This window comes from Mesoplodon bidens (genome assembly GCF_964165515.1).
Source record: "Mesoplodon bidens genome assembly, chromosome: 1".
Lineage (NCBI taxonomy): Eukaryota > Metazoa > Chordata > Mammalia > Artiodactyla > Ziphiidae > Mesoplodon > Mesoplodon bidens.
Genome location: NC_138176.1, coordinates 33041648 through 33185826, shown reverse-complemented (window position 1 = coordinate 33185826; position 144179 = coordinate 33041648). Strand labels below are relative to the sequence as shown.

At 37.9% G+C, this 144179-nt stretch overlaps 1 protein-coding gene across 1 annotated transcript; it reads left to right on the top strand.

Moving 5' to 3' along the window:
- Positions 1-35566: 35566 nt before the first annotated feature.
- Positions 35567-136618, top strand: CC2D2B (coiled-coil and C2 domain containing 2B; the record flags this gene model as incomplete). Its single annotated transcript, XM_081217801.1, has 33 exons — positions 35567-35627; positions 36903-36979; positions 37341-37406; positions 40060-40143; positions 43893-44091; positions 44421-44557; positions 44642-44770; positions 51100-51309; positions 56893-56990; positions 61632-61772; positions 66486-66594; positions 66790-66905; positions 69195-69372; positions 72019-72169; positions 73318-73465; positions 77833-77971; positions 79128-79331; positions 85168-85260; positions 88496-88587; positions 99047-99217; positions 100446-100542; positions 101320-101429; positions 106173-106269; positions 116482-116580; positions 118737-118919; positions 119062-119259; positions 122414-122503; positions 125103-125216; positions 127278-127412; positions 127803-127925; positions 132676-132734; positions 134365-134542; positions 136430-136618. 33 exons carry the CDS (start codon positions 35567-35569, stop codon positions 136616-136618), a joined length of 4275 nt encoding a protein of 1424 aa, XP_081073927.1.
- Positions 136619-144179: the final 7561 nt, after the last annotated feature.

The following is a 144179-nucleotide window of genomic DNA, read 5'->3' as shown; positions in this document are numbered from 1 at the left end:
TAGTATCATGTCATCTCCATACAGTGACAGCTTTACTTCTTCTTTTCCGATTTGGATTCCTTTTATTTCTTTTCCTTCTCTGATTGCTGTGGCTAAAACTTGCAAAACTATGTTGAATAACAGTTGTGAGAGTGGGCAGCCTTGTCTTGTTCCTGACCTTAGAGGAAATGCTTTCAGTTTTTCACCATTGAGAACGATGTTGGCTGTGGATTTGTCATATATGGCCTTTATTATGTTGAGGTAGGTTTCCTCTATGCCTACTTTCTGGAGAGTTTTTTCCATAAATGGGTGTTGAATTTTGTCAGAAGCTTTTTCTGCATCTACTGAGATGATCATATGCTTTTTATCCTTCAGTTTGTTAATATGGTGTATCATATTGATTGACTTGCATATATTGAAGAATCCTTGCATTCCTGGGATAAACCCCACTTGATCGTGGTGTGTGATCCTTTTAATGTGCTGTGGGATTCTGTTTGCTAGTATTTTATTGAGGATTTTTGCATCTATGTTCATCAGTGATATTGACCTGTAGTTTTCTTTCTTTGTGACATCTTTGTCTGGTTTTGGTATCAGGGTGATGGTAGCCTTGTAGAATGAGTTTGGGAGTGTTCCTCCCTCTGCTATATTTTGGAAGAGTTTGAGAACGATAGGTGTTAGCTCTTCTTTAAATGTTTGATAGAATTTGCCTGTGAAGCCATCTGGTCCTGGGCTTTTGTTTGTTGGAAGATTTTAAATCACAGTTTCAATTTCAGTGCTTGTGATTTGGCTGTTTATATTTTGTCTTTCTTCCTTGTTCAGTCTTGGAAGGTTGAGTTTTTCTAAGAATTTGTCCTTTTCTTCCAGGTTGTCCATTTTATTGGCATAGAGTTGTTTGTAGTAATCTCTCATGATCCTTTGTATGTCTGCAGTGTCAGTTGTTACCTCTCCTTTTTCATTTCTAATTCTGTTGATTTGTGTCTTCTCCCTTTTTTCTTCATTAGTCTGGTTAAAGGTTCATCGATTTTGTTTATCTTCTCAAAGAACCAGCTTTTAGTTTTATTGATCTTTGCTATCATTTCCTTCATTTCTTTTTCATTTTTTTTGATTTGATCTTTATGATTTCCTTCCTTCTGCTAACTTTGGGGGTTTGTTTTGTTCTTCTTTCTCTAATTGCTTTAGATGTAAAGTTAGGATGTTTAGTTGAGATTTTTCTTGTTTTTTTAGGTAGGATTGTATTGCTATAAACTTCCCTCTTAGAACTACTTTTGCTGCATCTCATAGGTTTTGGGTCATCGTGTTTTCATTGTCTTTTGTCTCTAGGTATTTTTTGATTTCCTCTTTGATTTTTTTTTTCCTTTTTGATTTTTTTCTCTTCGTTGTTTAGTAGCATATTGTTTAGCCTCCATGTATTTGTACTTTTTACAGTTTTTTTCTTGTAATTTATATCTAGTCTCATAGCGTGGTGGTCAGAAAAGATACTTCGTATGATTTCAATTTTCTTGAATTTCCCAAGGCTTGATTTGTGACCAAAGATATGATCTGTACTGGAGAATATACCATGAGCAGTTGAGAAGAAAGTGTATTCTGTTTTTTTTTTTGGATGGAATGTCCTATAAATATTAATTAAGTCCATCTTGTCTAATGTGTCATTTAAAGCTTGTGTTTCCTTATTTTCATTTTGGATATTCTGTCCATTGGTGAAAGTGGGGTGTTAAAGTCCCCTACTATGATTTTGTTACTGTCGATTTCCCCTTTTATGGCTGTTAGCATTTGCCTTTTGTATTGAGGTACTCCTACGTTGGGTACATAAATATTTACAATTGTTTTATCTTCTTCTTGGATTGATCCCTTGATCATTATGTAGTGTCCTTCTTTGTCTCTTGTAATAGTCTTTATTTTAAAGTCTATTCTGTCTGATATGAGTATTGCTATTCCAGCTTTCTTTTGATTTCCATTGGCATCGAATATCTTTGTCCATCCCCTCACTTTCAGTCTGTATGTGTCTCTAGGTCTGAAGTGGGTCTCTTGTAGACAGTATATATACAGGTCTTATTTTTCCATCCATTCAGCCAGTCTATGTCTTTTGGTTGGAGCATTTAATCCATTTACATTTAAGGTAATTACTGATATGTATGGTCCTATTACCATTTTCTGAATTGTTTTGGGTTTGTTATTGTAGGTCTTTTCCTTCTGTTGTGTTTCTTGCCTAGAGAAGTTCCTTTAGCTTTTGTTGTAAAGCTGGTTTGGTGGTGCTGAATTCTGTTACCTTTTGCTTGTCTGTAAAGGTTTTAATTTCTCCATCGAATGTGAATGAGATCCTTGCTGGGTAGGGTAATCTTGGTTGTTGGTTTTTCCCTTTCATCACTTCAAATATGTCCTGCCCCTCCCTTCTGGCTTGCAGAGTTTCTGCTGAAAAATCAGCTGTTAACCTTATGGGGATTCCCTTGTATGTTATTTGTTGCTTTTCCCTTGCTGTTTTTAATATTTTTTCTTTGTATTTAATTTTTGATAGTTTGATTAATATGTGTCTTGATGTGTTTCTCCTTGGATTTATGCTGTATGGGACTCTCTGCACTTCCTGAATTTGATTGACTATTTCTTTTCCCATGTTAGGGAAGTTTTCAACCATCTCTTCAAATATTTTCTCAGACTCTTTCTTTTACTCTTTTGCTTCTGAGACCCCTATAATTCAAATATTGGTACATTTAATGTTGTCCCAGAGGTCTCTGAGACTGTCCTCCATTCTTTTCATTCTTTTTTCTTTATACTGCTCTGTGGTAGTTATTTCCACTATTTTATCTTCCAGGTCACTTATCTGTTCTTCTGCCTCAGTTATTCTGCTACTGATTCCTTCTAGAGAGTTTTTAATTTCATTTATTGTGTTGTTCATCATTGTTTGTTTGCTCTTTAGTTCTTTTAGGTCCTTGTTAAATGTTTCTTGTATTTTCTCCATTCTATTTCCAAGATTTTGGATCATCTTTACTATCGTTACTCTGAATTCTTTTTCAGGTAGACTGCCTATTTGCTCTTCATTTGTTTGGTCTGGTGGGTTTTTACCTTGCTCCTTCATCTACTGCATATTTCTCTGTCTTATTTTGTTTTACTGTGTTTGGGTTCTCCATTTTGCAGGCTGCAGGTTTGTAGTTCCTTGTTTTTGGTGTCTGTCCCCAGTGGCTAAGGTTGGTTCAGTGAGTTGTGTAGGCTTCCTGGTGGAGGGGACTGGTGCCTGTGTTCTGGTGGATGAGGCTGGATCTTGTCTTTCTGGTGGGCAGGACCGCATCTGATGGTGTGTTTTGGGGTATGTGTGACCTTATTATGATTTTAGGCAGCCTCTCTGCTAATGGGTGGGGTTGTGTTCCTGTCTTGCTAGCTGTTTGGCATGGGGCATCCAGCACTGGAGCTTGCTGGCCGTTGGGTGGAGCTGGGTCTTAGCGTTGGGATGGAGATCTCTGGGAGAGCTCTCGCCAACTGATACTACATGGGGCTGGGAGGTGTCTGGTGATCCAATGTCCTGAACTCTGCTCTCCCACCTCAGAGGTTCAGGCCTGACATCATGCCAGAGCACGAAGATCCTGTCAGCCACACAGCTCAGAAGAAAAGGGAGAAAAAAAGAAAGAAAAAAAAATTATTTAAAAAAAAATAATTAAAAAAAGAAGGGAGCAACCAAACCAATAAACAAATCCACCAATGATAACAAGTGCTAAAAGCTAAACTAAGATAAACATAAAAATCAGAAATCATTCACAGACAGCAAACCCCAAGTGTACAGTTGCTCCCAAATTCCACTGCCTCAATTTTGGGATGATTCGCTGTCTATTCAGGTATTCCACAGATGCAGGGTACATCAAGTTGATTGTGGGGTTTTAATCCGCTGCTCCTGAGGCTGCTGGGAGAGATTTCCCTTTCTCTTCTTTGTTCGCACAGCTCCTGGGGTTCAGCTTTGGATTTGGCCCCACCTCTGCATATAGGTCACCTGAGGGCATCTGTTCCCCACCCAGACAGGAGGGGTTTAAAACAGCGGCTGATTAGGGCCTCTTGCTCACTCAGGCCTGGGAGAGGGAGGGGTACAGTAGTCATAATTGGAATGTAGGGTGAGCCTGTGGTGGCAGAGGCCACTGTGATGTTGCAACAGCCTGAGGCATGCCATGTGCTCTCCCGGGGAAGTTGTCCCTGGATCACGGGACCCTAGCAGTGGTCGGCTGCACAGCCTCCCAGGGTGGGGGGGTGTTGTGGATAGTGACCTGTGCTTGCACACAGGATTCTTGGTGGCAGCAGCAGCAGCATTAGCATTTTATTCCCTTCTCTGGGGTCTGAGCTGATAGCCGCGGCTCGCGCCATCTCTACAGCTCACTTAGGCAGTGCTCTGCCTTCTGTGGGCACATGGGGAAGGAATCCCCTCTCCTCGTGCACCCCAAAACAATGGTCTCTTGCTTCTTAGGCAGTTCCAGACTTTTTCCCAGACTCCCTCCCAGCTAGCTGTGGCGTACTAGCCCCCTCAGGCTGTCTTCCTGCAGCCAACCCCAGTCCTCTCCCTGGGATCTGACCTCTGAAGCCCGAGCCTCAGCTTCCAGCCCACACCCACCCTGGTAGGTGAGCAGACAAGCCTCTCAGGCTGGTGAGAGCTGGTCGGCACTGATCCTCTCTGTGGGAATCTCTCCGCCTTGCCCTCTGCACCCCTGTTGCTGTGCTCTCCTCTGTGGCTCTGAAGCTTCCCCCCCACCCATCCCCCATCCCCGCCAGTGAAGGGGCTTCCTAGTGTGTGGAAACTTTTCCTCCTTCACATCTCCCTCCCACTGGTGCAGGTCCCATCCCTATTCTTTTGTTTCTGTTTTTTTCTTTTCTCTTTTGCCCTACCCAGGTACGTGGGGATTTTCTTTCCTTTTGGGAAGTCTAAGGTCTTCTGCCAGTGTTCAGTAGGTGTTCTGTAGGAGCTGTTCCACATGTAGATGTATTTTTAACGTATTTGTGGGGAGGAAGGTGATCTCCACATCTTGCTCATCCACCATCTTGAAGGACCCCCCTCTTTGAGCCATTTTAATCCTGTCTCCAGTATCTGAAGAAGTTAGGGAAATAAGAAAAACTAGGTAATTTGAAACAAAAAGTCCAATATGATTTCTACTGAATAGTTTAATATATATCAGTATGGAATATCTTTTTATATGAAACTTACACTCTTTCACCTAGTATGCTTGTAACCCTGACCCCATATTTTGTACTGAGTGACAGGATGGGAGAAAAAGCAAGCCAAAAAAATGCCTTTTATTTTATATGCCCTCTGTTGAATATTATAATCCTCCTAACCCAGACCATCGTCAGTAACAGTGAAGTTGTCCTAACGGAAGTGAGAGATTTTTATTTACCAACCTTGTCTTTTATCTTGTCCAATTGAAAACAGTGGACTGGGGTTAGGATGTAGACTTATAATTATGGAATACAGCCAAGGTATCATAAAGGAAATGAAATTTAAATTTCTGTCTTAACTGGTACCAACTGTTAGCCACTAGAAACCCAAGCTCAGAGGAACTGATTAATTGGTTTTGCAACCCCAAACCACAAAGAAGTGATGGTCATTTCACAAGGTCGTGGCCAGGACCTGCAGAGGTTGTAGCTAAACCCTGAATACCTGTGAATTCGTGAAACACTTGTTTTCTAATGGTAGCAATTAAGGATTGGCTTGAAAAAGATGGTTTCACAGTTAAATCAATATTTACCTCTTACTTCTGTCTCTGAAGTTTATCAGTGCCAAAGTTCCTGTGAAGAAAGTGAGGAAGATAGATGAGCTGTTGGTATGAAAGCTATGAGAGGAAAAATGATAGTTTCTAAAGAAAACCAAGATAACCCATACTAGGTTCGGGCAAGAGTTCATATCTATCCAGGTATATGTAGAATAATGTTGTATAACTGGAGAAAACATTCTAAACCAGAAGGAAAGGCATATATAACTTTCTGTCTATGGAACCCCTAATCACCCTTCTCAAACCTGTCTCTTCTTTGGCCTTATTTTCTATTCCAGCACACTGCTCTTTTGTCCTGTCTTGTCTCTTTAATTCTATCCATTTTATTTCCTTTCTCCCTTATCTTGTTCTTTCCCTTCAGGATGTCATGCTTCACCTTTCCCCTTCTTGCCTTGCACATCAATTTCACTGGGGTAAGTGCTCTCCCAATGCTCCCGCCTAATGGTACAGATGAAAATTACTGAATCATAGAAAAAAGGACTACTGGGTTGTATATGTTAAAAAATAATTTTGTAACACATCTGAAAGGAATATTTTTTAAAATCCTTATCAAAAAATTGTATTTCTATGAAAAATCTGTTTCTGATATCTTTTACTTCTAGCTCATGGTCAAGAATTAACCCATTTAAATCTAATTTGTTATATTTCCTTTAATCCTGAGAAATAAAGGTAAATTTTTAATTCATAGCAATCAGAAATAAATCTTGATTGTAACTGAATCTATACAAGAATGAATCTGAATTTTAGTTTTGTGTGATAATTTATACCACTTTTGAATGTTTTAAAAAATATTCTAATTTGAAAGTCTGAGTGTTTTGTTGGAATCAAGTAATATTACTTACTGTACAAAACAAAATGATTTACTTGTCTAAATACCAATCAGGATTTATGTTATCAGGAAGTGGGTGGTCCTGAAAAATCTTGGTCTTTGTAAGGATGTTTCCTGTTCAAAGTCCAAGTCTAACAATAGCATCTGTTCTTGTGGATCACTCATCATAGTAAGATATTTGCCTTGGTTCAGTTCCATTGCTAAAATCAAAATTTCTTAACTGCATTTTTTTTTTAAGGTTTTCAAAATAACGTTTATTTCTTAAAAGTTAACATGTGCATAATAGGAAACCAAAGAACACAAGAAGCAAAAAACAAAGTCATCCATCATCACAAGCAGTTTACCATTTGATGTGTCCTTCTAGGTCTCGTTTGTGTATTTGTTTTTGAAACGTTTGAAAGTGTGGTAGTCTTTGTCCATGCCCGCTAATAACACATTTTTTCAATAGCATTTTCTCTGAGAAATCATTGTTGGAATGGTCATGAGAAGGTCCCACTGTGTACTCTGATACTTCATCAGTATAATCTAAATCTTCCAAATTCCTTTCATCATGAGAATAGTGCTGGTGGAAAGGTTTTTGCCTTTGAAAACCACCTCCACCTCTCTACTGAGGTAATTAAAACCTTTTACAGTTAACTGGTTCTGAAAATCACCATGAGGTGGGTCCTCATGACAGTTATGGAAAGGTCTTTGTTTTTGTCTCCAGCTTCTGTTAACAAAATAAAAATTTTTTATTGCATATTGTTCCCCAAGGTTACTATAGGCCTGATGGTTCTGAACAGAATATTTCCTTTGGTCACAAACCTTGCTAACAAAATCAAAATCATCTTCAATGTCCGGTTCATGGAAGTCAAAAACAGGGTTGGTGATCATGAAATGGTCTTCTTCTTGTTCCAGGTACCCTGTTAATGAAATCTATTTCCTCTTGGGAGACTTCATAACACTGGTGATTAGCAAAAAATGAACATCTTGATCCTTGTCCTTTGTTACCAAAATCCAAATCTCTACGGTGTCTCTCTTCTGGTGTGCTGTCACTACACTGGTGTGTATAAAAATCTCTATACCTCTGGGCAGGTCCACTCTTGACATGGTCATAATCCTCTATCTGCACATCACTTTTTTTTTTTTTAGCATCTTTATTGGAGTATAATTGCTTTACATTGTTGTTAGTTGCTGCTGTATAACAAAGTGAATCAGCTATACGTATACGTATATCCCCATATCCCCTCCCTCTTGCATCTCCCTCCCACCCTCCCTATTCCACCCCTCTAGATGGTCACAAAGCACGGAGCTGATCTCCCTGTGCTATGTGGCTTCTTCCCACTAGCTATCTATTTTACATTTGGTAGTGTATATATGTCCATGCCACTCTCTCACTTCATCCCAGCTTACCCTTCCCCCTCCCTGTGTCCTCAATTCCATTCTCTACGTCTGTGTCTTTATTCCTGTCCTGCCCCTATGTTCTTCAGAACTTTTTTTTTAATAGATTCCATATTTATGTGTTAGCATACGGTATTTGTTTTTCTCTTTCTGACTTACTTCACTCTGTATGACAGACTCTTGGTCCATCCACCTCACTACAAATAACTCAATTTTGTTTCTTTATATGGCTGAGTAATATTCCATTGTATATACGTGCCACATCTTCTTTATCTTCATCTGTTGATGGACACTTATGTTGCTTCCGTGTCCTGGCTATTGTAAATAGAGCTGTAGTGAGCATTGTGGTTCATGACTCTTTCTGAATTATGGATTTTTCAGGGTATGTGCCCAGTAGTGGGATTGCTGGGTCATATGGTAGTTCTATTTTTAGTTTTTTAAGGAACCTCCATACTGTTCTCCATAGAGGCTGTGTCATTTTACATTCCCGCCAACAGTGCAAGAGGGTTCCCTTTTCTCCACACCCTCTCCAGATTTATTGTTTGTAGATTTTTGGATGATGGCCATTCTGACCAGTGTGAGGTGATACCTCATTGTAGTTTTGATTTGCATTTCTCTAATGATTAGTGATGTTGAGCATCCTTTCATGTGTTTGTTGGCCATCTGTATACCTTCCTTGGAGAAATGTCTATTTAGGTCTTCTTCCCATTTTTGGATTGGATTGTTTGTTTCTTTGATATTGAGCTGCATGAGCTGCTTGTATATTTTGGAGATTAATCCTTTGTCAGTTGCTTCATTTGCAAATATTTTCTCCCATTCTGATGGCTGTCTTTTCATCTTATGTTTTCCTCTGCTGTGCAAAAGCTTTTAAGTTTCACTAGGCCCCATTTGTTTTTGTTTTTATTTCCATTTCTCTAGGAGGTGGGTCACAAAGGATCTTGCTGTGATTTATGTCGTAGCGTGTTCTGCCTATGTTTTCCTCTAAGAGTTTGATAGTGTCTGGCCTTACATTTAGGTCTTTAATCCATTTTCAGTTTATTTTTGTGTATGGTGTTAGGAAGTGTTCTAATTTCATTCTTTTGCATGTAGCTGTCCAGTTTTCCAAGCACCACTTATTGAAGAGGCTGTCTTTTCTCCATTGTATATTCTTGCCTCCTTTATCAAAGAAAATGTGACCATATATGTGTGGTTTTATCTCTGGCTTTTCTATCCTGTTCCACTGATCTATATTTCTGTTTTTGTGCCAGTACCATACTGTCTTGATTACTGTAGTTTGTAGTATAGCCTGAGGTCAGGGAGCCTGATTCTTTCAGCTCCATTTTTCTTTCTCAAGATTGCTTTGGCTATTTGGGGTCTTTTGTGTTTCCATACAAATTGTGAATTTTTTGTTCTAGTTCTGTGAAAAATGCCATTGGTAGTTTGATAGGGATTGCATTGAATCTGTAGATTGCTTTGGGTAGTATAGTCATTTTCACAATATTGATTCTTCCAATCCAAGAACATGGTTTATCTCTCCATCTGTTTGTATCATCTTTAATTTCTTTCATCTGTATTCTGGTTTTCTGCATACAGGTCTTTTGTCTCCTTAGGTAGGTTTATTCCTAGGTATTTTATTCTTTTTGTTGCAATGGTAAATGGGAGTGTTTCCTTAATTTCTCCTTCAGATTTTTCATCATTAGTGTATAGGGATGCAAGAGATTTATGTGCATTAATTTTGTATCCTGCTACTTTACCAAATTCATTGATTAGCTCTAATACTTTTCTGGTAGAATCTTTAGGATTCTCTATGTATAGTATCATGTCATCTGCAAACAGTGACAGTTTTACTTCTTGTTTTCCAATTTGGATTCCCTTTATTTCTTTTTCTTCTCTGATTGCTGTGGCTAAAACTTCCAAACTTATGTTGAATAATAGTGGTGAGAGTGGGCAACCTTGTCTTATTCCTGATCTTAGTGGAAATGTTTTCAGTTTTTCACCATTGAGAACTATTATACATCACTGTGAGGGTACTGATCATTAAGAAGTCTTGACTTTTTCCCAGGCCTGTGGGGGAAAATATGCTATAAGTCCTTAGTATTCTAACAGTAAGTGAAGGATAAATGCTAAGTTATTAGCAAAATCTCCCATTATTCAAGTCAGCAGGACACAATTTTGTTGTGATGTCCCCTAAATTGGGATGTGCCACATTTTAATTTTCCTTCTTTGTATCTGCTAATGAGCACAAAATTCTCTCTTGCAGCTATCAACTTGTAAATTTCCAAACAAAAGTGTGTTGGTATTAAACAGAATATTTTTTTTTCTGAAAGTTGGTGAACAACACATTTCACAACATCTTTTCATTTAAAGGACTATTTCATAACCAGATCACTTTTACCACAATTTATATGATAAAGGAAATAATCTTAAAAATATGGCTGATGACATGCTGGATTACTGAACTGACTTCATGTCAGAAGATATAATAAAAACATATATTGATTTTATATAATTATTCCTAAGATCTATTAAAGATTATAATAGAAAATATTTAATATAAATACATTTGGGCTGTTTCCAATTTTTAACTATTATAAATAAAGCCACTATGAGCATTCATATCAGTTTTTTGTGTAAACACAAGTTTTCATTTTCCTAGGATAAATGCTCAAGACTGCAACTGCTGGGTCAGATGTTAAATCCATTTTTAGTTTTATAGGGAACTGCATAATTACATAGGGAACTACAGAACTACATATAGGGAACTACATAAACATAAAAATACACCAACTTGATACAGAGTTTAAAAGAGGAATAGATAGCATTTAGAATGACAAAAAGATAACTATTAAAAACACAGGATGAGATATTATAATTGACCACAAAGTCAGAACTTTGCTTTCCAGCAACAAGAACAAAAAGGAAAGTTTCACTAAAAAACAACAACAAAAAAACTCCCAAACTAAAAAACAAAAACCCCTAATATTGTCTAAAAAAAAAAACAACCAAATGAATGGGAGAAAATATTTGCAAATCATATGACTAATAAGGGGTTAATATCCAAAATATATAAACAGCTCATACAACTCAATATCAAAAAAACAAACAACCTGATTTTAAAAATGGGCAGAACACCTGAATAGGCATTTTTCCAAAGAAGATATACAGATGGCCAACAGGCACATGAAAAGATGCTCAACATCGGTAATCAACTGAGAAATGCAAATCAAAACCACAATGAGATATCACCTCACACCTGTCAGAATGGTCATCAAAAAGGCCACAGATAACAAGTGTTGGTGAGAGTGTGAAGAAAAGGGAACCCTAGTACATTGTTTGGAATGTAAATTGGTACAGCCACTATGGAAAACAGTATAGAGGTTCCTCAAAAAACTAAAAACAGAACTACCATATGATCCAGCAATTCCATTCCAGAGTATATATCCAAAGAAAACAAAACCACTAAATTTCAAATTTCAAATAAATTTATTTAAAAAAAAAAGGAACTTTACTAAAGGAATAAGATCCTTGAACAACTCACAATGGGGTTTAAAATTTGCCTTCTCATGGGTTGAGTTTTGAGATCCTTTAAGTATACACATCCATACATTCAATGACCATGGGCCTCACCAGAAGCTAAAAATAATCAATGAAGGATTAGTGTTGATCAAACAAGATTAATGAGATAGATTATGTGAAAAGATCCTTGATTTCTCTAACCAACTAACAGATTATGTAAAAAAAATGATTTATTATGGTAGCAGTGATGAGATTCTAAAAATTTACAGAGAAATATTTAATATAAATACATTACTACCTTAATTTTTTTTTTTTTTTTAAATTTATTTATTTATTTAATTTTTGCTGTGTTGGGTCTTCATCTCTGCGCGAGGGCTCTCTCCAGTTGCGGCGAGTGGGGCCCACTCTTCATCGCGGTGCGCAGGCCTCTCACTGTCGCGGCCTCTCCTGTTGCGGAGCACAGGCTCCAGATGCGCAGGCTCAGTAGCTGTGGCCCACGGGCTCAGTTGCTCCGCAGCATGTGGGATCTTCCCAGACCAGGGCTCGAACCCGTGTCCCCTGCATTGGCAGGCAGACTCCCAACCACCGCGCCACCAGGGAAGCCCTACCTTAATTTTTAAGGTTCCTAATTTGGGTTTTTTTTTTTTTTTGAGTAAATGGCTAAATTAAATAAAAATCTAGTTAAAAATGTATTAAGTTGAAAAGGTGCTAACAGCAAAGCAAATAACAGAATAAAAAGGAAAAAAGCATTATTATCCACATTTTCATCCATATTCATTTACATGACACTAGACATTTTCATAACATTGGTCCCTGCTTTTAGCTGAACTTTATAAAAATACCTTGAATTGCTGTATTTGGATCCCAGCCTTCAATAAGGTACCTGAATAAAAATACCATTTCAATTTTACAGAGTAGGTAAGGGTAAATTTTAAAATTTTCTTCTCAAGAAGACAGACTTGAAAATATAGCACCAATATCATTCATACCTACATATAAGTTATCCTGTTCTGTTAATTCCATTAGTACAACAAACACCGATGAGTTTATCTATAAAATGAAACATTAAACAATATGAAAAAATAAAAATGAAAATAGTACAATAAAATGTTTTATACACAATTTGTAATATAATAACCTTGTGGGGATTCCCTTGTATGTTATTTGATAGTATAAAGAATGAACCAGAAGAGGGCAGCTTGGAGACAAGGAAATCAATTAGGAGGCTACTGTCAAGAGATGATGGCTACTAAAGCAGAGCAATGAGGACAAAGACAGGCTTCAAAGGGAAGCTGTTTATGATTCAGAATCAAATAACATGCTGTGTGTGGAATGTTTTAAAAAAGGTAATTTCAGAGTTGCTCTTTGTTTTAATTTGGGTGACTGAATTGATACTGGTTTCATTCAAAAATAGGAAATACAGAGAATAAGTTTTGTGAGGCAAGGTTGGTCTTGAACTCCACACATACTGAGTGCTTTGGACACTGGGTTAAGGGTGTTACAGGCAATCTAGAGCTTGGGTGAAGAATCTGGGCTAAGGATAGATTTGGGAACCATTACCCTACAGATGGTAGTTGAAGCTATGATACTACTCAAGGGAACAACACAAAATGAAAAGAGAAAAGGATCAAGGACAAAACCCTGTAGAGCAACAATTAAGGGCAGCAGAGGAGGAGTTTTGGTTTTCTGTTTTGTTTTTTGCTTTGTTTAGATTAATTTGAACATATTTATATGTCAAAGAGAAGAAAACAACTAAAAAAATCCGAGAAAAAGGAATTAGAGCAAGACCCCAGGAGAATTAGTATAGAAAATTTTAAATGGTGTAAGAGATGGGAGAAGAACAGTAGAAACTGATGTTAAAGAAACCAAGGAAGAGAAGTTCAAGACTGGGAAGTGGTCCATAAAGCCAAGTGCATTTAAGAGGTCTAACAAGATATACTGGCTTGGGCCCGGAGGAAGATGGCGGAAGAGTAAGACGCGGAGATCACCTTCCTCCCCACAGATACATCAGAAATTCATCTACACGTGGAACAACTCCTACAGAACACCTACTGAATGCTGACAGAAGACCTCAGACCCCCCAAAAGGCAAGAAACTCCCCACATACCTGGGTAGGGCAGAAGAAAAAAAGAATAAACAGAGACAATAGGATAGGGACGGGACCTGCACCAGTGGGAGGGAGCCGTGAAGGGGGGAAGGTTTCTACACACTACAAGCCCCTTCGCGGGCGGAGGCTGCAGGTGGCGGAGGGGGAAAGCTTCGGAGTAGCGGAGGAGAGCACAGCAACAGGGGTGCGGAGGGCAAAGCGGAGAGATTCCGGCACAGAGGACCGGTGCCCTCAGGCACACACCAGCCCGAGAGGCTTCTCTGCTCGGCCGCCGGGGCGGGCGGGGCTGGGAGCTGAGGCTCGGGTATCGGCTTTCAGTCGGAGCGCAGGGAGAGGACTGGGGCTGGCGGCAGGAAGAGAGCCTGAAGGGGTTAGTGCACCACGGCTAGCCCGGAGGGAGTCCAGGGAAAGGGTCTGGAGCTGCCGAAGAGGCAAGAGACTTTTTTTCCCTTTTGTTTCCTGGTGCGCGAGGAGAGGGCATTAAGAGGGCTGCTTGGGGAAGCGCCGGAGACAGGCGCGGTGCGGACCTCGGAGACGGGAGTGGGCCACCGCCGCCGCCGCCCGCCGCCGCCGCCCGCCGCCGCCGCCCGCCGCCGCCGCCGCCGCCGCCGCGGGGCCTGTGTGCGAGCGCGGGTCACTGTCCGCCCCGCTTTCCGGGGGGCCTGTGCACCCCGCCACTGCCGGAGTCCCGAGACCCGGGGACGGCTTTCCCGGGAAAGCGCACGGAGCGCCACGGGCTGCTGCAACGTCACGCCGGCCTCTGCCGCCGCAGGCCTGCCCCACACTGCGCCCTCCCTCCCCTCTGCCTGAGTGAGCCAGAGCCCCCGAATCAGCGGCTCCTTTAAACCCGTCCTGTCTGAGCGAAGAACGGACGCCCTCCGGCGACCTACGCGCAGAGGCGGGGCCAGGTCCAAGGCTGAGACCCGGGAGCTGTGAGAGCAGAGACAGGGAAATCTCTCTGTGCAGCCTCGAGGCAGCGGATTAAAGCTCCACGGTCCACTTGATGTGCTCTGAGTCTGTGGAGTGCATGAATGGAGAGCGAATCATCCCAAATTGAGGAAGTGGACTTTGAGGACAAGATTTAAGACTTTCCCCCCTTTTCCTCTTTTTACAACGAATTATTCCAAATTAAGGAGGTGGACTTAGAGAGCAAGATTTCAGACTTCTCGCCCTTTTCCTCTTTTTACAACGAATTATCCCAAATTGAGGAGGTGGACTTGGAGAGCAAGATTTTTGATTTTTCCCCCTGCTCTCTTTTTGTGAATGTGTATGTGTAATCTTCTGTGTAAGATTCTCTCTGTATAGCTTTGCTTCCACCATATGTCCCAGGGTTCTATCGGTCCGTTTTTTTTTCAATAATTACTTTCTAATTTTAATAACGCTACTATATTTCATACTTTATTCTATTTAACTTTACCTGCTCTTTCTTTTTTTCCTACCTTCCCTTCCTCCCTCTGCTCCTCCTTTCCTTCTTTCTTTTTCTTTCCTCCCTCCCTCCCTCCCACCCTTCTTCTTTCCACTTTCTTTTTCTTTCCTTCCTCCCTCCCTCCCTCCTGTCTTTCTTTCTTTCTTTCCTTCCTCCCTCCCTCCCTCCCTTCTTCCATTCATGCTTCCTTTTGCTTTCATTCCTCCCTCCTTCCCTCCTTTCTTTCCATCCTTCCTCCCTCCCTCCCTCCTTTCTTTCTTTCTTCCGTCCTTCCTTCCTTTCTTCCCTTCTTCCTTTCTTTCCCTCTCTCTTTCTTTCTTCTACTAATTCTTTCTTTCTACTTTTTCTCCCTGTTATTCTGAGCCGGGTGGATGAAAGGCTCTTGGTGCTGCAGCCAGGAGTCAGTGCTGTGCCTCTGAAGTGGGAGAGCCAACTTCAGGACACGGGTCCACAAGAGACCTCCCAGCTCCACATAATATCAAGCAGCGAAAATCTCCCAGAGATCTCCATCCCAACACCAGCACCCAGCTTCAGTCAACGACCAGCAAGCTACAGTGCTGGTCACCCTATGCCAAGCAACTAGCAAGGCAGGAACACAACCCCACCCATTAGCAGAGAGGCTACCTAAAAACATAATAAGGCCATAGGCACCCCAAAACACACCACCAGACGTGGACCTGTCCACCAGAAAGACAAGATTGAGCCTCAACCACCAGAACACAGGCATTAGTCCCCCCCACCAGGAAGCCTACACAACCTACTGAAACAACCTTAGCCACTGGGGTCAGACACCAAAAACAACGGGAACTACGAATCTGCAGCCTGCAAAAAGGAGACCCCAAACACAGTAACATAAGCAAAATGAGAAGACAGAAAAACATACAGCAGGTGAAGGAGCAAGATAAAAACCTACCAGACCTAACAAATGAAGAGGTAATAGGCAGTCTACCTGAAAAAGAATTCAGAATAATGATAGTAAAGCTGATCCAAGATTCTATTTCCAAGATCCATAATCTTGGAAATAGAATAGACAAAATGCAAGAAACAGTTAACAAGGACCTAAAAGAACTAAAGATGAATCAAGCATCGATTAAAAACACAATAAATGAAATGAAAAATACTCTAGATGGGATCAATAGCAGAATAACTGAGGCAGAAGAACGGATAAGTGAGGTGGAAGATAAAATAGTGGAAATAACTGCTGCAGAGCAAAATAAAGAAAAAAGAATGAAAAGAACAGAGGACAGTCTCAGAGACCTCTGGGACAACATTAAACGCACCAACATTCGAATTATAGGGGTTCCAGAAGAAGAAGAGAAAAAGAAAGGGACTGAGAAAATATTTGAAGAGATTATAGTTGAAAACTTCCCCAATATGGGAAAGGAAATAGTTAATCAAGTCCAGGAGGCACAGAGAGTCCCATACAGAATAAATCCAAGGAGAAATACACCAAGACACATATTAATCAAACTGTCAAAAATTAAACACAAAGAAATCATATTAAAAGCAGCAAGGGAAAAACAACAAATAACACACAAGGGAATCCCCATCAGGATAACAGCTGATCTCTCAGCAGAAACTCTACAAGCCAGAAGGGAGTGGCAGGACATAATTAAAGTGATGAAGGAGAGAAACCTGCAACCAAGATTACTCTACCCAGCAAGGATCTCATTCAGATTTGATGGAGAAATTAAAACCTTTACAGACAAGCAAAAGCTGAGAGAGTTCAGCACCACCAAACCAGCTTTACAACAAATGCTAAAGGAACTTCTCTAGGCAAGAAACACAACAGAAGGAAAAGACCTACAATAACGAACCCAAAGCAATTAAGGAAATGGGAATAGGAACATACATATCAATAATTACCTTAAATGTAAATGGACTAAATGCTCCCACCAAAAGACACAGAGTGGCTGAATGGATACAAAAACAAGACCCATATATATGCTGTCTACAAGAGACCCACTTCAGACGTAGAGACACATACAGATTGAAAGTAAGGGGATGGAAAAAGATATTCCATGCAAATGGAAATCAAAAGAAAGCTGGAGTAGCAATTCTTATATCAGACAAAATAGACTTTAAAATAAAGACTATTAGAAGAGACAAAGAAGGACACTACATAATGATAAAGGGATCGATCCAAGAAGAAGATATAACAATTGTAAATATTTATGCACCCAACATAGGAGCACCTCAATACATAAGGCAAATACTAACAGCCATGAAAGGGGAAATCGACAGTAACACAATCATAGTAGGGGACTTTAACACCCCACTTTCACCAATGGACAGATCATCCAAAATGAAAATAAATAAGGAAGCACAAGCTTTAAATGATACATTAAACAAGATGGACTTAGTTGATATTTATAGGACATTCCATCCGAAAACAACAGAATACACATTTTTCTCAAGTGCTCATGGAACATTCTCCAGGATAGATCATACCTTGGGTCACAAATCAAGCCTTGGTAAATTTAAGAAAATTGAAATTGTATCAGGTATCTTTTCCGACCACAATGCTATGAGACTAGACATCAATTACAGGAAAAGATCTGTAAAAAATACAAACACATGGAGGCTAAACAATACACTACTCAATGACGAAGTGATCACTGAAGAAATCAAAGAGGAAATTAAAAAATACCTAGAAACAAATGACAATGGAGACACGACGACCCAAAACCTATGGGACGCAGCAAAAGCAGTTCTAAGGGGGAAGTTTATAGCAATACAAACCCACCTTAAGAAACAGGAAACATCTCGAGTAAACAACCTGACCCTGCACCTAAAGCAATTAGAGAAAGAAGAACAAAAACCCCCCAAAGTTAGCAGAAGGAAAGAAATCATAAAGATCAGATCAGAAATAAATGAAAAAGAAATGAAGGAAACGATAGCAAAGATCAATAAAACTAAAAGCTGGTTCTTTGAGAAGATAAACAAAATTGATAAACCATTAGCCAGACTTATCAAGAAAAAAAGGGAGAAGACTCAAAGCAATAGAATTAGAAATGAAAAAGGAGAAGTAACAACTGACACTGCAGAAATACAAAAGATCATGAGAGATTACTACAAGCAACTCTATGCCAATAAAATGGACAACCTGGAAGAAATGGACAAATTCTTAGAAATGCACAACCTGCCAAGACTGAATCAGGAAGAAATAGAAAATATGAATAGACCAATCACAAGCACTGAAATTGAAACTGTGATTAAAAATCTGCCAACAAATAAAAGCCCAGGACCAGATGGCTTCAAACATTTAGAGAAGAGCTAACACCTATCCTTCTCAATCTCTTCCAAAATATAGCAGAGGGAGGAGCACTCCCAAACTCATTCTATGAGGCCACCATCACCTTGATACCAAAACCAGACAAGGATGTCACAAAGAAAGAAAACTACAGGCCGATATCACTGATGAACATAGATGCAAAAATCCTCAACAAAATACTAGCAAACAGAATCCAACAGCACATTAAAAGGATCATACACCATGATCAAGTGGGGTTTATTCCAGGAATGCAAGGATTCTTCAATATACGCAAATCAATCAATGTGATACACCATATTAACAAGTTGAAGGAGAAAAACCATATGATCATCTCAATAGATGCAGAGAAAGCTTTCGACAAAATTCAACACCCATTTATGATAAAAACGCTGCAGAGGGCTTCCCTGGTGGCGCAGTGGCTGAGAGTCCGCCTGCCGATGCAGGGGACACGGGTTCGTGCCCCGGTCCGGGAGGATCCCACATGCCGCGGAGCGGCTGGGCCTGTGGGTCGTGGCCGCTGAGCCTGCGTGTCCGGAGCCTGTGCTCCGCAACGGGAGAGGCCACACCAGTGGGAGGCCCGCATACCGCAAAAAAAAAAAAAAAAAAAAAAAAAAACGCTGCAGAAAGTAGGCATAGAGGGAACTTTCCTCAACATAATAAAGGCCATATATGACAAACCCACAGCCAACATCGTCCTCAATGGTGAAAAACTGAAACCATTTCCACTAAGATCAGGAACAAGACAAGGCTGCCCACTCTCACCACTCTTATTCAACTTAGTTTTGGAAGTTTTAGCCACAGCAATCAGAGAAGAAAAGGAAATAAAAGGAATCCAAATTGGAAAAGAAGAAGTAAAGCTGTCACTGTTTGCAGAGGACATGATACTATACATAGAGAATCCTAAAGATGCTACCGAAAAACTACTAGAGCTAATCAATGAATTTGGTAAAGTAGCAGGATACAAAATTAATGCCCAGAAATCTCTTGCATTCCTATACACTAGAGATGAAAAATCTGAAAGAGAAATTAAGGAAACACTCCCATTTACCACTGCAACAAAAAGAATAAAATACCTAGGAATATTACCTACCTAGGGAGACAAAAGACCTGTATGCAGAAAACTATAAGACACTGATGAAAGAAATTAAAGATGATACCAACAGATGGAGAGATACACCATGTTCTTGAATTGGAAGAATCAATATTGTGAAAATGATTATACTACCCAAAGCAATCTACAGATTCAATGCAATCCGTATCAAACTACCACTGGTATTTTTCACAGAACTAGAACAAAAAATTTCAAAATTTGTTTGGAAAAACAAAAGACCCCGAATAGCCAAAGCAATCTTGAGAACGAAAAACGGAGCTGGAGGAATCAGGCTCCCTCACTTTAGACTATACTACAAAGCTACAGTAATTAAGACAGTGTGGTACTGGCATAAAAACAGAAAGATAGATCAGTGGATCAGGATAGAAAGCCCAGAGATAAACCCACGCACATATGGCCAACTTATCTTTGATAAAGGAGGCAGGAATGTACAGTGGAGAAAGGACAGCCTCTTCAATAAGTGGTGCTGGGAAAACTGGACAGGGACATGTAAAAGTTTGAGATTTGATCATTCCCTAACACCATACACAAAAATAAGCTCAAAATGGATTAAAGACTTAAATGTAAGGCCAGAAACTATCAAACTCTTAGAGGAAAACATAGGCAGAACACTCTATGACATAAATCACAGCAAGATCCTTTTGGACTCACCTCCTAGAGAAATGGAAATAAAAACAAAGATAAATAAATGGGACCTAATGAAACTTCAAAGCTTTTGCACAGCAAAGGAAACCATAAACAAGACCAAAAGACAACCCTCAGAATGGGAGAAAATATTTGCAAATGAAGCAACTGACAAAGGATTAATCTCCAAAATTTATAAACAGCTCATGCAGCTCAATAGCAAAAAAACAAACAACCCAATCCAAAAATGGGCAGAAGACTTAAATAGGCATTTCTCCAAAGAAGATATACAGACTGCCAACAAACACATGAAAGAATGCTCAACATCATTAATCATTAGAGAAATGCAAATCAAAACTACAATGAGATATCATCTCACACCAGTCAGAATGGCCATCATCAAGAAATCTAGAAACAATAAATGCTGGAGAGGGTGTGGAGAAAAGGGAACACTCTTGCACTGCTGGTGGGAATGTGAATTGGTACAGCCACTATGGAGAACAGTATGGAGGTTCCTTAAAAAACTAAAAATAGAACTACCATATGACCCAGCAATCCCACTACTAGGCATATACCCTGAGAAAACCATAATTCAAAAAGAGACAAGTACCAAAACGTTCATTGCAGCTCTATTCACAATAGCCCGGAGCTGGAAACAACCTAAGTGTCCATCATCAGATGAATGGATAAAGAAGATGTGGCACATATATACAATGGAATATTACTCAGCCATAAAAAGAAACGAAACTGAGCTATTTGTAATGAGGTGGATAGACCTAGAGTCTGTCATACAGAGTGAAGTAACTCAGAAAGAGAAAGACAAATACCGTATGCTAACACATATATACGGAATTAAAAAAAAAATGTCATGAAGAACCTAGGGGTAAAACGGGAATAAAGACACAGACCTACTTGAGAATGGACTTGAGGATATGGGGAGGGGGAAGGGTAAGCTGTGACAAAGCGAAAGAGAGGCATGGACATTTATACACTACCAAACGTAAGGTAGATAGATAGTGGGAAGCAGGCGCAGAGCACAGGGAGATCAGCTCGGTGCTTTGTGACCGCCTGGAGGGGTGGGATGGGGAGGGTGGGAGGGAGGGAGATGCATGAGGGAAGGGATGGGGGAACAGATGTATATGTATGACTGATTCACTTTGTTATAAAGCAGAAACTAATAAAAAAAAAAAAGATATACTGGCTTTGGCAATTAGGAAGTCCTTGGCAGGGAACTTCCCTGGTGGTCCAGTGGTTAAGACACTGCGCTTCCACTGCAGGGGGCACAGGTTTGATCCTTGGTTGGAGAACTATGATCCCGCATGTTGTGCAGTCCTTGGCAGCACAACAGGTGATGGAAGCTAGAATATTGTGGGTGGAGGAGTTAATAGGTGATGGGGTAGGGAGAGGATTCCATTTTCTACAAGTCTGACTGTGAAGGAGAGGAAAGAGAGCAGAAATCAGAAAGTAATCCAATCAGAAAAAATCCAATTTCTGGTTTTGTTGTTGTTGTTGGAAAGGGGAAATGAAGCTGGTATGGGAAGGTGGGGAAAGGGTATACTAAAGATAAAAGAAAAGGTTAAATGATGAAACAAGGCCTCAGGGGAGACAAAATGGATGGAATCTAGGACACATGTAAGACCAGCTGTGTAGGAAAAAAGGGTACCTTTTCATCTGAGAGAGAAGGATATCTGCTGAAGTTAAGCTGGCCTGGCAGTCAGTGCTGCAGTTCATGACTGAGAGTCTACTTCCCCTGAGAAAGCAAAGCCAGCAGCTGAAAGTACAAGGTCAAAAGTGGGGTAGAGGCCACGCCCCCTGGCGCGCAGGCCCTAAGGAGGGCTGGCTCCCCTTCCCGGCCCCGACGGGGCCGGGGAGGGGGGGCTGGCTGCCCTGAGGAGGCGGGGAGGGGAGGGCTGGGCCGGCCGGCGGGCAGATAACGATGCCGAACTTCTGCGAGGCCCCCAACTGCACGCGGAAGAGCACGCAGTCGGACCTGGCCTTTTTCACGTTCCGGCGGGATCCAGCCAGATGCCAGAAGTCGGGGGAGAATTGTAGGAGAGCAGACTTAGAAGAGAAAACATCCGATCAACTAAATATTATCGATTGTGTGCCAAACACTTTGAGACTTATATGATCTGTAGAACTATACATTTTGCAGAGGCATCAGAAAACTAAAGAATGATTGGGTTATTTTATTTCTCAAAATTAACTGAAGCAGATACTTGTGAAGTCATTGGGAGAGTCCTTATAGGACAGTTCTTCGAGATAATGCAATACCAACAACATTTGATCTTACCAGCCATTTGAATAATCCACACAGTAGACACAGAAAACGAAGAAAAGAATTGAGTGAAGATGAAATCAGGACACTGAAACAGAAAAAAATTGGTGAAACCTCTTAACAGGAACCAAAACATAAGGAAATAAACAACAGCAATGCTCAGAACCCCAGTGCAGAAGAAGGGGGTGAAGAGCAGGATGAAGACATTTTACCTTTAACCCATGAAGAGAAGGAAAACTTAAAGGAAATACTTAAAATCTTCATTTGAAATTTTGATTCTTATGGGAAAAAGGAACATACCTCTGGATGGACATGAAGCTGATGAAATCCCAGAAGGTCTCTTTACTCCTGATAACTTTCAAGCACTGCCTGAGTGCCGGATCAATTCTGGCGAAGAGGTTCTGAGAAAGCGCTTTGGGACAACAGCAGTTAACACATTGTTCTGTTTGAAAACACAGCAGAAAAAGGTGCTAGAGATCTGTGAGAGCTGCATTCGGGAAGAAACCCTCAGGGAAGTGGGAGACTCTCACTTCTTTTCCATCATCACTGACGATGTGGTGGACATAGCAGGGGAAGAGTACCTGCCTGTGTAGGTGAGGTTTATTGACGAAGCTCACAACCTGAGAGAGGAATTTGTGGGCTTCCTGCCTTATGAAACTGATGCAGAAATTTTGGCTGTGAAATTTCACACTACGATAACTGGGAAGTGGGGATTAAACGTGGAGAACTGTTGCGGCCAGGCTTACATTGTGTCCAGTGGGTTTTCTTCCAAAATGAAAGTTGTTGCTTCTAGACTTTTAGAGAAATATCCCCAAGCTATCTACACACTCTGCTCTTCCTGTGCCTAAAATATGTGGTTGGCAAAATCACTGCCTGTTATGGGAGTATCCGTCGCATTAGGAACAATTGAGGAAGTTTGTTCTTTTTTCCATCCATCACCACAACTGCTTTTAGAGCTTGACAATGTAATTTCTGTCCTCTTTCAGAACAATGAAGAAAGAAAGGGGCAAAGAACTGAAGGAAATTTGCCATTCTCCAGTGGACAGGCAGGCATGATGCTTTTGAAATCTTAGTGGACCTCCTACAAGCACTTGTTTTATGTTTAGATGGTATAAATAGTGTCATAAATGTTAGATGGAATAACTGTAAGAGAAACATGTGAGCTCACCAAACAAGGATTTCAGTGTAGATTTTGTCTTTATCAAGTGAAGTTAAAGTAACAAGTTATAGTTAAAGTTTGAATGGAAGAGCCTGCCATTGTTGTTCCACATCTGGTTGTTGTTTATATTCCTTTATTGAGCCTACATCTTCATAAGCTTTTTGGCAGGTATATGTTGAACACTTCTGTTTCATGGTCAAGACAGGATCAGAGGCCATGGATACTGACAACTGATTTGTCTTTTTTTCTGTCCTTTTCCATGACTGTATCTACTTCCTCATCTTGATTTACAAGCAAAACCTAGAAAACCTACAAAAATAAGTGTTTTGTGGTTTATCTAGGAACACAGAAAATATTGCTGTAATTTTTGGTGAAGAAAATAAATTTTGTATAGTTTTTTTCAACCTAAACAAAATGTGAATTTTGTTTTTTTAAAAAAGTGGCGTAGAAAGTTTAAGGAACGATAAAAGAACAGTAGCTGTGAGTAGGAAAAGGAAAGAATGGCTAGCTACATTAGAGACCATGACATATCATCACCACAATAATCTGGTTATGTGATTTTCACTACTAGAATTTAGTTACCTTTATATATATATATATATATATATCAGTTGAAAAAGCAAATGGCTAAACTGAACTAGGGTGGAGAGTATGCTGGGAAAAAGTGGAAGAAAGATAAAAGGCAAGGAAAGTTTAGACACTGGTGTGAATAAATAATAAACCAAGTAATGTGGCTAGACAAGGAAGAAAGTTAATTTATTGACAGAGACTACCGATGATAAAATAGTAGTCAAGAGACAGGGTCTTCATGAGGTGAGGGATTAAGTATAGAAAAATAAGGGAGAGTGAGAGATGAAGAAGGAGAAGAGAAGAAGAAGGAGAGGAGAAGGTTAGACTTTAGGATTTTTAATATTGAACAGTCTTAGATGTTATGTTCCTGCAGACAGTCAGTTAAGGGAATTTGGGGTGCTGAACCTGTGATATACATGAAGTTTTCTGGGTGTTTACCAAGTATGACAGAAACTAGAGGCAGGGTAGGATTTACTGATCTCTGGATCTTAAATGAAACTTTCATAATACTGTTTCGGTGCCAAGCTGCCAAAGACACTGGGACTTTATTTGGTTATTAAGGTTAACATCAGTATTAGTTTTGGTGACTATACTATTAAAAGATAAAAACTGTAAGAAACTCAGGTAATTAATGAATCTCAAAATGAAAAGATTAATAATGTTTATACTCTTCTGTCATTAATGTGTACATTTAGAAAATAAAATCAAAGCTTAAAAACTCATCAGAGACTCACACAAGATAACTGTAAATTTCAAAGGTGAACTAAAGGTTACCCCTTGAAGCATGAGTGTAGTTTGGAACATAAGACAGTATTTTAAACTCTAGATAGTACGTTTATAGAACACTGCTTAAAAATATAAATCAAGTTTGAATATTTACATTAGAGAGTGAGGTCCCAGCTTAAACTCACCCAATGTTTAGCAAGAATCATGTATGACAGTACTCCGTTCCCAATTTTCAGGATTCAGGGACTTCATCCCCCTCATCACCATACAGGGCTACAACTGCCTTTCTCATGGCAGACCCTCTGGTTTTGTGACAGAAAAGCTCTGAAAAATGGGCAAATAAGTAGAGTAAGAGGGAGACACAGCTGTATGGAATTGACGATCCCAACTGTTTTGGATATGAGTATGGAACTCAGTGTGATTATTCTGTCACAACATATATAATCCCACTAGGACACAAATATAGCAAAGAACAGAATTTTACTTGGAAAGAGAGTGGATCCAAAGTGTAACTACCAGGAATTGCTCTTATATGAGGAAAGTGTCTCGAAGTAAAGAAATAAGGCAGAGAGCTTAATAAAAGAGTTTTCCATTTGGATCAAATAAACAGAGAACATCTCTGAAATACATTTCTAAAAACTTTAGAAATCCATGGGAAAATGAATTTTTATTTCAAAACACAAAAGCAGACCATCTGTCTCCAAATTTAGATGACTATAATACTTCAAATCTGATGTGATCAAAGTATGTTAAGCAGCAGGGTTTAGCAAAGGTCATTTATCACCTCTCTCTCATCTTCTCTCTTTTACTACCATCATCCCTATCCCTCTCCCCCTCCCCCCCAAAAAACCCCTCATGTCAAAATATTCTATAATTTAAAAGGGCAATTGTACATTTTTTTTTTCTTTTCTAAATCAACCCCAATCACAGTATCTCTTGTCTGTGGCCATATATTTCCCCTCCCCCTCCCCCACTTTGGGAAGAGAGGTCACTGGGAGGTAAAAGTAAATCTGTACCTCCAGATAAGAAAATTGCTGCTTTAGAGTTATTGCAACTAATTTGTTTAATGGTTTTACATTTAACAAAGCACTTTCATATTTCACAGTCACATTTCACCATAATCCCAGGTGGCAGGCAGGAGAGGGAATATTATGATCATCTAGGTTGTTAAGATGACAAAACTGCAGCTTATTGAGTTAAAGGACTCTAGGGATATCTGAGGCAGATTCATCTTCTGAGGCTGACATCACGGAAGGTAAACTGCACCTCTTGACAAAACAGTCCTTCACAGCACTGTCTGGAGGACTCGATATGACACTTTATTCTGGAAACAAGATAAATTAAGGTCCTTCTTCCCTCTTACCCTATATAGATGGATTTGCAAATTCAAACGCCAGGCAGGATGACACACCTAAGTAAAACATGCCCCAAATAAAGAAACGATAAAATGAAAAGGTAGCTTACACTAAGCCTCAGTGCTGAAGAGGCCAGAGGGGGTGATGGTAAATTGGAGGACTGGACAACTGGAGAGGCTTTCTGTTCATAGCAAAGAGAGCTGCAAATCACTTACAACTGACTATTGCCTTGGATGACTGCCATGTACAGATCTGGTTTTTCTATCTGATTTTTCAAGAAATATAGACTTTTATGTTAAGTCTCCTGACCTTTAAATGATAGAAACTTAAAAAAAAAAAACTGAATCAAAACACTTTGGCAAGTGAGATTTGGCCCACTAGTTTGAGATATCCGCTGGACTGATACTGCTTCCCTCTTCTTCCCCACAAAACACATAATGCTCTTTAAACTTGAATATATTTAGGGTTGATTTTTTTCCCCCCTCTGAACTATGTCTACGATTAGAGCTCAAATCCTACCTCCATTTAGCCTGTTCATTATTTGGGCCTATATAGTTCATAACAACTAGGTGTAGTTATAATAATACATCTCAGTAAATACATGCTATATGTATTTTTTAAAACATGTACCACTGTATAATAATAATTCCAGGAGTTAGGTGTACTTAAGGAACACCACAGAGTACATATCATTTGCATATGCACACATACTCTATAATATTGCTATTTAAGAGATGTATTGGGTTGGCCGAAAGGTTCATTTGGTTTTTTCCATAAGATGGCTGTGGTAGCACTTAGCTGTTTTTAACTTCATTTGAAACAATTTTGTTAGATTGTATTGTGACAACAGTCATATCACTGTGCATTAAAAAAAACTCATCAAAATTGGTGAATTTTTGTGTAGCCATTTTGCCGAAATGCAAAATGTTGCCGAAAAGCAACATTTTTGGCATATTATGCTTTATTATTTCAAGAAAGGTAAAAACGCAACTGAAATGCAAAAAAAGATTTGTGCAGTGTATGGAGAAGGTGCTGTGACTGATCAAATATGTCAAAAGTGGTTTGTGAAGTTTCGTGCGGGAGATTTCTCGCTGGACGATGCTCCATGGTTGGGTAGACTAGTTGAAGTTGGTAGCGATCAAATCGAGACATTGAGAACAATCAACATTATACCACGTGGGAGATAGCCGACATACTCAAAATATCCAAATCAAGCACTGAAAATCATTTGCACCAGCTTGGTTATGTTAATCGCTTTGATGTTTGGGTTCCACATAAGTTAAGCCAAAAAAACCTTCTTGACCATATTTCCACATGCAATTCTCTACTTAAACACAACGAAAACGTTCCGTTTTTAAAACAAATTGTGACGGGCGATGAAAAGTGGATACTGTATAATAATGCAGAATGGAAGAGATCGTGGGCAAGCAAAGTGAATCACCACCAACCATACCAAAGGCCTGTCTTCATCCAAAGAAGGTGATGTTGTGTATGTGGTGGGACTGGAAGGGAGTCCTCTATTATGAGCTCCTTCCGGAAAACCAAACGATTAATTCCAGCAAGTACTGCTCCCAGTTAGACCAACTGAAAGCAACACTCGACGAAAAGCGTCTGGAATTAGTCAACAGAAAACGCATAATCTTCCATTAGGATAACGCAAGACCGCATGTGTCTTTGATGACCAGGCAAAAACTGTTACAGCTTGGCTGGGAAGTTCTGATTCATCCACCATATGCACCTTCGGATTTCCATTTATTTAGGTCTTTATAAACTTCTCTTAATGGAAAAAATTTCAAATTCCTGGAAGACTGTAAAAGGCACTTGGAACAGTTCTTTGCTCAAAAAGATAAAAAGTTTTGGGAAGATGGAATTATGAAGTTGCCTGAAAAATGGCAGAAGGTAGTGGAACAAAACGGTGAATACATTGTTCAATAAAGTTCTTGGTGAAAATGAAATATGTATCTTTTATTTTTACTTTAAAACCAAAGGAACTTTCTGATCAACCCAATATTTCTAGACATTTTCTCTTTCTCCACTCTCATTGTTCCTAAATTCCTATACCAGAAGAGCCCTGGAAAGATGGGAGACCCTGCAAGGATTTTATTCAGTATGACAGTTTGGCCAAATGATTTCAAGGTTTGGACACATTTATCCGTATGCATTATTTCAGATTATAAGGTGAGTGGAACTTCAGTTCTACTTGTACTTATGCCATAATGTACCAATATAACCTGGAACATTAGTTTTGCAGCAGTTTCTTTACTTCCACATCTCCCCCTTCCCCAAATGTACAAGGTTTGTTAGAAGTTTTAAACACTTTCTAAATTTCTCTAGGATTAAAGCGCTAAGCACAATGCCTCACACAGAAAGCGGCCATTCAACATTTGCTGAACGTTTGAATGAATGAAAGCGTACATAACACTGCTGTGCCGCTTTCCGTACTAGCAAGTTTCCTCACTTCGCCCCCGCCAGAGTTTCCCAGGACAAGTTTCCAACCACGGAACATTTTATTTAACTCGTTATTTTAACACGGGGTGAGTCACTGGGAAAAGAAAATAAATCAATGTAAGTTGTTTCTTTCATTAAGCGAAGATGACATGTCACAAGTGCGCATGCCCAGCATGCCCTATTTTTAAGAGGGCAAAATAATTCAATTGGTTACACCAATAGCAAGCTCTGGAAAGAAAAAGAACCCCTCGCATATTCGGGGCGTTCTTTCAGATGCCACACCCAAAGCCCCTGAACTCTAAGAACCTCTCTCCTCGGGGCAAGGCAGAGGCAGGTCCCGCCGGCGAAGACCCGGGTCTTCGCGCTCCTCGGCGACCCGCACGCGGGTCACAGGCTCCGGGGCGCATCTCGACGGCGCGGGCGACCGCACTTCCACGGCGGGCTCGGGAGCATCCTCCCCCGGGTACACCCGCTCAGAGGCGACTCCGGTGGTCACCGCGGGCCCGCGCCGGCCGGGGAGGGCGCGGCCGATACCCGTTGGGAATAACCGTTCTTCTTCACCACAACGCGAGAGGTGCGGGGTTCTCACGACCCAGGCCACCCCGCTCTCAGATCTCTTCCAGAACAGCCGCCGGGGCAGTTGCGGCCACTGGAGCACAGACGCAGGCGGCGGGTGATCAAAGCCCGTGGCTCCCGCCGGGCGCTCTAGGCGGAGACCGGGCCGAGCCCCAAGCCCACGCAGCAGGGTGAGCAGACATAGCGCACGGAAGATTCCCGAAGGCACCGGCTCCTCGCGCGCGCCGGGCCCGACCGGCTGAGGGGCAGCATCGCGCATGCTCCCGAACCGCCTCGAAGTTCAGCTCTGAGAAGCAAGCGCCGGGCTAGCTTGTGGAGCGGACGTCGGGAGCGCTGCGGGGCGGTTGGTGACCTCTCAGAGTATGCGGTGAACGGTGCGTCCTGCCTTCGCTGCCCAGACGTAGCAAAAGTGCAGTCCATCCAGGTGAATGTCTTACTGCCCCAGAAAGCCTCCCCACCCTTCCCCGGCAGACGCTCCAGTATTTTGTCTGGCTGGAGACCGGCTCTGTGGAAGAAGCCACAGGGGTTCCCCGGCTACCAGGGCCAGACCCGCATGGGCCACTGGGACTTGTAGTCCCCGAGACCTGGCCCACCCATTAGTCATCCCCTTGGGAATTAATAGGGTTGAGAAACACTCCATTGTATAGCTTTCGAGAGCAGTGGTTGATTTGCTTCGAATCCGGGTCCGTATTATTTATTGAGTCCCTACTGTGTGCTGAACACATTGCTAGGTTGGTGGAGGGTAGAAGAAGATGAGTTCATGCCCCAGCCCACTGTAGGGTAAGCAGCAAGTGGCCTTGTAAGGTAGACTGTAATGAACAAAAACTACGTATTATTAGTGCTAGTGGAGGTCACAGAAGGACTGGAGTCAGAAAAAATTTCCTGGAAGATGTGGGGTTTGAATCCGGCTTTGAAATGTGGAATGCTCTAGATTACGGGAGAAGCTGGAAAAATCAAATGATGGACTTGGCGGGGAGTATAAAGAAGAGTTTGGTCTGGGTATAGTTGAAGGTTCATGAGAGAGTGGTGAGCAAGACTTAGGTGGGGAAGTGGACACAAGCGTCCTTCGGCCTCACTTACAGAAAGGGCCTTTGTTTTGAGTTTCTGTCCAGTGGAGACTATAAGTACAGGCACCCAAGATACATCTTCAGGTTTAAATAAAAGATAACATCACAGGACTTACTTGTGTCCAGTTTCTGGACCTCATGACCCTTGTTGCTCTATGAATTAATACATTTTAATCAATCCTATGATGAACTTGTGGGTAGCAAAATTACATTGCATTGTGTGTTAGATATAATGTTTCAAAATATACTACAGTTTTTTATAATTTGTTTTGTCACTTATTCAATTTTTTAAAAAATTTATTTTATTTTATTTATTTATTTTGTTTTTGGCTGCATTGGGTCTTCGTTGTTGCATGCAGGCTTTTCTCTGGTTGCTGCGAGCGGGGACTACTCTTCGTTGCAGTGCGTGGGCTTCTCATTGTGGTGGCTTCTCTTGTTGCGGAGCATGGGCTCTAAGCGAGTGGGCTTCAGTAGCTGTGTCACTGGGCTCAGTAGTTGTGGCTCACGGGCTCTAGGGCGCAGGCTCAGTAGTCGTGGCGCATGGGCTTAGTTGCTCCGCGGCATGTGGGATCTTCCTGGACCAGGGATAGAGTCCCGTGTCCCCTGCATTGGCAGGCTGATTCTTAACCACTGCGCCATCAGGGAAGACCTCAATTTTTATATACCAGAAGTTTCAAGGGAAGTGGACCCAGTCTTTCTTGACCTACAGAAGCAGGTTGTGATGATTTCCGACTTAGTCCTGAGAGCAATGGATGATTTAGTTTTGATGCCTTTCAAAGACGTGTACAAATTCACAGATCAGAAAATTCTTTGTCAGACCATTGGTTCCTAGGTTTTCATTTTAGAAAATAAGATCACAGTTAACTAAAAGATATTAATTTTCAAACTTAGGTAATGGAACACCTGGAAATCTTGATACTTTTTGTGAAACATTGTGAAATAATGCTGTGTCACAATTACTTGTGTAATATTTTGGTTAAGTTCCACCTTTTCCATATCCCAGTACCAGTAAAAGGTAGCTGGTGACATGTATTTAATAAATTTTTATTTTGAAAAAGTGCTATCCATTGCTTTAATTTTATCATAACTTTGAATGAGACTAATTTTTTGGCATAGCATCCCCATTCAAATCAAAGAAATCTGAGAGAACATGATTTGTCAAACATTGCTATAAGGGAGTTCAGAAAGGATTCATGATACTATGTGACAATAAATGAACAAAGATAAAGATGAAACTGGGTTTTGGACTGAATTCTGTTCTGCTAAGGAAGAAAAGTGGATTAATACATTTGAGGTTATTTTCAACAAGAGCTGGGGAAAAACTGAAGGAAAAACAAATTTCTAGTTAGTTCATACTTAACCAAAGAAATATTATTAGATACCAGAATATGCCTTTTGTGAGCATTTCATACACTAGAGATTTTCCTGTAATTTTGTTCTGCTAACACTCCTGAAACCAAGTGGCAGGTGGTTGAACGTTAAATTTACACACAACATAGAATAGGCTTTAGGAAATTTTATTTCAGGAATCACCATAGTGATAAAGGCATTGCTGGATGTATTTGCAGAACCCAGAGATTTCTAAATGCTAAGCAAGAGGCAAACATTTATACTTATAAAACACTTATAAAAATTTCCTTCTGTTTGGTATGGACCAGAAAAAGTTGAATGAATTACTTCACTTTAATTCTCAGGCTTTGACTGTGGATCTCCAGTTCATCTGATACAAAAATAGCTAATCTTCAATTTCCTTATCTTTTAGAAAAAGCTGTAACTATAATAATTGTAAATTAGCAATATCCTTGAAGAGAATATTGGATTTAACTGTTGGAGCCAGTTTTTTAACACAGAAAGTTGAATTTCTGTAAGAAGGTGGAAGTCTGAGTCATAATTTTTCCTTACTTCCGCATGTGATTTTTCAATAGGGCAAATGCAATTTTCATCCGGATCTTCAACTTTATCTACTATTTTGTCTGTAATCATTTATTTATCTTATAGTATTTATGAAACGATAAATAAACTAGTTTAGAAACATCTACAGGTCTTCAAAAAACATGATTAATAATTTCTTCTACAATAAGATTTTTATTTAATAATTTATTATAATTTAACTATCTATAGGATGTGCCACTGCTAATGTTTTCCCTAGCTTTAGCAGATAAAATTTGCAGGTGTAGGCATCAGTAAGCCAGGTATTGATTTGAAGTTCATTTTAGAAGTTCTTGCAGAATGGAAAGTAAATTCAAAATTCTCTTTTCCCAGCATTCTATTCCTGTTGTGTCCATTCTTGGTATGTTGGTGGGAAAAATCTTAAAGGTGTTGATTCTTTTCAAGAGTCATGGAATCAATCTCTTAAATGCTTTTTTTACTGATTAAACAAAGGAGTTAGCTAACTTAGACCTGGTTCTCTTCTGCTCCAAGTCAGTTCAGTATTGTTAATCACTTTTTGGACCTCTCACCTTAATGTCCCGTAAGCAGCCTCTGAAAACTGAACTCTTTAACCCCTTCCCCAATTATATTCGACAATACTCAGAATGATACTACCTCTCAGTTACTCAAGCCCAAACCTTAGAGTCCTTGATTCCTCCCTCACTTTGTCCTACACACCTAGTGCTCACCAAATTCTGTGAATTCTACCTCTTAACTGAATCTCCATCTTCCATTCCCACTTCCACTTTTGGATTCAGATCTCCAGAATCTCTCATCAGGACTATTATAATGGCTTCTTAACTAGTTTTCCTGCCTCCAGGGAATATCTCTTTGTTTAATAAGATTTTTTTCTCACTGTAAAGTTTTATACTTTTTTTGGGGGGGGAGGGTCCCAAATATTTTCATTGAAGTTATTCCTATGTATTTTGAAAAAGTTTTGTATTACTGTTATGAAAGTGATTTTTTCTATTATATTAACATATAGGGAAGCTGTTAACTTTGTCATACATTCTCTTGTATTCTGCCACTTATCAACTTTCTCATTTTTTTTTTTTTTTTTTTTGCGGTACGAGGGCCTCTCAGTGTTGTGGCCTCTCCCGTCGTGGAGCACAGGCTCCGGACGCGCAGGCTCAGTGGCCATGGCTCATGGGCCCAGCTGCTCCGCAGCATGTGGGATCCTCCCGGACCAGGGCACGAACCCACGTCCCCTGCATCGGCAGGCGGGCTCCCAACCACTGCGCCACCAGGGAAGCCCTCTCATTTTTTTTTTTTTAAAGTTTTTTGATTGAGTGTCTTGGAGTTTCTATGTATAAAACCTACCCTCTACAAAAAAATCAGTTTGTTGTCTCCTTTCCAATAGTTTTACCTCTAACTCTTTTACATGTCTTATTAGACTAACTAGAATTTCTATTAAATACTAAAGGTGATCAACAACTAAATACTAAAGGCAATAGTGTGTTTCTTTGTTTAGTTTTTAGTTAAATTAAAAAATTTAAATAGCATGTTTATCTCAAGTATCAAGATAATTGTTTTCTCTCAGTAATACGGTATATAGTTCTTAAAATATTTCTTATTTATTTAGAAAGTGGAAATGAAAGAACCATCATGAAAAAGATTTCAAAGAGAAAAGAAGATATTTTTAGAAAAGTAAGGTATTAATGGAGTTTATAAGGATTTTGATTATACTAAATAGCTCAATTGTAAATGTAGGATAATCTTGAAAAAATATGATATATTTTGTTCTATATACAAATCATACAGTTCATATGTTAAAAAAATAATAAGAGAGTTTACAGATGAATTATACTCTTTGGTCTGTCAATTATGTAATAAAGAGTATTAGAGGTGAGTTATTTATTTATTTATTCCCTTATTTAAATATTTATTTCTCTGTTCTCTCAACCAGCCAACAATCCATTTCCTGCTTTGCTAAAAAAGAAAAAAAAAAGTTTTTCTTTTTTTTTTTTTTTTTCTTTTTGCGGTATGCGGGCCTCTCACTGTTGTGGCTTCTCCCGTTGCGGAGCACAGGCTCCGGATGCGCAGGCCCAGCGGCCATGGCTCACGGGCCCAGCCGCTCCGCGGCATGTGGGATCTTCCCAGACCGGGGCACGAACCCGTATTCCCTTCATCGGCAGGCGGACTCTCAACCACTGCGCCACCAGGGAGGCCCTAGTTTTTCTTTTTTTAATCAATCAGTGAGTGAAACATTTTTAGGACTGGTATCTACGTGTCACCTAGAGTAACTCCAATTAAGATTCATGTTTTATTCCTGTCTTCTAGATGGGGATGGGAAGTTATGAAAAGTATATACAGAATGCTGGGTGAGATTATTGGGAATTGAAGGAGACATCTATCGATCACTTGCTGGGGTTGATGCCCCATCACACCTTCAAGGGTTACTGTCTCCTTGGTCAAGAGTGAAGTTAGGTATTTTTAACTTTGTTGAGGAAAATACTGAAGGTTTAGTAAGAACAGAACATCTTAGTTCATACTGACCTTACTCAGTAGTTCTTAAGTGTGGTATAGGAACCACTGGTGGATTTGGAGTTCTTTCATAAAGTCTATAGCCTCAGCTCTTACTGTGATCATGTCAGTATACCCTGTTTTGGCTTTTGACACAAATCCATGTTTTTACTGTGATTGGAAATCTGATGTGTGTCTGCTTGCTCTTCCCACTCCAACTGCACATTAGTTTGGTTAGCATGTACAGTTGTTATTTAAGGAGTCTTTTGCTATTCTATTTTTTCAATTTAAAATGAAAAACTTATCCATATTGTTCTAAAAAAAAACGTTTAACATTGCTAGTATGGTTTAATTTTAGAATATTGAGGTTTAAAAAGTGGTAAAAGAAATAAATGCTCATTTTAAAATATTGAATTTTTGATAATGGTAGTACATTCAATTAGAAATACCAGTAGGCAACTAGAAATATGGTATTCAGGAGAGCAGTCAAGGTTGGAGACAGATTTGGGAAGCCATGGGAATCCATGCACTCTCCAAATCCTTGGAATGTGCCCACATTTAGGCTATGAGGAGAAGTGTGACCAAGAAAGGATACAAGGAATAAGTGGCCAGAGAGGTAGAAGGGTAGAGGAAAAGGATATGGAAAGCCTTTAGAAAGTTATCAGATGCTACAGAGTACTCAGGTAACAGCTAACATTGATATAGTGTTGAGTTTCAAAGTATTTTCCTATGTTTGATCTCATTTGACCCTCCTAAAAGGTATATGAAATAGGCAGTATATGAACACCAACATCTACTGGATTTTATCATTAAAAGGTTTTTTTGATATTACAGAGAGCAATTTTTGATTTAAAAATCTATCATATATAAAGAGCTCATACCCATTGATAAAAGGATGAAATTTAAGAAAACAGGCAAAGGATATGAATTGTCATTTTAAAGGAGATGACTTTCAAAGGGCTGATAAACCTATGAAAAGATGTTAAATGCCAAAACAAAAAGATACAAGGTAACCCTTCCCCCCTTTTTTTGCAGATGTCAGAAGACACAGATAACATTGCAGTAGAAGAACATGTAGACAAGCATCTACAGAAAGGTTCTCAATAAGTATACCACAGCTCTAATACTGTTGGACTTTATTTTTAAAAGATATAAATGACTAATTCTATCCCAGGGTTTCATTTGGGAACACAGTTTCTTAAGGGATGAGTTCAAACAGAAACTAAACTTCCTATATAATACAAGTGGATATAAGGAAATAATGGTAAAGTCAGTGCATGTAATAAAACTAAGTTTTGTTTTCTCTCCCTCTCTCTGCAAACATGGAGAATCTTCTTGTTCTTCAGACTATGTTACACCTTAAAGATACAGAGATATAGAACCTGCTTCAGGAAGTTTCCAGGTCTCAAGGAGAAAAGTATATAAATAATGGTTGACTCCTGCTTCATTTATCCAGCAAATATTTATTAAGCACCTACTATGTGCCATCTGTCATTCTAAGTTCTGGGAATAGAGTATAAACAAACCAACTAATAATTTTTAAATTTTAACATGGAATACTGCAATTAAGAATGAAGATTCTCATGACCTATACTGATTTAGCTTTATGCTTACCCTTTATTTCCACCATTTTCTATTTAACCTTTAACTACTCAAAGGCAGGGAGAAGAAAAAGAAAAATACAAGGCAAAATGACCAGTAGGTCCTCCGTTTTCTATTGTACCTAGGACTGCATAACCCCTGTCTTTCTCAATCCATACAGTAGATCATCTGGTGGATGAGAAGAAAATAACATGAGGCTTGGAGTACACATAGCAGCTGGAGCCTTCTTTATACCCAGCAAGACTGTTTCATTTCCTCTAAGAGCTGGCAGTATTATACTGAATTTACAAAACTGACATAAGTAGTTAAAATGGGTGCTTGGAGACTTACCTCTCTTTTTTTCAGATTCCTTCCTCCTCAGTTTAATCAAGTTGAAGTAATCTGGTTTTGATATTTGTATATTCTGTAGACTGTAGAGCACTTTATATAGAATATTACTGTTTTCATTGATTTTTTTTCCTAAAAGGAAAAAGATAAAGGTTTGCTTACCTGAACCTTTTTTTTTTTTTTTTTTTTTTTTTTAGCCTCACTACAAAATTCAGTACTGACCATGCATGAGTATTTATTCCAGATGGAAAAGGGGGAAGTTTCTAAGCTTTATTTTCTAGGTTCTAAGCTCTCATGGGGCAATGACCCAGTCTTCATAATTGTCATGATCCAAAGAAATGCATGTTATTTAGCTATTTAATAAGTAGTTTTGATTCTATTGCTGTTTAATTATATTATAAGAAAGTGTCATGAACTCTGTATTATGTTGGCTTCTTGATAGATTTAAATATGGAAGAAAATCAAAACATAGTAGAAACTCTGAGAGGCAAAGTAAGAGAAAAGATAAAAAATGCCAAGGTAATATTATTTTTTCTTTCCTATTTTCAAATTTACTGTTTAAATCAACATATATCATGATAAACTTTTCTTTATCAAAAAAGAGCTAAAATTCTATTTTAATATAGCTCCTTAAATCCAAAAAGCTTCAAGTTATTTTCCATGCTTTCTATTTCCAAACTTGAAGCCAAGAAAAGTTAAGTGATTTGGTTATGGTAACTAAATTTGACATCTCAGGAGAAAACATGTATATACTTTTTAAAGGAAAAACATTGAGAAGTCTTTGTTTTTATCTATTTTGGGCAAAAGACTTATGAACACGATTATGTCTATATCTGTGAACATTAAGTTTTCCATACTATTTATTTACATTGTGTTTCAGATTAATCAAGGCAAAAAATCTTCAACTCAGCTGCTCATTGATAATAAGATATATCAGTGGTCTAAGGTGAATAACTTAAAAAAAAAACTTTTTAGAACAGATTTATTGAGGTGTACTTTACATAGCGAAAATTCATCCATTTTAAGCATATGATTCAATGATTTTTAGTAAATTTACAGAATATATAATTAACATTATAATCCAATTTTAGACCATTTTGTCACTCCAAAAAGATCTCTCATGCCAATATTTAATCACTCTCTATTTCTACTTGACATTATTTCTTATCTTAAAAAATTATAATAAAATAGGTGATCCCCGACTTACAGATTTTGTTCTGAAATACAATGTGTAATCACATATTTGAAACTTCAAATGACAAAATCAATCACATCTTGGGCGAACTGCATTATTTAGAGTAAAGGTTAAGCAGCTTTAACAAAAAGATTCAAAGTAAAATGTCTTAATTAAGATAGAAGTTTTATTTCTCTCTAGTGTAATAGATAAGTAGTCCAGGCTACTAGGAGAGTTCTGCCATCTTCAACACTTAGTTTCCATCTCTGAGTCCAATGGCAAAGCTACTGTGTCTTCATTTGCTAACCAAAGGGAAGGGAGGAGGAAGAGAGCCATAGGATTGCAGATTGATCTCTTACAGGACAAGACCTGAAAATTGCACACATTATTTCCACTAAAGGAACGTGGGAAAAAATGTCTCGGTATCCAGCTAAAAGTAAGTTCTATTATTAGAAATGGGAGAAAAGACAACAATGAACAACTAGTCATTTCTGCCATAAACAATGAGAGTATTTTAAAAATACTCTCAAATTTTAAAATGTAAGGAGTGTATTTCGGGTTTTTTAAAAACTCATCTTTGTCTTCTCCGCAGGGTCCCACTTGGGTGCTTAGTAAAAATTAATTAAATTTAATAGTAAAAGCAGACTAAAAAAAGATGATTGTATACATGTTGTTCATTCAACAAATGAATAAAAGTGAGCCTAACTTGGATTTAATTTAACTATGAATAGTAAAAAATTGGAAGTTTGTCAAGATGAGTCCATTGAATATCAAGAAAATAGGTAAAAAGGAAGAGAAATTGGCTTCTAAGAGTTTCCATTACAAACTACTAGGAAGGGATATCTTCTCAGGAAGTTGAGGATTTTAGCAAATGATTTTTCAATGAGCAGAGACAGAGGGAAGTAAAAATATATATGGACAGTTTATATATCAGTGTTGTTGAAAGGTACATAACGTTTAAAGCTAATGGGACAGCGATATTGTAGATACAAACAGGATGTAGGATAAGCTTTAGTATTTTACATATTTTTGAATTCTTCAGTTCCTAGGAACTAGCAGATTTCCTCCTTCCTTCTTTCTTTCCCTCCCTCTCTCTCTCTCTCCCTTCCTTCCTTCCTTCTTCCTTCCTTCCTCCCTCCGTCCCTCCCTTCCTTCCTTCCTTCCGATTCCTCTCCCAAACCTCTCTAAAAACAGTTCATTTAAACGTGTGTGACAAAGAAGTGATAGGTGATTTATATTTGAAAGATTCAGACTTTACAGTATTGAAAACTGAGAACCTATTTATAAGCAAGTTCATCACTAAGAATATGCCACTTTTAATACTTTTAATTATCTCTAAGTTCACAAAAGATTATTGGTGGGGTGGGGTGGTACTTGTATATGAGTGCATTCATACATGAGAGCACCCAAAAACAGGGAGAGAAAAAAGAGTTTGCCCTGAGTCCATATTTTGATCTAACTGTAAGGTAATGCTCTGAATACTCTGACTAGGGTGAAGAGATAGATTGGGAAGATGGAGAAGATTTGGACCCTATATTTTTATTTTAAAAAATTTTCTAATTGAGATATAATTGACACATTATATTACTTTCAACTGTACAACATAAGGATTCAATATTTGCATATGTTGGGAAACGATCACCACAAAAAGACTAGTTAACATTTGTCACCATACATAGTTACCAAAAAAAAGTTTTTTTTCTTGTGATGAGGACTTTTAAGTTTTACTCTCTTGACAACTTTCAAATATGCAATATAGCATTATTAACTAGTCACCATGCTGTACATTATATCCCCAAGACTTACTTATTTTATAACTGGAAGTTTATACCTTTTGACCCCCTTCACCCATTTTGCCTACTGCCCCCTGCACCCCCTGCCTCTGTTCACCACCAGTCTGTTCTCTGTATCTGTGAGCTTGATTTTTTGTTTTGCTTTTTAAAAATTTCACGGATAAGTGAGATCATATGGTATTTGTCTTTCTCTGTCTGACTTATTTCACTTAGCATAATGCTCTCAAGGGCCATCCATGTTGTCACAAATGGCAAGATTTCATTCTTTTTATGGCTGAATAGTACTCCATTGTGTGTGTATGTGTGTAAATCTTTGTCCATTCATTGGTTGATGGACACTTAAGCTGTTTCCATACCTTGGCTATTGGAAATAATGCTGCAATTTTATTGTTTTTGTTTTTTTAAATCACAGTTACCAGACCTTAAAAACAAAACAAAATACAAAAATAATTCATGAGCCAAACAGACTCAAAGTTAAATATTAACTTGATACTATCTCTCCTACTGCTTTTTGTTCTTGAATAAGATACAGTTACTATTACCATATTACAGAAAACTACTTCTTTCCCTTAAAAGCGGAAAACGCTTTCACTTCAACACTGAATACTGGTTTTCCATTGTTTAACCTGCAGACTGAAGTCTCACTGGCTGAAGGTCTTTCGTTTTTTATTCTGAGTGGTGAAGAAGACTCAACTTTAGGCCCGTCTGCAGAGCAGGTTGGATTTGTTTCCCTTCCTCCTACATCCTCATTCTCAGGAAAAATAACTCTTTATTAAAGGCATAGAATGAAATACTTGATGGGAGGTGAAATTTTTATTATTGAGCTGCCTCCTCTTTGAATTGAGAAGCTGTTCATAATAATAATTCCTAACATTTATTGAGTGCTTACTGGATGCCCAGTGATATTCTAAATTTTTAATGTGGATTGTCTCATTCACTCGTCATAATAACCCTGTGAGGTAGGCATTATTATCATTTCTGTTTTATAGGTGAGGAAATAGGCACACAGGGGTAAGAACTGATAGAGCCGGGAAGTACAGGCTATCAGCTCCAAAGCCTGTGTTTTCTTTTGTTCTTCCTGTTCATTTCTCCAAGTGCCCACGTTGTTCTCTGCAATCTCTATTACTCTTCATTGATTCCCCATTCTTCATCCCTCCTTGTACAATCCCAGACCCTTCTAATTTCTGTCAGTTCTTCCCAAACTCTTCAGCCCACTCTTATTCTAGAGCTGTCCTTTCCTCCAGTCCTAATCAGTCTCACTAGTCTTTCCCATCTCCTGATTTGTCAGTCTCATTGGTCTCCCTTCTGCTCCTATTCCTCTCAACTTTCTCCATTCCTCTCTACCTTCAGATCTCTCTACAGTTTCCTTGAGCCCCCTCCTGTGTTTCCAGAGTTCTACCCAGTATCTTCTGACACCTCCCCGTCATTTCCAAATCCTTCAGGTCCTCCTTTTGAATTTCTCTTGGACCCCCCTTTGCCTTTCTACTTACTTCTCAGTCTCTTCCATTCCCCTTTCTTTGTATTCTGTATCCTGCTCCAGTCTTTGCATTCCTTTTGTTGTTGTTTGTTCCACAGAAAAGAGCTTTATCTTTAAAAAATATAACAAATTTATTATATACATTATAAAAACTTAATGCAGAAAACCACGAGGAAGGAAACAAAAATCATGTGACATCCCACTGCTCTGAGATAAACCACTATTACCATTTTTTCATACTGTTCTCTATGCTTATACCCATATATGCACACACAGACTTTTATATAAATAGAATCACAGTATAGCAATTCCATTTTTCCAATTGCTCAGCCAAACCTTGGTGTCATCCTTGGATCCTCTTTTACTCACATGCCTCATATCCAGTTTGTCACAAATCCTGTTGGTTCTACCTTCAAAGTATCCAACCCACTTCCAGAACCCAGCCCACTTTTCATCACCTCCCCTGGCACAGCCTAATCTATGCGGTCGTAACCTCTCATCCAGATCATTGCCATAGTCTCCCTTTATTTTTACTATTGCCCCAACAGTCTATTTGGTATACCATACAGTAGTCAGAGTGATTCTGTTAAAATCTAAGACAGAACATTTTTTTTAACACCTTCTAATGGTTTCCTATCTCACTGAAAAAAAAGCTGAAGTCCTTATAGGGGCTTCCACGGCCCCCTTAGTACCTCTCTGACTTCCTTTCTCACTAGTTTCCCCTTCTTCCACCCAACTCCGGCCATACTGGCCTCCTTCCTTTTCCTGCCTCAGGGACTTTGTACCTTTTAACTGTCTAGAAAGCTCTTCTCTTATCCTCATGCTCTCTCCCTCACTACCTTTTGGTCTCTGTTCAAATGACACATAATTAAAAATACTGTGCCTGAAAACCTTATGTAATAGTACCCCCCAACCCCCCATCCCAGTATTCTCTAGCCACTTATCTTGCATCATTTTTCTTTATGATATTTATTACCACCTTGCATGTAATTCTGTCTCTTTGTTTATTTTCTTCCTTGAACATATTAAGCACTTCATATTTGAGTGAATATTGAATAAATGAGTATCAAACATGCACATGCTCTGCCAAGTCACCTGATATCCCAGAACCCCATGATATGGGTTAAGGAATGGACTTTTCAGGCGAAACGAGACGGTCCACCCAGCAGAGTGCACCAGGACAAAGCGCTGTGCTTATGGCTGCTTTTCCTTCTCACAGGGAAGACATGAGAGAAATTAGGTCAGTGGGGCAAGTAGACTATTTGGGCACAAGGAAGTCCAGGCTTGGATGTGGGTTGTTTAGAGAAGTTGTTTGGAAAAGCCATCTGCCCTGCACCTGGTATATTTTGGGACAACGGGAATCTACTGTCCTCATCACAGGGAGGAGAAAGCTACTGTTTTGTGGGAGGCTGAGCGTGACTGTGGCTCCTTCCTACTAGGAGAAAGAGGAGAATCTCTCTCTCTCTCTCTCTCTCTCTCTCTCTCTCTCTCTCTCTCTCTCTTTTTACCACACCATACTCAGGTGCATTCATTTAGACTTATGCATGGAAAATTAGGTGGTTGCCTTCTGACCTCATGCTTCCTGTCACACAACAGCTAACAGCACAGACACTGGTCTGCTGTGAGCTGCATAGTGAAGACCAGGAAGGTGATTATATTGCTTGAGATCATAGCTTGTCTCAGGCTAAAAATATAGGTAGCTTTAGTGGGGTAGGATTCATGAAAGAGACCTACCTGGTCATAAATAAAAGGCTGGGATCCAAGATGAGAGCCTGACATGACTCAGCCATCAGGGCAGACCTCAGCTCTGAAGGCAGGTTGAAAGCCCTGGCCCACACCAGGGGTGCGGTGAAAGTAGCTTGGTAATAGGACCTCCAGCAGGAGCAAAGAGCCCCTCTTTGTATATGATTGGAATATTCAGAGAGATCCCCTATGTGAAGATCCCCCAAATCTTGCTCCTAGATGTCAGTGTCATATCTTGTTTGACTTCTGAAGATGATGCCACAAAGATTTCTGGATATAAAATACTTTCTTGATTTCATGACAGGGATATAGGGAAGGTATGATGATGTGATGACTTGATATGAACCTAGGTGATGCTTAACCGTGTTACTCACTTAATTTTGTCAGAGTTGATCAAGGCCATCTACGGTTATCTATTCAATGGAATTCTATTATTAATTCTTTTAATTTAATTATTTACCCCTAAATGTATGTTTTTGAAAATTAAGGGATTTTTATTTGCATGACTCACATACTCTGTCTCCTTCTCTCTTTCAATATATGTAGATTGTAAGTTAGACAACTAAAGTCATCCAAAATAAATTGGTAATTTTTTTTGTGAAGAGACTCATATAAAATTTCTGATATAATATAAAAGTATACATTTTTATATTTAGCAATATATCTGTTTCAATACCTACATTCAGATTGTTTGTAACTTTTATATATCATATTTCAGAAATGTATCATAATCAATCACACTGCCACAGACTTCTATTTGTATCTTTACTTTTCTTTCTTTTTTTTCTTAAATATCATCCAGAAAACAGCATGACTACTCCACATCACCTTAGGTAGTACTTCTTTCTGAATGGTGGAAAAAAATGGTGCTGAAGACCACATGGCTTGATGTCTCTAGACTTTGCCCTACACTGTGAATTCTCAACAGTTGAAATATCATAGTCCAATATTTCAGAACATTTTCCATAGGAGAGGAGAGACTTGAATTGTAATTCTTTTTCAGTAGTCTTTCATTGAGAATTTCAATGAAGGGCTATAGAAAAACCATATTTTATAATATTAAGCCTTAAATGAGTTCCTCTGTGTTCAGTGAAAGTTCATTGTCACACAGTTTCAGCTTGAACTTGAACTGGGTGGCATAGATCAGAAAGACTTCACAGCAAGATTCTAGTACCTTTCATTTATCTGCCTGTTAATCACTGAGGAAAAACACGTATACTTATTTTTCTTTTTGGTATTCAACAGAGATCAGTAAATGTTAGTTACCACAAACACTTTTCACTTGGTGATAATTTACAGAACTTTGCTAAGGGCCGAGATGAAGATTTTATGGAAGAAGTCATTTTCCTAGATTTACTTGAAGTAAAGGCTGCCGATTATGAAGATGATCAAGAACAAGTTAAAAAACAACAGGCAAATATTTTTGTTCCAAGCAATTCTCCGGGTAAAGTTTTTACAAGAAAATATTCAAATCATTAATGAATCATATTGTAGGATAATAGCTTCTTTGTATGCTAGATAGATAAAAAGTACTGATTTAAAATTATAAAAAATTTTCTATATTTGTTCTTCTTGCTTTCTCTGAGTTAAAGGGAGTTGGTTTAAAGAGCTCATTCATTGTGTGTGTGTGTGTGTGTGTGTGTGTATAGACTTTCTGCTAGGCTTTAGTGGTAGAGTATGTGATAGTTAGTTCCATTTTGCTTCTTGTTTGGCCAATACCAGTTTAATATTTTGGACTTTAAAGTAAAGTAATATCTAGGTTTTGTTATTAAGTGATCAACCAACTTAAACTGCCAAAAGATATGATGCCACGCATTTTAGAAGAAGAAGGATTCTATGTTCACAAAAAGCCAGAAATATATAAAAAGACCTGCAACAAAATGGAAAATCGCCTGCTTAAACTAGAAGAGGCAAGTTCACTAGCTCACTGATTGTGTGTGACATTTGTTTTTAGTGTAATATTTACTTACTATATTCTTAAATATTTTTGATAGGGGAAGTGTTGGTTTGAAGAAAGTGGAGAAATAATGTCATTACCTTCACCTGTTAGACGGTCATGGAATTTCAGACTAAACATAAGTAAGGAACCTTTAAATCCAGCACTGAAGACCATATACAGGAAGGTAACGAGCAACAGTTTATTTATGATTATGGTTAGAATTCTTGTAATATCAATTATAACTTGTATACTTATTTTTGTGGTGTTAATTCACCTTTTAAAGATATTAGTTAAGTCTAGTAAAGGCAAAACTATGATGAAATATTAAATATCCATTAAAATTATGTTTTCAAGGAATATTTAATGATATGGAGAAGTGCTCAAAATAAAATGTAAAGTTAAAAAAAGCAGAATGCAAAATTTCATATGATCCTAATTTTATAAAAATAGATAATGAATGAATGAATTTATCAATGAATGAATAAGTAAGTACATATATGTGTATATAGCTAAAAAGACTAGAAAATATATAATAGTTAATAACTATCTCTGGATAGTAGGACATAGGATTATTTTCTTTGTTATACTCTTTTCTATTTTCTAAATTTCAGAAATGAATGTATGTTATACTTATAATTAAACTGATTTATGTGTATTCCAAAAGACATTATGAAAATTAGCAGTCCATTAACCTAATGAGAAGAAATATTTAGACAGAAATAGTTATGTTAAAAATTTGGCTTGAAAAAATTTAAATAAGAATTTTGTACAAAAACTTAATTGCTCAATCACTTGCATTAACAATTCCATATATAGGAAATATGGCTGTAGGTAGATACAAAGTGGAAATAATGCTTCCTAAAAATACAGTCAACCCTTGAACAATGCAGCAGTGGGGCACCAACTCCATGCAGTCAAAAATCTGCATACTGCTCTCTCTGCCTCAAAAATAAAGAAATTAATAAATTACTCATCCAAGGGCAGGAAGCTGAGACAGTTTGGGTAGACTCAGGACTCAAACCCTAGTTCTTTTGATTCCACACATTGTGATCTCTAATCGAACACCAACTTTTCCCCACACTTAGTTAATTTAAAGATCTGTAAAATGAAAATATAGATACTGCAATTATTGAATAAATCTGTGTATAAGTGGACAAGCTCAGTTCAAACCCATGTTGTTTAAGGGTCATCTGTACTTACAGGACTTCATTCTCTATTCCCTCTGTTGCTTTAAACCTGTGAGTTACTTCTCTTCTAGTAATTATATGCCTTCTGTAGTTAATGCTTTTTCTTTACAGTTGCAGTTCTGTGTTTCTTGCATATTCCAGTAACTGCAACATTTTAACAGCAAGAGCACTTAGTTCCTTATAAGGCTGTTACTTCTCAGCCTCCATAGGAAATGAGATTTCTCCCTAAACTGAAGAGATTTATACTTTTGGAGGTCTCTTTCTCTTTCTGTAACAAGTGAGGATCTTCTTTCTTTATGATATTTGCTCTCTTTTCTTCTCCACAGTTTCTATTTCTTTCCCAGAGAAACTAGAAAATTTTTAAAAAGTCTTCCTTATGTTGTAATGTTTTTTATATCTTTATACCACTCATAAATTTCTTTCAGGATTTTCTAAAAATACACCAAAACTTTTTGCTGCTAAGAAAATCTTTTACCATTTTACCATGCAAAATGCATTTAAGCTTTAATTAATTGTCCTACTTTTAAAATTAAAGACATATACAAAGATTTTTATCATGAATGAGTGTTGACATTTATCAAATGCTTTCTCTAAGCCTATTAAGTATTGTAACAGTATTTTCTTAACTTTTAATGTGGTGAATTACACTGATTTTCAAATATTTCTGAAATAAATCCCATTTGTGATGCATTTTCTTTTTATATATTACTGGATTTGATTTTCTAACATTTTGTTCAGGATTTTTGCATACATGTTCCTGAGATAACTTTTTCTTTGATTTTTCTTCCTTGTAATGTTCTTGTCAGATTTCCATCTAGGTTACACTGGCTTCAACACAATTTGGGGAGTGTTCCCTCTTTTTCTCTTCTCTGGGAGAATTGTATAAGATTGGTGTTATTTCTTCCTTAAAAGTTTGGGAGAATTCACTGCTGAATCCATCTTGGCCTGGAAATTTATTTGTGGGAATGTTTTCTATTATAGACATATTTTTTAAAAAATAAAAAAACTGTCCAATGGAAGCACATCCTGTGTTTGTGGATTGGAAGACTTAGTATTGTTAAAATGTCCATACTACCCAAAGCAATATACAAATTCAATGCAATCCCTATCAAAATCCCAATGGTATTTTTCACAGAAATAGAAAAACAATTCTCAAATTCATAGGGAACTTCTAAGGACCCTGAATAGCCAAAACAATCTTGATACAGAAGAGCAAAACTGGAAGAGTGAAATCATCATTATGTCAGAATAAGAGTTTTCTACCGTCTTTCTCTCCAGAGAACACTGATTTTGACAATCACCCATGGACAAGAGTGCCATTGTGGAATTCTGGGAGTCCAGTGGAGAAGTTCCAGCACACCACTGAAGTAAATGGTCTAGAATTCTGGGTTGGTTGTTATTCTTCTTTTAGCACTTTGAAGATAACTTTCCATTTATTTCTGAAACTCATTGTTTCTACTGAAAAGTCAGCTTAAAGTCTTACTGTGGTTTTCAGTTTTTCTCTTTGTCTTTGGTTTTCTACTATAATATATTAAGGTGTGATTTCCATTGTAATATGTTAAGGTATGCTTTTTCTTTATATTGATCCTGCTTTGGGCTATTAGGTCTTCCTCAGTGTATGCCTCCATGTTATCCATGCCTTTTGGAAAATACTCTGCCATTATCTTAGCAAATACTGCTTCTGCCCTAATCTCTTTCTCTTTGTGTTCTGGAACGTCAAGTATACATATCCATTTTATCTTCTGCTTTTGCCTTGTTTTTATCCCCTTTTCCCTCTGAGTTTAGTCTGAGTATTTTCTGTTGCCCTGTCTTCTAGTTCACTTAGCTAACTTTCTACTGTGTTTAATCTCCTGTTAGATCCATCTAATGAATTATTTCCCCTTCTTCATTTATTTTTTACTTGAAAAGATTTCTCTTTTTTTTAACCTTAAGGAAAAAGCATTCTGTGATCTTTGTTTTTGTGTTCCTTCTAGTTTAGGCTTAATATCTAAATACTTTTTAAATGTTTAATTATTTCTATTACTCTTTGGTTACCTCATTTCTGAGTTTTCAAAATTCTGGTTTGTGTTCTTTAATGTTATAAATTTTCTTAATGTCTTTTGGCTTGTTTTGTAAGTCACATTTCAATTTTTATGTTTTTGAATGTCTTTCTGGTATGCTTTGATTGTGGGGATATTATATTACTGTTTATTCATTTTTATTATAGAAACTTTGTATAGGTTTAATCTTGAGACTTTTCTGCTGTTCATTCTTATATTAAATTAGTTTTCCTGAAATTTTAGGAAAAAAGCTTGCTTCAGATAACTTTTCTGATATCACAGAATTCTGTTGTTTTTGTGTAGTGTTAAACAATATAGTGGCTGTATTCTCCTTCCCAGATTTTTTTCTGTACCTTCTATTAATCTCTGTGGTCCCTGACCATCTCAAGTTTTATTACACTTCCAGTAGTTTCTCTTTAGTGTGAAGCCTTGTCATAAAACTTTCTAGGGAGTAGGCTCCCCTAGCTGCTTCAGAATTCCTTGCTGTAACCCATAACTGGAGTAGACAAAACCTCTAACAGTTTTAGCTGATGGCTTTTTTTTTTTTTTTTTTTTTTTTTTTTGGCTGCATTGGGTCTTTGTTGCTGTGTGCGGGCTTTCTCTAGTTGCAGCGAGTCGGGGCTACTCTTAGTTGCAGTGTGCAGGCTTCTCATTGCGGTGGCTTCTCTTGTTGCGGAGCATTGCTCTAGGCGTGCAGGCTTCAGTAGTGGCACATGGGCTTAGTTGCTCTGTGGCATTTGGGATCTTCCCGGGCTTGAACCCTTGTCCTCTGAATTGGTAGGCAGATTCTTAACCACTGCGCCACCAGTAGCATAAAGTTACGTTTATGCTACCCTGTAGTTTATTAAGTATTCAATAGCATTATGTCTAAAGAAACCCCAATGTACATACCTGAATTAAAAAACACTTTATTGCTAAAAAATGCTGTCATCTGAGCTTTCAGGGAGTCATAACCTTTTTGCAGTAGTAGCATCAAAGATCACAGACCACAGGTCACCATTACAAATATAATAATGAGAAAGTTTGAAATATTGCAAGAAGTACCAAAATATGACACAGAGATGGGAATTGAGCAAATGCTGTTGGACAAATGGTGCTGACAGACTTGCTCAACAAAGGGTTGCCATGAATCAATTTTTACAAATTAAAGAATTTGTAAAAAAAAAAGACATCTGAGAAGTACAATAAAGCAAGGTACAAGGAAATGAAGTATGCCCAGATCTAAAACTATATGGCCACTATATTTCCAGAATCACCCATCTAATGAATTCTTAATTTCAGATATTTTCAGTATATTTTTAGCTTTAAAGTGTTCATTTGACATTTGATTCTTCTGAATATATTCCAGTTTTCTTGTGAAATGCTCCATGTTTTCATCTTCTCATCTTTTCATGTATTTTATCTTTTACTCTTTTTAAAACACATTAATAATAGCTACTTTAAAGTCCATATCTGATCAAACTCCAATATCTGGGTCTCTGAAAATCTGTTTTTTTAATTTGTTATGCCATGTAACAGCATGGATGTTTTTGTACTTTCATCTGGTTTTTGGTTCATTGTTGCCTAGATCTTTGTTCTTATGGTCTAACACACTTTCCTAGTTCTAGAAGTTCACATAATTCCTTCAGTAAACTGCTGCTTTTAACCAGTGTCATGGAGCTTGCTATCTCCCAAGAGAACTCATTCCAGTATTAGGCAGTTCCAATTGTTTATTGTTTTCTGTGTGAATTAAAATCTGCCTCCTGGATCACTATTGCTCTTTTGACTTTGGCCATAAAGAGCTCATAAACTACTTCACTTACGTGACAGCTCTTCAAATATTTGAAGCCTACTTCCACCTTTAGCTTTTGCTTTCCAGTCTAAACTTGCTTCCTTTGACTACTGTTGGATATTCTGCCATCTCAGTTACCCTTCTCTAGCATCTGAGCACCACAATCAGTAGGTATTGAATAGGACAGGACTGAGGGCAGAGGTTTGTGTTATTCCAGTAGAAACCCAAAGCAAGTAAGCAACATGGTTATTCGTCCAGTACTGAATCTGCTTAATAAGACAGGCATCTCTAGCTTAGCAACTTGAATTTCCAAAATTATTCAGTTATAATTTGGTTGTTTAAAATGGAAACTGTTTATTTCCTTGGTGGTTTTGCCTGGTTAATGACCAATTTACTACCTATTACTAAATTTTATAGGTGGAATTAAGTTCAGGTTTCCCTTTCTGAGTTGGCCTTTACATTGAGAATAGAGACTTACAAGATAAAGATAAAACAAAAACAAGCTTTATGACTATTTTCTTGCCTCCCATCAACCCAAAGAGGAAAAAGGAGGTGATTCCTAGCTCAGGAGAGAGGAGGGAGGGAGAGATGTAGGCATCATCCTGGTGACCTACAGTCCTTGAGAAGCACTGGATATGCCACACCAGATCAGGGGTGGGACAGCAGTTTTTTCAGTGTAATAACAGGTGTAATAGCAATGACACAGACTGGAGGGTATGTTCTACTACTACAGATTGATCTAGAAAGAGCTCATGCTGTTTTTTTTAGGTGGTTGCAGTCATGGCTCATATCAGGAGTGGCTAGCCATTCATGAATTAAGCTGTACGTGCTAAGTAACCCAGTAACCTCAAACTGTATCACTAAAAACTAATCACATGAATATTCAAACATAAGTACTTAAATTCAAAGTAGTGTACTAAAACACTGTTGAATCATTTTTTATAAAATGTAAGGCCTATGGATTTCAACTAATTTAGGGACAATCTGGTTTACAAATGGAGACAGTGTCATGTATAAAGAAAGATGGTCTCCTTATAAGGTAACATTTGCTTAGAGAGTCCAGGCCCCTCGAGGGAATTTTCCAGGGAATTACCAACATATTCACTTAGGAACAATGTTTTAATAAGGGTTTGTCATTTAACTCTGGCCACAGATGACAGTTAGAACATCACATAGCGAACTATTGACCCACCAGTTCTAAACACCATTTTTCATAGTGCTCCCATAGGAAATTATTTGGTGGCTTATAACTTGAAAGTTCAACCTCTACCAGCACACAATAGTAAGGTAGATGACAGTAATTTATAGCAAGATGATTAAAATTCTGCAGTGTAAATATATTTTATGAAATCAAGGGCTATAATCAATTTTGAGGAAGAAGGAGCAAATAATTGTTTTTTTCTTTTTCTGTATCTCAATTTTCTTACAGTTAACATATTACTTTTTAAAGAAGTTACTTGTAATTTCAAAAGAAATAGAATAAAATTAATATCCTGTAAATATTTTTCTTTAAAAGGCAGTGAAATCTGATCTAGAAAGCTCTATTAGGAACAAAATGGAAGGTCAAAGGGAAAGGTACCAATTAGATCTCAACATTGTGGGTTTGCAATTCAGTCATCATCCTCTCTTCAATCAAGAACAAGTATTATGTGCTAGGCTGCTCCAACTTTATGAGTGTTTTCAGGACAGGCAGCAACAGAATTTACCTCAGCTGCTTTATGAGAAGGTGAGAATGGTTTTCATTATATTTACAGAGCTGAACTTTTAATATTGAAAGAGAAAAGAGACTTCTTAGTACAGAGCAAGCTATCACTGAATATTTTCCCTTAGCACTTTGAATATTTAATCAAATAAAAGAATGGTTGATTTCAGTTTTCCTGAAAAGAAACTGTAGGAATTAACTGGCCAGGGAGGCAGCCTCAAACATATCCTGCAGGATATTTAACATCTATAAATGTTTTCTAATCAATGGTATTCTTGGTCCTATGACTCAAGAAGAATATTTGAAATCATTACTATTTAAAAGAGCCAAATAGCTGTTTTCAATCTTGTAAGAGTGTATTTTTGATAAAAATATTAGTGACCTGAATCTCTCATCAAATATGAAGATTGCTAGTCTGAGAATGATTAATCCAAGTAGTCATCTAATGACGTCATAAAGGGTACATAAAATCTGAAGAGAAATCGAAGGAGTACCCACTGATTATTTTTATGAATTTGCACCTCTCATCTAGACTCTGTGCTGAGTTTTTGATACATGAGCATTCTGTTAACTAGTGTTCTCTCTGAAAAGATATTTTGATAGGTCTCATTCAGCTAATTAATACAGTTAAAAATAAATATTTAGTGAGGTATTTAGTTAAATATTCAAACCTAATAGAGTCACCAAGATACTCCAATAAGCTGGAAATGAATTGTACCTTAATATATCTGCTTTTTAAAATACAAGTGCAAAAACTACAGGACTTAATCCATTTGATTGAATTTTCACGTAGCAATTGTGTGGGAGAACTTAACAAATGAAGACCATGAATTAATAAGGTCAGAATATTTCCTAAAACAAATATTGAATATTCTAACTTTTAGTTTAATATGACCATTTTTTTATGAATGAAGGAATCAACTCTGAAATTAAGATGTAGGTCATTGAAAAAGTGACTTGATTTATAGATTTCTACTTAATAGACAGTTTTCCAACAGTATTGTATAATTTTTGAAGTCTGATCTAGCAATATCAATTATATTTCACTAGAGTACTATCTATTACTGTACATAAAAACTCTACATTTGTTTTTCATGTAGCATGGCTCTCTGTATAGAATAACATTTGGGGATCATTATTTGTAACATGTTTATTATTATTATTATTATTTTGATTCTTAGGAGCCCAAAGTAATTTCTTAGCTAATTTTTACTTTTCTTCAATTTATTCTCTTATGTGCACATAAACATTTTCCCCAATTTCCTGCTAAATTGTAAAAAGAGAAATTTGGTAGGTCATGTACATGTCCTTCTAAAATGAAAGAGGAGAAGAACAGTAGGGAGGAGGAGAAAAGGCCAAGTGTTACAGAGTGTGTCCATTGGTCTCCTACCAAAATACTGATTTATAATGTATGTATCCTTTTAGTCCGTTGGTGTGAAATGTATGGCTCTGCTTGTTCTCAGTGGGTTCAAACCAAGTTCAAAGTAGTGGGAAACTCACTGACATCCAAGGAATTCCGAAACTGGAATATGTTCCTTTATATGAGTATGAATCTCACTTAAAGAACAAGGAGAAATGCTGCAGACAGTATTAGAGAGTAGAAAGGATCCTCAGCTTTGCAGCGTTCTGCTATTTTTCCCTCTAGTTGTTTTTAAAATTACACAAGTAATACAGGAGTACGTTCTCACTGTAAATGATTCAGTGTAGAAGTTTCAAAGTGTGAAAGACCTACTTCAATCTTCACCTCATGGTTTGAACTACAGCTTTAAAGTTCTCTTTTCCATGTATCTGTGTGTATACATATACCATGATAGTTTTCAACATAAATTGGATCTTCCCATATGTATTATTTGGCAACTTCATTTTTTAAAATTAATTCTGCATCTTGGAGCTTATTCCATATCACTATATATAGACCCATAATATACCTGTATTTTAATATGTTTAATCACTCCCCATTCACAACACTTAGGTCATTTCCATCTTTTTATGATTACAAATAATAAAGCAATGAACATCCTTGTACCCATATATTCGAGCACACAAGTGAAAACTTCTTTCACACAAGTGAAATGTAGGCTAGATTCATAGAAGTGAAATTTTTTGGTCAAGGGTAAGAGTGCATGAAGTTTAAATTTTATTAGAACGTAATGAATTGCCTTTCCAAAAAAGGTTTTCAGTTTGAATTTCCACGGACATTACAGGACAGACCCCACTTCCCAGAGTCCTAACCAGTAGTTGATATTATTTGCCCATTTTTCTGTAGCTTTGTGTATCTTTATAAGAGTTTTCTTATATATACACATATATGTATATACACGTGTACACACATGCACACACACACTGGATGTAAGTCCATACAAGATATATGTCTTTTGAATATGTTTTATATATTTTTGTCCCATTCCGTTTCTTGCTTTTTAACTTCATTTTTCTTATCTTTTGGAAATATTTAAAATTTTATGAAGTCAAATCTGTCAGTTTTTTTCTTTGGGGATTTTAAGTTTTGTTGTTCACTTACTAAGCTTCCTAGATTTGTATCAATCAGCATACCTTTGGTTACAACTCACAGAAAACTCTCTCTCAATTGCTTTAAACAATAGGGAAAAAGTATTACCTTCTGTATCAAAAGTCCGAAGTTAGGGCAGCTCTACAGTTGGTTAATTTGGTGGCTCAACAATATCATCAACAACCCTGGCTTTTTTCTCTTTCTAATCTTCATCTTCAGAAAGCTGACTTGGTTAGCTCTTCTCATGGGAACTAACAGAGTGGCTGCTCCAGCTGAAGGCATGCTGGCCAGACACACAATATGCAGCCTAGAGTCTCACTTTGAGAGCCCTCTCCAACCTTTCCCTTACACCACAGCAGATTTCCCCTCATGTCTCATTGCCTAGAATTATATCACATTATCATGCCTAAACCAGTCACTAGCGAGAAGAATGACATTGCTACAAATGGCTAGACTCATCAGGGTTTACGTCTAAAATAAATAGAAGAAGATTGAGCAACTGAACAAAATTGGGGCTCTGCCTACCAAGAAAAATGAGTATTCAAGGGCGACCAATAGTGTCTGGCAAACCAAAATTATAAAGATGCCTTTCTAAGGATGCTCAGCATCACTAATCATTAGAGAAATGCAAATCAAAACCACAATGAGGTATCACCTCACACTGGTCAGAATGGCCATCATCAAAAAAATCTACAAACAATAAATGCTGGAGAGGGTGTGGAGAAAAGGGAACCCTCTTGCACTGTTGGTGGGAATGTAAATTGATAGAACCACTATGGAGAACAGTATGGAGGTTCCTTATAAAACTAGAAGTAGAATGACCATATGACCCAGCAGTCCCACTACTGGGCATATACCCTGAGAAAACCATAATTTGAAAAGAGCCATGTACCACAATGTTCATTGCAGCACTATTTACAATAGCCAGGACATGAAAGCAACCAAAGTGTACACTGACAGATGAATGGATAAAGAAGATGTGGCACATATATACAATGGAATATTAGCCATAAAAAGAAATGAAATTGAGTTATTTGCAGTGAGGTGGATGGACCTAGAGTCTGTCATACAGAGTGAAGAAAGAGAAAAACAAATGCCATGTGCTAACACATATATATGGAATCTAAAAAAAAAAGGTTCTGATGAACCTAGGAGCAGGACAGGAGTAATGACGCAGATGTGGAGAATGGACTTGAGGACACAGGGAGGGGGAAGGGTAAGCTGGGACGAAGTGAGAGAGTGGCATTGACATATATACCCTACCAAATGTAAAATAGCTAGTGGTAAGCAGCCGCATAGCACAGGGAGTTCAGCCGGTGCTTTGTGACCACCTAGAGGGGTGGGATAGGGAGGGTGGGAGAGAGATGCAAGAGGGAGGAGATATGGGGATATATGTATATGTATAGCTGATTCACTTTGTTATACAGCAGAAACTAACACAGCATTGTAAAGCAATTATACTCCAATAAAGATGTAAAAAAAAAAAGTCTTTCTATATATTCTCCTAATAATGTGTGTGTGATATGTAATTTCTAGCTTTTTATTCTATCTAGAGTTTATATCTGTGTTTTGTGAGGTCAGGCTTCAACTCAATTTCTTTCCCCTAAAAGGTTAGCCTATTATTTCTACTGATTTAAAATTCTGCCTTTATTGTAAACCAGTTTCACATATTTACATAGATTTAAGGACTATCTACTCCACTGACATATTGGTCTGTTTCTGCCCTGTTTTAATTACTGTGTTTAATTATTAAATTTTGATGTGTAAGGACAAGTTCCTCCTCATTGGTTTTTTCCTAGTATGTATTTGCATATTCTTATAGAGTTGATCTTCCATATGAACCTAAGAATTAGCTTGTCAACTTCTATTTTAAAGATCCTATTACCAAGGCTTCCCTGGTGGTGTGGTGGTTAAGAATCCGCCTGCCAATGCAGAGGACGTGGGTTCAAGCCCTGGTCCAGGAAGATCCCACATGCTGCGGAGCAACTAAGCCCGTGCACCACAACTACTGAGCCTGCGCTCTAGAGCCTGTGAGCCACAACTACTGAATCCCGCATGCCTAGAGCCCATGTTCCACAACAAGAGAAGCCCGCACATCTCAATGAAGAGTAGCCCCCTCTGAGAAAGCCCGCGCACAGCAACGAAGACCCAAAGCAGTCAAAAATAAATAAATAAATTTAAAAAATAAAGATCCTATTACCAAAAGAGTCTAAAAAAAAAAGTGGATATATGTATATATATAACTGATTAACTTTGCTGTACACCTGAAACTAATACAATATTGTAAGTCAACTATACTCCAATAAAAATTTTAAAAAAGATCGTATTACCATTTTTATTGTAATTGCATTGTTATATTAACTTTGAAAGAAATTTTACCTTTATAAAAAATTGGGTTTCCTCATCTAGGAATGTAGTATGTCTTCACATTTGTTGAGGTCTTCTCTTATGTCTTCCAGTAAACGTTTATATCAGTTGACTCTAGTCGTGGAGTTGCCACAAACTGTTTCTAACTGTGATAGACAACTTCTGCACGTTTTAGGGTTTTGTTTCCTTTGGTTTTATTTCTCTGTCGATATTCTCTGTGGATATTTCTGTCTGTTTTATACTTTCCTCCATATATTTTGCTGATTTTATTTTACTTGTTATCCTATGTTGTTATACATTTATTCTTTTATAGTGAGATATAGATGTGTAGATATAATTATAAAATATATGTATAGGTATGGTTGTGATGATGGTAGTGAATATGGATAAAGAGAGATAGTTATCTTTTCTGTAACCATGAGATTTTAGATAGAAGATAAGATAGATTCCTGTGCTCAATATGCCATCTTGATTGATTGGCATTTCTTTATATTATAAACGAATTACTTAGAAGTTTCAAGGTATAATGTTTGTTTCTTAGACAAATATTGAGGCTCTTCTCAGTTCTGCCCCAAGGTGCTTATATAAAATATATTTTGGAAGACAAGACAGTAATACACAAAAAGTTATACACTTGTGCTTCTGCTGCTCATACCTAGACCTACAGGTGAATTGGCGTGGTGGTAACAAGTGGATGAAATGTACCAAAAAAGCTCTTTTCTTTGTTGTAGCTTAAAGCACTGAAGGATGCTACCAAATTAGCAAACGAAAATTTGGAAACAAGCCAGCTGACCAGAAAATCTTTACAGGATTATTATTGGCAGATAAGGTAGGTTTTAGGCCATTCATGTATTCATCAAGCATTTATTAAGTAATTTCTTTAGACAGAGTATAGTACAATGCTATGGATGATATAAAATAAGAAAATAACAATATCCTTACTCTTTTTTTAAAATTGAAGTATAGCTGATTTACAATATTTTGTTAGTTTCAGGTGTACAGTAAAGTGATTCAGTTGTATTTTTTTCAGATTATATTCCATTATAGGTTATTACAAGATACTGAATATAATTCCCTGTGCTATACAGTAAATCTTTGTTGCTTGTCTATTTTAGGTATAGTAGTTTGTATCTGTTAATCCAATAATTCTAATTTGTTCCTCCTTCCTTCCTTCTCCCCTTTGGTAACCATAAGCTTCTTTTCTACGTCTGGAGTTTATTTCTGTTTCATGTATAGATTCATTTGTATTATTTTTTAGATTCCACATATAAGTGATGTCATATAGCATTCGTATTTCTCTTTTTGACTTACTTCACTAAGTAAAATATTCTCTAGATTCATATGTTGCTGCAAATTACACTATTCCATTCTTTTTTATGGCTGAGTAATATTCCAGTGTGTGTGTGTGTGTGTGTGTGTGTGTGTGTGTGTGTGTGTATTTTTTTCTTAAGCCAATCATCTGTTGATGGGCCCTTGGGGGCTGTTTCCATATCTTTGCTATTGTAGATAGTGCTGCTATGAACATTGGGGTGCATGTATCTTTTCGAATTAGAGTTTTCATTTTTTCTGGGTATATACCCAGGAGTGGGATTGCTGAAGATCCTTAGTCTTTAGGCAGTTATAGAAATGGTTCCAACCTTTTGTAAAAACTCATTTTTGTGTAAGAATATTTCATAGAGGTGTCACATGAAAGTAGTTGTAGTTTTACAGTCTATTTAAAAAAATACATGTTGATTAAAAACTACTATGAGCTTATTAATACTTTTCAATTGACCTGGATTATATTTATCTCAAGTGTTTGTATATGTTTGAGAATTAGTCCACATACACATATGTGCAAGATATATTATTAATTCAGTCTAAAAACAATACTCAGATAGTATATAGATTTAAGGACTCCTGTAAAAAAACGTGATCTACGAGTTGGGAATCATTGGCTGATAGAATTGTTGGGAAGAGAAGTTAGGAAAGAATAAAATAACTGGAAAAATAATTTCAGGACAACACATGATTATGTGTCAAGGAATCTTCAAAATCAGGAAAGCTCTCTGGGCGGTACTTTTTGGGTAGAAAGTTAAACTATGCACAAAGATATGACAACTGTGAGAGTGATTTGATAGTTAAAGAATTTCCCTGACTCTATGCCCATTGACCTGAAATGGCTCTACAAGCTCTTAACCACTAGAGGCAGGTTGTTTTAAATAATTGGTTTCCTAGAATAACCTAGTTAAATGCAAACAATATTACTTGAGGAAGTTGACATATGCCTTGTACAAGTACTGGCACATAGTGAACTCTCAATAAATGTTAGTTGAATGAATGAGTGAATGAACAGAAACCTTCAGTATTTACAAAACAAACTAGTGTTATTTATAAAATTAACTACAACTTAAGGCAAAGAACAGTCATTGGCATAAAGAACACAGAGCAAGTCAGGAAGGATTGAGGAACAAAGAGAGTGGTAAATATGTATGTAAGTCTCAATGAACAATCATGTAGTGATGTAATGATGTCTTACAGGGTATAAAAATATAGAGAGAGTTAAAATATAAAACTTTTAGGGCTACCCTGGTGGTGCAGTGGTTGGGAGTCTGCCTGCCGATGCAGGGGACATGGGTTCGTGCCCCTGTCTGGGAGGATCTCACGTGCCGCGGAGCAGCTGGGCCCATGAGCCATGGCCACTGAGCCTGCGCGTCCGGAGCCTGTGCTCCACAACGGGAGAGGCAATGACAGTGAGAGACCCGCATACCACAAAATAAAATAAAATAAAATAAAACTTTTAGAATGGAGTAAAGAATGGAGAAGGGTAAATGTAATTAAAGATATTTACATTGACTAGGAGGAGAATAAAGGTAAAGCTTAATATTAGACTTTGATAAATCAAGGACTTAGATTTTAACTTATGACCTCTAAAGAAAGATAATTAAAAAATATATCTTCCAAATCAATTGAAGAGGAAAATAGTATAATAAGAAAATACTCAAACAATCCAAAAGAAGGCAAAAAAAAAAAAACAGAGAGAGAAAAGAGACTGTAGAGACTGATGAGACAAGGAGAAAGCATAAAAGAAAATGGTGGAGTTAAACCTAAATATATCTAAGTGAGTTAAGTGATCCATTTTTATCTAGACTGAATTAAAATAATTGGATTTCTTTCTGGAATTTTTCTTTGTGGCAGTTATGTCTGAATTTTATTTTATTTTATTTTTATTATTTTTGCCTGCATTGGGTCTTCGTCGCTGCGCGCGGGCTTTCTCTAGTTGTGGCGAGCAGGGGCTACTCTTCGTTGCAGTGTGCGGGCTTCTCACTGTGGTGGCTTCTCTTGTTGCAGAGCACGGGCTCTATGTGCATGGGCTTCTGTAGTTGTGGCACATGGGCTCAGTAGTTGTGGTGCACGGGCTCAGTAGTTGTGACGCACGGGCTCAGTAGTTGTGGCGCATGGGCTTAGTTGCTCCGTGGCATGTGGGATCTTCCTGGACCAGGGCTTGAACCTGTGTCCCCTGCATTGGCAGATTCTTAACCACTGTGCCATGAGGGAAGCCCAATAATTGGATTTTTAAAAATCCAGTTATATTTTATTTAGGATAGACTTATCTAGAACATAGGGATATAGAAAGTTAGAGAACAAAATAATGGAAAAAATATGTCACATAAACACTAACAAAAGAAAGCTGGCATAGCTAAGTTAGTATAAGATAAAATAGATCTTTAAGGCAAAAAGCTTTACTAGAGCTAGAGGGCCACATCAGAATATATGGTTTAATTCACATGTGTGCATACACACACACACACAGACATATACATATATGCATATCATAATATGGCTTCAAAATATATAAAGCAAAATTTGACAGAAATATAAGGAAAAATAGCAATTCACAAATGTATTGGGCAATTTTAACACATTCCTCTCAGTAATTGATGGAATAAATAAACCAAAAAATCTCATTAAGGATATAGAAGATTTGAACAACATGCTTAATAGACTTGACTTGGTATATTTGTAGAATATTGTACCTAACAACTGCAAAATACCACTGTCTTCAAGAACACATGGAACATTTACAAAAATTGACCTTATGTTATCTCAACAAATCTCAGAGTCTCAATATATTCAAAGGATTTAAATCATTTAGTGCAGAAACGCAACACAAAAATGCAAAAAATATTGCTAGGAAATCTCCATATGTTTGGAAATTAAGAAATAGAGGTCTAAATAATTTGTTAGCCAGAGAAGACATCATATTGATCATTGGAAAATGTTTTGAATTTACTGATAAAAAACTAATATGTATCAAAATTTGTGAGATACAGCTAAAATAATTCTCAGAGGAAATTTTGATTATTTAAATACATATATTAGAGAAAAAGAAAGGTTGAAAATTAATGAGCTAAGCATCTTTCTTAGAAAGCTAGGGAAAAGGATAGAAGGAATGAAATAAAGAGAACAGAAATTAATAAGAAAGCTAGGATAGAATCAACAAATCCAGATGTTTGATAAAAAATTGATAAACTCGGGACTTCAGTTTATGAGGTTATCTTATCCTTGAAATTAAAACCTAACAACAATACAAAAAACACCGCAACCCAATTTCATTCATGAAATATGCTAAACAGAATTTTATCAAATAATATAGCTAAACTGTGGTCATTCCAGGAATGCAAGGATGATTTAATATTAGAAAATCAATCAGCATAATTTGCCATACTATAGTGTGTTTGCAAAGTCAGGGAACCAGTAATAGTATATTACTTCAGCATCCAAATAATCCGCTCACTACCCATCAGGCAAAGTACCTCTAAATTTGAAGCAATGGTTCTAATTGTCAATCTGAAAAAATGTATAAGAAATATACTACAGAATGTCCAGAAAATCTGGAAATACATGGATGTTAGCAGAGCACTTTTGAATAGTGAAAAATCTTTAAGAGGTATGAATCTCTAAACGGAATTTCATTCTCTACATCAAGATGTGGGTAAAATGGAAGAAAAAAAGAAGGGTGGGGGGCCCAGAAGAGTTAGTACAATACATTCTTCCAGGCCATTTGTAATGACTTGTACTGTAGTTCTAATCCACTAACATATTTTTTAAAATTTATTTATTTTATTTATTTGTTTTTGGCTGCATTGGGTCTTCGTTGCTGTACATGGGCTTTCTCTAGTTGTGGCGAGCGGGGGCTACTCTTCATTGTGGTGTGCGGACTTATTGCGGTGGCTTCTCTTGCTGCAGAGCATGGGCTCTAGGCATGCAGACTTCAGTAGTTGTAGCACACGGGCTCAGTAGTTGTGGCTCATGGGCTCTAGAGCACAGGCTCAGTAGTTGTGGCTCACGGGCTTAGTTGCTTCGCGACATATGGGATCTTCCCAGACCAGGGCTCAAACCCATGTCCCCTGCATTAGCAGGCAGATTCTTAACCACTGCACCACCAGGGAAGCCCCACTAACATATTTTTAATCTAACATTATTGTAGTAATACAAAACAGCTCTATGACTTAGAAAAGGAAAAGGACTTCTCCCTACTACACAGTATATTATGGACTTGGAAACAGATGAAATTCCTTCGACAACGCCAAGGATTTACAAGCACCTCGATAAAGTTGCAGTTTCAGAGGTGAGTGGCTGCTCTATTTGTTCTTATAGATCTCCTGAGGAGCTGCCCACAAATAACTGGGAATTCACAGTAACTTGGAAAAGAAAATCCAGAAGCTAGTCAACTATTTGACATAGTCAACAAAGAACTTGTATCTTGAATGTATAAACAATACTTACAACTTAATAAGACAACTCAGTTTAAAAATGGGCAAAACATTTGAACAGACACTTCATTAAAGAAGGTATATGGATGGCAAATGAACACAGGAAACAATGCTCAACATTATGTTATGTCAATAGGGAAATGTAAACTAAAACTGCAGTGGGATACACTACACACCTATCAGAATGGCTAAAATCCAAAAAAAAAAAAAAAAAAAAGAAAAGAAAAGAATAGAGAGAAGAAAGAAAGAAAAGAAAAAGGCAATAACAAATGCTGGCAAAGCAACAGGAACTCTCACTGCTGGCTGGTGGAAATGCAGAATGGCACAGCTACTTTGGAAACAGTTTGCCACTTTTTGATAAAGTTAAACATAGACCCAGCAATCATACTTCTAGATGGAACATGTAAGTCACAAAAACATATCTAGTGGAGGAGATAGTTACAAATTAAAAACTTTGCTTGTTAATCACTTCTTAAGCTGTTTGTGAACCCACAGTGAAATAACTGGTTCTCTCCCACAAGCCGTTGTCCTGGGTCTTTTGTTTTTCAAAATTATAAAAGATTAGTATAATTTCAGGCAATTAAGAAAGATGTTTAGCTTTGTTGATTTTTTTTCCTGCTGTAGTAGTTTTTAACAAGAGTGCTTCTGACAGTTTCTAAACCTAACCCAGCATGGACTTTGTTTATCTTAGGCTCCTGAATTCATGTAAACTTGCTGACTTGCCTCTCATCTTTTAAACCGGTCTAATAACACTCGTGCATTATGAACCCCTCTTCAGAAAAGGAGAGTCACAGATGCAATAAGCTTGTTCAGAACAATAGCTCTGGACCAATATTCCTGCTCGCCACCTACTCTTCTTCTACTAAACTCCAATCCCACTTGAGGCCCTTTGCATTTGTTCCTTCTGACATTTACCATTCAACTTTCCCAGTGGACTTTGTCTTGGGTTTGCCTCTCCAGATTGCTCCTGTAGACTTCTGAACTAAACCCCACAGTGTCAGTGATGAGTTTGGCTGCACAGGACTAGCTATCCCCAGCTACCCTAAAATGGGGCATTTCACTTGAGCAAAGTATCATTCTTTTTTTTTTTTTTAACATCTTTATTGGAGTATAATTGCTTTACAATGTTGTGTTAGTTTCTGCTGTATAACAAAGTGAATCAGCTATATGCATACATATATCCCCATATCCCCTCCCTCTTGCGTCTCCCTCCCACCCTCCTTATGCCACCCCTCTAGGTGGTCACAAAGCACCGAGCTGATCTCCCTGTGCTATGTGGCTGCTTCCCACTAGCTATGTATTTTACATTTGGTAGTGTATATATGTCAGTGTTACTCTCTCACTTCGTCCCAGCTTCCCCTTCCCCCTCCCCATGTTCTCAAGTCCATTCTCTACATCTGTGTCTTTATTCCTGTCCTGCCCCTAGGTTCTTGAGAACCATTTTTTTTTGGAGTCCATATATATGTGTTAGCGTACGGTATTTGTTTTTCTCTTTCTGACTTACTTCACTCTGTATGACAGACTCTAGGTCCATCCACCTCACTACAAAGAGCAAAGTATCATTCTGATCAACTATAAAAGCTGATGTTTGAAGATGCTTCTGGGAACTCTGTTTCCAGGCTAGGTATATCACCAGCAACCTCACCACAGGCCTTCACCTTGTGAACACTAATTGAATAAGCTTGTAGCCAGGCCTATGTGAAAGACAGTACTTATGACAGGAAGACCTGGGACCTAGACACTAAGCTCAGGTTATCTTTTCTTCATATATTTGGTTTTGGGCATATCGAATTTGATAAGCTTTTGAGACATCCCTAAATAAAGCAACTGAATGGGCAGCTGGATGTATGGTTTGTACTAGAAAGAAAAATGCTGAATTTTGTGGCAGAGTAATAGTAATTGAAACCATGCGTGTGCATGAATCTGCTTAGGAAGAGGGTAGAGAATGAGAAGAAAAGAGGGCCAAGAGCTAAATCTTGAGAAACTGCCTTGAATGGCTTGATAGAGGAGGAGAAACCAGAGGAGGGACAGAGAAACACCAGTTAGAGTGTTTTGCCACAGAGGCAAAGAAAGGGGAGTATTTTAAATAGGAGGGAGGGTTAATAGTGTTTAATGCTTCTGAAGTATCAGTTAAGTCTAGGACTAAAAATTTTCATTGGATTTCCTCACATGGAGTTTACTGATTGAGAAATTAGAGCAGGTTTGATGAAGTGATGGTGGCAGAATAAAATAGCAGGAAGTTGAGGATATAGTCCTGTCTTCTCATTCAGGCAATAAATTTTCCTTGTCAAACGTTACCAACACTACATTAAACTTAGAAAAACTGCCTGGGTAAGTAGCCACAGACCTTGTTGTATTTTGGCTACTGAACCCAAACCACAGCACTGGTAAGTAGCACAGTGAACCCAGATTCCTGTATATTGTCTTCACCTGTGTTCTCTGTTAGGCTCCTACTTACCTGCAAGGGATCCAGATAACTGCCAAAGGGGCTTTTAAAAGATATAGAAAGAGCAATCTATTCAAGCAGGAAAATCCACGTCATTTCCCAGAGCTACTGAATAGAAAGGAGGAAGCAATGGAACCAAGATCACTGTCTCAGTGATCTCCTCAAAAAGAGACTGCCTGTTAAAACACCTATTGTCTAAATACTGTACATTGCCTAAGTTACTCTACACTGGAATCACCTGGGAGAGATCTAAAAACCACTATTATGATTTAGTTGGTATGAAGTATGGTCTGGGCATCAGGAACTTTAAAAATATCCCCAGGTGATCTTAATATGTGACAAAGTTTGAGAGCCATTGGATTAAACAATAGGTTAATTGACTTTCATACTGATTACCCTGAATCAGAGGAAAACAATAATATTTGTTGAGTGTTTGTTATACTCCAAGCATTGGACTGAGCACTTTACATGAATTAGTGCATTTAATTCTCATAACAACCCAATTTTCAGATGAGAAAAGTAAGGCATAGAGTACTTAAGTAACTTGCCCAAATTCCATAGTGTCAGTAATGGGTCTGGGCTTCAACACAGGTAGTCTGGTCTCTAGCCCATATAGGTAGTATCTACACTAGGTTCCCTATATTTTACTGCAGAAGGCAAAAAGCATATGATATTTTACAATGATAATGAGATATAATTCACATACTATACAGTTCATCCATTTAAAGTGTACAGTTCAATGGTTTTTAGTATGTTCACAGCATTGTGCAAGCATCACCACAATTAACATTTTATAACATTTTAGGCACCCCCCCCCCTGTAGAACTATCTTCCTATTAGCAGTCACTCCTCACGTGTGTAGATATAGTTTTTATTTTTCTTGGGTATATACCTAGGAATGGAATTGCTGGGTCATATGGTAACTCAGTGCTTAACATTTTGAGGAACTGCCAGACTGTTTTCCAAAGCAATTGCACCATTTTCTATTCCCAACAGAGCATATAATACTTATCAAAGAATCTCCTTTTTAAAAGATTAAAAATAAAAAACTGAACTTTGAACTGAAAAGAATAAAAAGTCAACTCCCAGACCAATTATTTTCTGAAAGGGTTCCAGAGAACTGGGGTTTGCTGGACTACTAATAGAAAAGGAATAATAGTAATACCTACTTCATAGGGTTGCTGTGAGAATTAAATGAGTTAATATGTGTAAAGTACTTAGAATATTGCCTGGCATGTGCTTAGTAAGTACAATGTAAAAGTTAGCTGCTGCTACTAGTAGTAGTAGTAGTGGTGGTAGTAGTAGTAGTTGTTAGTGGTGGTGGTGGTGGTGGTGGTACTAGTTGTAGTAGTGGTAGTAGTAGTTGTTGGTACCAGTTGTAGTAGTGATAGCAGTAGTAGTAGTTGTCGTTGTTAGTGGTAGTGGTGGTGGTGGTACTAGTTGTAGTAGTGATAGTAGTAGTAGTAGTTGTCATTGTTGTTAGTGGTGGTGGTGGTGGTGGTAGTTGTGGTAGTGGTAGTAGTAATGTCATGAACTGCTTACTGTTTATGCATAAACCCCAAGGAGTATAACTGAGATTTACCACTTAATATTCCTATAGTGCCCTGCCCTTACACATGCTCATGTTCTCACAGCTTAAAAAATATGAGAGGGACTTCCCTGGCAGTCCAGGGGTTAAGACTCCACGCTTCTACTACAGGGGGCACGGGTTCAATCCCTGGTTGGGGAACTAAGATCCTGCATGCCATGTGGCACGGCCAAAAATTTTTTTAAAAATATGAGAGGAAGAAAAATGAGAGGAAACATGGCATGTGCCTTTAAATTTATATCTTCCATCCCCCTTCGTTACTCATTCTCACCAGAGAGGTTTCTTGATGTCCTTAGAAAAGGCTGAAGACACTAAGTAGGGAGAAATCTGTGAAAACTAAGAACAAGTTTATGAAGTTTTATGTATATACATATATATGTGTGTGTATCATACTGATAATTTCCTTGGGATGTAAAATTATTTTATGTAAGAAATTGTGGTGTGTGTGTGTGTGTGTGTGTGTGTTGGCAAGATCTCTAACAACTCTCAAATCCATTATTCCTGCTTTAAATAATTCTATTTATTATTAATAAGGATGAAAATGAATAAATGTGATGAACAAAAACAAGAAGAATTGTCAAAAATATATGAGACTCAGAAGAAAACTGAAGGAAAAGCATTTAAGACTGGGGAGAAACAGGAGGTATTTATATCGCAAAATAACATTCAACTCATCTTAACTAGTTATAATATTTGTTTGTTAGAATAGGAAATCTTGGTATTTGTAACAGTTACCCAAGAAAATGACAAATATAGGAAATAAAGTTTAATTTTAAGAATAATTGTCCTAAACAATGAACTTACATTATAAATTATATATTTATTTTTCTGTTTCTAGAGTTTCTCATATTTAGCTTCAGAATTTGAAGAAATAGATATTGAAAGAAATCCAATTACCTTGATGCCACAAATTTCTTTCACAGCAGAATTAACAGACTCATCTAGATGTTCACTGTAAGCATTTTTAAAGGATTATTTCTTCATTATATATTGTCTAGTAATTGTATTGTTTTTTTAATAACGTTAGATTTCTTGAGTGAGTATCATATACCGGGCACTTAGCATGCTGAGTTTAAAAAATATATTTGCACATTTAATTGCCACCATAGCTCTATGGTATTATCTTCATCTTAGAGATGGGGGTCACACTTCTAATTCATGACTGAGGTGGGACATAACCCAGTTTAGTTTGATGATTGTTTTTTGTTTTGCTATGGTAGTAATTTTTGTTCAGGTATAGATAGGTGGAATATAAGGCCACTGTGAAAAATAAGGTTATATGGTCACCTTTGTTTGTTAAAGGACCTCCTGGATTTCATAGAAAGTGTTTGGTATAGAAAGGGCCTGCTGGACAATTTTCTATTTTGACAATACAAGCTTCTTTCCTTCTCAGTTGTGACTTCTTCCTAGAAGCTTTAAGGTTTTCTCCCTACTCCTAGGACATCCATGCATAAACAGATGTCATGCCGATCCCCATTTCTCCCATCTCTAAGCCTTTGGATCTCATCTCCCTTAAAGAGGATGTAGCAACTTAGAGCACTGAACTAGGTACAACCTTCCAACATCTCTGTCCCATGGAACACTTGGTACAGATTCATCTCTCAGTACTGTGAATGTGCATCATTTAGCATGGTATTGGAAGGTAGTGTGTGCCCAATAAATACTCATCTTCATTTAACGAATGAATAGGTGGTTAAACTTTTAAATGAACATAAAGAGTAGCAAACACAAAGGCACAATTATCATTACCTTCTTTCTGACTAGAGAAGTGCAGCAGTGAAGCAATGTTTTATTTGTTCTACACCTACTTCCAAAAAGGGCCCAAGATGATTTATTATGTAAGACACCCAGGCAAAAGGACTATCTAAATGAGGACAAGAGAACAGCCATAAAATGGAAGTTGGAAGTAAAAAGGAGAAAGAGAAGGAGGAAGATATTTGTGCTGGAAAGCCTAGGCTAAAACTTAGTGGAGGTCAAGGCAAAAGGCAATATAATGCTTTATATCTTTTCAAAGCTATTGTTGTGGCATTGCTGTCATTATCCATTTAAAATGTCCAGTTGAATAAGAATTGATTCTCTAGAAAACAGTAATATACTGATGTCAAGGATAGAGGTGAAAGGAGTACAGGGATTAAAGAAAAATTAAAAAGAGTTTACAGGTGAAGAAAAAGGCAAGATTTCATGAGGATAAATATAATGCCAAATTAACAAATTTTCATAAGCTCATTATTTAAACTACTTTCAGAGGACTTATTTTATGAAACTATTTCTTTAAAGGTAATTGGGAGGAAGGTCAAAAAAGGCCTACAGGGAGACAGGAAGAATAAGTAATCTTTTGTCCCATAACCCTCTGAGAAGATTACAGAGAAGATGAGCAGATATGGGGGCAGGGAGATACTGGCCTATAGGATGATTAGGATGGAGAACAGAAGGGGATTTTATTTTTCAACCTATGGCTTATCTTCCAACTAGTCTTCTACCTTCTGAAAAGCAGGATCAAGTCTTAAATATCATTAGGTCAGTTGCCTTGCAGCTGAGAAGATATTCAGTAAATGTTGGTTGAGTGAACAAATGAATGGATGGATTGAAGACTCTCTTTGGTAGTCTCATATCATTGAGTGGATCAATTTCTTCCCCAAAAAGTGTTTTCATAGCAGCCCCAGGAAAGTAACCTCTCTGGCTTTCCTGTCTGATCTTTAGGTTCAGAGAAACAATGTCCTGGGAAACAAAGGTATACAACCTAAAGCCTAAAGAGATTCACAAAGACCTTTAGGAGGACACAGCAAGCCTATTGACTTAGAGCCACCTCCTTGAGGTTATTGAAGACATGGTGTGTGTGTGTGTGTGTGTGTATGTCTTTTAAAAGTTAGAAAATATTTTTGAATTCTCGATTCAAGCTCCGCCACCCCCATTTCTAAGTCCCTCAGCTTTCTCCTCTCATAAGACATCTTATAATGGGTAAGTGCTATAATCTGTTTAAGTTATAATTTAGTAAAATAGCTGAATGATTTATGGTACCTTAATTTTAGTTCTTTTTGTATTTTTGAGTAAATGTCTTTTTAAAAAAAATTTGAGGAGTAGGAAAGGCTTTTATCCACATATAGGCAAATGTTATTGGGCTCAAATATTATTTGTCCTCTAAAATGATCATATTTTAACATGTTGAGGTACATTTTGAAAAGAATGATATTTTATATCTGGTTTGCTTTTCAAGGGTCCATTAAAGGTTTATTTAATTTTTAGGCACGAACAAAAGAGGAGAGCCAAAATTCAGAAGCTTAAATATTTTATTAAAATATTATACAACAATAAACAAGTTTCTTGCACTTCAGTATCTCCCCTACAGTTTGATTTTAAAGTCATGTTTCAACAAATTTTCAATATTCAGTTAATATATTGGCCTGAAACAATTTGCTTGGAGGTATGCCATTGTCATTTAATTTTGTATCTTATTTTATGACATACATAATTTTAAATTTCTTGTTAGTTACTGTTATATGTGATAAGTAAGTTCTTTTATATTGAGATGACTGATCTATATGGGTAGACAAGATATTTATAATTCATCAATAGTCTTTTATTAATAGCTGTAAGTACAAAATTATTTGATTTGTAATTGTTCTAAATACTTCTATTCTGCTAAAATTCTTGCCAACCCTAGATGTGCAGCATTATTATTCATTTGTTAGTGAGGTGGAAGAGGGTTGTTTAAACTATGAGTAGTATAGCTATTGTAAGTGTTGAATGATTTCTCCAAATTGCCCCAACCTTGACTTGGTGATTTCAGTCTCTTGATATATTTGTTCATCTTTTAAAAAAATTTTGGATCCCTTTAAGAATCTGATGAAAGAACACACATAGAGCAGACCCCTGATTCCTGCCCAAACACCCCCCCCTAAGAATCCCTTCACTAAAAGAAGAAGAAAATAGGATGATGGAGAAAAATTAGAGACAGTAAAGGAGTTTAGATAAGAAGTCTTGATGGTTAATATAAGGGTTAAACTTGCACCTAGAGCCGAAAGAAAAGTTAGGAGGGAATAAAGATTTGTTAACTAATGAGAACCCGCTGTTTAGCACAGGGAATTCCACTTCACTGTACAGTAGAAACTAACACAACATTGTAAAACAACTATACCCCAACAAAAAAATAAAAATAAATAAAAGTAAAAATAAAAAGATTTGTGTATGTGAGTGTGGGGTGGAGTTTGAGGTGTGGGGAGAAGATTATTATTACAAATCTAAATCAGTTATTTTTTAAAGCCTAAAATAATTTTGTGCTATCGCTGATCAAAAGCTGTATTCATTTTGTTCATCTGAGCTGTCAAGTTACTATCATCTTAAAATGCACCTCTGTTGAAATTTCTATTTAAAAAATATACTGACTACACTTTCCTACTATTGTACCTAAAATAAATTGTGATATAATAATCCAACCACTTGAAATTTAAAATCTGCCCCCTCCCAAAATAGATAAGTGTGTATTTTGAATCCCTCATCATCCCATGAATTAGCACATGATCTTAACAAAACAAGAGGCAGCGAAAGAAAGGAATCTATCTAGGGATAAATCACACCATTAGCAGTGCAAAGCTTGCTAAATAAATCTATATGCCCTAGACTAACAGATTCTAACCTACATTTCTAATTTTCTTCTTACTATTCTTCTTTACTCTTTCTTCACTTCAGCCAAACTGAACTGCTTGTTTTTTCCATACATTCTTGCAATTTCCTACTTAGAGTTTTGAATATTCTACTTTCTCCACTTTTAATGCCTATTTTCATTCTTCACACTCCATCTCAGCCACACAGTGGTGTTGATAGCTTCCATTAGGAGACAAGTCTGTCTCTGGGGAGATTCCAGGTAGAATTCGCTACCTTTACATTTGCTACCATCTAGGATCTGGCCTCCAGCTCTGCAGTCTCAGAAACTGGATTTAACAGTTCCATGAGAATGCATCTACGTACCCTAAATAAATTTACAAGGACGATGTGTAAAATCAGAATGCCAATTCAATATTTGAATATATTTATCAGTTCATTGTCTCTTCTTAGTTAGTCAATTTACTAATTTACAGTAAGAAAATTTTTTCACAGGCCTAAATACTTTAAGTCCATTAGCTATAACCCCTACAACCTTACTTTATTAGGGATGCCTTTGTCAAAGAGACCAATGTGTTGGGTTAAATTCACTCTTACAGGGACAGTATTTAGATGACCAGAAAAATATTTGCCTCTTTGTCTTTCCTTTTCCCCTGCTTTCTTGGTTAATCAACTATCCTTTTGATTGGTACATTCTTTTTATCTTTCATGGGGCATTTACCCCCCCTTGATTTCCTTCTTCTTAGAACACATATCACTGTTTCCCCAAACACTGATAACACAGTATAAGTCAAAATAAGATTTTTCTATTGAAAAAAATTTAGGTTTGTAGTTATGGCAGTGATGGAACTATAGTAGAAAGCACAGCATACAGAATCAGAAGACCTGGGTTAGTACCCAGTGGACATCTATGGAACAGTCTACTCAGCACCTCTCTTACTCCTTCTGGGACTTTTCCTCCCTTCCCTGCCCCATAGCTTGTTTAACTGTCCTTGGATTTCATGAGCTAACAAATCTCCCCTTTTCTTAAGCACTTTACCTGGGTTTCTATCCCTTTTAATAAAAATTAATATAGTTTCATATAGAGACTCCATTTCTTCATTTACAAAATGGGAAGAATAATACCTATTTCCTATAATTTTTATCAGGTTTAAATGAGATAAAGAATTTTAAAACTGCTACACAAAAGTAAGTTATTTGGGTATTGTGTTATATGTAATATATTCACAGAACTGTATTTGTAGTCCTTTTATTCAGTTGATTTTCTTTGAAACCATAAAAGGCATTATACTTTTAAACACATAGGGTTATCTACTTTTCTCACAATCATGTGGATCAAATTCTATAGAGCCATACCTATTTTACATTCTAGTATTTTTAAAAGAATTAGGTTAGTGATGATCTTTATTTTAGTTCTTTTTCTATTTTGTACTTTCAGTGATTTATCAACCATTTCTTTTATATTTAGGTTTATGAAATAAGTAAAAGGACAAGCTTATTGGCAAAACTATATTTACCCTTACCTAAAAACACAGAGCTAAAAAGCAAAACTGTTTTGGAATATGTAGAATTTAGCTCTGATAAGCTGGTCATACCTGCATATGGAGAAGTGGGAAGCAGTAAGTTTATTAAAAATGTTTCTTCCCTCCTATTTTCTTCATGAGTTCCATATCCTAAATGACCCTGGGTCATTTATATGAATAAAGAATCCTATATTTACAGTATTAGGTTAAAGTGAATTAAGTTCTTCTTCCAGACATTAAACTAATTTTTAAAACTTTGACTTGAATCAGATCTTTGGGATATCTAAAATTCGGGATTAGCCCCTTTGCTTTCCCTAGGACATCTGAGACAAGGGCGCTATGCTCTCTGGAATGTGAGCTCCACTCCTGAATGGGTAGGCTGCTCTGCCTCTGCCTCTCCTTTCATAAATCTTAAAGATGCTCCAGGACAGGTTGATACATCTTTGAACTGAGTAGGGGAGGGAGGAAGAGAAAGAGAGAGAAAGGAAGAGGTAAAGGAGAGAGGAAAGAAGAAGTGATGTTTCTGTTTATTGTTGTTCAATTGATTTTACTCCTCCTGCAATTAAATTTAAGTTAGCATGTCTGCCAGAATGCTGTCATTTCTCTTCTCCCCCAGCTCCCTTCTCTTTCACCTTCCTAGGGGTTTTGCAATTGCTGCATCCAGCTGGTAAAAAGAAAGGGAGTATGAATGAGTGAGCAAGGAGGAGAGAGAAGAAAATAAGTAGGCAAAGGAACCAGGGGAGAACAGAAAATGAGGGAGGAATGTAGTCTGCTTAGACAGAGTCCAGATGAAGCAGAAAATAGGGTTGTGGAGACCCAGGAGAAAAGACTTAAGAGTGAAAAATTTAGGGAGCACTAGGAACTTGGCAGAAGTTTCAAGGAGTATCGTTAAGCTCTCTGGAGACAGAAAGAAGATGAGGAGAGGGGGAACACTCAAGAATGTAGGAAAGGAGACAAACAGTAGCTCTTTTTCTGCTGCCAATATATTTTTCTTGCTGGCAGCCACTCCCAGAAAGAATGGGTTAAAAACTGCTGTGTTCAGATAAATATGTTCCTCTCTCTTTGGTAGTCTGTTTGAAGCAGTCTACCTTGAGGGATCTTAGATTTGAGGTGAGGGAGAGCTCTAAGATTAGAGCCTGTGGTCAACATAAACTTTGTGTTCCTGAGGTTCCACAAGTAAAAGTCTGGAAAAAAACTGTAATGTGCTCAAATATTCATTTGTTTTTAATGCCTTTTATAAATAGATGTGCCCTTTCTTCTTGAGGGAAATGGAACTGAAGAACTTTGTCTTTTGACTTCAGGAAAACTAAGCTATTCTCTATCATGGGCCTTAGATGAAAATGGTGTTCCTCTGACACCTATGTCACAGTCATTAAGATCTGCTTACTGCAGGTAATAAATGTTTATGCTTGAAAAATAATGCCAATCCTCAGCAAAGCATCACACAAGACCTAAAAAGGGAAAATTCTAGAAACAGTAGGAACAGTTTAGTTTACTTGGATGTTGCTTTATTTTTTATTTGTATTTATAAATATGTAAAATATTTATTGATTTTATTTATAGTCACTCTACTAAGACAATAAGTATCTTTGTATGTAAGAGAATGTATCTCTTCAATGCTTAGGATTAGAGCCACATGGATGATGAGAGAGGAAGTTCCACAGTCCTTAAATTGTAGGCAAAGGCCAAGATTCCGAAGGATTTTACTTCTGGGACCTTTATATCTCCCAATCATTCTGGATTATGAAAGAATCATTTTTTGCATTATCAATTTGCTGGAAGAAATTGCTGAACATAGAAATTTCATCTATATCCCAGGACTTCCTAGAGGAATTGGGATTAACTGCTAGACCACATCCACAAACAGGATTACTAGAAGTAAAGTAAAATTCTATAAAAATGATGATAATGCTGGCTTACCTATTGTGCTATGTTTGAGTAAGATGGTAAATATAAAGGACCAAAAGATCCCATCGTTTAAAAATTAGTGAATGATGATAACAAGAAGATAGCATTTCCCCTCTCCATCTAAACACATATTTTTTAAAAAAACATGGCTATATCCAACTATATGACATTATGGGAAAGGCAGAACTATGGAGACAGTAAAAAATGTGAGTGGTTGCCAGGGGTTAGGAAGAGAGAGGGATGAATAGGCAGAGCACACAGGATTTTTAGGGCAGTGAGACTACTCTGTATGATACTATAATTGTGGATACATGTCATTATGTATTTGCCAAAATCCATATAATGTAAGACACCAAGAGTAAACCCTAATGTAAATCATGGACTTTGAGTGATAATGATGGGTCAGCATAGGTTCATGGATTATAATAAGTGCAATTCTTTTATTGCAACAAACATAATAAATTGTAACCCTGGTGCAGGATGTTGATAGTGAGGTAGGCTGTGCAGGGTGTTTTAGGGGAAAAATGGACAATTAATAAGGGTAATTCATTTTGGCACTAGTGAATAAGCTTTTAATATGCTGAACGATTATTTTCTTGTGTTTCTTAGTATTTCCCTAACACAGTCCCCACTGCAGCTATTTTTAATCTTTGCCTCATCATACTATTCTTTGCCTTTTTCTTGGAGTCAGATGTTTGTTCTCCTCACTCTAAAGCTAGCTTTTATACAAGTAATTTGGAACTTTCCTTCATCTCTGTTAGGATTCTGCTGACATATTTATATCCTTTTCTTATCTTTTCTTCAACTTTTCCGTTTCCTATGCTATAAGTCTTTTGTATCCAAGAAGCCTTCTGTGCTTTGAAACAAAGAAAAATCCAAGCATTTGATTGAACCCTGAAAACACTTTCTGGTTGTTTTTCCCACCCAAGTCCTCATATGGGTGGTCTACTGGTCTGCATACATTGCCTCTACTTTTAATTCACACATTTCATCCTTAACCCAACTCAGTTATTCCTGAAGGCTACCAGGGACCTTCTGGACATATTCATTGGCCCGTCCTCCTCGTTTTGCTTCTTGACGTCTCTTGTCTCATGGCTTCTGTGATGCTGCACTTAACAGTTCCTGTTAGTTGGGAACTCAAATTTATAAAAGATTGAGAGTAATTCTGCAAGATTGGAACAGATGACAGGTTTCAACAGGGAATGAATTGCAGGAGAGGTTTTCAAAGTTCAGAGTCCTTTCTAAAGTGAACTAGAAGTAAAACTTTACAGTTGGGGCCTCTGAGATCAGAGAAGGAAGTTACAGAACTCCCCTCCTCTACAGCTGTGGGAGCCCAAGGACTGGTGAGGAGCAGTGGTTCTAGGAACGGGATGGGTGCTCCAAAAGGCAAGATTGACTTGTGAGAGTCAGAGCATGGAGCCAAAGGAGAGCAGAAAGAAAGTATGTTCATTCACTGTTTCGCTCACTCATTCATTCATTTATTCATCAACTACTGACAGAGCCAGAGACAAAGAAGTGAACGAAAAGAAGATCTTAGAATGCTTCAGTATAACATTAGGCACATCTCTCCAATCCCATGTTGTCTAGAGTTTTTGTTTAATACACTTTTAAAACATAAAACAGTTTTTCTTACACTCACTAGTTAATTATTTTCTGACGTGGTTAATTGACTTTTATGTTTGCCCTCATTTCTTACCTCCCACACCTTTCATTCTGGATTTACTTGCTGAAAGTTGCTCCTTTAATGATTCAGTTTTCATGGCTAGCAAGCTTGTTTAGTCTTTGTATATCTGAAAATGTATTTATATTTTCCTCCTTCTTGAATAACTGTTTAGATGGGCATAAAATTTGAGGCTGATGTTTATTTTCCCTATTTGAAGCTATAGTTGCATTATCTCCTGGGATTTATCACAGCTGTTTAAAAGTCTGCCATCAGTCTAAACATTAGTATTTTGTAGATTGTCTTTTCTCCCTGCTAACTTTAAAATTTTTTGCTTAATTCATAGAGACAAAGCCAGGGGCTGAGGGGAGGGAGGAATGGAGAGTTATTGTTTAATCATACAGAATTTCTGTTTGGAATGATGAAAAATTCTGGATGTACATAGTTACGGTGGTTGAACAATACTGTGGGTATACTTAATATCACTGAATTATATTACTTGCTTAGCATTTGGTTGTGAAGGAGGGGGCGCAGATGACCAAGGAATTTTGCCATAGCCCACAGCTAAACACCTGTAGGGCCAGCTGGGGGAATCATTATAGCAAGGGCAGGAGATGTTCTGTGGTCTTTATTACTTCCCCTGAGGTAGAAATCTGGAGACTACCTTGAAATACAATTACAACCTAATTTTTTTAGGCTATAATGGGCTAAGTTTCTCTCCCTAATCTATTCATTGACATTTAAACTGTACCTCAGCCTTTGTTCTCTAGGGGACCTGGGCTAAGAATCTTCCCATGAGAAGGAAAATTTGTTACATGATGGTGTTAAGGGTGTCAAGCCCTAGATATCTCTTATGACAAAGACATTAAAACAGTTTAAATATGAGGGCAGACATAGGAATTAAAGAAAGGAAGAATACTCAAACTTTACCTATTTGTAATTTTGCTTAACATCCTATCATACCAAGCATTGGCTTTGTTAGCAATAGCTTCCAAAGATTTATCATAAAAATATGAATAGATACTGATGGAAAGTAGACAGTGTAAAATGTTGGAAAGTAGACAGTGTAAAATGAATGTCCATGTTTGGGTTGGCATTACTGAATCTGAGTCAGAACCGTATTTCTGGAATCCTAGTTTATGGTCTGGAATATTTCTTGAGTACTTTTCAGAAAGGATCTTAGAAATCTTCTAGTCCAAATTGCTCTAATTCTACATGATGAAACAAATTATCTATGAAGAGAGAGATTAAATAACTGGGATAATTGATGGCTGAAAATAAACCCTTACTGTTTAGGGTTGAATTCCTTCTGCACTTAGCCTATAGTTGAGGTCACTAAGGATGCATTATGAGTCTAGCCTATCTTTTATAGCTCTCTTAACTTCTGAAGATGGCCTCATATGACCAAAGATATTCTTCTGGCCCATACTTCCCAGTTAATTGTATTACATACTCTATATTATGTTTCAACTGTAAAGATATAGCCTAAAGATTCTTTTTATATTGTGGACTTTAGATAGCAAAGATGAATATTTACAGACTTTGCCCTTAAGAAGCTTACTTGTCTCTTAAGGGAGGGGTAGACATTTATCAAAAAGCTATGATAGGGCCTCCCTGGTGGCGCAGTGGTTGAGAGTCCGCCTGCCGATGCAGGGGACACGGGTTCGTGCTGCGGTCCGGGAAGATCCTACGTGCCGCGGAGTGGCTGGGCCCGTGAGCCATGGCTGCTGAGCCTGCGTGTCCGGAGCCTGTGCTCCGCATCGGGAGAGGCCACAACAGTGAGAGGCCCGCGTACCGCAAGAAAAAAAAAAGCTATGATACACAGCTGGGTGGTTTGTGACCACCTAGAGGGGTGGGATAGGGAGGGTGGGAGGGAGGGAGATGCACGAGGGAAGAGATATGGGAACATATATATATGTATAACTGATTCACTTTGTTATAAAGCAGAAACTAACACATCATTGTAAAGCAATTATACTCCAAAAAAGATGTTTAAAAAAAAAAAAGCTATGATACAGTTAGAAAGTGAGAAGAACCAGGAAAGATATCACATCTAAACCTTCTATTTTATCCTTAAACACAGGATAAGCTTTATCTTTAAATACCTGGAATGGGTAGGTTTTATCCCATATAACAGATTTATCACCTGCATATTATATACAAATTCACAAAATATTTTTCTTTATGTTAGTGTGTTAAGGAATGTAGATGCAAGAGGTGTTCCTGGAATTCCATGGCTTATTAATGCACAGAAACTTTTTGAATGGGCAAATGAGGTCAGAATTGACCCAAATAATCCAGAATATTCTGATTTAATGGAATTTGTTATGGTAAGTTATAGCAAATATCTGTACTGTAAATATATTTTATTTCTTAAGCTCTACACTCTCATACTCCTCCACAGTTTGCAGTGTATTTTTCTAGGCATTAGGAGGCATTAAAAGTAAATCTGAGGACAGATAGAGTTTTCAGCCAGTTTATAGTATTGTAAGGCAGTTAGAAATTCAGCAACTGAAATAATTTCTACTTTAGGCCTGATGATTGGTATTCTGCCACTATTTAGCAGCCCTTGCTTGGTGCATCTTGCATCCAGGCTGACATCTATTGTACATCTACTGAATGCCAGCCATATTATTAAATGCTGAGGATTTTAAAGATGATTTATAGACACACTCCTTCCCTCAAAGACTCTATTATCTATTCACTTCTGCTACTCCTCCTTACAGCCAACTGAACTGCTCTGTGTGCTCCAAACAGGCTTTCTTCATACCTTTATTCATGTCATTCCCTCTCTTTAGAAGGGCACCTATAGCAGCTGTCTTACCCACCCTGCAAGTCTGGTAAATCCTTCCTTGGCAACCTCAGTTATATACGGGCTTTTCTTCCCTTGCCCTCCTGTTAACTTTTTTTCTTTTTATAAACTCTTATGGCTCTAATAGCATTCTGCCTTTTACCTTAGTTATTCGTCCATGTGCTTTATCTTTCCTTGTGGAACTACAACTAGTAAATCCTTGTCTCTCTTATGGCAGCTAGCACTTTTCCTTGCATGTACCATGTACTCACATTTACATTTATTGAATAAAGCAGTGCATGCATAGATTATTGCAATTAAGTTTCTTCAGATCAGAGCTTCTCAACTGATGTGCTGAATTGATTACATGTGTATAGAAATATTGATCCTCTGTCGACTCATAGGGCAACCAGACACAAAAACTCTCATCTTTTAACCCACTGTGCAGTACACATGTTTTCATTTTCTGTATAAATCATGACCAGGAAAAGGTTGAGAAACTGCATAGGCCAGATTCTGCTTTTTTTTTTTTTTTTTTTTTTCAGATTTTCTGTACAGATTCAGTTGCTCCATTTCCTATTTCTATTGCAACTCTCATATCTCACAGTTAGGGGGAAAAACTGTTTTGAAATAATTCTTGAATTTTAAAAAATTAATATTTTAAGTAAAGACTTTACATTATTGGTGTTTTATAGTACATGAAACATAAAGAACAGGATATTCCAAAGTATTTTCGTCTCAAACAGTTGCAAGATGAATTTAACTTTGTTTCTGAAGAGGAAATGAAAAAGAGTAAACGTTTCCAGCTATTGCAACTTAGAAATGCAGGTCAATTAGATGTTTTCCTTCTGCCGCAAATGCCCCTGTATGACAGAGAGATTCCAGATTTACTCTTCCAGGTACTTGGTTTCTATTTGAATGTAGTTAATTCTATGATAAGTTAATGTTTTGCTGCTTTAAATCTATCTTAATTTTTTTTAAACTGATAATCTGTAGACAACAATTTTCCCCTCTTAAATTTTTTTAAATTGAAGTATTGTTGATGAACAATATTTATATAAGTTTTATAGGTGTACAATATAGTGATTCACAACTTTTAAAGGTTATACTCCATTTATAGTTACTTATAAAATATTGGCTATATCCCCTGTGTTGTACAACATATCCTTGTAGCTTATTTTATAGATGATGGTTTGTACCTCTTAATCTTCTACCCCTATATTGCCCTTCCCCACTTCCCTCTCCCCACTTGTAACCGCTAGTTTGTTCTTTATATCTGTGAGTCTCTTTTTTGTTGTTGTTATATTCAGTTGTTTGAAACAATATGTTTTGTTGGACATATTAGGCAACATGTTGGACATGGATAGGCAACAGTCATGTCCATGTTGATAATACTTTCTCTTTCACAATTAAGTCGAGCTTGTTTCATGGGAATTTTTCTTTCTTGATTTTTTTGGGATCCCCTTTTCTTTAGGCATTAAAAACGTATAGCTTTCCCAAATTTCAGAAAGTCCTTAGCTTAACTTTGCAACTTAGTTGTCCCAACAACCTATTTCACAGCCAGACTCCTTTAAGTGTATTATAAATTTACATAAATATTGTGGTTTTTATTGTAAAATGTATCACCAATTTAATAGCAACTTTGGGGGATAAGGGAGAGAAACACTACCACATTAAACATGCTTGATTGTAAAGCACATCTCAATTTCAGAAACTTTAAAATGTGGGGAAAAAAGAAAGAAAGAAAAGTTCATCTTATGCTGTGTAGTGATGGTGTGCTGGAGCCTGCTGGCACCAGCTGTTAAGAGCCTGTTGTGTGCATCTCTTCCCTGCTCCACCTTCAGTGATTTCATGTTGGTTGCTTTAAATGTATTGCTGGGAGAATGTCTACACCATAAATCAGCAAATGCTGCAAATTGGGGCTTCCCCTCCCACTCCCAGAAAACTGGCTGTTAAACATTTACCAGCACTCCACTAGGCTTAAAAGAACGGAATTATAAGAGCTAATTCCTGTAGAAAAAAACAATTGTACTAATCCTAACACTCGTGCTTGCAAAGAGATGGTTCAAGAAGAAAGAAACCAGTGTTCCATCTCTGAAGAAAATGCCTGTGTAGTAGAATTACCACTGTAGGGTGATGTCAGCCAACTTAAAGATAGCAGATGCTGATGAAGGATATTGAGGTTTATACATCTTATAAGTCAGAAAAGGTGAATGCCTTATACTAAAATTGGTTATAACAAGTTTATTAACTCTGGTGAGTTATTATCAATTGATAAAAAATGGATAAACTTTTTGATATTTGTTTTCATTTGATTCTGGACTGAAGGGAAATAGCAGCAAGCCACTTAATATTAAAAATAGTAAAAGTTACTTATAAAAAGGTTTATGTTTTTTTCTTGTTGTTGCCACTCAGCCATCCTTTAGCTGTTATACCCTAATATAGAGGAGACACAAACAAAACTATACAGGACTCATTACATTTAAAACTCAAGTAATAGTGGGAAGACACTCATGGATGAACCAAGTGGATTGTCTGAGAATCTCTTTTGGTGTGGCTCAGAGGTGAAAGAGGAAATGCAAATTAATGATTTTTCAATGCTAATATCATGGCACCACCAGTTAGCACATATGACTATTATAGTCATAGATTATTCATTATTTTCACAAACATGGGTGAGTAGAAATAATTATTCTGTTTGTATTCACAAACAGACCAATTGATATTTGGCTTTGGAAAGCATTGCTCAACTTTTAATTGTGATTCATCTGTTTTGAGACCTTAGGAATTTCAGTTAGTAAACTGCAGTGGGAAGACCTTGGCTTAGAATGGCTGAAAAGTTATTCAGTTTCCTCCTGTTTATCTCAATGATTGAATTTAATTCTACAGTTCCATAAACTACTATGGGCAAAGCACAATGCTCAGCATAATTGAGGATATAACATCATAAAAAAGGAAGAATTTCTGCTTCTGAAACTAGGGGCTTTGCTAACTTTCCTTATCTTGTACAAACTATTGAGAGAACACAAAAAGAGGGAAAGCAACCCAACTCATTTTCTGAGGTTGATGACCTTCATGCCAAAATTGGACAAAGAAAGCAAAACATGATCATTTTAGGTCAATTTCACTTATGAGCATAGATGTGAAATTACTAATAAAATTTTATCAAATCAAAAAGCAATATATTATGTATAAATATATAATTATACACCATAATCTAGTAGGGTTTATTTCCAGATAACAGAGCTAAACTAATCTAATTAAGGAATCTATTAATATAATTTACCACATTAACAGACTTAAGGAAGGAAAAAATATGCTCCTTTTAAATGCCCAAGGGACTTCCTTGGTGGTCCAGTGGTTAAGATTTCGCCTTCCAATGCAGGGGGTGCGGGTTCCATCCCTGGTCAGGGAGCTAAGATCCCACATGCCCGGAGACATCTTCAGCCTGTCCCCTTCCTCCTCCTCCTCCCTCCCTTTTACTCCCCCCTCCCCCTCATCCTCCTCCCCTCCTCCTCCTCCCCCCTCCTTCTCCCCTCCTCCTCCTCCTCTAATTTGTTTACAAGAAAGATGAGGAATAAAGGAACAAGTTAAATGACACCACAAAGAAACAATCAGACAAATTTGGAATGTGGGCCAACTGGCTAACAAGTACAACTGTTTCTCTCTGTTGCATTTTGATCTCTTTAAAAGGTCATCATTTTTAGACCTAAATAGACATTTCTTCAAAGACATACAGATGGCCAACAGGCACATGAAAAGATGCTCAATATTGCTAATTATTGGAAAAATGCAAATCAGAACTACAGTGAGGCACCTCCTCACACTAGTCAGAATGGGCATCATCAAAAAGTCTACAAATTAAATTAATGCTGGAGAGGGTGTGGAGAAAAGAGAACCCTCCTACACTGTTGGTGGGAATGTAAATTTGTGTAGTCACTATGGAGAACAGTATGGAGGTTCTTTAAAAACTAAAAATAGAGTTATCATGTGATCCAGCAATCTCACTCCTGGGCATACATCCAGAGAAAACTCTAATTCAAAAAGATACATGTACCCCAATGTTCATAGCAGCACCATCTAAAATAGCCAAGACATGGAAGCAGCTTGAGTGTCCATTGACAGATGAATGGATAAAGAAGATGTGGTATATGTATATAATGGAATATTACTCAGCCATAAAAAGAATGAAATAATGCCATTTACAGCAACATGGATGGACCTAGAGATTATTATACTAAGTGAAGTAAGTCAGAAAGAGAAAGACAAATACCATATGATATCACCTTCAATTTAGGAAATGCATTACAAAGTCTTAAAAAGAGAGCTGTGCAATTATGTGCTCATACACATACATCCCTTGACGGTATTAGGTTTGCTAGGAATTTCCAGGTTGGAATCAATAGCAATTTTCTAGAATTTTGTAAAGCCAGCATTTGGCTCTCTGATGTAAATCTTGTTCTCAATAAAATAAGATGAAAGAAAAAAATATCATATGATACCACTTATATGTGGAATGTAAAAAAATGATACAAATGAACTTATTTACAAACAGAAACAGACTCATAGACATAGAAAACAAATTTATGATTACCAAAGGGGAAAGGGGGTGGGGGAGGGATAAATTAGGAGTTTGGGATTAGCAGATACAAACTACTATATATAGAATAAATAAACAACAAGGTCATACTCTATAGCACAGTGAACTTTATCCATATCTTGTAATAAGGTATAATGGGAAAAAATCTGAAGAGAATATATATATTACATATATATGGAGATATACAATATATATATGGTGAAAAAACAGCAATTGGTGAAATTTGGATATTGGACTATTATGTAATATTGATAATTGAATAATAGATATATTGGAAAATCGTTAGTTTTGTTGTCTGTGATTATGGCACTGTGGTTGTGTCCTTAGTAATTGGAGATTCATGCTGAAGTATTTACTTAGGAATGAAGTGTCATGGTGTCTGTAATTTATACTTTGAGATATTTAGCCATAAAAAAGAAAACAAAAGAAACAGATTAAGCAAACATGACAAAATATTAATTACTTAATCTAAAGTGTAGGTGCATAGATTTTAACATTCTTTCTAATTTTCTGTATGTTTGAAAAACTTGAGGAAAAATTAAAAACAAAAAATAAATAGCATTCTATACACCAACAAAAACCCACTAAAAATGTAACTTAACAAAGATACACCCTACAGTAGCAATAAAAACTCTTAGATTCATAGGAATATATTGAACAAAACATGTACAAAAACTTAATGGAGAGAATTATAAAACATTTTTGAATGGTGTAAAATTAGATTCAGACCTCACAAAAGAAATAAATACCATGTGTAATGAAGAATACACATGAAATGCAAAACTTTAAATGTATATCTTAATCTTGGGCAGGAAAGTATTTCTTAAACAAAACACAAAAAGTATAAATTATAAAGAAATAGATTAATAAACTTGATAATATTAAAGTTTAAATCCCACAGATTAGGAAAAGATATTTGCAAATTATATATTAATTAATAAAATTAATATCCAGAGTATTTAAGTAACTCCTATAAATTAGTACTTTTTAAATAAATAAAGTGATATGAAATAGTAATATAATATATCCCTAGGTAAAAAGTTGTTACTTGTCAACAGGATTAATTTCAAGATTTCTTGTGGATAATTAGAAAAACAAATAAATTACTTTCAGATAATTTATCTACTTAAGATAAGAGATACTTCATAATTTTTGTGTCATCTTTAATGCTCTCTATAATGTAAAATGATTTCAGTGTGCAGTTAGGAAAGTATCCCACAAATGCAGATATAACAGATGCAATTTATTCTAAATTATATAGATGAAGCATCCTGACAAATAATCTTATACCAACTGCTGGATGTTAAATTAAAGTTATTGATTATGTTCAGCATATTTTGACTACTTACTGTATGCCATGCACTTTATAGATATTGTTTCAGTTAAATCTCACAGCAATCCTGTGACATATTAATAACAGTAATATTATAATTATTACAAAAGAGGAAACTGAGGTCTGCAGTAGTTAATTGTCTTTTTCCCAAACCACAAAGTTAGTAAATGGCAGGGCCAACTTGAATCCAGGACTATGGCCTCCAAAGCCCACTCTCTTGACCCTTATACTCTACCACTTTCCATTTCTTTTGTTTCTAGTGATTACCAGGTATATGCATGCATAAAGAATAGTTGTCAATCGTCTTTACATTTTCTTTTTTTTTTTTTTTGTGGTATGTGGGCCTCTCACTGTTGTGGCCTGTCCCGTTGCGGAGCACAGGCTCCGGACACGCAGGCTCAGCGGCCATGGCTCATGGGCCCAGCCGCTCCGCGGCATGTGGGATCTTCCCAGACCGGGGCATGAACCCGTGTCCCCTGCATTGGCAGGCGGACTCTCAACCACTGCGCCACCAGGGAAGCCCTACATTTTCTTATAATTTTCTCAATCGCAAATTTTTTCTCAATCATTACTCAGTTTTAAAAGATGAATGGACCTCCTCCTAGAAGCAAACAAAATATGTGTTCTTAGCTAATTCTCATTGGGAGAATCTAAAAGAAGTTTTCTCTCCTCTCAGTTCCAGAGTGTTGCCAATATCTCCTACACATGAACTGAAATGAGTAGTTAATATTTTATTGCAGTGTATCATATCTAAACTCTGTTACATTCAATAAGTGAAACTAATTTAATTCTCTGTTTATAGGAATATGAAAGTCAGATAGAGAAGGATATGTCCATTTCAGATATGAATCCTATTACCGCACAAAGGATTAATTCTGCCAATTTTCTGAAAAAGGTAACAACAACAAAATAGTTTTATCAATATGTTTGAATTTACTTTTGTGAAAACTGGTCTGCTGGATGCACAGTACTATACTCTTCCCAGAGAGTCAGATGGACAGACTTGCTTACTCATCACCTCTTTCTGATCACTGAGGGGTTTTCTGCTCTATTCAGACTTCCTTTTCAGAGTTAGTTACTGACCATCTGTAAATGTACACTGTTGATGTACATTGTTGATGCAGCAGTTACTTCAATTGACAGCAAACTCATTATTAAAGCATATCCCAACTGTTTCCGTTTACAAATGAACATTAAAGACTTCCCATCTCTTTTTGACCCTAAAAGTTCACTTTGGGAAGCACGCCAGCATTTTGCCAGAATCCCTAGTTTTATTAATAACTCATAATGCTGTACACCAGAGCAGTTCATGGGACAAAGGGGTGGAGGAGCTACTAGGAGACAGAACACCCTAACAAAGCCTAAACCAGGTTTGAGGTGGAATCCCTCACTGAATTTCCCTCCTGATTTCTTTCTACTGACCCCTCATCGCTCCAGCGACTATATGTATATAGATCCATAATGCCCAGCACAGTGCTCTTCACTCAGAAAATGTTGAGAAATGTTTGAACAATTAATGAAGTAAGGGATAAAATTGAAGGCTGAGGAGGTTTCTAAGACTTCTGCAAGAGTAGAATCTATAACCTTTGCTATTGGGCACCAGAGCAGCCTTTTAGGGTAACTTGAAAAGAAGCAGAGAGCCATGGAAAGATCTAAGAGATACATACAAATCCCTTGTGGAGACAGGAGAGAAGCAACCTTGTGTGACTAGAAGATCCCTAGGCAGGTATGTGAAGACCTGTTCTGACCATCCTGTTTGTCTTTGGGCGGGTAATCTATGCACTGAGTCCTGCCTTATTGTTCTATAAAAACAGACAATAGGGCTTCCCTGGTGGTGCAGTGGTTGAGAGTTCGCCTGCCGATACAGGGGACACAGGTTCGTGCCCCGGTCCGGGAAGATCCCACATGCCGTGGAGCGGCTGGGCCCTTGAGCCATGGCCGCTGAGCCTGCGCGTCCTGAGCCTGTGCTCCGCAATGGGAGAGGCCACAACAGTGAGAGGCCCGCGTACCGCAAAAAAAAAACACAACAGACAATAACAATGTCTGCCTTGCTTTACTTCTGAAGTAAGGGGCAAATAAGATAGAACCTCAAGGGCTATGCTAGTTTGTACTCTGTTCCTATGGAAGTGTGGTGGAAATGCAGACCACTATAGCTATTGTAGCCTGAAAGAGCACCTCCTCTTTATCGCTGGCAGACTTTTTCCACTCACTCTTGCCCCTCCTACACCTTCCTCATTAGCTCCATATATATTTTTTTAAGTTGAGATGTGATTTAATAATGATATTTATGTCTTAGGAAATAAAGAGGTGTTCTTACTCATAAGAAAAGAGAATACATATCCTTCTTATGCCTTCTCTTTTTTTGGTGTATGAGGAAGCCCAGAAGGGAGGGCAGCAAAAGATCAGGAAGGTGGTAAGAGAGCAAGTGTCTGAGGATTCTTGACTTTCATATAGGAATCCTGGGAAGGAGTTTTAAGAACTCCTTGTGTGATTGGGTTTCACCTTCTTGTGAAGACTTCTTTGCTATCTCAGGATAGTTTAAAACTACAAGTTCAAGGGATAATTACTTTAATTGCAGGTACTGGAATCCTGCTTTGACACTGGAGGCCTAATAGGGCCATCGTGTTTAAATCCTGCTGTGGGAGGGACTGTGAGTTATATGCATTACACTTCCTGCTGTGTTACTGGGGTCAGTGGTCGCTGAGGCCGGGATTGGAGCAGTAAAGTCCCAGCAGTCTCAAGGATTGCTAGATAAAGTTTTGCTGAAATATTTGCATCTAAGGGGCCAGTGCTTCTCCTCAACCTATCCCTTTCATTAATTTACTCAATAAATACTTATTGGGCACCTGCTATGAATCAGTCATTATACTAGACACTGGAATTACAGCAGTAAACAAAATAGACTAAAATCCCTGGCCTCCTAGAGGAGGTCGTTCTGGTGGAGGAAGTCAGATAATGAACAGAACATTAGTATGTTAGAAAGTGATATGCACTATGACAAGTGAAGTAGGAAGAGAGGACAGGAGTGTGTATGGGGGTGGGGGGGTCAGGTGTGATTTTAGATAAGGGAAAGCCTTCCTTAGATCAAGGAAAGAGAAGCTAACGCTTCAGCAAAAGACCTGAAGTGAACTCAAAGATCTAGCCATGGAGGTTTTTTGGGAGAAGAACATTCCAGGCTGATGGAACCACATGTGAAAACTGTGAGGAAGGAATATGCGTGGCCTATGGGGGGAACAGCAAGGAGCTCAGTCTGTGTGATAGCAAGGGAGTAAGGGAGAGGGAGAGAGAAAGAGAGAAAGACAGAGAGAGAAAGCACAAGTGAGAAGGCTCAAGCACAATGATGGGGTCAGAGGGAGGAGGGGTGTGGTTCACCTTCAAAGGAAACAATTTGTTCCCCACATGGCAGGGTAATTCTTAGGAATTATAATTTCCCATTCTCCTATCACCCCATTTTCCTGTCAAATTTAAGCAGATCATTAAGCTCTAGGTTACATTATCTTTGGGATGATTTGTGGCAGGACAGAAAGCAGAAAATTGCCTCCAGACACACTTCTTCCTGGTTTCATTTCTAAAAGTCTAAACATGTGAAGCATGAGGTTAGAAGAGAAAGGGAGGGATTTCCTTAGACTAAAAAGAAGAATTGCAGAGTCCTTGGAGGAACCAAGGTCTGTGGGTTCTGCAAGTAGCAAGGGCTTAGGGGAATGGCTCTGTTCAAGCACTAAATATCTTACCAAGCTGACAGAAAGAGAGCTTAAGGTCAGAATAGGATGGACTCAAAGGAAATACAGAAATGTGACCACATTTCCTTGTGGATCAAGATTTGTGTGTGTACAAGTGACTGTTGTAGAAACACATTCACAGGATAATCATCTCCTTTGGTGAAGATTAGCTCTGTCCACGTATACTGTGAGTTAGGTGGAAAAAGAGATGAGAGGGACATTAATGAGAGCGTTAGGAATGATTTTAATAATGGTAGCAAACAGAACCATACTTTCACTTACCTAATTCCCCTTTCCATTCATTGCTTGAAAAAATTAGGAGTAAAAAATAGTGACACCAGTAGCATTGTATATACTTAATCTTAAAATATAAACTGTGCATTTCTTTAAATTCTAAAAATTTTTTTGTAGATGAGAAGGTTGATAATGAAAAGAATTGCCAAAGTTAGCAAATTTAACTTATCAGATATTGTGGCTGATTATGAAGAAATTGTATCTGCAAGGTACATACTAAAATTATTATTATTTAAGTACAAAATATAAAGCTATAAGATAATACCTTCAAAGTCCTCTAATAAGTTCTCTATTTTTATATTAATTAAGTTAATGTCAAAATGCAATTACAAAGTATAAAATGAAATACAGTGACTTAAATATTTTTGGTCATTTTTAAATTGCATTTTGGACATAGCTATATGATTTGTATTTTCAATTGTATAATATTTTAGATTTTAACTCTCTCCTTATTGATAGTTCTTAGGGCAAGAAAGAAAAAAAAAAGAAATACCTTTGTCCCAAATTAGTTTTGCCCTAAGATTTCCCTGTCCCGAGACCTCTACTGCAAAAGTCATTGCTGGTAGCACCACACACTAAGCCTGTAATCTCTCCCTTTCAAAACGGAATCCTCAGCCATATAAGGGCTCTGTGCTCCACAGGCAGCAGCTGGGGGAGCCTTTGGCTGAAGTAGCTCAGTTCTCATACTGTCCTATCTGCGAAACTTAAGGGTGGGAGCAGAAATTAGGGATGCTGCGTTTGGGGAAACCGCCCTGGGACCACTTGCAGATTCTTAGTATTAATAATAAGGTTTTAATTGGGGTAGGATGCTGAAATCTATTTTTGGCCGGGGGGGGGTTCTATTCTAAAATATACCTTGAAGTAATTCTTTCATGGGCACATTTTTTTTTTTTTTAGAAAATTTTTTTATTAGTTTCTGCTTTATAACAAAGTGAATCAGTCATACATATACATCTGTTCCCCCATCCCTTCCCTCTTGCGTCTCCCTCCCTCCCACCCTCCCTATCCCACCCCTCCAGGCGGTCACAAAGCACCGAGCTGATCTCCCTGTGCTATGCAGCTGCTTCCCACTATCTATCTACCTTACGTTTGGTACTGTATATATGTCCATGCCTCTCTTTCGCTTTGTCACAGCTTACCCTTCCCCCTCCCCATATCCTCAAGTCCATTCTCAAGTAGGTCTGTGTCTTTATTCCCGTTTTACCCCTAGGTTCTTCATGACATTTTTTTTAAATTCCATATATATGTGTTAGCATACGGTATTTGCCTTTCTCTTTCTGACTTACTTCACTCTGTATGACAGACTCTAGGTCTATCCACCTCATTACAAATAGCTCAGTTTCGTTTCTTTTTATGGCTGAGTAATATTCCATTGTATATATGTGCCACATCTTCTTTATCCATTCATCCGATGATGGACACTTAGGTTGTTTCCAACTCTGGGCTATTGTGAATAGAGCTGCAATGAACGTTTTGGTACCTGTCTCTTTTTGAATTATGGTTTTCTCAGGGTATATGCCTAGTAGTGGGATTGCTGGGTCATATGGTAGTTCTATTTTTAGTTTTTTAAGGAACCTCCATACTGTTCTCCATAGTGGCTGTACCAATTCACATTCCCACCAGCAGTGCAAGAGTGTTCCCTTTTCTCCACACCCTCTCCAGCATTTATTGTTTCTAGATTTCTTGATGATGGCCATTCTGACTGGTGTGAGATGATATCTCATTGTAGTTTTGATTTGCATTTCTCTAATGTTTAATGACGTTGAGCATTCTTTCATGTGTTTGTTGGCAGTCTGTATATCTTCTTTGGAGAAATGCCTATTTAAGTCTTCTGCCCATTTTTGGATTGGGTTGTTTGTTTTTTTGCTATTGAGCTTCATGAGCTGCTTATAAATTTTGGAGATTAAATCTTTGTCAGTTGCTTCATTTGCAAATATTTTCTCCCATTCTGAGGGTTGTCTTTTGGTCTTGTTTATGGTTTCCTTTGCTGTGCAAAAGCTTTGAAGTTTCATTAGGTCCCATTTGTTTATCTTTGTTTTTATTTCCATTTCTCTAGGAGGTGAGTCCAAAAGAATCTTGCTGTGATTTATATCAGAGAGTGTTCTGCCTATGTTTTCCTCTAAGAGTTTGATAGTTTCTGGCCTTACATTTAGGTTTTTAATCCATTTTGAGCTTATTTTTGTGTATGGTGTTAGGGAATGATCTAATTTCATACTTTTACATGTCCCTGTCCAGTTTTCCCAGCACCACTTATTGAAGAGGCTGTCCTTTCTCCACTGTACATTCCTGCCTCCTTTATCAAAGATAAGTTGACCATATGTGCGTGGGTTTATCTCTGGGCTTTCTATCCTGTTCCATTGATCTACCTTTCTGTTTTTGTCCCAGTACCACACTGTCTTGATTACTGTAGCTTTGTAGTATAGTCTGAAGTCAGGGAGCCTGATTCCTCCAGCTCCGTGTTTCGTTCTCAAGATTGCTTTGGCTATTTGGGGTCTTTTGTTTTTCCAGACAAATTTTGAAATTTTTTGTTCTAGTTCTGTGAAAAATGCCAGTGGTAGTTTGATAGGGATTGCATTGAATCTGTAGATTGCTTTGGGTAGTAGAGTCATTTTCACAATATTGATTCTTCCAATCCAGGAGCATGGTATATCTCTCCATCTATTTGTATCATCTTTAATTTCTTTCATCAGTGTCTTATAGTTTTCTGCATACAGGTCTTTTGTCTCCTTAGGTAGGTTTATTCCTAGATATTTTATTCTTTTTGTTGCAATGGTAAATGGGAGTGTTTTCTTGATTTCACTTTCAGATTTTTCGTCATTAGTGTACAGGAATGCCAGAGATTTCTGTACATTAATTTTGTATCCTGCTACTTTACCAAATTCATTGATTAGCTCTAGTAGTTTTCTGGTAGCATCTTTAGGATTCTCTATGAATAGTATCATGTCATCTGCAAACAGTGACAGCTTTACTTCTTCTTTTCCAATTTGGAATCCTTTTATTTCCTTTTCTTCTCTGATTGCTGTGGCTAAAACTTCCAAAACTAAGTTGAATAAGAGTGGTGAGAGTGGGCAGCCTTGTCTTGTTCCTGATCTTAGTGGAAATGGTTTCAGTTTTTCACCATTGAGGACGATGTTGGCTGTGGGTTTGTCATATATGGCCTTTATTATGTTGAGGAAAGTTCCCTCTATGCCTACTTTCTGCAGGGTTTTTATCATAAATGGGTGTTGAATTTTGTCGAAAGCTTTCTCTGCATCTATTGAGATGATCATATGGTTTTTCTTCTTCAATTTGTTAATATGGTGTATCACATTGATTGATTTGCATATATTGAAGAATCCTTGCATTCCTGGAATAAACCCCACTTGATCATGGTGTATGATCCTTTTAATGTGCTGTTGGATTCTGTTTGCTAGTATTTTGTTGAGGATTTTTGCATCTATGTTCATCAGTGATATCGGCCTGTAGTTTTCTTTCTTTGTGACATCCTTGTCTGGTTTTGGTATCAAGGTGATGGTGGCCTCATAGAATGAGTTTGGGAGTGCTCCTCCCTCTGCTATATTTTGGAAGAGATTGAGAAGGATAGGTGTTAGCTCTTCTCTAAATGTTTGATAGAATTCGCCTGTGAAGCCATCTGGTCCTGGGCTTTTATTTGTTGGCAGATTTTTAATCACAGTTTCAATTTCAGTGCTTGTGATTGGTCTATTCATATTTTCTATTTCTTCCTGATTCAGTCTTGGCAGGTTGTGCATTTCTAAGAATTTGTCCATTTCTTCCAGGTTGTCCATTTTATTGGCATAGAGTTGCTTGTAGTAATCTTTCATGATCTTTTGTATTTCTGCAGTGTCAGTTGTTACTTCTCCTTTTTCATTTCTAATTCTATTGCTTTGAGTCTTCTCCCTTTTTTTCTTGATAAGTCTGGCTAATGGTTTATCAATTTTGTTTATCTTCTCAAAGAACCAGCTTTTAGTTTTATTGATCTTTGCTATCGTTTCCTTCATTTCTTTTTCATTTATTTCTGATCTGATCTTTATGATTTATTTCCTTCTGCTAACTTTGGGGGTTTTTTGTTCTTCTTTCTCTAATTGCTTTAGGTGCAGGGTCAGGTTGTTTACTCGAGATGTTTCCTGTTTCTTAAGGTGGGTTTGTATTGCTATAAACTTCCCCCTTAGAACTGCTTTTGCTGCATCCCATAGGTTTTGGGTCGTCGTGTCTCCATTGTCATTTGTTTCTAGGTATTTTTTAATTTCCTCTTTGATTTCTTCAGCGATCACTTCGTCATTGAGTAGTGTATTGTTTAGCCTCCATGTGTTTGTATTTTTTACAGATCTTTTCCTGTAATTGATGTCTAGTCTCATAGCATTGTGGTCGGAAAAGATACTTGATACAATTTCAATTTTCTTAAGTTTACCAAGGCTTGATTTGTGACCCAAGATATGATCTATCCTGGAGAATGTTCCATGAGCACTTGAGAAAAATGTGTATTCTGTTGTTTTTGGATGGAATGTCCTATAAATATCAATTAAGTTCATCTTGTTTAATGTATCATTTAAAGCTTGTGTTTCCTTATTTATTTTCATTTTGGATGATCTGTCCATTGGTGAAAGTGGGGTTTTAAAGTCCCCTACTATGATTGTGTTACTGTCGATTTCCCCTTTCATGGCTGTTAGTATTTGCCTTATGTATTGAGGTGTTCCTATGTTGGGTGCATAAATATTTACAATTGTTATATCTTCTTCTTGGATTGATCCCTTGATCATTATGTAGTATCCTTCTTTGTCTCTTGTAATAGTCTTTATTTTAAAGTCTATTTTGTCTGATATAAGAATTGATACTCCAGCTTTCTTTTGATTTCCATTTGCATGGAATATCTTTTTCCATCCCCTTACTTTCAATCTGTATGTGTCTCTAGGTCTGAAGTGGGTTTCTTGTAGACAGCATATATATGGGTTTTGTTTTTGTATCCATTCAGCCAATCTGTGTCTTTTGGTGGGAGCATTTAGTCCATTTACATTTAAGGTAATTATTGATATGTATGTTCCTATTCCCATTTCCTTAATTGTTTTGGGTTTGTTATTGTAGGTATTTTCCTTCTATTGTGTTTCTTGCCTAGAGAAGTTCCTTTAGCATTTGCTGTAAAGCTGGTTTGGTGGTGCTGAACTCTCTCAGCTTTTGCTTGTCTGTAAAGGTTTTAATTTCTCCATCAAATCTGAATGAGATCCTTGCTGGGTAGAGTAGTCTTGGTTGCAGGTTTTTCTCCTTCATCACTTTAATTATGTCCTGCCATGCCCTTCTGGCTAGTAGAGTTTCTGCTGAGAGATCAGCTGTTAACCTGATGGGGATTCCCTTGTGTGTTATTTGTTGTTTTTCCCTTGCTGCTTTTAATATGATTTCTTTGTGTTTAATTTTTGAGAGTTTGATTAATATGTGTCTTGGCGTATTTCTCCTTGGATTTATTCTGTATGGGACTCTCTGTGTCTCCTGGACTTGATTAACTATTTCCTTTCCTATATTAGGGAAGTTTTCAACTATAATCTTTTCAAATATTTTCTCAGTCCCTTTCTTTTTCTCTTCTTCTTCTGGAACCCCTATAATTCAAATGTTGGTGCGTTTAATGTTGTCCCAGAGGTCTCTGAGACTGTCCTCTGTTCTTTACATTCTTTTTTCTTTATTTTGCTCTGCATCCGTTATTTCCACTATTTTATCTTCCACCTCACTTATCTGTTCTTCTGCCTCAGTTATTCTGTTATTGATCCCATCTAGAGTATTTTTCATTTCATTTATTGTGTTTTTAATTGATGCTTGATTCATCTTTAGTTCTTCTAGGTCCTTGTTAACTGTTTCTTGCATTTTGTCTATTCTATTTCCAAGATTTTGGATCTTGGAAATAGAATCTTGGATCATCTGTACTATCATTATTCTGAATTCTTTTTCAGGTAGACTGCCTATTTCCTCTTCATTTGTTAGGTCTGGTGGGTTTTTATCTTGCTCCTTCTGCTGTGCGTTTTTCTGTCTTCTCATTTTGCTTATCTTACTGTGTTTGAGGTCTCCTTTTTGCAGGCTGCAGGTTCGTAGTTCCCGTTGTTTTTGGTGTCTGTCCCCAGTGGCTAAGGTTGGTTCAGTGGGTTGTGTAGGCTTCCTGGTGGAGGGGACTAATGCCTGTGTTCTGGTGGATGAGGCTGGATCTTGTCTTTCTGGTGGACAGGTCCACGTCTGGTGGTGTATTTTGGGGTGTCTGTGGACTTTTTAGGATTTTAGGCAGCCTCTCTGCTAATGGGTGGCATTGTGTTCCTGTCTTGCTAGTTGTTTGGCATAGGGTGTCCAGCACTGTAGCTTGCTGGTCGTTGAGTGAAGCTGGGTGCTGGTGTTGAGATGGTGATCTCTGGAAGATTTTTGCCGTTTGATATTATGTGGAGCTGGGAGTTCTCTTGTGGACCAGTGTCCTGAAGTTGTCTCTCCCACCTCAGAGGCACAGCACTGACTCCTGGCTCCTCAATTTGGGATGATTTGTTGTCTATTCATGTATTCCACAGATTCAGGGTACATCAAGTTGATTGTGGAGCTTTAATCCACTGCTTCTGAGGCTGCTGGGAGAGATTTCCCTTTCTCTTCTTTGTTCTCACAGCTCCCGGGTCTCAGCTTTGGATTTGGCCCCACCTCTCCATGTAGGTCGCCGGAGGGCGTCTGTTCTTCACTCAGACAGGACAGGGTTAAAGGAGCAGCCGCTTCGGGGACTCTGGCTCACTCAGGCCGGGGGGCAGGGAGGGGCATGGAGTGCGGGTGGAGCCTGCAGCAGCAGAGGCCCGCGTGATGTTGCACCAGCCCGAGGTGTGCCGTGCGTTCTCCCAGGGAAGACGTCCCTAGATCCCAGGACCCCGGCAGTGACGGGCTGCACAGGGTCCCCGGAAGGGGGTCGTGGACAATGACCTGCGCTCGCACACAGGCCTCGTGGCGGCGGCAGCAGCCCCAGCGTCCCACGCCCGTCTCTGGGGTCCGTGCTTTCAACCGCGGCTCGCGCCCGTCTCTGGAGCTCCTCCAAGTAGCGCTCTTAATCCCCTCTCCTCGCGCACCAGGAAACAAAGAGGGAAGAAAAAGTCTCTTGCCTCTTCGGCAGCTCCAGAGTTTTCCCGGACTCCCCCCCCGGCTAGCTGTGGCGCATTAGCCCCTTCAGGCTGTGTTCACGCCGCCAACCCCAGTCCTCTCCCTGTGCTCCGACTGAAGCCCGAGCCTCAACTCCCAGCGCCGCCCACCCCGGTGGCCGAGCAGACAAGCCTCTTGGGCTGGTGAGTGCCGGTTGGCACCGATCCTCTGTGTGGGAATCTCTCCGCTTTGCCCTACCCAGGTACGTGGGGAGTTTCTTGCCTTTTGGGAGGTCTGAGGTCTTCTGCCAGCGTACAGTAGGTGTTCTGTAGGAGTTGTTCCCCGTGTAGCTGTATTTCTGGTGTATCTGTGAGGAGGAAGGTGATCTCCGCGTCTTACTCTTCCACCATCTTCCCCGGAAGTCCCTAACTCCATGGGCACATTTTTTTTTTTTTTTTTTGCGGTACGCGGGCCTCTCATTGTTGGGGCCTCTCCCGTTGCGGAGCACAGGCTCCGGACACACAGGCTCTGCGGCCATGGCTCACGGGCCCAGCCGCTCCACGGCATATGGGATCCTCCTGGACCGGGGCACGAACCCGTGTCCCCTGCATCGGCAGGCGGACTCTCAACCACTACGCCACCAGGGAAGCCCGTGGGCACATTTTTTTAATGAAAACTTGCTTTTAAAAAATTTTTACTGAGATAGGGACTTGCCTGGTGGTGCAGTGGTTAAGAATCCGCCTGCCAATGCAGGGGACACAGGTTAGAGCCCTGGTCCGGGAAGATCCCACATGCCACGGAGCAACTAAGCCCGGGTGCTACAACTACTGATACCACACGCCACAACTACTGAAGCCCATGTGCCTAGGGCCTGTGCTCTGCAACAAGAGAAGCCACTGCAATGAGGAGCCCGTGCACCGTAAGAAGAGTAGCCCCTGCTCGTCGCAACTAGAGAAAGCCCATGTGCAGCAACAATGACCCAACACAGCCAAAAATAAATAAATTTTTAAAAATAAAATTTTTACTGGGGTAGAGTTGATTTACCATGTTGTGTTGGTTGCAGGTGTCCAGCAAAGGGAATCTGTTGCACATATACATATATCCACTCTTTTTTAGACTCTTTTCCCATATAGGCCATTACAGAGTGTTGAGTAGAATTCTCTGTGCTATACAGTAGGTCCTTATTAGCTATCTATTTTGTATATAGTAGTGTGTGTGTGTCAATGATGAAAACTTATTTTTTTTAAACTTTTTATTTTTTATTGGAGTACAGTTGATTAACAATGTGTTAGTTTCAGCTGTACAACAAAGTGATTCAATTAGACATATACATATACATGTATCTATTCTTTTTCAAATTCTTTTCCCAGTCAGATTGTTACAGAATATTGAGCAAGAGTTCCCTGTGCTATACAATAGGTCCTTGTTGGTTATCCATTTTAAATACAGCAGTGTGTACTTGTCAATCCCAAACTCCCTAACTATCCCTCTTCCCCTCTCTTCCCCTGGGTAACCATAAGTTTGTTCTCTAAGTCTGTGAGTCTGTTTCTGTTTTGTAAATAAGTTTATTTGTATCTTTTTTTTAGATTCTGCATATAAGTGATATCATATGATAGTTCTATTTCTCTGTCTCACTTTACACAGTATGACAATCTCTAGGACCATCCATGTTACTGCAGTGGCATTATTTCATTCTTTTTAATGGCTAATATTCCATTGTATATATGTACCACATCTTCTTTATCCATTCTTCTGTCAGTGGACATTTAGGTTGCTTCCATGTCCTGGCTATTGTAAATAGTGCTGCTGTGAACATTGGGGTGCATGTGTCTTTTTGAATTATGGTTTCCTCTGGGTATATGCCCAATAGTGGGATTGCTAGGTCATATGGTAGTTCTATTTTTAGTTTTTTAAGGAACCTCCGTACTGTTTTCCATAGTGACTCTATCAATTTACATTCCCACCAACAGTGCAAGAGGGTTCCCTTTTCTCCACACCCTTTCCAGCATTTATTGTTTGTGGATTTTTTTTTAATAAATAAATTTACTTATTTATTTATTTTTGGCTGCATTGGGTCTTTGTTGCTGTGCACAGGCTTTCTCTAGTTGGGGTAAGCAGGGGCTACTCTTTGTTGCGGTGCACAGGCTTCTCATTGCAGTGGCTTCCCTTGTTGCGGAGCACAGGCTCTAGGCACCTGGACTTCAGTAGTTGTGGCTCATGGGCTCTAGAGTGCAGGCTCAGTAGTTGCGGCACATGGGCTTAGCTGCTCTGCGGCATGTGGCATCTTCCCGGCCCAGGGCTCAAACATGTGTCCCCTGCATTGGCAGGTGGATTCTTAACTACTGTGCCACCAGGGAAGCCCATTTGTGGATTTTTTGATGATAACCGTTCTGACTGATGTGAGGTGATATCTCATTGTAGTTTTGATTTGCATTTCTTTAATAATTAGTGTTGTTGAACATATTTTCATGTGCCTCTTGGCCATCTGTATGTCTTTGAAGAAATGTCTATTTAGGTATTCTGCCCAGTTTTTGATTAGGTTGTTTGTTTTGATGATATTAAGCCACATGAGCTGTTTGTAAATTTTGGAGACTAATCCCTTGTCAGTCACATTATTTGCAAATATTTTCTCCCATTCTGTGGGTTGTCTTTTCATTTTGTTTATGCTTTCCTTTGCTGTGCAAAAGCTTTTGAGTTTAATTAGGCCCCATTTGTTTATGTGTGTTTTTATTTCCATTACTCTGGGAGATGGATTGAAAAAGATATTGCTGTGATTTATGTCAGAGGGTGTTCTGCCTATGTTTTCCTCTAAGAGTTTTATAGTGTCTGGTCTCATATTTAGGTCTTGAATCCATTTTGAGTTTATTTTTGTGTATGGTGTTAAAGAATGTTCCACTTTCATTTTTTTACATGTAGCTGTCCAGTTTTCCCAGCACCATTTGTTGAAGAGACTGTCTTTCCTCCACTGTATAGTCTTGCCTCCTTTGTCATATTTATAGATTAATTGACCATAGGTGCATGGGTTTATTTCTGGGCTTTCTATCCTGTTCCATTGATCTATATTTCTACTTTTGTGCCAGTACCATACTGTTTTGATGACTATAGCTTTGTAGTATAGTCTGAAGTCTGTGTTTTATTTTCAGTCTTTGGAGGAAAATAAGTGTGACCATAAAGCTATAATTGCATAGGTTTGTGTTGCCAGGGTTGGCGGCACATATAACTAACTCCTATTCAGAACCATGTAGAAAAGTTGAGTATCTAACCACTTTCAAGAGAACGATTCCTAAAAAATGAATAATCCTTTGATATAACATCATGTTTCATGAAATTACCTCTCCATGCCCTTGTTTCTTCTTGGACCATACACCTAAATGACATGGAGCAATCACATTCTCTCTTAACATAGCATCTCTTCTATGCTCAGAAAAAGATTCTTTCCTTGGGTCTAAGACAACTCTGTCTCCCCTCCACAATGGAGAGAAGATGGTTCAGAATAATGGCCTTATTTATAATAATTAATTTAAAAAATTGATATCTTTCAAATTTTAAGTTATCTTGTATCTATATGATTGATCATTTTTTACTCTTTAGCCAGTTGACAGGTGCAGTTTGTAAGCTTCTTGAACGACGAAGAAAGTTAAAGCCTCAGAGGCAAGAAAGGAAAAAAGTGGCAGCACAGACTATCTGTGATGGAGATATTAAGATTCTTTTCAGAATATTGAGGGCTTATAATATTCCTACAAGGAAAGCAATAGTTAATAGGTAAGGCAATTGCACCAATTTTTGGAGTTGCAAAAGATGTCTTAAATGTAAATTTCTGTACTGTCTTCTTACTAAAACTTTGCACTTTATTAATGCTCAATATACAGAAACTAAATGAAAGTTGAAATCTTCATTTGGATAGTCAAACTTACTGTCATTGCTGTGTATTACAAATTTTCAGAAGTGTGAGATGCCCAAACTACCTTTAACATGTATATGTATGGGTGCTATATCAAATAAATACCTTCTGTCCCTATTCCCTATTGTGAAAACTTAAGCTGCTATTGCTACTTACACTGTTCTCTGCCACTGTCCCCTCACAGTATTGGAAGTATATAGACTACAGGAGAGAGTAAGCTCCATTTTGGATTTATCATTTTAGGTGACTTCTACAAAAATCAGATCTTACCTATCTCGCCTGCAGGCACTCAGTGTATTTTATTTGCGTTTCTTGGGCAGAGGATATGTACGGTCAGAGTGGCCAAATTAAGGCATCATGAATATTAAATACTCATGAATATTTAGTATAACCTGAATATCAAGTGTTTCATATATTTAATCTCATGTATAATTTATGTATTGTGAATATTTAGTGCCCAGGTACCTCAGGAATACTGAGTAACCCTCTCTGTCTACATTTAACACTTATGTGCTCTACTTGCTTATTTTATGTTTACCACATCCCATGAACTCTACATATGAAAAACAAATATTTTGCTTATTAGCTATGAATCTATAGTTAAAACCTCTTAAAGGTTTTGCCTGTGTTTTATATTATAAAATACTTTATTTATGATAGAATTGATATTCTCAAAACAAATTCACATTTCAAGGCTGTTTTGTGAAATAAGGACATTATAAAATTACCACCATTTTCTATAATAATCAATTTGTAAAAAAAAAGAAAATTGTAACACCAAAAATAGGAATAATATAGTCTCAAAGTATTACTTGCTCTATTTTTTTCCTTTTGCTGAAGGTCAGTGAAAACTCTGTCACAGACTGGTTCCAATCCATAGTTCAGCATTTAGGAGCTACCCTTTCAGAGTAGTGATTGTCACGTATTTATCTCTAACCACCTATGTTATGAAGATCCAAAGCAAACTCTGTAAGATCCAGGGTAGCTGACTTATATATCTCTATAAGCATAAGCAAAAACCCAGCTACTCCCACCAAAACTAATATTAAAATTAATTAAAGTGCATATCTCTATATTGATTTTCAGAAGAGCCTTGGATATGCCTACTTATTTGATATCATCCGTGTCTCGCCTCAGACATAAAGAAACAATCAAATCCGTAACCTCAGATGAGATCTTAAATGAGATAAGTATTTAACACTTCTATAAAGTGCCGTTTTGATCATGTTTTCCCTGAATTGCAACTGGCCCCTAACTGGACTATCCATCTAATTCTAGTTTACTCTCCATAACACAGTGAAGGTGCTCTTTATAAAATGTAATTCTAACTATTTCATTCTCTGCTACCCTGCTCTCAGGTGCAAACTCCTTACAATTGTAGCTCCTTAGAATGGCTACCAAACTCTGTAATGATCTGGTTCTTACATACCAATCAGCCACATTTCTCATCAGCCCACAGCGGTATCATATCATACTACTACTTGTTCTAGAAGGCCTCCATATATGCCCTTTCCTTTGCCTGGAATGGCCACCATACCTCCGTTTTATTGGCCACATGAACTACTATTTTTTGTTTCAAAGCTCAAGCCCAAGCAATGTTTTCTCTGTGAAGTTCTCCTTGTCCTCACCCCAGAGAGTTAATCATTCTCTCTCCTGAGTTACTATTATACCTCGAATATATTTCTTACATTTCATTGCAATTATTTGTTTACCTGTTTAATTTCTCCTGATAGACTTAAGATAAAAATCCTTAAGGATTTCCATTTATTTTTGGATCCAAGCAAAGTAGTACCTGATATTGAATAGGTTGAAGAAATGTTAATTGAATGAATGAATGAATAATGGTTGTTTGAAAAACTGGAAAAAGTAAGCCATCCAGTTATCAGCCAGTAACTAATTTCTACCTTTTATCAACTGTATAAAATATTACAAAAATCTAGTCGGTGTTAATTATATGTTTCAGGATACTGTGCACCCCTTTGTGGAAGTTTCCTTTCAGCACACTGTGTACCAAACCAGTGTTGCAAGTGGATCTCATCCATGCTGGAACGAAGAAATTAAAGTAGATTTTATGTAAGTTGGAGTCCATTTTTCCTCAGCTTCTAAAATAGAGCAGTAACAAAATTATTTTCTTGAGCCGTTTATTGAAAATAATGATGGATATAGGCTTAATTTTTAAGTTTTTAAATTATGAAGTATTTCTTACATAGATATTAATATATATAATGTATGTGTAAATGTAAGTTCTGAGGAAAAATGATAAAATGAATACCTGTGTATCTACCATCTAGCTTAAAAAATGGAGTATTAGCAATATTTTTGAAGGCTCCACTGTGCGAATAACTAATTGTATCCCCTTTCTTTCTCCCCAGAGGTAACAACCATGAATTTGTTTATCATTCCCTCTCTTTATGATTTTAAATCATAGGTATTTATCCCTAGCTATGTTTTATTTACCTGTGGATGTTTTCCAACTTTATGTAAATTGAATGATCTTTTGCAATCTGTTTCTTTACTCTTATTTTGAGAGATTTATCCATATTCATACTTGTAACTATTCCTTCCTTCCTTTATTTTCACTTCTGTATGGTATTCCACTGTATTAAAATGCCATAATTTATTTATACTTTATCCTGTTGATGCAGATTTGCCTGGTTTTAATGTTTTGCTATTGTAAATAGTATTGCTCTGAACATTCTTGTACTTGTCATCTGGAACACACATGTAAGAGTTTCTTTTTAAGACAGTAGTTCTCAAAGTATTTTGTGCACTGAAATCACCTGTACAGCTTCTTTAAACAGATTGCTGGGCCGAACTCCATAGTTTCTAATTCAGTAGCTCTGGGGTAGGGCTTGATACATAATTCCATTTCTAACAAGTTCCCAGGTGTTACTGATGATACTAGTCAGGGGACACTTTGAGACCCTTTGCTCTAGGATCTGTATCCAGGAGTGGAATTGCTTCAACTTTACTAGCTAATGCCAATTTTTTTTCTAAAGTGATTGTGCCAATACATACTCCCAACAGCGATATAAAAGTTCCTAATGTGCCACATCTTCAATAATATTTTGTATTTTTAAAATTAATTTTTCTAATACGGTGGATCTAAAGTGACATTCTTATTGTGGTTTAATTTACATTCCTGGATTTCTAATGAGATTGAGTTTCCTTTTTTTTCCATTTTAAACAAATCGATACGCTTTAATTTTTAGAGCAGTTTAGGTTCACAGTAAAATTGAGCAGAAAGCACAGAGTTCTTATACCTCCTCTCCCTACAACACACATACACAGCCCCCCTAAAGTGTCAGTGTGGTACATTTGTTACAGTCAATGGACCAATGTTGACATATTATCGAAGTCCACAATTTACATTAGGGTTCACTCTTTGTGTTGTACATTCTATGGGTTTTGACAAATGGATAATAACATGTATCCACCACTGTAGTATCATACAGCATAGTTTCACTGCCCTAAAAATGCCCTGTGCTTCACCCATTTATCTGTTCATCCTTCCCCTGGAACCTCTGGCAACCACTGATTCTTTCACTACTACCATAGTTTTACCTTTTCCAGAGTGTCATTGCATTTCAGGGTTCTCCATAAAAGCAGAACTAACAGTGTGTGTGTGTGTGTGTGTGTGTGTGTGTGTGTGTGTGTGTTTGACTCTCTTTACCCTCTGTAATAGGGGTGCGCCTCATCCAATTGGTTGAAGGCTTAATAGAAAAAAGACTTACCCCACTTAGGAAGACGGAATTCTGCCAGGACACTGGCTTCAGACTTGAACTGCAGCTCTCCCCTGGGCTTCCAGGCTGCCAGCTTACCCTGCAGATTTTGGGCTTGCCTTCCCCCACAATCACGTGAGCCACTGTTACAGAGGGTAGTTTGCCTTTCTCAACGTCTACTGACATTTTTAATGTGGAAAGAACACTTAACATGACATCTACCCTTTTAACAAATTTTTAACTGTGCAATATACTACTGCTGAATGTAGGTAAAAGGTTGTACAGCAGATCTAGAGCTTATTCATCTTGCTTCCCTGAAGTTTTACGCCTGTTGATTAGTAACTCCCCATTTCCCCCTCCCCCCAGCCCCTGGCGACCACCATTCTGCTCTTTGACTCTATGAATTTGACTACTTTAGATGCCACATACAGGTGGAATCATGCAGTCTTTTTATGACTGGTTTATTTCATTTAGTATAATGTCCTCAAGATTCATCCATGTTGCCACATATTGCAGAATTTCCTTCTTTTTAAAGGGTGAGCAGTATTCCATATATATAGCACATTTTCTTTATCCATTCATCTGTCAACAGACATTTAGCATGCTTCCATACTGTTTTGAATAGTGCTGCAATGAACATAAGGGTGCTAACATCTCTTTGATATTCTGATTCAGTTCTTTTGGATAAATACCTAGAAATGGGATTGCTAGATCATATGGTATCAGTTCTACTTTTAATTTTTTGAGGAACTTGCATAACGTTTTCCATAGCAGCTGCACCATTTTACATTCCACCAACTGTGTGCAGGAGTTCCAATTTTACACACCTTCACCAGCACCTGTTACTTTATTTTATTTTTTTGATAATAGCCATACTAACAAGTGTGAAGTGATATGTCATTGTAGCTTTGATTGCATTTCCCTGATTATTACTGAGTGTTTTATTATTAGCAGTTGTGAGCGTTTTTTCATGTATCTATTAGCCATTTGTATGTCATTTTTGGAAAATGTCCATTCAAGTTTTAGTACATTTTAAAATCAGATTATTAGCTTTTTTACTATTGAGTTGTATGAGCTCTTTATGTATGTTGGAGATGAACCCCCTTATAATATATATGGTTTGCAAATATTTTCTCCCATTCCATAAGTTGCCCTTGTACTCTGACGATTATTTCCTTTGTTGTGCAGAAGGTTTACAGTTTGATATAGTTCTACTTTTTTATTTTTGCTTTTGTTGCCTGTGCTTTGGTATCATGTCCATGAAATTATTGCCACAACCAATGTCATGAAACTTTTCCCCTGTATTTTCTTCTAGAAGCTTTATAGTTTCAGGTCTTATATTTTAAATCTTTAATTCATTTTGAGTTGAATTTTGTGTATGGTATAAGATAAAGATCAAATTTGATTCCTTTTTTATTAACATCTTTATTGGAGTATAATTGTTTTACAATGGTGTGTTAGTTTCTGCTTTATAACAAAGTGAATCAGCTATACATATACATATATCCCCATATCTCCTCCCTCAAATTTGATCCTTTTGCACATAGTTTTACCAACACCATTTGTTGAAGAGATTGTCCTTTCTTCATTGAGTAGTCTTGGCACCCTTGTCAAAGATCGGTTGACCTGACATAGATGCAAGGATTTATATCTAGGCTCTCTATTCTGTACCACTGGTCTATATGTCTGTTTTTAGGCCAGACTGTTTCGATTACTGTAACTTCGTAATATATGTATTTTGAAATCAGGAAGTGGGATCTCCGGCTCTTTTCTTTCTCAAGGTTCATATTTGATGCTAAAGCTATATAAATAGGTTTTTGTAATTGAAAATAAAGTGCACTGATCAAGACAGATTTAAAATGTAGAACTTAAAATTGTTCTCTAAACTCAATTAGCAATTTTCAGTTGTTACTTCCTATACATCTTTAGCTCTCCCTCGGGTAAAAGGAATATAAAGAACTGTCAACTACATCTGTTATCAAAGTCCTTTCTCTTTTCCTGGTGCCCTTACCCCCTTCTCTTGCCAATCTTGTTCAGCTCCCTCAATTTCTGCAGATCATATGGTTCTTGACTATTTGCATGGTTTTTTGATGGCATCCCTCTGACTTTTTTTTTTAACATCTTTATTGGAATATAATGGCTTTACAATGCTGTGTTAGTTTCTGCTTTATAACAAAGTGAATCAGCTATACATATACATCTATCCCCATATCTCTTCCTTCTTGCATCTCCCTCCCTCCCACCCTCCCTATCCCACCCCTCTAGGTGGTCACAAAGCACCAAGCTGATCTCCCTGTGCTATGCGCTGCTTCCCACTAGCTATCAATTTTACATTTAGTAGTGTATATATGTCCATGCCGCTCTCTCACTTTGTCTCAGCTTACCCTTCCCCCTCCCCGTGTCCTCAAGTCCATTCTCTAGTAGGTCTGTGTCTTTATTCCCATCCTACCCCTTGGTTCTTCATAACTTTTTTTTTTTAGATTCCATATATATGTGTTAGCATATGGTATTTGTTTTTCTCTTTCTGACTTACTTCACTCTGTATGACACACTTTAGGTCCATCCACCTCACTGCAAATAACTCAATTTCATTTCTTTTTATGGCTGAGTAATATTCCATTGTATATATGTGCCACATCTTCTTTATCCATTCATCTGTTGATGGACACTTACGTTGCTTCCACGTCCTGGCTATTGTAAATAGTTCTGCAATGAACTTTGGAGTGCATGTATCTTTTTGAATTATGGTTTTCTATGGGTATATGCCCAGGAGTGGGATTGCTAGATCATTTGATAGTTCTATTTTTAGTTTTTTAAGGAACCTCCATACTGTTCTCCATAGTGGTTGTACCAATTTACATTCCCACCAACAGTGCAAGAGGGTTCCCTTTTCTCCACACCCTCTCCAGCATTTATTGTTTGTAGATATTTTGATACTGGCTTTAATGAAAGATAGCAGTTGTCCTTGAAAGCACATAGATTTTCTTTTCTTATACTTTATAAAAGAAAATAATGCAGGCAATTTTATAGTCCTTTATGAATAATGCTTTTATAAAATTAATTAAGCATTTAAATATGTTTTTCTTATTTACAGCTTACCAGGACATGATTATAGCATCTCAAGCTTATCTAAAATAAAAGATAATATATATATCAACATTTTTGATGAAATGATTATTGAAAAACATGAGGTAAAGTAAAATAATTATAATAATCAATGTTGAAATAATTATAAGTTCAGACTGAATGAAGTCTATTAACGTATTTGTAAATTTGGTTTTAGATACAGTATCTATTTCCAACATTTTCTAAAAAGGATATGGGGCAACTTGAAATAAAATCAGACATATGACAAGTCAATTCAAAAATAACAGGGAGGGCTTCCCTGGTGGCGCAGTGGTTGAGAGTCTGCCTGATGATGCAGGGGACACGGGTTCGTGCCCCGGTACGGGAAGATCCCACATGCCACGGAGCAGCTGGGCCCATGAGCCATGGCCGCTGAGCCTGTGCGTCCAGAGCCTGTGCTCTGCAGCAGGAGAGGCCACAGCAGTGAGAGGCCCACGTACCACAAAAAAAAAAAAAAAAAAAACCAGGGATCATAAACCACATATAAGAGGAGGAGAGATAAATATACCAAGAATTTGGGAAAAGTAGATTTCTGCAATTGAACGTTACATTTACATGTGAACTTCCTGGTAGCCAAGCTTTAGCATATTTTTAAAGTTTGCTGCGCTAAGCATATTTACTATGATAAAGGTATATACATTAAGATGCTTTACATTGTTTACTGACATGTAGCAAGATATCCAAAAGCAGTGGTTATGAACTGAAGGCAGGAATCTGGGGTATTGGCAGCTTTTTTCAAACTTTGGCCCTTCCCCAAATTCAGGTAAATAGCAACAACAATCCCAGGGCTTGGAAATCGAATACCATGGCTTTCTTGATATTCTTAACAGTTGCATATAATCACTAGAATCTCAAAATTGTCTATTATGACCCTGGACTCCCTGGCATTTGTTCTTCTTAGAAGAGAGAGATCAGATTAAAATGGGAGCCAGAATATACTGCATTTTCTTTTGCAAGGTTTTTACATTTCTAACCTGGACTATCTACAAGTGGACCATCAGATGAATTTTCTTAGTCAAGGAACGGGCCATGGCAACCTAACTGATACCATTATTTCTTGGCAGTAAGCCAACATGATCCATAATTACGGCAGCAAGGCAAAGGTGGATGGTGGAAAGGTAAAAAATGAAGCAGAAAGCAAGATAGTGTGTGAGGAAAACTACAATGAATTGTCCTTTTTATCTCCCTTCTTTTTTCCTGTCTCCTTATTTCAGCCCAGATAATAGTGTATAACTTTAATATTAACAGAAATTCTGAGTTTATGGATTTAAAAGAAGTCACATTAACATAAATAATCTAAGGTCTTACTCTTGTTCCACCCTCTACTCACAGAACCTCCACCAGTCCCTCCCAAAATTTTCTGGAAGCCTTCAAGTAGTCCTCATATATGTGCCTAAACACGACTGTTAGCTATAGTCATCCTTCCCATTTCAACAGTGTGTGTGTTCTTTTGATTCAGGCTCCACAGCTCTCAAAGCCACTTAAAAGAATCTCACCACCACCACTGTTGACATTGCCCCTGATTAGGTTGCCATCATGTGTGCCAAGGGTATTATCTCCCCAATTATCCTTGAGCCCAAAGCTATGAAACTTCAGAATACCCAAGAGGCACTGGCTTCTGCACAAACATGGGAAGAATGGCCCTATTTTCTCTGAATTCATACTACATATTATATATGTAGATCTTAAGGCAATAGTATTGGTACACAAAATCTCACAGTAGAAGAGCTTCTCCAGCTGCTGACCCTAATCATCAGGGGCCAAACCCAGGACAAGGGACCTAGTGGGGTACAGTGCACACCAACCCTTTCCATGTCCTCATTGTCCTTTCTTTTCGTCTTGATTCCTAAACTCAGCCCAACTGCTCTCACCTTCTCTAATTACAAACAAAAAAATTCAGTGGATATAAGTACATACTAGTGCTAAAGAGAGGGACGTTGCCTATAGTAGTCTTAAACGAGCAACATGCCTGTCCCAAGAGCTGTTCCCTAACACCTTTCCCATATTCCCCCATTTCAGCACTTTTCTTGATGAAGTGAAAAATTTAAATGGCTAAAAGTGGAGTGAATCATAGAGTACTGCCAGTGGGGTTAGTGGTGGTGGTAAATGCCAAACCCATTTATGTCTAGTCCCTGCTTCTCTTACTACACATACTTTCTCTAATTTAAAAAATAGGATTATTGAGGCATAATTAGCATATAATAAACTACACATAATTAAAGTGTATACTTTGACAAGTTTTTTTTTTTTTTTTTTTTTTTGCGGTACGCAGGCCTCTCACTGTTGTGGCCTCTCCCGTTGAGGAGCATAGGCTCCGGATGTGCAGGCTCAGCGGCCATGGCTCACGGGCCCAGCCGCTCCGCGGCATGTGGGATCTTCCCGTACCGGGGCACGAACCCGTGTCCCCTGCATCAGCAGGCGGACTCTCAACCACTGTGCCACCAGGGAAGCCCCTTTGACAAGTTTTGACATATATATACCCATGAAATCATCATCAAAGTCAAGATAATGAACATATCCACCACTCTCAAAGGTTTTTCCCTGTCCTGTTAGAATACCTCCCTCCTTCCTTTCCTTCCTTCCACCCCAGGCAACCACTGATCTGCTTTCTGTAACTATAGTTTACATTTTCTGGAATTGTATAGAAATGGCATCATACAGTATGCACTTTTTCCCCCTTGGTCTGGCAACTTTCACAGAAAAATTATTTTGAGATTTGTCTCAGTTGTTTTATTTATCAAATAGTTCATTAATTTTTACTGTATAGTGGTAGTCTATTGAACACATACATTCTGTTGTATGTTTAAATATTCAGCTGTTGATGGACATTTGGGTTTTCTTTGGGGGTGGCTATTATAAATAAAGCTGCTATGAGCATTTGTATATAAGTCCTTGTATGGACAAATGTTTTAATTTCTCTTGGGTAAATACATAGGAGTGAAATGGCTGGATCATATGGTAAGTGGACATTTAAGAAACTGCTAAACTGTTTTTCCAAAGTGATTGTACCATTTTTTATTTCCACCAGCAATGTATGAGATTCTAGTTCTTTCACAGTCTTACAAACAAGTGGTCAGACTTAAAAATTTTAGACACTCTAATAACCATGCGGTTGTATCTCATTGTAGTTTTAATTTGTATTTCCTAATGACTAATGATGGCGAGCACTTTTCCATGTATTTATTTGCTATCTGAATATCTTCTTTGGTGAAGTGTCTGTCCAAATCTTTTGTCTATTTTTCAAATTGGGCTATTTGTTGTCTTATTATTGAGTTCTGAGGATCCTTTACATATTCTGTATACAAATCCTTTATCAGATATATGATTTACAAATATTTTCTCCCGGTATGTAGCTTGTCTTTTCATTTTCTCAACAGTGCCTTGTGAAGAGCAAAGTTTTAAGTTCTGATGAAGTCAAATTTATCAACTTGCTTTTGGTGTCATATTTTTTAGCTCTGTTTTTGCTTTATATATTTTGTAACCCTTTATTAGGTGCATGTACTTTTTTTAATTTTTGAATTTTATTTTATTTATTTTTTTATACAGCAGGTTCTTATTAGTCATCAATTTTATACACTTCAGTGTATACATATCAATCCCAGTAGCCCAATACATCCCACCCCTACCCCCCCCCCGCCACTTTCCCCCCTTGGTGTCCATACATTTGTTCTCCACATCTGTGTCTCTATTTCTGCCCTGCAAACTGGTTCATCTGTACCATTTTTCTAGGTTCCACATATATGCCTTAATATACGATATTTGTTTTTCTCTTTCTGACTTACTTCACTCTGTATGACAGTCTCTAGATCCATCCACGTCTCAACAAATGACCCAGTTTTGTTCCTTTTTATGGCTGAGTAATATTCCATTGTACACATGTACCACATCTTCTTTATCTATTCGTCTGTTGATGGGCATTTAGGTTGCTTCCATTACCTGGCTATTGTAAATAGTGCTGCAATGAACATTGGGGTACATGTGTCTTTTTGAATTATGGTTTTCTCTGGGTATATGCCCAGTAGTGGGATTGCTGGATCATATGGTAATTCTGTTTTTAGTTTTTTAAGGAACCTCCATACTGTTCTCCATAGTGGCTGTAGCAAGTTACATTCCCACCAACAGTGGAAGAGGGTTCCCTTTTCTCCATACCCTCTCCAGCATTTGTTGTTTGTAGATTTTCTGATGATGCCCATTCTAACTGGTGTGAGGTGATACCTCATTGTAGTTTTGATTTGCATTTCTCTAATAATTAGTGATGTTGAGCAGCTTTTCATGTGCTTCTTGGCCATCTGTATGTCTTCTTTGGAGAAATGTCTACTTAGGTCTTCTGCCCATTTTTGGATTGGGTTGTTTGTTTTTTTAATATTGAACTGCATGAGCTGTTTATATATTTTGGAGACTAATCGTTTATCTGTTGATTCATTTCCAAATATTTTCTCCCATTCTGAGGGTTGTTTTTTCATATTGTTTATGGTTTCCTTTGCTGTGCTAAAGCTTTTAAGTTTCATTAGGTCCCATTTGTTTATTTTTGTTTTTATTTCCATTACTCTAGGAGGTGGATCAAAAATGATCTTGCTGTGATTTATGTCAAAGGGTGTTTTTTCTATGTTTTCCTCTAAGAGTTTTACAGTGTCTGGTCTTACATTTAGATCTCTAATCCATTTTGAGTTTATTTTTGTGTATGGTGTTAGGAAGTATTCTAATTTCATTCTTTTACATGTAGCTATCCAGTTTTCCCAGCGCCACTTATTGAAGGGACTGTCTTTTCTCCATTGTATATCCTTGCCTCCCTTGTCATAGATTAGTTGACCATAGATGCATGGGTTTATCTCTGGGCTTTATATCTTGCTCCACTGATCTATGTTTCTGTTTTTGTGAAAGTACCATACTATATTGATTACTGTAGCTTTGTAGTATAGTCTGAAGTCAGGGAGTCTGATTCCTCCAGCTCCGTTTTTTTCCCTCAAGACTGCTCTGGCTATTTGGGGTCTTTTGTGTCTCCATACAAATTTTAAGACTTTTTGTTCTAGTTCTGTAAAAAATGCCATTGGTAATTTGATAGAGATTGCATTGAATCTGTAGATTGCTTTGGGTAGTATAGTCATTTTCACAATATTGATTCTTCCAATCCAAGAACATGGTATATCTCTCCATCTGTTGGTATCATCTTCAATTTCTTTCATCAGTGTCTTATAGTTTTCTGCATACAGGTTTTTGTCTCCCTAGGTAGGTTTATTCCTAGGTATTTTATTCTTTTTGTTGCCTTGGTAAATGGGAGTGTTTCCTTAATTTCTCTTTCAGATTTTTCATCATTAGTGTATAGGAATGCAAGAGATTTCTGTGCATTAATTTTGTATCCTGCAACTGTACCAGATTCATTGATTAGCTCTAGTAGTTTTCTGGAAGCATCTTTAGGATTCTCTATGTATAGTATCATGTCATCTGCAAACAGTGACAGTTTTACTTCTTCTTTCTTCCAATTTGGATTCCTTTTATTTCTTTTTCTTCACTGATTGCCATGGCTAGGACTTCCAAAATTATGTTGAATAATAGTGGTGAGAGAGGACATCCTTGTCTTGTTCCTGATCTTAGAGGAAATGCTTTCAGTTTTTCACCATTGAGAATGATGTTTGCTGTGGGTTTCTCATATATGGCCTTTATTATGTTGAGGTAGGTTCCCTCTATGCGCACTTTCTGGAGAGTTTTTATCATAAATGGGTGTTGAATTTTGTCCAAAGCTTTTTCTGCATCTATTGAGATGATCATATGGTTTTTATTCTTCAGTTTGTTAATATGGCATATCACATTGATTGATTTGCGTATACTGAAGAATTCTTGCATCCCTGGGATAAATCCCACTTGATCATCGTGTATGATCCTTTTAATGTGTTGTTGGATTCTGTTGGCTAGTATTTTGTTGAGGATTTTTGCATCTATATTCATCAGTGATATTGGTCTGTAATTTTCTTTTTTTGTAGTATCTTTGTCTGGTTTTGGTATCAGGGTGATGGTGGCCTCATAGAATGAGTTTGGGAGTGTTCCTTCCTCCACAATTTTTTGGAAGAGTTTGAGAAGGAAGGGTGTTAGCTCTTCTCTAAATGTTTGATAGAATTCACCTGTGAAGCCATCTGGTCCTGGACTTTTGTTTGTGGGAAGATTTTTAGTCACAGTTTCAATTTCATTACTTGTGATTGGTCTGTTCATATTTTCTATTTCTTCCTGGTTCAGTCTTGGAAGGTTATACCTTTCTAAGAAATTGTCCATTTCTTCCAGGTTGTCCATTTTATTGGCATAGAGTTGCTTGTAGTAATCTCTTAGGATGCTTGGTATTTCTGTGATGACTGTTGTAAGTTCTCCTTTTTCATTTCTAATTTTATTGATTTGAGTCCTCTCCCTCTCTTTCTTGATGAGTCTGGCTAATGGTTTATCAATTTTGTTTATCTTCTCAAAGAACCAGCTTTTAGTTTTATTGATCTTTGCTATTGCTTTCTTTGTTTCTATTTCATTTATTTCTGCTCTGACCTTTATGGTTTCTTTCCTTCTGGTAACTTTGGGTTTTGTTTGTTCTTCTTTCTCTAGTTCTTTCAGGTGTAAGATTAGATTGTTTATTTGAGATTTTTCTTGTTTCTTGAGGTAGGCTTGTATAGCTAAAAACTTCCCTCTTAGAACGACTTTTGCTGCATCCCATAGGTGTTGTGTCATCGTGTTTTCATTGTCATTTGTCTCTAGGTATTTTTTGATTTCCTCTTTGATTTCTTCAGTGATCTCTTGGTTATTTACTAACGTATTGTTTAGCCTCCATGTGTTTGTGTTTTTTATGTTTTTTTCCCTGTAAGTAATTTCTAATCTCATAGCGTTGTGGTCAGAAAAGATGCTTGATATGATTTCAATTTTCTTAAATTTACTGAGGCTTGATTTGTGACCCAAGATGTGATCTATCCTGGAGAATGTTCCATGTGCACTTGAGAAGAAAGTGTAATCTGCTGTTTTTGGATCGAATGTCCTATAAATATCAATTAAATCTGTCCGGTCTATTGTGTCATTTAAATCTTGTGTTTCCTTATTTATTTTCATTTTGGATGATCTGTCCATTGGTGTAAGTGAGGTGTTAAAGTCCCCCAGTATTATTGTGTTAATGTCGATTTCCTCTTTTAGAGCTGTTAGCAGTTGCCGTATGTATTGAGGTGCTCCTATGTTGGGTGCATATATATTTATAATTCTTATATCATCTTCTTGGATTGATCCCTTGATCATTATGTAGTTTCCTTCCTTGTCTCTTATAACATTGTTTATTTTAAAGTCTATTTTATCTGTTATGAGTATTACTACTCCAGCTTTCTTTTGATTTCCATTTGCATGGAATATCTTTTTGCATCCCCTCACTTTCAGTCTGTATGTGTCCCTAGGTCTGAAGTGGGTCTCTTGTAGACAGCAAATATATGGGTCTTGTTTTTGTATCCATTCAGCGAGCCTGTGTCTTTTGGCTGGAGCATTTAATCCATTCACATTTAAGGTAATTATTGATATGTATGTTCCTAGTACCATTTTCTTAATTTTGAGGGTTTGTTTTTGTAGGTCCTTTTTTCTCTTGTGTTTCCCACTTAGAGAAGGTCCTTTAGCATTTGTTGTAGAGCTGGTTTGGTGGTGCTGAATTCTCTTAGTTTTTGCTTGTCTGTAGAGCTTTTGGTTTCTGCATCGAATCTGAATGAGATCCATGCCAGGTAGAGTAATCTTGGTTGTAGGTTCTTCCCTTTCATCACTTTAAGTATATCATGCCACTCCCTTCTGGCTTGTAGAGTTTCTGCTGAGAATCAGCTGTTAACCTTATGGGAGTTCCCTTGTATGTTTTATTTTCATTTTTCCCTTGTTGCTTTCAATAATTTTTCTTTGTCTTTAATTTTTGCCAATTTGATTACTATGTGTCTCAGCATGTTTCTCCTTGGGTTTATCCTGTATGGGACTCTCTGCACTTCCTGGACTTGGGTGGCTATTTCCTTTCCCATGTTAAAGAAGTTTTCGATCATAATCTCTTCAAATATTTTCTCTGGTCCTTTCTCTCTCTCTTCTCCTTCTGGGACCCCTATAATGCAAATGTTGGTGCATTTAATGTTGTCCCAGAGGTCTCTTAGGCTGTCTTCATTTCTTTTCATTCTTTTTTCTTTATTCTGTTCCACAGCAGTGAATTCCACCATTCTGTCTTCTAGGTCACTTATCCGTTCTTCTGCCTCAGTTATTCTGGCATTGATTCCTTCTAGTGTAGTTTCCATTTCAGTTATTGTATTGTTCATCTCTGTTTGTTTGTTCTTTAATTCTTCTAGGTCTTTGTTAAACATTTCTTGCATCTTCTCGATCTTTGCCTCCATTCTTTTCCCAACGTCCTGGATCATCTTCACTATCATTATTCTGAATTCTTTTTCTGGAAGGTTGCCCATCTCCACTTCATTTAGTTGTTTTTCTGGGGTTTTATCTTGTTCCTTCTTCTATCCTATGTTCCTACATAGCCCTCTGCCTTTTCATCTTGTCTATCTTTCTGTGAATATGGTTTTTGTTCCACAGGCTTCAGGATTGTAGTTCTTGCTTCTGCTGTCTGCCCTATGGTGGATGAGACTATTTAAGAGGCTTGTGCAAGTTTCCTGTTGGGAGGGACTGGTGGTGGGTGGAGCTGACTGTTACTCTGGTGGGCAGAGCTCAGTAAAACTTTAATCCGTTTGACTGCTGATGGATGGGGCTGGGTTCTCTCCCTGTTGGTTGTTTGGCCAGAGGCAACGCAACACTGGAGCCTACCTGGGCTCTTTGGTGGGGCTAATTACAGACTCTGGGAGGGCTCACGCCAAGGAGTACTTCCCAGAACTTTGCTGCCCGTGTCTTTGTCCCCACAGTGAGCCATAGCCACCCCCCGCCTCTGCAGGAGACCCTCTACCACTAGCAGGTAGGTCTGGTTCAGTCTCCTCTGGGGTCACTGCTCCTTTCCCTGGGTCCCGATGCACACAGTACTTTGTGTGTGTCCTCCAAGAGTGGAGTCTTTGTTTCCCCCAGTCCTGTCAAAGTCCTGCAGTCAAATCCCACTAGCCTTCGAAGTCTGATTCTCTAGGAATTCCTCCTCCTGTTGCCAGACCCCCAGGTTGGGAAGCCTGATGTGGGGCTCAGAACCTTTACTCCAGTGGGCGGACTTCTGTGGTATAAATGTTCTCCAGTCTGTGAGTCACCCACCCAGCAGTTATGGGATTTGATTTTACTGTGATTGCGCCCCTCCTACCGTCTCATTGTGGCTTCTCCTTTGTCTTTGGATGTGGGGTATCTTTGTTGGTGAGTTCCAGTCTCTTCCTGTCAATGATTGTCCAGCAGCTAGCTGTGATTCTGGTGTTCTCACAAGAGGGAATGAGAGCACATCCTTCTACTCCGCCATCTTGGTTCAGCTAGGTGCACATACTTTTAAGATTGTATTTCTTCTTCATGAATTGATTCCTTTATCATTATGAAATACTCCCCTTTATCCCTGGTTATATTCTTATTCATATATCTACTTTGTATGTTATAAATATGGTGATTCCAGCTTTCTTTTAATTAGTGGTTGTATGTATGATATATCTTTTTCTTTCTGTTCTTCTTATTTTTTTTCTTTTAACTTGTGTCTTTATATTTAAAATTGGTTTACTTTAAACAGCATATAGTTGGGTCTTGCTTTTTATTCAGTGTAACAATCTCTAGCTTTTAATGAATGGCTATTTACATTTTTTGTAATTATTCACCTGGTTGGGTTCCATCTTCCTATTTGCTTTCTGCTGTCCCATCTGTTCTTTGTTCCTTTTTTCTTTTTTTCCTCCCTTTCTTGGATTAATAGAGTTCTTTTATGATTCTATCACACTTCCACTATTGGCTTATTAGCTATACTTCTTTTATTTCTTAATTGTTGCTCTAGGTTTTATTATATATTCTTTATCACAGTCTATCTTTATATAATATTATGCCACTTCATATATAGTGTAAGAACAGGATATTACTATACTTCCATTTCCCCCCCTGTGCTTTGTGTTAGTGTTATCATACATTTTCCTTATACATATGTCATAAACTCCACCACAGGTCATTATTATTGCTTTAAATAGTCAATTATCTTTTAAAGAAATTTTTTTAAGTGAGAAAAAAGATCTTTTCTATTTACTCTTTGGTTTCTTTTTAAAAAGGAAGAGAATTTTTTATACTTACCTACATGTTTGTGTGAGATTATCTATCACATGATATAGAATGAGTAATAGAAAAATTATTTATTTTAATAGGATCACAGTTTCAAGAGCTGCAGTGGTCATTCATATATAAGAAAGAATTGGCTTGGATCCATTGTCTTCCCTTTCTCTGCTCTCCTGCAACAATCTGAGGTAATAGAAAATGATTCTTTGCTAATTATTCTAAATTTTTGTCTCTGGCTAATAGAAATACCTGTGTCTTTGAGCTAGATTCTGACTGGCAGGTTGATAAGTCAGTCAAAATGATCCTGTATTCAACTGCCCCATGGGTGTTGGAGTATTTGAAGGTTTTAGCTGTCTCTGGAATAGGAGACACCCACAAATTTATTTCATGTATTTTTAGAGTGTTCATTGATGAAGAAAAGGACAGGTAGCCTTAGGTCTTACAGCAACATTCATATTTGCTCATAATAGTTTTGTAAGACCAGATTCATAAATATTCTGATTAATGACATTGCTTTGTAACCATGGGTTCCAGGAGTTTCAGCTCCTCAAACACCGTTTATTGATAATAGTGAGACTGATGATTAGCATCTATGTCTGTGGTACCCCCAGAGGCTTCTGCTGTTGTGTTTTGCAACAAGAATATGCCTACATGGCCAGCAAAATATAAAAACCTTAGTCTAGATTTCATTTGGGGCCCTATAACTTACAGAGATATGCCAGTTACAGATGATTCAGAAATGAATTTTCTACCTCAAGGAGTTCACTCTCTATAGAAGAAAACAACCATTTCAGTACAACATGGTAATGCTGTAGGGCTTTGATAGGGGCATGAGATTGGTACTATGAGAACACTGAGTAAGGAGTACCCTACCCTTCCTGGTTTGGAGGGGGAAGCAAGGGGGCGTTCAGAGGGGTTCAGGGTAGGTAAGAGGGGAATGAGGAGGAGGATGAAAGATCAGGGGAATATTTACAGAGGAGATAACTTTTAATCAAGTCCCTTAAGATGCATTTATCAAGCACACAAAGTCATTTGACTCAGAAGGAATTATGTGTGTATCAGTTAGTACTGTATTCAGTCATATGCAACAGAAAACCTGACTAACAGTGGCTGATGTAAGAGGTCTATTTATCTCACAAAAAAGAAGTCTAGATGCCAGTGCAGCTGCTCAAGAATATCATCAAGGATCCAAGCTACTTTTGTCTTTCTGTTCTACTCTCCTTATCATGTGACTTTCATCCTCATAATTGCACCTCCAGCCTCATATTCATGCTGCAGACAGGAGGTGAGGTGAAGCAAGAAGGGGCAGTGCCTGTGTCAGGAAAACAGACACTTCCCCAGAAAACCTCTCAGACTTCTTGCATTTTACTTATGTGACTTGGTCACTCCATGGCTGTCATGTTACCACCTAAAACTGTTGGTAAGAAAGGAGAAGAGAATGGAGGAGAATAGAAACATCTGCATATTATGCAATCACAGGATGTCATGAGGGAGCACGTTGAAAATACAAGTGCTGCAAATAAAGAGCAACGGAGATTTTAAATTGTTGGAGGTATAGGGCTTCCTACGCTCCGCAGCGGGAGAGGCCACAGCAGTGAGAGGCCCGCGTACCGCCAAAAAAAAAAAAAAAAAAAAGGTGGACCAACCTGGGTTGTAATCCTGGCTCTACTACTCATTAGTTGTGTGATCTTGCACGAATTACTTACATGCTCTGTGCCCCAGTTTCCTTATCTATAAAATGGAGATAAGAGTGGTGTCTACCTCATTGAATAATATGATCTATATCAAGCACTTGGCAGAATGCCTTGTACATAGTAAGTGCTCAATAACTATTAGTTCTATTAGTATTATTATTAGTTATTATTGTAAATTATCTCCTCCCAAACATGCACGTGCACACACACACACACACACACACACACACATAAGATCCCTCCTCCAGTGGACTTTGGGTCATCCTTCCTACTGTTACATTTTTTTTCCTCTTTCCAGACCCAATGCAAAATGTATCATGGTCTTTTAGCATTTTCTCTGAGCTTAAATTAGATCTTCTAAGAGCTTTTATCACTCTGGTCCATTAACTTGCTTCATTGTTTCATCCCTTTCTTACTTCTTCCTTCTCCATGTACTACATATTAGACAGGGACCCAGGGTGTCAAGGTTGCCTGTGAACAAATCATCATGGAGAGCCTTACCATCCTTGTGCAAGTACCTATTAGTAGAATCAGCATGAACCCATGCAAGCCTGTTTCCTGCAATGGAGAAGACTGAACTGAGCTATACTATATTTGACTGATGTTTATTTTCATCATGCAGAATCCATTATACTGATATATTCTTTCAGATTAGTGGAACATTTCAAGTAAATATTCCACCAGTTTTGCTTGGGTATACTTGGAGTGAGACTTATGTGTCTCCTAAAGAAGATTATAATGGACAGAATTTAAAAGAATGTACCTTCTTAAATATTTTTGCTACTATGGAACCTCAAATATCATACGCCATCTGTAATCCAGAACTAGACAAGGTAGGTTTTACACTGAATTATTTTCATATATACTATCAAAGAAGTGTTAATTTCAAAGCTGACAAAAATGAATGTTGGTTCTTGATATTTTCCTGTAGGGACAATATAGTACAATGTTGAAATATTTTAAACTTGATTCTAGTTTTCAGGTCAAATAGATGTTTTGGAGAGAGCACAGATTTTTAAAAAAAATTGTAAGGCATTATTTCCTAAACGAAGAATCACAACTACTGTTTTTAATGATGAAGGGATACAGATCTTAGTAACAAGATATATCAAGGCATTGAATCCACCTCAACAACTCCTGGATATATTTCTTCATGATTCCAATGCAACACTTGTAAGTTATATTTATTTTAGTAGCTTTATTGTGATATTCGTATACCATACAATTTGCCCTTCCAAAGCATATAATTCAATGGCTTTTAGTATATACATGGAGTTGTGCAACCATCACCACAGTAAATTTTAGAACATTTTGATCACTCCAAATTTATATTTATTTTAGCTTGTTTACTTTTTATTATTAACTTTGAGTATAACTTTCTTATTAAAATTACTTTACCTTCAGAGACAGTTTCCTGAGAGAGAAACCATCTATGTTGCAATGTGTCCTCTTGAGCACCAGATGGAAGAAAACATTTCTTCCTGATCCCCTTCACTTCTGCCCACTTGTACTAGAGAGTCACTGTTGCCACACCAGTTCATGTGACCATATCAGCTTCACAACTTTTCTGTCAAACTTTGAAAAATGACACAGAAAAATTCCTTTGACTTCCAGGCAAAATTAAAAGTTATATTTCTAAAGGAGTTGTGCCCTTCTAAGGATTGCTTCTTGTTGTATGTGGGAGTGAAGAAACTATGTTTTTTTGTTTTTTGTTTTATTTATTTTTGGCTGCGTCAGGTCTTCGTTGCTGCGTGCAGGCTTTCTCTAGTTGCGGCGAGCGGGGGCTACTCTTCATTGCGGTGTGTGGGCTTCTCATTGCGGTGGCTTCTCGTTGCAGAGCACGGCTTCTAGGAGTGCAGGCTTCAGTAGTTGCAGCACGTGGGCTCAGTAGTTGTGGCGCACGGGCTTAGTTGTTCTGCAGCATGTGTGATCTTCCTGGACCAAGGATCAAACCCTTGTCCCCTTCATTGACAGGTGGATTCTTAACCACTGTGCCACCAGGGAAGTCCAACTATGTTACATTTTGCTCTGTAAACTGCCAACATAACACTTCCTACCCCATCCTTATGTGGCTTTATGCATATCTGTTATTTACCAGCTGACAAAAGAGACACGTACCTGTATTCATTATGGACTTAGAAGGGAATATAGCTTCTTCCACTTTAAGAAAGGAAAATATGAAATCAGATATCTAGTCTCCCGTTCAAGAAAAAAATAAGCTTTGCAGACAGCTTTACTTTATAAGGTTGGAACAGCAGCACCATCCATGAAATACAAACACAAATTTTACTGTTTCTGAACTTCCTATATTGTTATTAATTTTGGTCTTAAGTTGATAGATTCCACAGAAGGTGATAAATATCTTTTACCTCTTCCTCCATTAGAAAATTAGGTTAATAATGGATTTCTTGATCAAGAGCATCACCACTTACTAAAACGTACATGGAGAGAATAATCAATAAACAGGCTTTCGAGGATCTTTTTTCTTTAAGTCTTCTGCAACATTATTGATAAAGAGAAAAGGGATTTTATTTACAGTTTTAAAGCTCTTTTTTGTCACTATTATTAGTAGTTTTCTATCTATGTATGGTAATGTCCAGTTTTAAAAATACTTTATGATTTAAGACTTCAAATCATAAAATGTCTGTTTAGCTGATTCGTTCTCCCCTATAATTCTAAAAGAGAAATTGTACAGTACAAGAGTCATTCATTGGGATTCGATTTATTAATCTAGTTACCTACTAGTTTGACATTTTAGGAAGGAGGTAATTGGGTTTTTTTAATGATGGGTAAACTTGTGCTGGTGTTTTGGATCTTATGATGCTGAGCATGTTCTGCACTGGTGCTAATGTTTAACATAATTTTATATTTACAAACATACCTGCTACCCAGAGGCAAGTATTAATTTAGTCCATATGGACTATTGACCCCTCTTGAGACTGCAACATACACACTCCTAAACACACTCATACATAGTGTGTTTAGACTTTAAAGTATCTTAACCCATTTCTGGACATGAATGTGTTATAAACCTCTGGATTTCTAGCAACATATAAAAAAACACTGCTATTAAAAACACTTCACAAGTCATTGTCAGCCATTGCTGGCATTCTGTCACTAGAGAATACACAGCAATATCTGGTGTGTTGCAAGCTTGCAAGATAGCCTGGATTTTAAAAGTTGGTCCATTAGTTGTATCTGATGGATGTAAATTTGCCTCCTAGTTCACTTTGTGTCAAGAGCTAAAACTGTGAACTTTCTCTTATTGGTGGGTAATAACTGAAAATAAAGATTTTATTTTCATAAATAAAAAGAAAAAATAAGCTTTGATTAAAGGGCATCTATGAAAAATCATTTGTACCTTTTATTTATTCAGGCTTGATTGAGTCAATTGGCTCTCCTCAGAAAATTTGTATTATTTCCCAGTATAAAGCTCTTACCTGGATTCTTTAAGCTAAAATCAAAAGTCCTAGTTTAGATCACCTTTTGCTACACTCTGCTTTTCCATTACGGGTTTCTTCTTGCCTGTTTCCTGACACCCAAAGTCCAAGGAGATAATAATGCTCTCAGATTTCTTTCAAGGACAATCTTTACCTTTTAAAAAAGCATAAATCCTAGCTCCTTTGCTTATCAAGGACTGTGAACCATGTTTAATTAATTGCATGAAGTCAGAAACGTGACCAGTGTAGGAAGTCATAATAGTGCATAAATGGTAGCTATTGTAAATCAGTGAAAATGTTAGTGAACTTTCTGTGTTAGCTCATTGTTTATTTGTATTCCTTTCTTCTTTCCTACTCTAGTCTGAGTCCTTATCTCCAACCCTATAGGGGGAACAATCCACAATAGAACTTCTGTTGTTGGAAAAAGTAGGCTGCACCAATAACTTCTTGCTGCAGCAATTTATAACTAGCTTTATTAATAAAAATATTTCTGCTAGATTTTGAACCTAAAAGTAAATCAAACTTTTGCTATTCTTCAACATCTTTTTTCATTTTTTAAAAAGTTATACTTTAAAGTATACATGTAATGTATCATGTTTAAATTTTTTACTTATTACAATGAAATGTAATGGTTAACATGCATGCTCTGAAGTCATGCTAACTTGGGCTCATTCCCAGAGACCCATATATTGTGTTAATGTGTGACCCTGAGCAAGTTATCTTAGCACTCTAAGCTTGTTTCTTCTTTTGTAAAATAAAATTAATAATAGTGTGTACTTCATAGGCTTGTAGGATACACTAAATGTGATGACAGTGCATGTAAAGCATTGTACTTGGTGATAGGCATATAGTATGCTCTCAATAAATGTTAGTTAATATTATTTTAGGACCTCGTTGCTCGCTTTGTATCTTTGATTCCTATTATGCCTGATACACTGGATGAAAATGATGGTTGTGATATATGGATGACATCAGAGGTAACAAATTACATTTTATAATTTAAATGTATAGTATTTCTTACTTGCTTTTCTTTTAAAGAAAACTTTTAAAAAATATTATGCACTTATGTAGTAATTTGCTTCGTGCAATTTGAAGGTATTTGATAATTTAATACATCATTTTCAGCTCTATAACAACCCGTAAAAATAATTCTTAAAGACCAAAATTCTTATTCAACATTTTAAGTAGCTCATAATATTGAGATTCAACAGGAATTCCAGGAGTACAATATTATGACATTCTCCAGAGAGAAATATGGCTTGTTCACTATAGAGGTGGTCAGACCCTGAAGTCTAGCAGAAATACCACCACTTCCCAGAAGCTTTCCCCAGTTTTCCCACATCTGAATGAAGAGCTTGTATAGCAGTGCTCTTCCTTGGCACTTGGATTAAAATTGTCTTTAGACTGGTTGCCAAGTAAAATACAGGCCCCATGCAATATTTGGGACATATTTATACTAAAAAACTACTTGTTTATCTGAAATTCAAATTGAACTAGGCATCCTATTCCCTGCCCCCTCCCAAGTATGGCAGCCCTAATTAGAACACATTTTCCATTCCATCTTAAATTATATTTAGTTGCTTATATACTGGCCCTATACCCACACACTGTACATATACATCCCAAGTTTAATCTCCTTGAATGATAAGGAAGATTTGATTCTTATTTACTTTTATATTTGTCACTTGTATGTACTTTAAATTTAGCAAGTATTCAATATTTTTAATGGAGAATACCAGCATGATGGGAGCCTAAGAGAAGGACACTTTCCATCTGGGACTGATAGGCCTGGCACTTATCTAGAATGTTTTAGAGGTTAGATTTTTGAGCTGAAATGGACTTAGGGGGCACAGGACTAACTTAATAGGTCAGCTACCCTGCCTTCTGCTAAGTGGGAGTAAGGGAGATACAAGCACGTGGTTTGTTTCAGGATCCAGTGATTCAAATCTGGTAAAACTCAAAGAGGTGTCAGTTAACTCTAGATTCTTCTTAGACTCTTAAAACTAATCAGAATGTGTTCAGGGGTATTATGATCCTGCAGAACATTGAAAGATAGCCTCTAAAATAGCTAAAAATAACCATAAAATAACCATTCAGGCAAATACTAGTGCTCCCGAGTGCCCTCCAATCCAAACAATACCCATAATCAACAGGTTACCACAGTCATAAGCTTCCTCTTGGCTAATGTCTTCCCATTGACATGAACTGTTTGGACTTGGGATACCCATGAGTGAATGACTAATTAGACTGTCACAAGGCAAGAGTTATTTCTCCTACCCAACATACAGTCTTGGAGTCAAACAAACCTTGGTTCAAATCCTACTTCAACCATCTGATAGCTGTGTGACCTAAGATAAGTTATTTAGCTTCTTTGGACCTCAGTTTCCTCATCTGTGTCATACAGGGGTTTTGAAAGGATAGGCACCTGGAATGCAGTATGTTAGTTACCTACTCTCATCCATTCCCTCCTTCTCTTATGAAATCCAGTCAGGGGAACCTCCTTAGCCTGACATTGAAGACTGCTCATAATCTGCTCTTCATTCTCCTGTTCACACACATCTTTCAGAAGAGCCATGTTACCATCCTCCCTAGCCTCCATCCCTCACCATCACATTCAGCCGGTGTGTACTGATGTGGCCATATCAGTTGTTAAAACATTGAAATGCTTCCAGACTGGTAAATAGTCACTCCAAGGGCTCCTGAGCACCCCCTCCCCAAGCTCCCTGACCACCACAGCCCTTTCTCTGGGACTAATGAAATGGAAGCACATGTGCAGTCTAAATGGTACAGCCACTACTCAGCAATAACACATCATTGCCATATGAACATTTGGGCCCATATATTTTGTTAGATCCTTTGATTTTTCAAGCTAGAAACCCAGAGTTTTATATGAGATCTTCCAATTTTTAAAAGCATTTCGAGGCCAAACGAAACACACCTATCAACTAGAACTAGGTTACAAACCACTGGTCTGCCACCTCTGCTGTGCTTTTTCTCTCCTGCTACCACTGCTTTACTAGGCACCCTGTATTTGATTACATCCAACCCAACTGTTCAGCTCTTTCAGTTAAAGAAGTTTCCATTACTCTTTCTGATTGGGCTCCAACTCAGATCTCTTCCTCTCTTTTAGTTGAGAGCACTATATTGGTACAGGACAGAGTGTAGCTCCATTAACCAAAGGATCCCTTCCTCCAAAAACACTATGTGATTTCCCATCAGGTGAAGTTCCTTAAAATATCAGCCAATATATCCCTGTTTTCCCAGGTTATTTGTCTCAAACAAAAATGCCCCATTTTGGAGGATAAAATTATTGGGTCACTTACACAGTATCCACATTAATTATCCCATGATAAAGGTGACCCTTATGTTCCAAGTTAATGTTCTCTCTTTCTAATGCCCTAGTGTTTTAACAGGCAAAGGGTGCTGGGGCTTTCGGCTTTGCAGTCATCTTAGTGACCTGGCAAGAATGTGTGTGTGAGGGTTTGGAGGGACTCTAAATCTGTTGGATACTTGCATTACTCAACTTCCTCTCCTCCCCTCCTGTTTTGTGTCCTTGTTGCTTTTGTTTTGCCTTAGCGCTGCATCAGTTTGGCTATTGGAAATAAGGAGGAGCATGCCATACTTCTCTGTAATTTCTTCCTGTATTTTGGAAAGAAAGCTTTGGTCCTCCTAGGAACCTCGATGTTGGAAGTAAGTGGTGGACTTAATATTTAAATAGTGTAAACAAAACTAATTAGCCTTTAGCTGCAAGTTTAAAAGACTTCAACCCCAAGTTTCCTTCTTTTCACAAGCTAATTAGGAAATTTCCTAGGCGAACAATTATTTACTTAGGAGGATAATGTTCGTTCATCAAAATTTCTACAATGTAAAGAATGACTTCCTTTTGTTCATCTTCTTCGTAAAGTAGTACAAATAATAGTGCTACTTCATGGAGCTACTAAAAATATTAAATTACATAGTAAATAGCACTGGGAACAGCACCTGGTTTATGTGGCAAATGCTCAATAAATGGTGGTGGTAGGTGATGTAGTAATAGTTACAGTAGTAGTTATAGTGGTTGTTAACCATCATCACCACCATCATCTTTATGTGTCCCTAACACTATACTTTAAGATCCTTAAGAAGTACTTCTTCCTGTTTTCCACTGCTCAATTTTTAATTGTGTAAGAAGTGGGCCAGAAATTTATGTTAACCTACCTGAAATTTTTACAACTTAATTATATACACCTGCATTCAAACCTCCAGAAAGCAGTCTTCTTTTGGACTGTTTCTATTTCTACTATGAATATCTTGATAAGTGTCAAAAACTTCCAGTCTTGTTTTATGGTTTTTGTCATGATCATTTATTTCTCTATAGTCCCTTAATTTCCCCAAATGATCCCCCTGCTGTAGTTTTGAGTGCCACTAGATGGCAGTAAACAGTCAACAATATTTCAACAAACATTTTTACAGTTTTACCTCTGAGTCAACACTGGGTGGCAGCACTCACTGTGACTTTCACCTCTACTACTGGTTGAGGTGAAGCCTCTTTACTGTAAAGATGAGCAAAGTGATAAAGAGCAAGAGCTTTGGAGTTAGGGAAACCAGGCTACACAGCACAGTGTTAGGAGTATAGATTTGGAGGTCAAAGAGGATTTTAAAACCCAGCAATGACGTTTACTAACTGTACGGTCTCAGCCTTATTTCTCTGAGCCTCACTTATCTCCTCCCCGAAGAGGAGTAATTCCATTTACTGTTACCCTAGACAATCTCTTAACCTCTTATTCTTCATGTGAAAGATGGGCATGACAATCATCCCTACCTCACAGAATTTGGAATTCATGTGAGAAAATTAGTGTGAGTGCTGAGTACAGTACCTGGGGTACTCAATAAATGTTAAATAGTCATTATTATTGTTACCTGAAATTTTTATTCTTTGCTAAATAAGAAAGGTTTATACTTCAAAAGTATGTGCAGAGCAAAATAATAACATAATGACTACTTTTATTCCTCAGGTGCTTTCCTGTGTAATTTCTCTCTGGCCTCTAACTCTGTATCTTGCTCACAAAATTAATTTTATGGCTTTACAACTTCACTTGGCTTTTCAGAGCCTTAGGCAAAATTCCCTTCCCTAACTTTGCACGGTGTTCACCTTTGGTCTCCAAGTATATTCTACATAAAGCAGGGCTAATCCATATAGCACCTTTGTGTGAATTACACAAAAGCGCCCCTACCTCAAAACCCTTTAGTACTAGCTATTGGGAATTGGTCATAATATACTGATTTTGTTAGAACAACATATTTTATTGCTATGAGGGTACACCCTTCAGGACCATACGTGGCAGCACTAGCTCAAAAGTTCTCATTTGAATCCTCATGCTAGCCTGGGCCTGAGGATTTCAGTTGCATTGGTTTTATCCTTTACAAAAAAATTGTAAAGGTCCTAAAAAAGGCTTTTAAAAATCAGAGATACCAGGGAGTTCCCTTGTGGTCCAGTGGCTAGGATTTTGGGCTCTCACTGCCGTGGCCCAGGTTCAGTCCCTGGTCAGGGAACTGAGATCCCACAAGCTGTGTGGCAAGGCAAATAAATAAATAGATAAATAAATAAATAAATAAATAAATAATACAGGAATAAAGAATAACTAAGGTAACTGGCAATATTATCTATTTAAAAAATCAGAGATATCATATTCTTACACTATAATTTCCACATAGGAAAATGAGTTAAATCAATCATCCACCAAAAATTACTTTAACTCTTTCTTCGTACAGGGGCATGTGGCTTATGTATTAACGCCAGAAAGTGACGAATATTTGCTTTGGAATCCATTAACTGGGCAATGTCATAAGCATTTTGACCCATTTTGTCCCTTACAAAGTGTAGATTGTTTGTTTGATGGTGAAAATGTAAGTATATGGCGGGGTGGGGGGCGGAATCTTGAGTTATCTCCTCAAGAGTTAAACCTGTGGTTCTCTACACTGACCATATATTAGAATCATGTGGGAACTTTGAAGAAGCTATAGATGTTCAGTTAGAATCCCTGGGGTGTAGGGCCAGGGGAATCTTTTATCCCCAAGGCTCCTTGACGCGATTCTGCAGTGCCTCCAAGGTTGAGAACCAGCGAGCAGTCTAGTGTGGACACACCCCTGGGATCTCTGTACCTCCTGCCTCAGAACCATCCTTGGCTTCTGCCACTTCACTGGGGAGTAGGACTGTAAAATTTTGCTCTGTCCTAACCTACTACGGGCTTCGTACTCCTGTGGGCCTCTACTGATTTTATGTTGATGTATTAATAGGTCTGGTTTAACATTCAGCAAAATAATTCACCAAGGGCTGTATATTTTGACTATTCAAAGGAAAGTTTCTGGAAACAGATGCTTCCAAAAAATTATCGAGGGACGAAAGCACAAAGCATACAGGTAAATTATACTTTTCCAGGTGTGTCTCTATGAAAGTTACCATTGGTTTTAATCTTAGGAATTGTGACAGCTCTTATTATGTTTATACAGCTGATTGCTTATTGAATTATTTGGCAGTATTAATAAAACCTAGTTTTCTCTGCCATCCAGCCTGAGTTTGGGCTATTGTGATCCGTTTTCTCTACTTGCAGAAAAGAGGAATTGAGAAGAAGGTATTATCTTAATTGTGAGTTTAGGTTTTAAAATAAAAATTTTTAAATGTTCATCATGAAACATAAAAAATAATAATGTCAAAATGGTGTAATAAGTTCTTACTTTGACCTAGCCCTTCTACTACATATCCATAACAATGATAAAGTATAAAAATTGAAAAACAGAAGGCTTATCTGGGCTCCAAACCATGATAGTTATCTCATGGAATAGAAGCAGGACGGAAACACTAGCAGTGAGTGGGGCCCAAAGAGGTTGGCACCAAGGTCTGAAAATGCTTCATGAAATCCAGAGAACCAGAGCCAGTCTCACGTTTTGAAGCCAGGGACTGTGTTGTGGCTCCCCTACTTTGCTACTCTTGAGAGAAGACGGGAAAGAAAAGCAGCAGACTCACTGCCTGGGGCTCAGGAGGTAAGAGACCAAAGTACAGAGCTGAGAATCAGGAACCAACCTAATCACCAGGTGGCTTGTCCAGGGGATCTATGATGTACTCACTACTGCTTTGGGAAGGCACCCAAATTCCATTTCGACAGCTGTTTCTGGATTGAGAGCCATGGTATGGCAGTGCGCAAGCAACTGTGAAGTTCAAAAACTAGAAGCTATGACCCAGAGGAAGGAAGAGAGGGGGATGAGAAAAAGGACAATGGAAAAATAGGAAGAAGACAATTCACAGAAGCAGAAACTCTAGGGCTCAACGTCACTCATAATGAGAGAAATGCAATTTAAAACAATAAAACACTATTTCACATGTAGAAGATTGGCAAAACTTTTTAAAAAGTGTGATCACATCTAGTATTGGCAAAAAGGCAGAGAAATGGTGGGAGTGTGAATTGCTATAAACACTTTAGAAAGCAATATGGTAAGGTTGGTAAAGCTGAAGAAACTCAGCCTCTGATCCACCAGTTCATCTTCTAAGTATATACCCTAGAGGTACACGCACAGGGAGACAAGTACACGATGGTCATTACTGAATTGCTTGAAAGAGCAAAAAATAAATAAATAAAAGGAAACAATTCATCAACCAGAAAATGGGCACATGAGTTATGAATACTCCTACTATAAAGTATTCTATACAGCAGTAAAAAAAAGAATATATGAAACTAATTTACTGTAGTTCTCAACTTGGCTGTACATGCATTGTATCAGAATCGCTGAGGGAAGAGCCCACACATTGGTTTTACTTAAAGCTCCCCAGGTGATCCCACATGCAGCCAAGGTTGAGAACTACTGATCTAGAGCCACTGTTATCAACGTGAATGAATATAAAAAATGTAATGTTAAGCAAAGTAAAGAAGATGTGAAATGACACACTTGTTTGAAAAATATATGTTGTTTACGTATATAGAGATATATAGTGATAGTGTAAAAGCTTGCATGGGAATGATAAACACCAAATTTAGGGTAAAGTTTACCTCTGGAAAGAGGAATAAAAAGAATGATATCAGGGAGCAGTATACAGAGTACTTCAAATCTATCTGTAATGTTTTACATCTTTTAAAACAACCTACAACAAGTGTGGAAGAATGCAAAGATTAGATGTAGCTTGGTGGTATGTATGTTGGGTGGATGTTCATTACATTATTCTCAGTGCTTTATCTGAGAATGTTTGACATAGTTCATAATATCAAAAAGAAGGAATGGTGGTTGTGGGGAGAAAAATCAAACAGTATCAAAGGGTATAAAGTGAAGAGTTTCTCTCCTCTTCAACATCTTTTCCCCACTTTCTAAGAAACAGCCGCTGTTGGTAGCTCCTTGTGCATCCTTCTGAGCATTCTCCTTGCAGATGTTTGTAAAGTCATTATAAGGAAGGGGAAATGTGCTTATCTCTTTTGAGCAAACCACATTTATGGCATCCACAGACCTTGCTTGCTTTTCCCATCCCAAAGTTGTGACCAAAGTATTGCTGCCTCCTGGGGGGGGGAGAATGATATATTTAGAGTGGAGTTTTTTTGTTTCTATTAATCATTCTCTTATTAATTCAGATAATGCTTATTGAGTGCTGCAGCGGGCCAGCACTGTTTTAGGTATAGGTACCACAAGGAAAAAGACATGTCTCAGTGCTCTTGGAGCTTGTGTTCTAGAGGAGGAAATAGAAGGAAACGAGCATTTGCTGTACAGAGCGATAAATGCTATTAGAGAAGAAATGAATGTGCTTTTGGGAGCACTCAGCAGGAGGCCTGAGGTGAAGGGGAGTTGCAGGGGCTTCCTGGGGAAAATGATGATGACTAGCAGAGTGAAGAAGGGTGAGCAGGAGCTGGTCTAGATGAAAGTTAAGGAGGAGAATGTTCCCAGCACAGAGCGGGAACGGCAGGCATGAAGACCTGCAGTGGCAAGCAGATGTCTGCCAAGGAGCTGAAAGGCCAGCCTGGCTGCTGCCAGGGAGTGAGCAGAGGACAGTCAGAAGCCAACATCACCAAGGCAAGGGCTGCCATAATCAAAATTGTAGTTTTAAAAGCCACTAAACCCTTTGTCAAGTTGAATATATAAATATAAAATTCATAGTTGCTTTTGACTTGTATCCCTACTGATTTCTTTCCTGTGGGTTAATGGCCCTTGATCTTCTGCCTTGTCACACACATACTGGAATAAACCACTATCTGTGGTGAACACTGTTGTTGTTTTTTTTTCTTTTTCTCTTTAAATTAATTAATTAATTTATGGCTGTGTTGGCTCTTCGTTTCTGTGCGAGGGCTTTCTCTAGTTGCGGCAAGTGGGGGCCACTCCTCATCGCGGTGCGCGGGCCTCTCACTATCGCGGCCTCTCCTGTTGCGGAGCACAGGCTCCAGACACGCAGGCTCAGTAATTGTGGCTCATGGGGCTAGTTGCTCCACGGCATGTGGGATCTTCCCAGACCAGGGCTCGAACCCGTGTCCCCTGCATTGGCAGGCAGATTCTCAACCACTGCGCCACCAGGGAAGCCCTGTTTTTTTTCTTAATCACAATTGAGAACACAAATTTGAGTGTGTATGATGAGAATATGGGTATTCAGAGATGGAGTTAACAGGGAAATCCTCTCGAAGTTTTGAAGGATATGAATTCCCTGAAACGGGCCTTTGCCTGAAAAGAAAATAGACTAATACTCCATAAACTTATCAAGTCAACATAACCCAGGCCTCTTTTTCAGGCCTGAAAGTGGCCTAACGAATCCATAAGAGTTGCCAGGATAGGGGTGCAGGGAATTGTTTTGGAGGGGCAGACAGTGGTTGGTGACAGCAATCAGGGAGTTCAGTTTACCTGTCCTGACTGTGATAGTTGGTGGCCCCTGTAAGATGATGCTGCAGTTTATGCTTCCCTTTCTCCAGTATCCCTCATCTCCTGCCGTGTTCACTGTGGGGAAGTTCACTGTGCTTGAGCCTATGCTCTAATGTAGTGGTTCTCCAACCACGGCAGGCATCAGAACCTTCTGGAGGGCTTGTGGAAAAATGGATTGCTGGGCCTTACCCTCAGAGTTTCTGAATCACTGGGTCTGAGGTTGCTGGTCTGGGGGCCACATTTTGGGAGCCACTGGCTTAGATCATCATCTGACAGACTGAGCCCCCTCAAATCACTCCTGAAATTTTCTAAGACCTAGAGGCCTAGCAAATGTTTCCTTCTTTTCGTACAACCCTCATTCCACTCATGAGGGGGAAACATCCGTCCGTGTCTCTATAGCTCCTCTATTTCTCAGCTCAGAAATATCCTAAGTTAAAACCGCCTAAACCCAACCCCTCACTCTTGTCTATATGAGCCCTGAAGGGAGGGGAGGAATGGGTTAGGTAGTGGGGAGGGGCTTAGAGAAGTCCTCTCCTCTTCCCAGAAAATCCTGCTCAGGGGGCAACATGGGGAAACATGGTAGAGCATTGCTCTCTGCTGTTGCTGGGGTGCCTGGGGCAAAGGCTTGGAGACGGGGAGATTGAAATGGACTCTGCATGTATGTGCGAGTGTGTGCACATGCGTACATGCAAACACAGAGACCTAACTCCCGCCTGCTGAAAGGAACAAATAATCAAAGGAGGAAGATGATACACCATGTTACAAGAGTAATAATAACAATAGTATCTGATCTTTGTTGAACAATATGTGCCAGGCTTTACAGGTATTACTTTATTTTAAAATCTTTGCATGATCCCAGGGAAGTAGGTACTGTTATTGTCCCTTTTTAAAAGAGGTGGTAACTGAGACTCACAGAGGTTAAGTGACTTCACCAAGGTCACAGTTAATAAGTGGAAGATACCAGTGCAGCTTCCAAGATTATCTGGTAGAATCAATAAGCATGTCAAATGCTTGTGTGAATAAATGGATGGGGGTAGCAGATCTGTCTTTTTCTGTCATGAAAAATATCTTTTGTAAATCCATTCTCCCTTCCATGCCCTGGTGAAGTAGTATTAAAATCAAAGGGAACACTGTGATCTGTGTTACCTTTGTGCCTCTACCACTGAGTGTTTTTGCCACATGAGACGGGTTTAGGTTCACCCTCATTATACTCAGCACTCCAAGGGGCAACTGACATAAAGATGGTCTCCCTAGAATCTTTTCTAACTTTCAGTTTTCTGTATTTCAGCCTGAAGAAATAATTTATTCTGATACTAATAAAAGCATGGTAGAAGATCTAAAGAACAGGTATGATCTCTATTTATATATTATGATTATCATGTTTTCTCTCTAACCTCTCATTCAGCCACCCTTCAGTCCTCTAACCCAGTCTCTCAAAATACCCATTAGATTCAGCAACAGAAGCATGAAATGGAGATTATAATAGTTACTTCCACTGAGTCATCTATCTCTTGGTGCATGCATCAAAAACCAGCCCCGCTGCTATCCGCGGCACTTCTTGAAAAAACATGCCAAGTTAAATATGGTTGCATCTGGAAAACATTGTGGGCTGCCGTTAGGAAGTTCTCAACACAGACACCTGTTGAGCCGTATAGTAATAATAATGCAGTAGCTAACACTTCTTGAAAGGACAGGAAGGTAAATGGCCCACAACTTGGTGTGTGGCAAAAACAGCCAAGCTGGGTGGCGGCAGCATCAGCACTGTCCCTCATAGGCCCCCTCCCCCCCCACACACGTCCGGAGGAGTTGTTGAGTCAAGCCCAAAGGGTCACAGCCTTGCAGCAGACCTCACTCCTACTCCAGATGTGTCAGAAGCTTCTAGATCTGACTACCTCCAGTGACTCATGCTGACACAGCAGGCTGGCATGTAAGCCGCTACCAACTAATTGAAACAGAATATGACAAAAATCATTTGACCACTCCCTTTTCTCACTAGCACACAACTCTCACCTCTTATTCCCCTCCTTCTTCCCCAACTCTTAACAAAAAAGGAATAAAAGCACTAGGAAAATGGTCCCCAACTTCTGGTTTTCATCAGAAATTGCTTCTAGAACTATTTTAAAAAATAGGTGCCAGAGTCCAAGACCACACCTGTTGAATCACTATCTGGAAGATAGTGAAATATTTTGATAAAGTCCTACAGGTGATTCTGGCATATAGCTGTGACTGAGACTCTCTGCAAACTCGAAACCACTTAGTTACTTTATAGACTCAGCCAAGAGGAGAGGCCCAGCAGCTTCTTCTGTAGCACACAGTGATTCTGCCCAGAGGAGAAGCTTCCATCAACCAACTCACACTGTGCTCCACTTCCTCCCCTCCCCAAAACAGTTCCTCAGCAGGCACTGTTTTAGAGGTGGCATAGGTAGGCAAAACTCCCTGCCCTTGTGGAGCATACATTCTGGTAGGGGAAACTGCTCATCATACTGGTCAGTCCAGTGCTTCATTTCCTCCCAATTCTGCTTGCTGAATTAACTGATCCAGTTACCCCATTCCTGCTAACATTATCCCAGATGAGATATCTGAATTTTTATAAAGGCATTTCTTGGAAACACAATGTCTTATGTCAAAGGAGGGTCTTGGAGAATAGGAATGCCAACCCAGTAATCAGATGGTAGGCAAATCACACCCAGTAGGCAGCTGCCTACACACAGGTAACTGGAAAAAAGATGTGCCTTTGAGAGCTAATTGCTGGCTACCCCAGGAAGCGTCTTGCTTTCTCAAGCCAAGCAAGAGCCTGCTCTCTCCTGGACTTGATTAATGTGAATGATGGCAGATATCCCTAGCCATAGAGGTCTGGTTTTCTCCTAAATCAAAAAAGTATCATTCTCATACTTGAGAAAAAGTGACAAAACTTTTTTCACATTTATTTAAATGAGTTGTAATTTATCATAAAATAATCTTCGCATTCTTACCTTAGGATTGAAAGAACTCTGAAATATAAAATAATGGAATGGCGACCTAAACAGCCAACACGTTGGAATAGACAATGTACTTTCATTTTAAGACAAATCCTTCCTAAGTTAGAGCTTGGCACCGGAAACTTTGTTTCATCTGAAGAAGAGAGTGAATTTGAAAGACTGCTACAATTTTATTGGGTTTGTATATGATTTAATGCATTAATGTCAGTTGTTTTATCTATGTTATTAATTGCCAGATGATACTAATCTTAAGTATCCCTGAAATGCCTTTTATCTTGATCTTAGGTGATACATGCTATGGCATTAAAATGCATTTACTTACAGGCTGAGAAATTTCAAATGTAGTGAGTAACTAGTACCATGACCAGATTGCATGACATTTTCTTGGAATCAGTTTTTTAATGTATAAACCACAAACTTTGGAAAGAGATACCCAAAAGGAAGCCACCTGCAACTAAGAAACTAAAAAATGATTTCTAGATGGTAGTAATAGAATGGATTCCATGTCCTTGCTTCTGGGCAAGAGGACTACAGGCAAGCTTTAATATCTTCTACATGCAAATTATTCTCAAATTTATACATCCAGCCTGGACTTCTGACCTCCTCTCATATATTCACCAGCACATTTGACATCATCCTGGATGGTAGAAAGGCACTTCAAACTCAGTTAAGTCCATAATCAAACATGGTGGGCATCTGGTGTACTGTTCGGGTCCTTCTTTTCTTCCCCTGTGATATCCTTAGTTCTGGAATCCTCTCACCTCCTTTTCCCTATGAAGTGTTCCAGTGGGTTTTTGGAAGCCCCAGCCTCCCAAAAGTGATATTCCTTCCCTCTACTATCCCGTAGACTAGAAGATGTCTCCTCGGGAAACCCTCTAAGAGAAGAAAGGAAGGAATCTGTTGGGAGTTTATACTCAGGCTGCCAGGGAGGGATCTGCAGGCACTATTCATTCAGGAATAGGGAGGAAGTTGTTTTGCTTTGCTTTCTTTTTACTAGAATTAGGGGGTAAAGAGATAAGCAAAGCATAGTTAAGTATAAGCCAAGGTTTAAAACTTGGAGTTCCTTTGTAAAATTATCTGCTATTTAATAACACACATTCATAAACCTAGACCGAATCCTGCAGCTTGGGTTCAAATCCTGGCTCAACCACTCATTAACTTTGACCAGATTACCTAACTTCTCTATAACTTCTACCCCACGGCTCAAGATAAACAGGGATAAAAAGAGTTACCTGCTTTGTGGTTGTGGTGAGGATTAAGTGAGCTGCTTAACCATAGCACCCAGCACTTAATAAATGTTAACTATTATTTGTATCCTATGTGGCAGCCATTGTGCTAGACACTTGGGGTTATGACAGTAAACAAGACAGATACAATCTTGAGCATTCACAGAGACTGTGGGCTAGTTAGAGAAATAGACCAGAAAATGAGTAATTGCAGTCTATTTTATTAAATAAGCTAGGAAAGGACAGTGTCCTATGCAACCACAAGAGAAGAGCACATCAACAGATTTAAAGATCAGGAAAAACCTCCTAAAGTAAGCAAACTAAGTCTTGAAAGAAGCTAATGATTGTCCTTTGTATATTCTTAAATAGATCATTTTACGTGGGACCATGTTCCGTATCCTTTAATCCTGTCATATAGTTATCAATAAATATAAACTGAATCAATGTTAAATAAATTCTTCCAAAATGCTCCCTTAAATCTGTCACTTGTAGGATCAAGGTTTCCTTGTTGGCAGTTTGCTATTCCAGAAAGGGTGCAAATATGTGGAATGTTAAGTGTGCAGGCTCTGGCATTAGACAGACCTGGTTCTGCTCCTCTCTCTGTAAAGTGGGGATTATAACAAAGCCTACCTCATAGGGTTGTTTGAGGATTAAATATGTATGTGAAGTATTTAGCATTGTGCCTAGAACACAGTAAGCACCCACAAAATGATAACTATTATTATTATTTTATGACTTCCATTTCTTTGAGGCTTCTGTAATCTCTTTGCATACAGTAATTCTCCATCACCTACGTGACTGTAATGTGGTTTTACGTGTTATTCTGTCATTTGTCTAGGTCGCAGGATTTCCTATCCAGATGCCATACACTGATGTACAGTCAGTTATTGATGCTGTGTATCAAACTGGAATTCATTCCTCTGAATTTCCACAGACAGAATTTGCTTTAGCTGTGTATATTCACCCCTACCCAAACAACATATTATCTGTTTGGGTCTATTTGGCTTCATTAACGCGATATCAGTGAAAAGGAATAAGGGAAAAGGGAAAGATTGTACATAGGTCCCCAACCAGAAGCCAAACTTTTCTAGTACTTGGGATTTTCCTATTTATCCTCAAATCCAGACAAGTGTGAGCCCAATTTTTGGTTCACTTATAGAGTTGGGCACAAGACTCACTCCCTGAGTCTTTGAGGACAAGCATAAATGACCTCCTCACCAGAGACCTCGTCAGGGAGGACACTTTGGGAAGTCTGGCACCTTGGGTCGCTGTCTAAGGTAGGTCTTATTCTGGGAAAGAAGCAATTCTGGCTTCTCTCTGAGCCAGTGTTACTCAAATTGGGGGCCCCACACCACCTCCATCAAAATCACCTGGAAAGCCTTATTGAAAATGCAGAATCCCACATCTCATCCAGGACCTATTGAATGGGGATCTCTGGGAGTACAGCTCCAGAACCTACATTATTTTAAACAAGCTCCCCAGGTAACTCTCTTGACCAGTTAAGAGTGAGAACCCAGCCTTATAGAGTGTTGTCTTTACTGAAGTGAGGCTAGTACATTTGATGCTGGTTCTGATGGAATTCCAGGCAGAAGTTATTCAAATAGAAACCCAAGGTCATTTCTTCTCATGAGATAGAAGATTATTTCACTGGTTAAGAATAAGAGGGAAATATGCCATGTTGGGTTGAGGACAGCTTCTGGGGGCTTCTCAAAAATTTTCTCTTTAGATGCTACTGACCTGAAGTCATTTCATCTCCAAGAATTTGGAAGGGACTCCCAGGAAACACTACCTAAATGCTTTCCTGATTCTGTGAGAAAGGGAGAAAATGGTCTTACCAAATCCCAGAGCTCCTTTTTTTCTTAATGAGCAGCCCTCCATTCTGCCTCTGACACTTTTCTGCTGCTTTTCTTTCACAACGCTGAACCCAAGGAGACCCATCTAGGGCCTCAAGAAAGAGTGGTTAGGTATCTAAGTAGGAAACACTGTACTTTCTTGTATTTGATTGTTCTGTGCTTCATTGAGAAGAGTATTCATACAGTTTATTTAAATGTCACATAACAACTTATTTTTTTAATCAAAAGATACAGATTTCCAAAGGTTTTATATGATGAGAGCAGTTTTATATGAGGTAAAAGTAATAAAAAGAAAATTCACTTCTCCCAATGTAGTAGCACTGGGGCTTCTTGAGTCACTCCCACAAGCAGAGAGCAGAGACCCCAAATTCATCCTCAGGGAACCCTCAATCTGTATCCCCTCCCCCAATATACCTGCATAGGTTGATGCCAGAGAAGACCTCATTTATTTGCAGGGTGTTAGTCTTGGACCAAACTCAAGATTACCAGAGGAGTAGAAAGAGTGGGTATGTGGGTAAAGAGAATGCTTTCTCTGCAAGGTTAAAACCTAGTTATATATGTCCTCTGGCATGCATGAGAAAAATGATCAGAATTTTTGTTTTTATTTGAATGTTTGTGTTTAAATGCTATAGGAAGTTTTGTTATTAACAAGTCTCTCACACTGATTGGGGTAGCACAAAATTGTATCTATGAAAAGACAAGTTTGCCAAAGAAATGCTGAATTCATGCAGTTCATTTTTGTGACACACTGAATGTTTACATAGCTATTTTGTTAATTGTTTGTGGTTTTAGAATTGATAGGCCACTTAAGAGTAAGGTAGAAAGTGTTCACAGGCAAGTGTGTATTGTATTCTGTATTATATGCATTTTTAAATATGTGTATGTGTTTCTCAACTAAAAATTTTTCCTAAATTTTGATTGTCTATAATGAACCATTTTTTTCATTTTACTGTTTTAAAAATACATGATATTAAATGTAACATGCAATTATAAAATTCTATGAATCGTTCCACAAATAATTACAAAGCATCCATTATGTACCAGACACTTTATATGTGCTGGAGGACAGTAGTGAAAAGACATTCTTACAAGGGAAGTTTACATTCTTACAAGGGAAACAGCTCATAAGCAAATAAACAGTAAGTAAGTGAGATCATTTCAGGGTATGATGAATGTTATAAAGCAGTGGTCCCCAACCTTTTTGGCACCAGGGACAGGTTTCATGGCAGACAATTTTTCCACGGACGGCGGTGGGGGAGTGGAGGGGGTGGGGTGGGATGGCTCAGGCGGTAATGCGAGCAGTGGGGAGCGGCAGGTGAAGCTTCGCTCACTCGCCCGCCACTCACCTCCTGCTTGGTGGCCCGGTTCCTAACAGGCCGCTGATGGGAGGCTGGGGACTCCTGCTATAAAGGAAACAAAAAGGTTGGCATGATGCAGAAGGACTTTGCTGGGGATGGAGGATATAAGCAGAGTAGTGAGGGAAGGCCTCTCCACGGAGATAATGTTTGAGCGGAGATTTAAAAGATGATTTATCAAATAGAATTGCATTCAGTTGCATGTAACAGAAACCTAATCACAGTAGCGTAACCAAATAGGGATTATACAACTGCCAAGTGCGGAGGAGGCAGTCCAACTCTAGTGCAGTAGCTCTGTGATGTCAGAAGTGTACTAGTCTTCATCCGTCTTCTTCACCATCTCTAAGGAGACTTCTATCCTCTTTCTCAGTGGCTCTCAAACTTCAGCATGCCTAAGAGTCACCTGAAGAGTTTGTTGAAACACAGATTGCTGGGCCTAACCTTCAGAGTTACTGATTCAGTGGGATCTGGGGTGGGGCCTGATAATTTGCATTTATAACAAGTTCCCAGGTGATACTGAGACTGCTGACCTGGGAACCACAGAGGCCATAGCCTCGCAGTCATTTTCATGACAAGAAAATGCAGAAAGGGAAGGAGGAGGTAGAAAAGGCCGCTGGTTTAGCTCTTTTAAAAGGCTTTCCGGGAGGCTGTGTCCAGTAACTTCTACTTATATTCCATTGGCCAGAATTGCATCACTCCTAGCCACAAGAGAGGCCGGAGATCAAGTATTTTAAATGGACATATTGCTCTCCCAATAAAATCAGGGTTCTGTTGGTGAGGAAGTAGGGGAGGATGGCTTTGGGTAGGCATCTGTGGCTTCCACAGTTGAGAGGAAGCCAGTCATGCAAAGACCTGTGGCAAAAGCATTTCAGGCAGAGGAGACTGCAATTACAAAGGCCTCTAGTCCAGAAAGAGGCTTTTATGGAGAGGAAAGGGTAGTAGCACATAAGGTTGGAGAGGCAGACAAGGACCAGATCACATAGGTCATGGTAAAGAGTTTGTATTTTATTTAAAGTATAATAGCAAATCAATCATTGAAAGATTTTAGGTAACCGAATAAAGTAGTATTTTTCCTTTTTTATATTTGAGAATACTTTAAAATTATTTTTAGAGGTACTTATTATTTGTGCATAAAAATGATCATGTTTTAAAGTGCAGGTTTTCTTTTTCTTTTCCTTTTCTGCTTGGGTCCCTGTCCTACTATTCTCCCCTCCTCCACCCACATTATTCACTCCACCCACCCCCTTACCAACAGGTATCTTCCACTTACCAACATTCTCATGTATACATATATACATATATGCATATGTTCCTGCTTGTTTTATAAAAATGGGACCACATTGTATATGCTTTCCTGCATGTTATTTTTGTCCTTCAAAAATAGTGAAAATACTCCAAGTAAACTAATTTATTCTTCTTAAAAGATCCATATTACTCTAAAGTGTGGGCAGGACCACTACGTGCACTTAAGCAGTTTGTGTGCCACACAACTCACAATTTATGTGCAAGGACCCCTGGAGTTGTATATTATGTGACAGCCCTGGTTGTGAATATTATCTATTATAGTTTATTCATCATTCTCCTACCGATAAGAATAACTTCTGATCCAGTTAATCAAAGTATTGTTTAGTTTTTCTATATCCTTGCTGTTTTTCTGTATACTAGTTCTATCAGTTACTGAGAGAGGAGAATTGAAGTTGCGAACTGTAATTATGAGTTTGTCCATTTCTTCTTTTAGTTCTATCAGTTTTTGCTCCATGTATTTTGAAACTCTGCTGTTAGATGCACACAGATTTAGAATTTATGCCGTCTGGTGAATTAACCCATTTATCATTGTGCAATGTTCCTCTTTATCCTTAGCAATTTTCTTTGCTCTGAACTCTATTTTGTCTGATGTTTATATAGCCACTCCAGCTTCTCTGGATTAGTGTTTACCTGGTGTATATATTTTCATCTTTTTATTTTTAATGTATCTATATAATTATATTTGAAGTGAGTTTTTTGTAGATAACATATAGTTGGGTTATGTTTTCTTTTTTAATACCTTTTGACAATTTCTTTTTTAATTGGAATATTTAGACTGTTTACACTTAATGCAATTACTTATGTTTGGACTTAGGTCTACCATTTTATTATTTGTATTCCATTTGTTCCATCTGTTTTTGTCCCACTGTTTTCTCTTTCCTACATTATTAGGTTATTTGAACATTTCTTAGTATTTCATTTTAATATATCTATTATATTTTTTACTATACCTTTTTGTATATATTTTTTAAAGTTTCTTTGAGGATTGTAGTATACATACTTAACTTTTCATAGTCTATTTAGAATTTTTTTTTACCACTTTAAGTGGATTGTAGAGCTCTTACCGCCTTATATGTTTCTTTTTTTTTTAGGTTTTTATTTTTTAAATTTTAATTTTATAATGGAGTATAGCTGATTTACAATATTGTGTTTCTTTTGGGTGTACAGTAACTTGATTCACTTATACAGAGACATCTATATATTCTTTTTTTTCTTTTTCCTTTCTTTTTTTAAAATTGGGGTATAGTTGTTTTACAATGTTGTGTTAGTTTCTACTGTACAGCGAAGTGGAGTTCCCTGTGCTATGCAGCAGGTTCTCATTAGTTATCTATTTTATACGTATTAGTGTATATATGTTAGTCCCAATCTCACAATTCATCCCACCCTCCTTTCCCCCCTTGGTGTCCATATGTTTGTTCTCTACATCTATGTCTCTCTTTCTGCCTTGCAAACTGGTTCATCTGTACCATTTTTCTAGATTCCACAAATGTGCGTTAACATCCTATATTTGTTTTTCTCTTTCTGACTTACTTCACTCCGTATGACAGTCTCTAGGTCCATCCACATCTCTACAAATGACCCAATTTCCTTCTTTTTTATGGCTGAGTAGTATTCCATTGTATATACGTACCACATCTTCTTTATCCATTTGTCTGCCGATGGACATTTAGGTTGCTTCCAACCACCTTATATATTTCTTTACATTTCTGCCTTTATGCCATATATATATATATTTTTAATATAAAGAATTGTCTCATGCAATAATGAAGGCTGAGAAATCCCAAGATCTGCAGTCAGCAAGCTAGAGACCCAGGGGAGCCAATGGCATAAGTTCCAGTCTGAAAGCCAGGGGGCTCAAGACCCTCAAAGTGTCAGTGTTTTTGTTTGAGTCTGAAGGCTGATAAAGATCTGTGTCCCACCTCATTAGCAGTCAGGCAGGAGGAGTTCCTTCTCATTCACAGGAAGGTCCACCTTTTTGTTGTATTCAGGCCTTCAGCTGATTGAATGAGGGCCACCCACATTAGGAAGGTGTGATATTATGATATAATAAATATATATTTGATCTTTGTCTCAGTTCTGACACAAGAGCTTCTAAAACCCTTGGAATTTCCTGAGTGATGGGGGTGAGAGAAGTATCTTTTGATATTCATAAGCCCCTTTCAAGCATATACCTGCGTTCATGCTAACAAGGTACCTCTTGGTGGTCCCCTAGATAGCTTCAGGATAGGGGCTGGAACAGATGCATGATTATTTAAATCACTGGCCATTGGTAATTAACTCAATATCCAACCTGTCCCCTCTCCCTGGAAGTCAGGGAATAGGGCTGAGAGTTCCAGCCCTTTAAACACATATAAAGAAGAGCTAATACTTAACCTTCTCAAACTATCCCCAAAAAATTGAAGAGGAGGGAAACTCCAAAAGTCATTCTATGAGGCCACCATTACCCTGATACCAAAATCAGACAAAGACACTAAAAAAAAGAAAAAGAATATTCCAGGCCAATATCTCTGATGAAGATAGATGCAAAGGTCCTCAACAAAATATTAGCAAACTGAAATCATTAAGAAGATAGATAGACAGATAGATAGACATGTACTTGCCACCATTTTGTTACTTGGTTTCTGGTGGTTTTTGTAGTTCTTCTCTATTCTTTTCTTTTAGTTTCTTCCCTTGTGGTTTCTCTAGTGGTATGCTTGTGTTCCTTTCTCTCTAGTTTTTGGGTATCTATTGTAGGTTTTGATTTGTAGTTACCATGGGATTTATATATGTTGACCTATAACTGTATCTACTTGTTTTAAACTGGTATTCATTTAAATTCAAACATATTCTAAAAGATCTACATTTTTTTACTCCTCTCTCCCCTGTTTTGTGTTTTTGATGTCATATTTTACATCTTCATGTTTATCCCTAAACTGTTTATTGTGTTTATAGTTGATTTTACAATTTGTGTCTTTTAATCTTTGTACTAGCTTATTTAAGTGGTTGATCCACAGCCTTTACTGTATATTTGCCTTTACTAGTGGGATTTTCCCTTTTCTATAACTTCTTACTTCTTGTTGTAGCCTTTTCTTTTCCACTTAGAGAAGATCCTTTAATATTTCTTCTAGGGTCGGTTTAGGATTGATGAACCCTTTTAGTTTTTGCTTGTCTGAGAAGTTCTTTCTCTCTCCTTCAATTCTGAATGATAACCTTGCTGAGTAGAGTATCCTAAGTTGTAGGTTTTTCCCTCTCAACACTTTAAATATATCATGCCACTTCCTTCTGGCTTGCAAAGTTTCTGCAGAAAAACCAGCTGATATAGCCTTATGAGGTTCCCTTTTGTATGACTCTTTGTTTTTCTCTTGCTGCCTTTAGAATTGTCTCTTTATCTTTATCTTTTGCCATTTTAATTATTATATGTCTTGGTGTGGGTTTTTTGGGTTCATCTTGTTTGGGACTCTCTCTGCTTCCTGGACCTAGGTATCTGTTTCCTTCTTTAGGTTTGGGATTTTTTTCAGCCATTATTTTATCAAATACTTTTTGGCCCTTTACTCTCTCTCTTCTCCTTCTGGGAACCCTATGATGCAAGTGTTCATACACTTGATGCTGTCTTAGAGGTCCCTTAAACTGCTCTCATTTTTTTAAAATTTGGTTTTCTTTTTGTTGTTCTGATTTGGTGATTTCCATTATTCTATTTTCCAGATCACTTATGTGTTCTTCTGTATTACCTAGTCTCCTCTTAATTCCTAGTGTGTTTTTTTATTTCAGTTATTGTATTCTTCAGTTCTGATTGGTTCTTTTTACATTTCTAGTTCCTTGCTAAAATTCTCAGTATGTTTCTTTATTCTTTTCCCTAGTTCAGTTAGCATTCTTATTACTAATACTTTGAACTCTTTATTTGGTAAATTATCTATCTCTTTTTCATTAATTGTTTTTTTCAGGTTTTTAATTTTTTCCTGTTCTTTTGTTTGGAACAAATTCCTCTGGCTTCTCATTTTGCCTACCTTCCTCTGTCTCTATGAAATTACATGAGGGACTTCCCTGGTGGTGCAGTGGTTAAGAATCCACCTGCCAATGCAGGGGACACAGGTTGGAA